This window comes from Wolffia australiana, chromosome 1 (assembly GCF_029677425.1).
Source record: "Wolffia australiana isolate 7733 chromosome 1, ASM2967742v1".
Lineage (NCBI taxonomy): Eukaryota > Viridiplantae > Streptophyta > Magnoliopsida > Alismatales > Araceae > Wolffia > Wolffia australiana.
Genome location: NC_135835.1, coordinates 22,149,688 through 22,293,866, shown reverse-complemented (window position 1 = coordinate 22,293,866; position 144,179 = coordinate 22,149,688). Strand labels below are relative to the sequence as shown.

General features: G+C 40.5%; 7 protein-coding genes, 1 long non-coding RNA gene and 1 pseudogene across 10 annotated transcripts; 4 read left to right on the top strand and 5 right to left on the bottom strand.

The window, feature by feature from the left end:
• Positions 1-34,578: 34,578 nt before the first annotated feature.
• On the bottom strand, positions 34,579-35,502 carry LOC144716723 (ethylene-response factor C3 pseudogene; annotated as a pseudogene).
• Positions 35,503-47,223: 11,721 nt separating this feature from the next.
• Positions 47,224-49,384, bottom strand: RKF3 (receptor-like kinase in in flowers 3). The gene has a single exon (XM_078585004.1). The coding sequence runs from the start codon at positions 49,268-49,270 to the stop codon at positions 47,432-47,434; it is 1,839 nt and encodes a 612-aa protein (XP_078441130.1). The 5' UTR covers positions 49,271-49,384; the 3' UTR covers positions 47,224-47,431.
• Positions 49,385-72,854: 23,470 nt separating this feature from the next.
• Positions 72,855-74,528, bottom strand: LOC144711070 (uncharacterized). The gene is made up of 3 exons (XR_013583448.1): positions 74,349-74,528; positions 74,162-74,251; positions 72,855-73,476 (listed from the first exon to the last, which is right to left on the bottom strand). It is a non-coding gene; the product is annotated as an uncharacterized LOC144711070 (long non-coding RNA).
• Positions 74,529-77,708: 3,180 nt separating this feature from the next.
• Positions 77,709-82,405, top strand: LOC144711061 (PH-response transcription factor). Its single transcript, XM_078584985.1, has 8 exons — positions 77,709-78,172; positions 78,595-78,651; positions 78,731-78,812; positions 79,356-79,430; positions 79,496-79,684; positions 80,414-80,456; positions 80,551-80,629; positions 82,095-82,405. Exons 1-8 carry the CDS (start codon positions 77,834-77,836, stop codon positions 82,185-82,187), a joined length of 957 nt encoding a protein of 318 aa, XP_078441111.1. The 5' UTR covers positions 77,709-77,833; the 3' UTR covers positions 82,188-82,405.
• Positions 82,406-82,662: 257 nt separating this feature from the next.
• LOC144711053 (autophagy-related protein 18g-like) lies at positions 82,663-87,677 on the top strand. Its single transcript, XM_078584972.1, has 9 exons — positions 82,663-83,067; positions 84,133-84,612; positions 84,694-85,128; positions 85,239-85,451; positions 85,516-86,190; positions 86,267-86,409; positions 86,850-86,932; positions 87,055-87,213; positions 87,299-87,677. Exons 1-9 carry the CDS (start codon positions 82,915-82,917, stop codon positions 87,445-87,447), a joined length of 2,490 nt encoding a protein of 829 aa, XP_078441098.1. The 5' UTR covers positions 82,663-82,914; the 3' UTR covers positions 87,448-87,677.
• A 258-nt stretch (positions 87,678-87,935) lies between these two features.
• Positions 87,936-95,857, bottom strand: NSH3 (inosine-uridine preferring nucleoside hydrolase family protein). 3 transcript variants are annotated; one of them, XM_078584953.1, is made up of 13 exons: positions 95,491-95,857; positions 95,239-95,418; positions 95,042-95,152; positions 93,858-94,193; positions 92,308-92,484; positions 90,559-90,849; positions 90,359-90,481; positions 89,750-89,947; positions 89,324-89,559; positions 88,929-89,022; positions 88,742-88,846; positions 88,357-88,662; positions 87,936-88,277 (listed from the first exon to the last, which is right to left on the bottom strand). In XM_078584953.1, the coding sequence occupies exons 1-13, from the start codon at positions 95,668-95,670 to the stop codon at positions 87,984-87,986; spliced, it is 2,631 nt and encodes an 876-aa protein (XP_078441079.1). In that variant the 5' UTR covers positions 95,671-95,857; the 3' UTR covers positions 87,936-87,983. The 3 variants fall into 3 exon arrangements, with proteins under 3 accessions (XP_078441079.1, XP_078441071.1, XP_078441087.1); XM_078584945.1 differs by having other exon boundaries at positions 88,354-88,662; positions 95,491-95,855; XM_078584961.1 differs by lacking the exon at positions 93,858-94,193 and having other exon boundaries at positions 88,354-88,662; positions 95,491-95,854.
• A 19,846-nt stretch (positions 95,858-115,703) lies between these two features.
• On the top strand, positions 115,704-117,037 carry LOC144711023 (uncharacterized). Its single transcript, XM_078584934.1, has one exon. The coding sequence runs from the start codon at positions 115,818-115,820 to the stop codon at positions 117,030-117,032; it is 1,215 nt and encodes a 404-aa protein (XP_078441060.1). The 5' UTR covers positions 115,704-115,817; the 3' UTR covers positions 117,033-117,037.
• Positions 117,038-117,673: 636 nt separating this feature from the next.
• Positions 117,674-120,323, top strand: LOC144711012 (uncharacterized). The gene has a single exon (XM_078584907.1). The coding sequence runs from the start codon at positions 117,857-117,859 to the stop codon at positions 120,077-120,079; it is 2,223 nt and encodes a 740-aa protein (XP_078441033.1). The 5' UTR covers positions 117,674-117,856; the 3' UTR covers positions 120,080-120,323.
• A 51-nt stretch (positions 120,324-120,374) lies between these two features.
• Positions 120,375-123,582, bottom strand: LOC144711020 (2-isopropylmalate synthase). The gene is made up of 4 exons (XM_078584919.1): positions 123,385-123,582; positions 122,502-123,029; positions 121,140-122,075; positions 120,375-121,083 (listed from the first exon to the last, which is right to left on the bottom strand). Exons 1-4 carry the CDS (start codon positions 123,487-123,489, stop codon positions 120,778-120,780), a joined length of 1,875 nt encoding a protein of 624 aa, XP_078441045.1. The 5' UTR covers positions 123,490-123,582; the 3' UTR covers positions 120,375-120,777.
• Between the last annotated feature and the right edge of the window lie 20,597 nt (positions 123,583-144,179).

Below are 144,179 nucleotides of genomic sequence, written 5' to 3'. Positions count from 1 at the left end.
AAATTATTTTTCTAAGATTTCTCAAAAACTTAATTAAATAGTAAAATGACTCTACATTTAGGCCACGAGTACTTTTGCGACTTAATAAGGGATGTGTAAATGAATGCTTGAAAGAAATAGAGTACGAAGTGAGAAGCTTCTGGATGGAAACTACAAAACATGTATACTCAAAAGGTGAATATGATCTCAACTAGTGCATGTGTAATTCACCCTATGATTAAGTACTAACAACATTTTATTCATTGACAAAGGACCAACAGATTGTCTATTTCAAATTAATAGGATGCATTACGCTGAAAATAAAAGTTAGGGAGCAGAAATCAAAGATCGCATTTTAAGATAGGGAATGTGTTGAAATAGAAATATTCAGTATTCTCAAGCCTTTGGATTCAACTTCAGGGTTGGAGGGATAGGATTTATTTATTTCCAGGATGTATCCATGTTCATTCTTTCCCAGACTTTAAAAGACTCTTTTTAAAATTAAAATTTCCACTTAATTCCACGACTCTTGCCTTTCTTTGACCCAGCTCTTTAAATTGGCTTAAAAAGGCTCCATGAACTAGTTTGTAGTGTAGTTGGCCTCTTTTTCTGGTCTAGGTCGTGAACTGGGTTTCATATTCTGGCCTAGAAAGTGGTTTAGGTTTCTATTTTTCGCCATATTCATCCATAAATTACCATCTTATTTACCCAAGTGCTAAATTTCAATTAAACTCCAATAATATGTGAGAAAAATCTTCTTGGCTCTGAGTTAAAAGGGGTTACTCCTTGAAATAAATTAAGTACAAAATCTAGAACTTCGGATAATAAATTATAATTTTCTCATTTAACATTAGAATATGACTAAAACATGTGAAATATAAAAATAAGTATGAGGCACATTTTACTACTTTTTATGTTATTGCACAAACTTACTTGAATTAAAAGTTTGAAGCTGGATTAATGACTACTTTTGGTATCAGTTTATTATTAGTATACTTAAATACTTAAGAAAGTTGGTCATCTGAGGATTCCTTTGTTTTAGATAGTGTGAGAAAAAATTTGCACACTAGAAGAAATAGAAAGCTATTCAACCTTTTAAAAAAATAGTCACATGTTGGTCTCTCGACGGCAGAGGCCGAATACATTGCAGGGGGTGCATGTGTGGCTCAAGTTTTGTGGATGAAACACCAACTTGAGGATTACAGAATCTTTCTTGAGAAGATTCCAATTCTGTGTGATAATACTAGCGCCATAAATTTGGCGAAAAACCCTATCGTGCACTCACGCACGAAGCACATAGAGGTGCGGCATCATTTTATTAGAGACCATATTAGTAAAAATGATGTTGAATTGAAGTTCATAGAAACGTCAAATCAGATCGCAGACATTTTTACTAAACCTTTAGTAGGGGAAAGATTTAGTACACTAGTAAGAGAACTAGGGATGATGAAAGGAAGTCAGTTATCATGAAGACCATATGATTTTTGTTGATATCGTTTGGTTTTGTTTTGTTTTTCAGGGTTTCTTTCGGTTTTTGTTTTTGTCCGAAAATATCTAAGCAACCATTTGGCATCCAATGGTGTCCATTATATTGCTAAGATATGCACTCAAAAGGGACAGGTCATGATTAGTGTGACGGATCGATTTACTCGTGCTCTTTCTTTCACTTTGATAAATTTTATGTTAAACACCCTTGGTTTTTTTTCATTTCTTCCTCTGTTTTAATTTAATATTTTTATTCAGTCTCTCCAAATTATCTTCTCGGTTTTTTTGTGTTTCTGACACTATCATGACGCATAAAACTGTCCCGATATTTTTTTTTTCGGGCCGGTTCTTATCCCACACCGTACAGGTTCCACGTGTGGTTGTCTCCAACAAACGGCGTCACCAGCTCATAGAGTCAGGGGGAGTAAAATTGTTCTATCTAGACATTCTTAAGTTTAAGCCTAACCTATTTTTTGCAAGAACTTGTTGTATTCCGAAAGATTTCAGGAAGTCCGCAATCTTAGGAGAAAAGGCAAGTTGCTTGGAGTGGTTCCCTTATAAGGTATGATTTTAATTTTAGGATTTATGAAGGCATGTAAGGTCCTCCTTATATGCACTTCCTAGATGTTTAGGTGATGCATTTGATTGTTATCTAAATGCATCTACCGCAGTGAGGTCTCATTCATACATGTCTTTGCTTATTAGTGCATGGGTAGCACACATTTCTGATGTTTGATGATTACCCTTGTTTGATGATTACAAAAAGGGGGAGAAAACTATCATGATAGGGGGAGACATAAGTATTCTTATTTAGGGGGAGAGTTTCTGATTTAAGAAAATTATTTTTAAAATTCATGATATTAGTAATTTTGTAGTACATCAAAAAGGGGGAGATTGTTGAGGTTTTTGTGTTTTAATGTACACTAAATTACATTAATATCATGAATTTATAATTAAGAAACTAATTTATGATTAGAGCTTAAAATATTTTAAGATTATGTTTTTTAAATGTGTTAAAACTATAAAATAAACTAGAATAATCATAGTACTTGGGAGAATGGAAAATGTTTTTTAAAATTTCTGAAAATAGTTTTAAAGTATTAAAATGTTATTTTAATACTTTAAAATATTTTAAAAGGTCATTTCATATTTAACGTATGTTGAAATTATTTTCAGAAGCCTTAGAAATACTTTTAAATACTTTAAAAATATTATAAATATTTTTCTAAATTTTTTAAACAATTAAAAGTATTTTAAATAGTGCAAAATTGAATTCTAAATAAATTTCTGGCATTTTAGTTCATTTAAGAAGGGCCCAATAAGGCCTAAATGGGCGGAGCCCATTAGCCTTAGTGGCTAATTTAACCAGTTAAATCCGAGGTCGGGTCCGCTACTAAAGATTGAATTAAAAATATATATATATATATATATATGGGGAGAACGAGATTTGAACCCAAGACCTCCGCCTCAGTAATGAAGCGATTTACCACTGCGCCAGAAGTCATCTCTTAGTGTAGAAATAAATTATTTATATATAACGTACTTTGGACTCGAAAAATCAAATTAGGAAATTAGATTTATTCCAAAGGTCGGGTCCGACGGTTGACTTTCCAAAATCATTTCTTATTTCTAAAAAATCGTATTTTTTCCGACTTTTGAAATTCCTATATTAAACCTAACTACTTTAATTAGCATTAATTACTATAATTAATTTTTTAATTAAGGAAACTTTCTATAAAACTTTGAAAAATCATAAAAAATTAATTACAGCTCCTTTTGAGCTCGATTTTTTTTTGAAATTCTCACAAAATTACAATCTACCCCTCTACCCCTATAAATACCCCTTCAGAGCAAGGGTTGAGGTATCCCTTTTTGAAAAACATCTCTCTTGTGCTACTCTTGAAGAAGAAAGTGCTGCTTCTTGTGAAGTTTCTCCCCTGCAATCAGTGTGGCTGTGCTTCTCCATTGATAAGGGAAGTTTTTAATTTTCATCATTCATTTATTTACTGAATAGGGTGATAGTTTCCTCCACAATCATTGAGTTCGTGGTGATTTTTATGAGATTTTGTGAAGGATAGTGAAGGGATTGATATTATTTTTGAAAGTGATTAAGAGGAATTGATTTGTTGATCTTGAAAGTACTTATGAAACAGGTTTTCAGAATTTATCTTGATATTACATTTGAATCTTAGTTTGTTTGATCATTCATACATCATTGAGAGCGGTGATTGACCTTTGATCAATCACGGGGAGCGGCATATCGTTTCTTCTACTAATCTGAACAGGTGACGAAGATCAAGAAGGCAGGGAGGTGACGTTGGTGGCACCAAGGACGTGACGGTGACGAGGGAAGTGGACGTACGAGAAAGAGTTCGTGACGGTCTACCCGAAGACGGTTCGGGGTTGAAGCTCGTGCACCAAAGAACGTGACGTTCCATCGGAAGACTCCTCTGCAGAAGCAACTCTGTAAGTTGTGTTAGGGTACCTTACAAGGGAGGATCCTTAGTAAGATTATCCTGAGTCCTAATTTGGACTCGAAGGGGGGCCTTGGATTGACTCGATCACTAAGCGGATCGAGGAACCAAGTAAATCTAAGTGTTCGAGAGAAAGAAGGTGAGTGTCAAATCAAGGAATCTTAAAAGCTAACTAGGTAAACAAAAAGAAGATAAGCTAATTCACCCCCCCTCTTAGCTTCCAACACAAAAGAAAAAGGTAATAACCCTATTTAAGAAAGTACGATGGTAAGAGCTTGTGGGCTAGAGAATATAATGAGGCAGATGAGGGTCATGACTAACGATGGTGACATGAAAATATGGACATGGAAGATATAATTATCACTATGATTTGAATACGAGGGTGATTTGGATGATTGTGTATGAAGAGAAAATGTTCGAAATTGATATTCACATTGATGTAACATGATGTATGGGGAATAAAAACTATTGATATGAAATGGAGAAAATGACATAAACAGTGTTTTGGTGCTTGTCCTAGGCCAAGTGACATTCCAGTCATTAATCATGTTATCCTATATACTCTTAAGATACTATTGATCTTTGGGAGAAGATGGTTCATAAGACTTGCCACCACAAAGTCTAACAAGATGATCATGATATAAAAGAGAAATTCTCGTTCCTATTCCCACTTATCTAGATATCAGAAATAGAGGGCCTGGATTGATTATTGAAGAAATAATCTGACCTTCATATCCACGTCCTTTACCATCAGGTATGAAATAATTCATTCCCAAAATGTTACATTCTGAATCCAATTTCTCTAGATACATTTTTTAGGGAAACCTTAGATTAAGCCTTTGGTGCCCCTTTATGGCCCGTAATTGGGCTTTGGATATACATGGTTGCTTCATTTGGTTTTTCTTATTTTTCCTAGTTTGATATTGGATGCCCTTTCTAATGAATATGATGTGGCCTTCAAGCCAATTACACCACCATGTTTATTTAAGTTCATTGACTAAAATATTATATTCATTATTATTACAATACGATGTTTATAATGAAGTCCCTGAATCTGTGCAATGAAATATTGTATGATGATGAGATCATAATACAGTGATCACTAGTCTTTAAACATGTATTCTAAATTTTCCAATTATTTAGATAGTCGAGATGGACATTCAATCATCCATATAGAATAAGACCAACTAGTCCTACTACGATAAGTATAGTTGATCTTGTGGCTATCAGTGTTGTGACACTACCAGCTAATGGGGCTCTTTGGAGAAATAGTTAACTGAATTGATCTGTATGAATCCCTGAATGGTATTATACCAAAAACTTCAATCAGGTTAATTTATGTTACGGTTGTATAAGTGATCCGCTAACCTGAGACACCAAGAATAACTCATGAATGGATGCCTACAGTTTGACAACGACTTACGGGCCTCTACTCATGGAATTCAAACAAGTCATAGCTCGAATATAGTAAGAAGCTAACGGAAATGATTGAGTGGTCAATACGGCATCGTCTGCCCTCTACATAAGAGAAGATTGGCTAAAGGAAGATGATTAGGAAACGCCCTTGCAAGAGTAGTAAGGATATTGAAGTAGGCATCCTCTAATGATTCCCATTACACATCAATACTAATCAAATGACGGATCAGGGCTTGACAATAAACCATACCTCAAATCGTTCGAGAGTCTTTCACAGATGATGGATTATACGATAATCAATGACACTAAAAGTTCCATAAGAGAGATCAAACACTACTCGGTATCTTCCAGGGCACAAGGTGTAGCTTGGCACCCGACGAGCTGGAAACTTAACCTATCAATTGGGTTGAATTGAACCTTAGTTAATTAATCTATATGTTGATATCGTTAATTCGAAAGGTTAGCCGATAATTGTTATTTGGACACTAAAGTTATTAACTAGGATGATACATGGCCCTAGAGGGTCACATGCATAAGGTCATAAGGAAATTGGTGGATATATTTTACTTTTTAGGATTTTTGAGGAAACAAATTGAGTAATATATGAATACGGAAGGGGCACTTATTTCAATCACCCAGGCCAGCCAGATTTGAGAGCCCCCCTCAACCAAGTAGAGTCTCTTCATGGTGAGAAGATCTTCAAGATTAAAAAAAAAGAGTTGAAGAAGACTAGGTGGAGATCAAAGTGCCAAGTGATCGCATGGATACTTCTAGAGGCCGGACATGTGAACGGTTTTAGAATGATCTCAGGGCGGCAAAGTTAATGATGGAATAAGTTCCACACAAGGTACATTTGATGTTTGATGTGAAAGATTGATTACGAATTGATTAACATTCTTGCACATCCATGGAATTATGTTTACCTCAATTGAACCAAGACACAAAACCCAACACTTTCTTCCCTCTAAATGGTAAAAGGAAAAATCATGTGACTTTGGTTTCAATAATAAAAGAAAAACAGAACACACCATTTGACTACAAGCAAGTCAACTAGGGTCAGTTCAATTTCCAAGATATTTCAGGATATGTAAAGATTGTGGGCATAGGTACATATCTAATGTATTCTATATCTTTCAAAATAGTTATTAAACAACCCCTGTTATATTCATTCAATCGGCATTAAATAATCCATAGCGTGCACAAAACTATTTATTATCTACAATTGTCAAAAAGAAATTTTCTGAAGATAAAATTATAATCTTAATATGGTAAGTTAAATAACAGGATTATTAAAGCATGTAATTATCCTCTATTTTTTTGCTGGGAAAATTTTGCACAAACAGTAGTCACTGATCAAGAGGTTATTGATTGGCGCATATATAAAGAGGTTGAAGAATGAGAGTGGAGTGAACATGTGCATATGATGGCACATCTGATGAAGAAATTAAGGTCAATTATTGTTGATAATATGCCAAACATGAAGTTACCTATCTTATGCAAATCAGTGTGATGGCGACATGATTTCTAAATTATCATTTTAAGTGGCGAACAAGGTTTGTGCATGGGTCATGCTCCTTGACTGATAACTCAACAATTAATAGATTCATTGCATGTTTTTATGCTTTTTCCATATAAAAAATTATAGAGATATGCCATCACACTTAAAATGATTAAATACATTCTTATAAAGATATTCATATTTTATGGATTTTTCAATTTTTGATGGATTTCCCTAGCATCATATTCATGAAGGAAACAAAATTATAGTTGAAGCTCCTCTGACATTAAATTTGAAAAAATAGTAATTCTCAAAATTTTATAAAATAAATTACGAATTAAATTATTTTTTCATTATTAATAACGCATATGAAATTTCCAAAATTCTAAAGAATTTTGGAATGATATGGCAATTCGGGGAGAAAATTGAAGGGATAACAATCATTGAACTTCCATGAAAATAAGGCATGCGAAAAAAATCAAAATTGCTTTTCTATCTTATCTATTGTCCCAGCCTTTCCATTGTATTTCATGGAGGGCACCTCAGATTTTTTTAAAATAAAACGTTTGCAAAAATTTCATGTAATTAAGATGTGGTTATAAGATGCAAGCAAATGAGATAAAAATGGAAGAGAAAGTTATGTGGTCAGTCTACTTGTGAGAAACCATGACCCTATGTTAAGTGGCAGTAGAGAGCGAGCAGCGGTGACAACAGAGCGGCGGTGTCACTGGAGTGGCAATGGTGTGACGGAGCAGTGTTGGAGGTGGTGGTGGTAGAGCGGAAGCGGCGACAGAGTGGCAGTGGCATGGCAGAGCAGCGGTGGCGGCGGTGGTGGAGCGGTGGTAGAACGAAAGCAACGGTGGTGGTTGAACGTCGGCGATGGCGGTGGCGATAGTGGACCTCTCTATGCAATGGGTTGGCACAGCCTATTGGGCTTTGCCAATAGTGTCAGTCCAATTAAAAAAAGTCTTCAACGTAAATAAGAGATGGGATTAAGAGAAAACTTCAATACACATACATTAAGCAGGTTGAACAACCTGCATTCTGAAAGGTGTCTTGTCCTGCTGACCAGCCACTTGGTAGAGCACGTCTAGGATGAGGATAAATGAGGGAGGAAAGTGTATTTGTACATTGGGAGAGTTACTAAAATGTCCCTTTTGGGCATTTTCTATTCTCTTTTCTTGCCATTTTGTCTCTTTTTCTTCATTGATTGAGAGCTTCCCCTTTTAATCTTTATCTTCTTTCTTTATAAGGGTTTTGAAAGCCCAATGGGCATGCCAGGTTGTGGCCCATCTCCCTCAAACCTATCTTTTGAAGGCCCACAACAACTTTTGTTCCTTTCAAGCCCCTTTCGAGAATCTCTTAACTCTCAAAAAATTGTCCAACTCTTTAAGAATTGCCATCTTCTCATTCCTATAAATTTATGCACATGTGAAACTATAGAACACTCTCATCAGCACTATAATTTCTTGAGTTCAAAGAGGTCAAGGAGTTTAGTTAAAAATAAACATAATGTGCAAAAATTATAATTTATAGCCAGTGCAAAAATATTTTTTTAATTCAAGTGATAACATCATAAATTCTAAATTAAATAGTACCAAAAATATCTAAAATGAATGGAAGTATACTTGCAATTATCATGTTACCGTTGGTCTCCCTCTCCCCCTTTGTACATCTCTAAGTCTCTTGCTCTATCTCCCTTCATCTTCTCTCTCTCCCTCCTATCTCTGCCATTCTCTTCCTCTTTTTCCCTTGATCTGCTCTCTCTCTCTCTGTCTTCCTACCTCATCTCTCTCTCTTTCTATCCCGCCCTCCTCTCTCCTCTCTCTTATCTTCTCCCTCTCTTTCTTCATTCATCTCTCTCTCTTCCTCACTCCTATATTTTTTCCTCTCCATTCTTCTTTCCCTCTCCATCCCCCGTTTGTCTCTCTCCCTCCCTCTTCTTTCCCTCTCCATCCCTCGTTTCTCTCTCTCCCTCCCTCTTCTTTCCCTCTCCATCCCTCGTTTGTTTCTCTCCCTCCCTCTTCTCTCTCGCTTCCTCCCCTCTTTCTCTCTCTCTCTTGCTCACACCTTTCCTTTCCTCTCCTCTCTTTGTTATTATAATCCTATGTTAGTTTTTGACTTCCATTCATATATTGTGTTAATTTTTATCTCTCAACATACTTCCCAAATTTACTTGACTGGATTTATGAGTATCATGAATATTTATCCAGTTTCTAAAAATAATAATGTGGATAATGTTTTGCTTTCCTATTAATGGGTAAAAGTAAAGTTTTGATTTGTGAGCTCACGGCTCATTTTCTAAGTTTAAATAATCATCAAACCCCCCTCGGATCCTTGAGTCATTCAATCATTAAGTCTTTAGCGCACACTCAAAAGGACCATCATTGCTGTGAATCTAGAATCTTGAGAACCATATTAAAGACCTTTGAAACATATCAATTTCTCTAGAACTTCTTGAGTTACTTCTGATGCTCATGCTGAAGGCTTAAAGGAGGTGTCTCATCGTTGCATTATTAGAGACTTTCATCTCGATGAACATGATGATTCCATGCAGTAGAAAACTTATGACATGATCATAATGACCTTGAAAAAAACATGAAATGAAGCACCTATGCATGGATCAGATCCATGATATATTGTATTCAGAAGTGATACAAGTCAAGCTCTTCATCTGTGCAAACTCTAACCTTACGCACGTGATCCTCAGCATGTTGATTCTCATCCTACAGATTGGCAAGTTCCGTGCAACCTCTATCGTTGTTGTTACTCAACCTAGATCACATCCAAAACCGATAGGAGTCATCGAGAAAAGGGAGAAGGGAAAGCCCCATAACAATTTGGGCCAGGGTAATTTTCATTCAATGTCTTTACCTATTTATACTAAGAGCAATTTTTTCATAAAAACTCCCTAAACTTAATTATATATTCTGACATCCAAAGGACCATTTGTGTGTGGCTAATAAACAGTCTAGTTAATGACTCCAGCAGCCCAATAACTTTTTCTGACCTTCAGAATTAATTAAACATACCATTATATATGTATTAATACCAGATTGATTTAACCTGGTTGATAGGTTAAGTCTCCAACCCGTAGGGTGCCAAGCTTCACCGCCTGCTCTATAAGATAATAAAGTAGTGTATATCGACTCGTTCATGGAACATGTCCATCCTCAGTTACGATGTATGTACTTCCCTCATTTCCTTGACCCTCGTAGAATGACTTAGAGTATGGTCCACAATTTACCCTAATAGGTCAACCGAGTTAGTAGTCATGCATTTGAAAATCATTGGAGAACTCTTATCCAATATTTTACACCCGTGGCCAAGGACTTTATCGCATGATATTCCTCGAGTTGTCACCTCTCATACTAAGGGTGGACAATCCCGTCTTGACCACTTAATCGTCTTTATGAGCTTCTTGATGCGCCCAAATAAAGATCATATAGAATCCCTGATATTTGAAACTCATACATCATGGTTAAAGTAAAATTTTCTATCCACATGAAGTCTTTAGTGTGTCAGGCCTAAGAATCACTTACATAACTACGATGTGAATAAGCCTGGTTGATAATTTGGTATGATAACATTTAGGAATTTGTAGCGATCAACTCGCTAAAATCTTTCCAATAAAGAGCATCCAGTATATATCCTTAGTGTATCCGCATTGATGGCTACATGACCGGCTATAATTATCATATGAGTGAAGCTAGATAGTAATACGAATGAGTTTATCTGGACACTTTGATGTTCTTATTATCTATCCTACAACTAGAAAAGTTTAGATTACATGCTTATAGACTAGTGATCTTTGTACTGCGATTTCATCTTTACTCACTAAGTTTGTTCATGTATTCATGAACTTCATTACAAGCATCACATGTGCTTTGTAAAAAATATATTTTCTAATGAACATAAAACGAGATATGAACTGTATGATTGATGGCCACAAATATTTCTGTGATGTTTAATCGATGGATTCATTGATGTATCAAGGAAAACATGTGGAAATAGATTATGTTTTTACTCATTGCAGTCACTTTTAATAGTAATTTTTTCATCACTAGGTTTCAACAAGGGTGAAATAGTTGTTAAACAAAAGATCTGACATACACTTTATATTGGTAAGGAAAGATAGTAATATCCTATGGATATTTATATGTCATTTTTAATAGTTTTCTACATATAAAGAACCCTTTGCATATGGCCTTTAATGCCAGGTATTAGTCTACTTAAAAGTATAATGGACAAATGACTATTATTATAGAACCTAACTAATTCTCCATTTCAGCAAATGAATTGATGAGTCAAATTTCCAACGTGTGGGAGCCAAGTAAGACCTTGAGCTCCAAAATATACAAATGAGTTTATTCAGTCTGTCATTCATCGTTATTTTTGTTAACTACCGTGTGTATACAATCAGTGTAGACCTGAAACTCTAGTGCTGACTTAGGGCATGCATATTTGACAAATACTATTCGGTTTTGATGGTTGGTAGCAATGGGTTAAAATATTATCAAAAAACCCTTTTTCTTATTAGATTGGCATAGAGATGGATTCATTCTGTCATCTTTCATCAATCATCTTCATTTATCCAAAAGGCAAGCAATCTCATTTTAACCATCCAATCCTCTTAGCAAACCTATTATTACACTTGAGCTAAAACTATTTGGAGCTGAAGAATTAGAAACTTCTAGTGTTATTGTAAATGTAAAGCAATCTATCCATATTATGTCAAGGGTGTCTAAGGTTCACGCACCAGTTACACCCTAGTGACGTGATTTACATGATCTACAGTTCTATATAAAAAAAATTCAAGGATGCAAAAAGAGCACCTAAAATTTTCCAGTATATCCAGATTAATGGCTATAGAAGTGACCATATAAAACAACTAAGTGGGGCTAGACACTCTTATCATTTATTGGTATTTGGATTTCCGTCTTGAGTATCTATTGAATATGAATATTTAAACTACATGTTTTAAGACTAGTTATCCATGTATCATCATCTCATCAAATTTCACTTTGTCATTGCATCTGTTCTTAGACTTTGTTAGAAACTTCGCATATGCATTATTATGAATAGAATCTATCATTGACTGTTGAGTAAGATATCAAATGTGTGATAGGCATGTCAGATACAAATATTTCCATCATTTCCTGAAAAAATCAAGAAGGCAATAAGGGAAAAGAGGCAAGGCCCATTTTTAGAAGAGTGAGGAAGAGAAAAAGAGATGTTTCATTACTAAATTTGAAATTACATAATGTCAAAATTCATGTTTCAAAAATGACATTTTTGAAGAATTAATGATGTCTATATAATGGGATAAATATTCATTTTTTCTTTTCATGCATTTGTTCATATATTATGTGAGTTTCCTATTTTTTCATGATATAGAGACTCTATCTCGTTTAGGAAATTCATCAAACACTTCATGTTCATAATCTTTTCCAAAAGTTGACTTGGAATTTTCTACACATATTGACTCCTAAAATTTTCTACAAAAACCACCTAAAATCTCTAATCTATTTATAATATCTCTACACTGAATCTCATCTCAGAATAAAGTCTCAAGGAAGAATTCTCTTTATAAATATATATATACACTCCTTAGTGGTAGTAGCATTTAAAAATTCCTTATTTGTATTCTCTAACTCATTAGCTAAATCTGACTCTAAGAGCCAATCCTTGTGGAGACAACCTTACTCTCAACTATACATTTCTTAGTAAGATTAATAACACATAATTTTCTTTGACTGAAGTGAAAATAATAACAAGGACAAATTAATTGCCCATTTTGCTCCATCAGTACATGCTCAAACTTATTGAATTATGACGAGATTATAATACAGAGATCACTAGCCTTTAAGCATGTGTTCTAAATATTCCTTTTCAAATGATACTAGAAAAGGACATCAAAATATCTGGATAGAATAACACTATCTAGCCTCACTCATATGATGAGTATGGCCAGTCCCGTGCCCATTAGTGTGTAGACACCAATGGTATATTGTGGATGATGTTTAGTAAAAAAGTGCAATGAATTGATTCATATAAATCCCTGAACAGTATTATACGAAACTGATGGTGGACATCATCGGGGACATCGTCCGATGGTACCAAGATAGTGCTCTAATACCAAGATGATGTCGGATGCCGTCAATGACATCTTCCGACACATAATTCCATAAGGAAGTGTAACAACCGAATGCGATGGATCCCAGGTGGAAGTATGTGCAGGCCTCTCGTGGGGTATTGCCGAGCTCCCAGCACCGGGCGCGCAACTGGTGACAGTGACGGTGACCTTTTGACCCTTGTCGTAGCAACGAAGGAGACTATGGCATCAAGCGAACTAAGTCTAGTGGCACTCACACGTAACGGACGGGCACAACCCGTACCTAGGAAATCACTCAATTTGTAGTTTTTGATAGTTAAACTCTCACCTAAACTAACCTGAGCGAGGTGGAGCAAACTCGACAATATACTAAAGATGATAATATAACTGACAAGCAGAGTGGAATGACGTACCTCATAGTTGATGTTCCTTGTCATCAGAGTCTTTGTCGGTGCGTGAGCCAGTACCGGTAGGCATAGTGGAGATGTGCCACAAACGTAGTGTAGCTAAATAAGCGGCGATGATGCTGCACTAGAGTGTGGGACAGAGATGGTCAAGGATGAGGAGGAAAGGCATGCGTGCCTGAAGCAGCCAGAGTGATTGGCCTGGTTCGGTGGCATGGCCTTAAGACGGTTGGAGTAAGCAGAGTTGGGCGGCTGATGCGAGCAACGACGGATGGCACGATGGTGGAGGATGGTGGCTTGGCAATGCAATGAGCACGGAACAGGGACTCACGCATCCAGCATGACGTCAAGCACGAGCGAACAGGGACTAGTGCGTGAGGTGAGCAATTCCAGTGTGTCACGCACGCGAGCACGAGTGGCGGTAGTTCCCACAAGCGCGGCTCAGCCATGGGGCTGTGTGACAACTCAAGCAGCAAAGCAGCGTAAATGGGACCGGGTTTGCAGAGTCGAGCACGCACGAGGCAGCTCAAATGATGGCAGGCTGGATAGCTTGCTGATAATGGCTCATCAGGAACGGCTCATTCTTAACTCACGGTGAATCAGTAGAGGGTCACGATAAAGCTGGAATATGGTCGCGCGATTAGGTTAGGGTGTCCTGGCATGGGGGGGGAGGAGGGTTGGGTCACTGTTTGGCTTTGGTCACTGTACAGGGATGAGCGCATTGTTGCGTGAAGGCCCGTGTAGAATGGTCCATCCTAAGGTTGACCTGCAATTACGACAACACGTGTGCGGGCAGCCCATAACAGTTTTGACCTCTCTACGACCATCACAACATGTCATGTGGGGCAATTTGATGACCTTCCGCTGAAGTAAAAAGTCGCGTGACAATGCGCTCAAAACAACTAATGATGGCAGCTCACAATCCACAAAGGTGGCGGCCAAGGCGGGCAAATAGTAATCTGACCTTCTATGAAGTGCATGAGCTCCGAGCGCGAGGTACCGGGGCGGCATCCATACACTTCTTCCCACGAAGTGCTGCTCGATTTCATGGGGTGTAGTGGCACGGCCGAACTTAGACGACTCGCGGTGATGCAATTACACATGAATGAGCAATCACGAGAGATGGGTGACATGGCCTGGTGGCACAATGACGGTGAACTGAGTGGGCTGGCCGCTCCAGCGTCTTCTTTCCCCTCCCTCTTCTTCTTCCCTTTCCTCTTCTCCCTCTTATGCTTCTTCTTCCTCTCCTTCTCCTTTAGCTCCTTTCGTGCAACCAAGAACTTGAACAAAAAAATTAATACAAAATTCTGGTCTGTCATTCTAGGGCAGCATCGTGCCCCCTTTATAGGGGCACGATGGCACTTAATGCCGAGGAGCCCTCAGCCAGGGCGCTCGTGTCCTTACTAAGGGGGGATCTTATACAAAGGACCCCCATCTAACACAAAATTAGAACATACATCCGACATGTATTCGACGACGCAAAACAACACCACATGCTGCGATACGAACACGGACATGACACGACAAAAATGAAAACACGAACATGATAAAATTATAAAGGCAATACAAAATCAAAATGTGAGAAAGACACGAACGTGCTTTCCCTTGGGGTATCTGAACCTACATGCCTTTACTTGTGCCTTGGTGTGTTGTCGGGCTGGATGCGAATGTACGAGGCTTTTTGTGACGAGGATGTCGGCTCTAAAGCCGTCTCTGGTGGACTCGCCTAGCGCGCTCCATCACAAAATTTTGATCAGGTTAATTCACGTTATGGTTGTGTAAGTGATCCTTAAACATGTGACACCAAATACGTCCTGTGGATAGAAAGTTGTACTTTTGTTATGACATACATGTCTCTAGCCATGGGATTCCAAATAGCATTAGTTTGGGTGAATCAAGAAGTTCACGAAGATGATTGAGTGATCAATACACGATCATCCATCTTTGAATAACAGGTGACAGCTCAAGGAAGATGATGCGACGAAGTCATTGACCAAGGTAGTGAAATATCAATGAAAATTTCTCAAATGATTTCTAAATGCACCAGTACATCTTTGGCCATCTTTGAATAAGAGGTGACAGCTCAAGGAAGATGATGTGATGAAGTCATTGACCAAGGTAGTGAAATATCAGTGAAAATTTTTCAAATGATTTCTAAATGCACCAGTACATCTTTGGCCATCTTTGAATAAGAGGTGACAGCTCAAGGATGATGATTCGATGAAGTCATTGACCAAGGTAGTGAAATATCAGTGAAAACTCACTCTAGGAGCATCAAATGATTGAGGGACTACACATACACAATAACCGAAGACGAACAGATTCCATGAGTGAGTAGCTCACACTCCTTAATATCTTCTAGAGCAAGACGTGTAGCTTGGCACCCCCATGTTTGAGACTCAACCTATCGAGTGGGATATATCAATCCGACGCTAGTTAATCTATATGATGATATAGTTAATTAATTTCAAAGGCCTATAAAGGTTATTGGGTTGCTCGAGTCGTTAACTAGAGTGATACATTGGCCTAGAGGGTCACACGCAAATGGTCTTTTGGACGTTGAAAGACAGACTTAAGCTTTAGGGTTTTTTAAAAGAAATTCGCACTTAGTATAAATAGGAGAAGGCCCTGAACAAAATTCACCCAGGCCAGAATTGTTTAGGGGCCTTCCTCTTCTTCTCGCCTCTCCCCATGACTCATCTCCACTCCCAATGTGATCAGGATGGCATAACAATGCCAACAAAGGTTGAACGGGGCTCGTCAATGAGGAGGAGATCCAACATGCCAAGAACCATGTAGATTGTTCAGTCTGCACGCTCGAGCAGCTTAACCTGTCTCGCTCCACAATCCAAGAACCCACGGATGCAATCCATCCACAAGTTACTCATTTAATGGTTTTATCGATGCCATTGTGATTCCGTTTAAGTCTTCCGCTGCAGAATACTTTTATTTGTTCTCCATACCAAGGCCTGAAGAAGCCAACACTCGATGGGCCAGGGATTAACTTTCACTTAAAATTTAGATACGTCATTTGATTTATTCATTTGAAGGATTTGGAATATGGCTGTGAATATGATAGCATGCGCTATTAAGTATACTGATCTTTAATTTACCATGTGGGTAATAATATGTAGAACTATTTCATATTTGAGTTAGTATCTTAATCAACAAATAGCGTGATTCATGTAGCACAGTTTTGGGATTAAAAAATTTTTGTTGTGAAGTGGCAACTTCTCTAAAGAATAGCAATGTAATGATTCAAAAGGGACAAAACAAACAAGAATTCAGTATTTTGGAAAAAAAACATATTTACCATTGGCTCCTCGATGGAAGAGAAGGGTCAGGTGCTGCTACATATCAGTTTAGGTACAAATCCTATAACAAAGAAGGTGGATTCGAGTGAAATTTATTAATAGCGCAACAAAAGAGTTGCGCTCTAGAAGCATTGGTCCAGCCAGAGATTCTCCCATTCAATGAGAATTAGATGGGCGGAGATGCTTTCATTTCCACGTTGGTTGATGCTGCTGATCAATCTAGCTATCTGAAACAATTATTTACTATAAAACCCAATTTCCACCCTGTATTCTGCATTATTGAAATCAATCACTAAGTTTAACATTTATCAAAACTGCAAGAAAATAAACATACAAAAGCATAAATCCAACCAGAAGCCTCTTTCAAGTCCTTAAATAAAAAAATAAAGCTCACTTTACAAGGATATGCATTAATGAATTGGTTTGAAATATTTTTAATTTAATTCTTAGTCTCTCAGAAACTGTTGTGGTGAGGTTAAGTGGTCCAATCATGACTGAAGGTACCAATTGATTATTAAAACAAATTTAAACAAGTCTGAAAGGGAAAGCTCTATATGATGAATGAAAGCCGTTAAATTTACCCGAATTTAAGTCTATGTGAGTTCAACATGTTAAAAAAGTTTATAACAATGTAACTACTTTCACTAAATCAAAATATTTGATAATATATAAATAAGCATGGCAATTCATGTTTATCTCATGCAGTTTAGAGCATGATTAAGATAATTGCATACATGTTATCATGATATTTATGTAATTTTAACAAAAATTACATATGTCCACTACATAATTATTTTTACAATAAAGTCGGTATATTTTAATGTTTTAAATGATTTAAATTGATAGTATATTTAAAAATAATTGATTTTGTGAAACTTTAATCCAAAAAAGGAGTTTTATCTAAAGCGATATAACATTGAATTTTAGAACAGGTTCTGGATTATCTGTGGTATTTTTCTAAGCTTTGTTTTAGGTTAAAAAATGGCAAAATAGGCCCCCTCAGGAGGGATGATGTGGAACAAGTGGTGGCTCTCTTTTCCAGTGGACAAAGTCTATTTTGTGCCATACAAAGAATAATGATGTGGAATAATTGGTGGCTCTATTTTATTGCGGAACAAGTAAAATTTGTGCCATACAATGGTGGGTGATGTGGCATGCTCTGGTGGTTCCCTATTCTGGCGGAACTAGCCAAATAAATGAATGGCTAGAAATGCTCAAAATTCAAATGACCATAACTGCTGATCCCCTGGGTAGTTTTGACTGAAATCTTGTGGGGCGATCCACCTCTTATTTCTGTTCCCATGACCTATGGTTAAGCCTATAAATAGATCCCAAAATTAGGCTCCTCTTGTAATTTATTTTTGCCTTTGTTCATGTTGGGGACCATGTGAAACAAATGTGTATGAGTGCCAATTTTGGGTTTTTCCTCTTCCAAAAGTGAGTTTCTTCCCCTCTCTTCATCTATCTTTATATCTATTGAAACACACGAAGGCACCAGTTGCAATATACGGGTCCATGAAAGGAGATTAATGCTTGGGAGCATCATTAAAGGAAGTGGTACGCCCTAAATATTTAATTATTGTTTTTATTCAATTTCCTCCATCTTTATTTCCAATCCACATTCTCACTTCACTTCATTCTTCTGTTATAAGTTATTAAACCTGGTGAATGGGGATTAATAGCTTATACCATATGTTCTTGATTAGTTTTTTTTCATAGGAAACCAATAATCACGGTTTCTTCATCACATACATTCATTCGTCTCATCATATCCTCATTCCACAATTTTGATACCGTCCTAATCTCTATGATAAGTTCATAATCGTTGTGAGCAAGAATTAAGAATTTATGCATATAAATTATTTAAACAAAAGATCATATAAGATTAATTATATATTCTTTCTCACTCTTTACACCTAATCCACTTGCTCCACTATTATTTTTCTTTAAAATCAGTATCAATCACTCAAACGTTTCTGTGGTTCGACCCCTTACTCACCAATTTACATCCGAAATAAATGAAGTAGGGTTAGTTATAAATTTTATTGCATAAGTCTCAAAGTTAACTGCCTTAAATTCGACTTATCAATCCTCAGACATGACATTTTGGTAAAACAGAGAAAATAGTGTGCAGATAGAAGTTGTAGAATACCAAAATGGAATCAAAGTTTCACCAGTATTCCCGAAAAGAATTTATAAATATAAGTCAGAAACCAATGGTAGACTATATGTGTAACCTAAAAATTATTTTCTCTTTCATGCATAATTATGATATAGTTTCTGTTTTCACTTCAAAAAAATGCCTAACACATTCCATTATTAAGTGATTGGTAATTTTATATGCAAACATATCCCCCTAAGTCTGGGATAAGAAAGCTTTTATGTAATTAAAAATCCAGATATACGTAGCTAACTAGGGGTTAATACTTTGCTATTTGATTTTTTAGTGTTATGACTTATTTGGTTAATAATGAATTTTATTCAATATTTTATGACTAAGTAAGCATAAAATGTTTTAGCAGTCCAGGGAGATTTGAACATTGAAGGGAATAACTGGGCCCAAAGAAAACGTGCTTCGAAGACTAAGGCTAGACTAGAAAGGCCATTACTTAACCTTTGTAATATAAGAGCTCCTAATATTCTATTGAGAAGAGCATAAGCATGCCCTTATGAGCCTCCACCTTGTTCATTCCCTTCATCATCGTCATTGAGCAATAAAGATCGAGGGAAACATTGTTTGACAATGCTGTGCTTGAAGAGTTTTTTTGAATGCTATATGCAAGGTTTAACCCACATCAGTACCATGGTTGAACAGTTCGGTAACACCGATCTAATCCCCCAAGTTGAACAAGATGGGTCATGGAAATGCAACTTAGAGAAGTTGTGTAATCATCAAATTGATGAGCGATATGCTTCATTGTCTCGTCTTGGCTTTGAGGCCATGATTGGCATAACACATATACAATGCCAGCAGCAAAAAGTAAAATAAAATTTTAATGGATCTTAAAAACAACTTTAAGCTTGATGTTCTACTGATAAAGCCAAATTATATGTAGATTTCTGTCATTCTATTTAATTTCCCTTCAGTTAAATAATGTTCTAAATTTTTATGAGGGCAGATTGTAGTGTCATTTTCAGTGTCATACTTTTAATCTCCCAAAGTCAAATAAAATGCCACTCTGATATGATGATCCAAGATGAAATTTGGGCTAAAAATTGGGTGCAGCTCAATCTTTTTTTCCTGCATCTATCAACAGTCTCATATTTAGAGATGGATCCCCATTACTGTTGAGATGCAATAGTAGATTTTGTTTCATTATATGTAGCAAAGTGATAATCTCGAAATTCAGGTTTTAACTCACCGTTGATAACTGAATGTTATTCAATAAATATATAAACCAATACTTAGTAGTTTTTAGCTAGTGATGAGTACAAATTGTCTCCACAAGGAACAATGATTAAACACTTAATATTCTTATGATGATGGGTATTGAGACGATAAAATATATTACTTACTATGAAGTTGAATGACAAGAAAATACTAGCAGAGATAGTGATAATTCAAATTTGAAGCAAACAAATAAAATGGGGAATTAAATAAGAGTGATGAGAGGCATGACAGGAGTAAGGTGGAGAACAAATCATATGTGATAACGAGAGAGTAAATGAATGGTATGGTGATAGTAAAAATGAGATTATGCAGACGTATGCAGCTGATGTGATGGTAAGATGTGATCATGGAATAAAATACCATTATCAATGATTCTGAAAAAGACTAATCTAAGACAAAGATGCTTAACATAGATCCTTACGTTCCGCTAGGATCACGGTGATTTGAAATTGCTGACAAGCTACCCCTCTTCTATGATGCATCTTAGCACACAACACGGACACCAAAAACACAATTAATGGATCTCAAAAACTCACTATCTTTCAATCAGCCCACATGAGTAGAGAGTAAGTTTAAGGACACTTTTGACAATGATCCAGGCCATTTTCATAGATTTGTGGGCGTGGATGGAAAGCGGAGGGGAAGACAAAGTAATCGTTAAATTTCAGCTCAATCACATCTATGGATTGTAAGCTATCACAATTTCATTTTGGAGCAATCCTAGCCTTTATTTTTTCTCTCTCCTCCTCATCGGTGTTGATGAATGCTCTTTTTACCTTTCATTGACCTAGCAAATTGTCCAATATTTTGCATTGCCTCATCTTTCATGTCTGTCTGCTTCAAAGTCACTACGTCTACCTATAGACGAAAAGGAAAAAGGGTTTTTTACTATTCCCTTATCACGAGGCGTGGCTTCGTGTCCCTGGGCCGTTAGGGAATATTCTCCTTCTTTTTTCTCTCTCTAGTGAATGAAGCATGTCAGCACTTCAATCACATCAGAAATATCTGATACTTCATCTGTTTTTCTGTGTTGTCTCAGCCCTTTTTACATTTTTCCATTAATTACGGGCAACATGTGTCACCACATAGTCGCACCAATTGTTTAATTACTTCTTACCCCTTTTTAATTATTTGTCCCTCAATTATGGATCACATTTACTCTGATTAAAATCACTTCTTTTTCCCATTAGTCCACGTTGCCTCATGTAATTGAATGGCCTCAGATTGTCAGATCATGATTGGCCTATCATAGCATACCAATCCATGATCTAACATTTGTGCATTTTAGCAATGATTAGCACAACTAATCACTGCAGAAGCGTGTGATTGGTCACCATTCAACCAATTGAAAGGGGACACATCACAGCACATTTTATATCCAAAAATGGATCAGAAACTTATTATAAAATAAATGCTACCTCATAAAATATATATCGACTTAGAAAACTCATATCATTCTAAATATAAGTCCAAAAAAAGTAAAAAGTATACTCTGAATCGTAAAATTAATTTATGTCATCGTAAAATGTTAGTAAAATCCTTAAAAACTCAATTGAATCCACAAGAATCAGAATATCAATCTAAAATTAAATTTAAACTTTTTAAACTTGATGACACGCATATTTAATTATTACAATGCATAAAAATTGACAAATATCAGCAAATTAAACCAATAACTTGTGTGTTATTACAAAGTTCTCTGTTAATCCAGATTCTTTTTTGGGTCCATTGTTCACTTGTAAGAGTAAAGGATTGAAGTGTGGATAATGAGGTTTAGTTTGCTGAAGAAAGAGTACCAATTGGTTCATAAGGGACATGAAAACACTGTTAGTTTGATCTTATCTATTTTTATATGAGTCCCACATCATTTTTAATAGGGTACCTTTCAAGAAGGTATCCTTGTTTCTCATAGTTTTACATACCACCATTGTCTTCGTCCATCAACGACCCTTACTTGCCATCAATTTCTTTTCAAGTAATGTTATGTGTATACATCTTTCAATCCACTCTGACGCGTGCTTATTTTATGTGCCTCCTTTTGTGTGTTAACCAGCGATGTTGTTTTGCAAATACCTCAATGCTCGTTTACAACTCTACACGTGTTATATGCAGACACAATGCTCAACTGTCATCTTGCCCACTGAAGCGCTGGCTAAGTTATTTTATTTAGATTTAATGGATAATTCCCAATTAAACATTTGATAAAATTATCTTACTTTCTATATAAAATTTCAGATGAATAGAATTGAACAGCATAAATTTCTGATTACCTTACAAGATATATATTGAAAAATGTACATTAATTTTATTGCAATAATCTATTTTTGATTTATTTAAACATATAAATAAACTGATAATAGTACTTTTTCATTAGCTGCTCTCCAATACTTCAAACCCAAGTTTGTAAAATTTACAAATACTGCGGCATGAATCGGGCATGTAAAATTCATTTAATATAAGTTTATGGTTGACCACTTTCTCATTACTATCTAATCATATCTTTAAAGTATAAAATTAATATAAAACATTATTGCTTAACTCTACTATTATCAAAAAGTCGAACACAAAAGCATTGAGTTCATGACACCTTCATTGCAAACACACAATAAACTACATAATCATTGCTACACCTATTTAATTGACTCTGCCAGAGTAAACCTACAACTGTTCCTGAGCGGCTTCCCAACTTACAATAAGCATCTGTCCAATGCACGAGCCATTCACACAAGAATCTCTCAAATTAATATGAAGAATCCCTTATATGTATAAAGTTTCATATTAACAAGACAAGCACATGGGAAGCCTAATACCTGATACATAAACTAAGGGCTTCTGAGACCTTTATAATACACTGTATCAACACCATCACTCATATATATCAAAGTAGACATGGCAGAAAAAAGTGACCAGATTAAAAAAGAGCTTAATTTCCCTTCGTTTAAAGTCACTAATAAGCTTGTTTTAATGTAAAAATTGTAGTGTTAATGAAACAGATGCATTAAAGTTAAAGTTTTTCTGAGCCTGATACATAACATCGTAATGAGTATCTGATCAGTCCATGGACAAACAAGGAGAAATAATGAGTATCTGATCAGTCCATCGTAATGAGTATCTGATCACAACAGGAATAATGATGCAAATAATGGGAAAAAGCTAATGCCAAGATATGGAACATACAATATTGTGAAGAAAAGGAAACTTTAAATAGTATCGGTAATTTTTTCCATTTGATTAATTACTGTATCAATAACCATAAGGCAGGAGAGAGATTTCGTTTGATATTTTTTAAAGTAAAAGATAATTACCCATTTTTTATTGACATTGACATTGCTTTTTACTCAATTGGAGACTGTATCTCTTTGCATGTCCGTATAAAAAACTGTTTATTCACAATTCAGGAGAATTGAAATTTTGCATCATAAATATGAATATGTAACTTTCCTTTGGAACTTCCGCCTTTCTCTATCTTAATGTAAATAAATTATATGTAAATCAATTCAGTTTTTAATAATTTTAGTATTTAATTTTTTAATATTCTAATATTTAAAATTTTTAAACTTAACTTTTAATGCTTACTTTTAAAATTTTATTTCTCCCGAAAGTTTTATAAATTGTGCATTATTGAAACACGTACAAGTATACAATTGTAAATAATTTTTTCGTTTCATTCATAAACGAGTGGTACTTGGTCTCATGTTGGAGTGTTTAAAGAAGCAGAATGAACCTTATAATAAACAATAAGTTTATTAGATATTTTAGAAATACTATATGTTACCTATTAGGAAAGTTGGTAGCTATTTTTTATTTATCGTAATAACATTTAGTTATATATATAATGTTTTGTAAAAAGAGAAGGATTCTATTAATGAATAAATTAAAAAAGAAGACAAACAGGGAATTTTTAGACCAAATTATAAGTAAATATGTACGAATATTATCATTGGCTGTTTTTTGAAGTTTACCTCTTGACAGAAATCCCAAAATAAAATAAACATGAACATAATATCACAATGAAAATAAATAAAATGAGCAAGAAAACTATAATCCAATATAGAGGTATAAAGGAACTTCTCACATGACCGTATTTTATTTAATTAATTATTCAATCATTTATGAATTTAATAATTAGAAGAAAGATATTTAACTGGAGATCATCTATATATCATGACTTCAGATGGCAAGATTTGAGAATTTCACAAAACCATACATTTGTATTTGTTCAGAGTTAGATAAGAAGTATTAGTTTACAAATGATTGAGATAGACAAGGTAGATTATATTTAGTTTTATATTCGTATGTGATGAGTAAAGTTAGAAAGTCAGAGGTGACAGTGAGAAATCATGAGAGTGAAAATTAGTGGATCGAAAAAATTTTATTAAAATATTAAATCTTTGAAAATAAGACGTATATTGAAGGAGTGTGAGAAAATAAGTTTTAGTGGGTTCATATTAGAAAATATTCATTCATCTGAAAGGTAAACATAGTAATTCAATGAAGAAAAATAAAAAGGAGTTGGAATATTAGTGAATTTAGAAATGGAGTAACTGGATGTTTTTTACTTAAACAGAGACAATCCACACAGAACTAGGTACACCGTGACATAGCTAATATATATCCATATCTTTGACTTCTTGAAATTATATGGGAAAACAATATTAGGAAAAGGTAAGAGAGTCTCTACGGAAAATTGAAAATAAATAAATCATAAAAGGATAAAACTAAATTTTCATAAAATACATGGGTCATCCAGTTCTATCAATATATATCCTAGAAACTGGATATTTTGTTAAAATCTTGAGTAAATACCTACTTATCAAAGGTCAAGCTGTAAATGAAGTATATATAAAAGAGGTGGGTGACACTCACATTTGGTTTCTCCATAGTAAAAATATATCCATCTTCCATTATATATAGGGTTTATTTAAGAAATTGAAACATTAATTTCAAACTAATAAAAAGTGATCATGTAAAAATATGATCGAAAAGCCTCTCAGATTCTTAATAATCTATATGTTGACAAGATGATAGGTTCATCTATTTTTCTTAGACTATTTACCTTTTATTGTAGCTTTCTGATGATGATTATTTAAAAATTTTAATAATTTTTTTTTGTTGCTACACTAACCGTACACTATGATAGGGATATAACTATTACAACAGTTTATCTCGTTCGTTCTGTTTCTTCATTTATTTCTATGAATATTTATATATATATATACATATTGTATGGTTTAGTCTATATTAGATTAAATCTTAGGATAGTGTTTGATATATCATTATCATTACCCTATCCTTCGATATTGAAACTGTTTTTTGATATTAATCAACTTTACTTATTTATAAAAATATTAAATAACACAGAAAATCTTTTCCTTTGTTTAGAATTTATCATTCCGAAACTTTACTCTAAAATGGGCTATATCATTCACAATATACTTTCTACTCCCCACTCCATCCTTGGATTTTGCCTTTCTTTCTTGTGTCGCGATTAGACTTTTTAATAATTACACTCATATTTTTAACAACCTTATTACATAGATGCAAAAAAGGAATGGAAAAGGTATCGACCGTGCACAGAGATATTCTATGAGATCGTTAATGACTTATTATAAGAAAATATGTAATGCACTGATGTTATTTGATCAGAACATTGTTTGTATTAAAAAGACAAATAGATTAAAAAATCCATTCCCATTCATGGAAAATCCTCTTATGTAATCTTCAATACCGTTAGATTTTTGTATCATTTCCATGTGACACTTAAGGTGAACCACTCATAACAAATTCTATCATTCCGTCATTTTCAGTTTTCTAGTATGTGTTCAGAATCTTACTATGTATGTTACCTATTGATCGTATCATTTTACTCTTGACCATGTTTTCTCTCTGTAGCATTTGTGCATTTTTACTTAATTTGATTCCATGAGTGAGCATAAATAATGGGGAGAACATTACTCTGACAAATTTGTTACTCCAAAGCTCGTTAAAATGTTTGATTATTAATTTATGATGGAAACAAAGCTTTGAAATTATATCAAATATTTATTTTATTTAGTGTCCAATATTATTACACGATTTTCGAATTTAGAAAGAAGTGCATGTACTTATTTCTTTTAAAATAATACAAAGAATAAACCTATAAATAAATTGATTTTATATTTTTACGATATTGTTTACTCTTTTTAATGGATGTATCATATAGTATGTGACAGCTTCATACCAATAAGACATACAATGAAAGATCTAAGGACATTTGAGATATTTATAAAAAATCAAAGTCATTCAATAAACAAATACCATCAAATGAATTTTAACTCTGAGTCATTCGTGATGATTATGTCTTTATTGATGGTCTTTTAATGTTTCAGAACATTTTTTGGACACTCAAATGAAATTGAAACTTGTTAAATATGATGTGTACTAATGTAAGGGTCAATTAAAATTTTGATTTTACTCAATTATATATAGTGAGGAGGTAACATCATTTGCGATTGTATATTAAATAAACATTTTCCAAACCAAATAATTTAATAAATAATTATTATAGTGAAGCAGAATGAAATCTGTAAATTGTTAGAAAATAATACATAAATAAATTATAAAGTTTAGTGTCAAAATAAGCAATCACTAAGAAATTACAATACATAGTATTTGTTTAAAGGAAATATGAATAAGATGCAACAAAATAAGGTAAAACTGCCGTGATAAGATGTTAATAAAAGTTATATAGAAGTCAATAGGAATATATGTTAAGAATAAATGGATTTGAAGAATCTTAGAATCAATATGGACATGATGTACTAATAATATTTGATGATCATTCGAACAATATTTACAAAATAAACATGGTCATTATAAATGTATTTTTATTTTTGGGTCATAATTAAGAGCCAATAATTGATACAACTATGAATTCACGTATTTTAACTTTCTTATTGGGCTTCAAAGATAATGATAATTGACCATATTTTGTGTTAATAGTGAAGAGCCATTGAATGCTGGCATTTCCCTCCTAAAACCGTTTCTCGGTCCTGCATCTTCATTTGCTCTTATTTACATCCGTAATGTGTATAATCAATAATCAATGTTGAATATAATAATGAGAATATAATCATATTTTCCCAGTGGACACAAGGTCATCAATTGCCAACCTCTTGCATGGAATCCAGAGATAACGGCATCCTTTTGTGTTATTACTCAAACCTTAATATCCACCCAATGATTCTCTAATTTTAACATCTGAAATCTAGGGAAAATATATCTCATAAATATTCAAACCCAATAAAATATTGTGTTCCCTTAAATTTTTTCAAGAATGTGGCACAGCAAAAAAATATGCTCCTTGACCCTTACCGGACTACCCTTAAACCTAACCTTCTTTAATTTCAACTTTCCACTTCTTGGAGAACTGTTTGGTATGTAAAAGATAAATTTTAGATTAAAAATCACACAAATTCTGTGTCTGGACTCAGCATCCTCCTTGACCCATGAAGTCTTGGAATTCAATTTCATCTCTTCCTATACTTTCATCTGAATTGCATACCTCCAAGAAGACGAGTGTTAATATGTAGATTTGTGAAAATACCTTACCAATTTCTCAAGAGTTTTAGGTGTATGTGATATTTGATTCCCCTAAAACAAATTTCATCCAGGTTCCACTAATTTTTTCTGAATACATGAAATTTCAGTCATGCAAAAAGTATTTCTACATTGATGGAGTGCGTCCAAGCGTCATCGACAACACGTCATCGGAGCCGTCTTCTTTGACATCAGCATCACCGCCGGTCTGTGTCCAGCCCGACCGGCATGCCAAAGCGTCCGAGAAGACACCTTGGTTTAAACACCCTGTGTAGAGCACATCGGCCTTTGTATCTTCATATTTTTTGGTATTTGTTTTGTTGGTTTAATTTCTGTTTTGTGTTCATCAAGATGAGTGTTCCTACTCTTTATGACGCATCCATATCATTTTAATCTCCTAGTTTCTTTATTTAAGTTGTAAAATGGGGTCTCTTATTGGGCCCCTTTGTTGGACTCCTTGTAATGGGTCTATCATTGCCCTATATAAGGCCATGATGAGCCCATGTTCAGACTAGACCTGGAATTGGTATTTGCACCTACCCCACATCCAGGTTTCACCTTGAGAGAAAAAGAAGAAGAGGAAGAGGAAGGAGAAGGGGAAGAGGAAGGCATATCTGTAGTCTCGTACCCCTTGGTCGAGTGTCTTCTAGAAGCCAAGAGTGACAACTGATTTCTTGAAGCCATTTCTCAATCGTGTTGTCTCGATGACGGCGATCGCGTGGCTGTGTGGTCGCTCCATGCATCACCGCATGACAATGGGTACCAGTCTCTAGTTCGCGATCACCTATAGCCCTCGTCTGGCGATCGTTACAGTGATATTTTGACCATGAGCAACCATGACCATCCGTGAGTCGGATGATCGCGATAGGACCACGCACATGTTAATCGCCGGTTGACCTGCTGCACCGCCAATTGGTCTTCATGTGCAGCCTTCAACTGTCAAAAGTCCTTTTTGTATCGCGTCAATCACCACTGTCGCCGTTTGCGCTCTCATTGGGATATTAGTTCATCCAGCCAGGCGAACAGTCAGCCATCACGCGACCTGAGTTGTTGCACCCCCCCCTCCGGTCAAACTAGCACACCACTCTGCACGTAGACGTGAGACGATCACCGACTTGTGAGTGCCCATTGGATGATGAAGTTGTGGCTGATGCTTGGCTAACCCCGCACAACATCCTACGCTGCTTGTTTTTGTGTCTTCGCATTGGCCTGCACGTGAGCACCGGATGATGGTTCTGTGTGACCGATGGTTGTCCTATCATGTGGATGCGCAAAAAGGTCAACCCTTGCATTGTTGCACCTGGCGTCCAAGCAATCCACGTGAACCAGAGTAATCTACGAGGGACGCGACAACGCATTGTGTGCCCAAGACAACATGACCTGCCTGACCTTACATCTCTTGCTCTCCTTGCCTCGCCTCCAATCTTTGACGTCACACTCTTGCGCCGTGACACCTTCGTGCCTTGAGCTACACTGTGCTACCCACCGACACGCCTCCATTCACCTACCTGTACTGGCTCGTGCGCCGACAAAGAAGCTAACGACAAATGCCGCCACTGATGAGGTATGCCATTCCCTTTGATCGTCAAGTTATATTACGTCTTTTAGTATATTTTTTGGCTGTACTCCAGCGCGCTCGGGTTAGTTTAGGTGAGAGAAAATTATCAAGAAACTACATTGAGCATCTTTGTAGGTACGAGTCGGGCTCGTTTGTTATGTGCGAGCCCCAGCGGAATTACTCCATTCGGTGCCATTGTCGACATTATTACTTCGATGAGGGTCAGAAGGTCACCATCTCCATCACCAGAGGCCTGCTTCGGAGTTTAGAGTTCAGCGAATCACCACGAGTCAGGGCCTGCACTTACATTCTCCTAGATTACATCGCACCACGTAGTTACATTCACTTAGTGAGTGGACCCGTCAGACGATGCCATCGACGACATCCAATATCATTCATAATCCACTACCTCTTATAACATTTGGATCTTAATTTTTATTTTATATAAGACAATATGTAATGTTGTATATAATTCGTAGGGTAAATAATGTAATAAATTATATAACATTCAATTTAAACATAAATCACATGTATTATCATTATGTAAATTAAAAAGTCATTAAAAGGTTTTGTGTTTATAAAGAAAACATTGATTACTTGAGAATGTCTTAATACCCGACTATAGAGACGACAAGTAATTTGTTCTTCAAGAAATGTTAATGGCAATAAAAGTTTCATATGCGTATTTTTCTGTGTTGATTGAAGATTTTGAAAGTATTATTTTTATTTAATCCATAAAACGTCTAGTCCTTGAACAAAAAATGGATTCATTAAATATCAAAAAGCTATCACTTGAATAAATAGTTTTATATGGTCTACAGTTTTATATGGTTTTAATAAAATGAAGGATCTTACATGCTATCATTTGTGTTTAAATTATATGGTCTACAGGTTCATAATAATAAATATCAATTTTTTCTTCTCCATTTTTATTGAGATAAGGATAGTGTATTCAGGCCAGTCCTCTCATCGGTTTTGCATAAGAAAATGTTGGGTTCTAGAGGCCTTGACATGGATGAACAAAACAAAACGATACGTAGTGGAAGACTTTTGCGAAATTGTAACGACATCAACAAAAACATTAAACGAAGTACCTTTCCATAGATCGCATCCGTGATTTCTTGGATCCTGGAGTGAGCCGAGTCGAGCTGCTCATGTGTGCAGCCTCTAGATGTATCCACGCGGTCGTCAACATGTCAGATCTCCTCTTTCTTGTTGACGAGCCCTGTTTTTTCTCCACCGGCGTCGTTACGTTGTCCGATCACATTGGGAGGGAGAAGAAGGGGAAGGGCCCCTGAACAATTCTGGCCTGGGTGAATTTTGTTCACGGCCCTCCCCTATTTATACTAAGTGGGTATTTTTCATAAAAACCCCCAAAACTTAAGTTTATCTTATGACGTCCAAAAGACCATTTGCTTGTGACCCTCTAGGCCCATGTATGAGCATAGTTAACGACTCCAGCAGCCCAATAATCTTTATTAGCTTTCATTTAATTGATATAATTAACTAACTATATCATCATACATATTAATTAATGTCAGATTGATTTAACCCAATCGATAGGTCGAGACTCTGACACATGGGGCGCCAAGCTGCACCTCGTGTCCTAGAAGATACAAATGAGTACGTATCGACTTACTAATGGAACCTTTTCGTCATCGGTTAGCGTGTATGTATAATCCCTCATCCACTTGACGCTCCTTGGACGACTTAGAGTATGGTCAACTATCAAACCCTAATCGATCATCTGAGTTAGTACTGATGCATTCGGAAATCATCGTAGAACTCTTCTCTAATATTTCACTGCCTTGGCCAAGGACTTCGTTGCATCATCTTCCTTGAGCTATCACCTCTTATACCGAGGGTGGACGATCCCATCTTGACCACTTAATCGCCTTCGTGTACTTCTTGATGCACCCGAACTAAGACCGTTTAGAATCCCATGATTAGAGACTCGTTGGACATAGCCAAAGTACAACCGTCCGTCCACAAGACGTCTTTGGTGTCTCGGGTCTATTTATATGCTAATTGCGTATCTATCTTTTTCCCATATTTCTGTATTTGTTGTATATGTAACCTAAAGATTATATTATTGATTTGTTTTATTTTTGTTAATTTATAAGGGGAAAACTGACTAGCGCAGATGGCATAGGATTGGTGTGTGATTGTTACTGACCCAGGTTCAAAACATAATGTTTAATATTTTTTCTAATATACTATTCGGTCTGGTTTTTTATTCAGTTATCTCCTGAAACAGACACCAATATCCGAATTTTGGTAAACCCCATATTCCCAAACTAATGGTATCAATTATGTTTGGTTTTACCAAAGTTTGGTAAGAAATGGCTAACCCTATACGCTGTGGTGTGACAACTCTTGATAAATGGGTTCTCAGTTCTAGTCATGTTTTGTCAAATTAGAATTTTGAAAACCTAAAACATCACACTCACATGTATATTAATGTATGGGTATAAATTCAAGTTCTTATAAGTGTAGTGTACTCTGAATTCTCAGTGAAGTTGAATTACTGAAGAAACATCACATTTAAATGAATAATAAAATTAGTTATTTAAATGAAGGTTTTCATTGATTTATTCATTTATTTATTATTTATTTATTATTCATTTAAATAAATAATATAATACCATATTTACATAATTATGAAAATAATATACACTAATAACATGAACAAAAAAGTTCATAAATATGAAATTAACATACATATACAAAAAACACAGCCATACAAAAATAAGATTGATATACAAATAACATATATGAAAGTACAAAAATACGAAAAAGAAATATATAAAATACACATAAATATGGAAATCAGATAAAGACACGAATAACATGTATAAATATACATAAATATGTAATTAACATAAATGCACAAAAAACACCATTACATGGATAACATAATTACAGAAATATTTTTAATGCTGAAATAACATAAATATATAAATATAAAAGTACATAAAGGACATGAATATGTTAATTTCCAAATATAAAGTACACAAAAATGTAAACACATAGATATGTAATTGTGTAAATACATAAATATTTGAATATATAAATATATAGATGTAGGACTATGTAAATATGTAAATCTATGATGATCGAAATAAATAAGTTCAAATATAAATCTATAAAAATGTGCCACAAATACAGTTTTGTCTTTGATTAAATAGCAAATCCATGGAAATAATGGAATATAATTAGTTTTTTTACTGAAATTTTGACTTTGATTTTTATACCCAAGTTTATGTATAGGTATAGGTATTGGCCAAAAACAAATACCGACACTGAAACAGTCATTCCCTTGTAGTGTATATCTAGTTCTCTGGATTTTTATCCATTTCGTGCCCAAGTTTACGCAATTCCAAAACAAACATGACGCATATCCAGTAGTTTCAGAATAAACTAATCAAACTTGTACGAGTTAAGTCCAAAAATACTTCTGTTTCGCATAGATTGGCCAAGGATGTCTGCCTTGTCACTCTTTTACTCAATAGAGGAGATGTCAAGTTGGAAGAGCAAAATGGTTTCCAAAATACGACGGAATGTGGATGTGATAGCATCACGCAGTTTGCGACAAAAAACGGGAGAAGTTAGTTCTGGCTTCGTGTTTTCTTGTTGTAAGCCATGACTGCATGTCGATGATAACCCGAGACCGCATGTAAAAGTGCCGTAACAAAAGTCTGCGATGATAAAAGTCTCACTGCTGAGAAAGCATAAATAACAAAGCCACTACTGGAAAAATCTTATACCGAGGAAGACGATTGATGAGACATGCAAGTTGTCAATGAATTATTAGCGTCTCACTCACCATGCCGACAGCCGACATGGACACGGCTTATAGTACTATAGTGTTAGTTGATAACGATCACATTTGTATCGTAAGAGCATATTATATCTTTTAGTGGAGAGAAAAGATTCTAAATTTATCATCAGCGTAGTATTCGGATGATTTTTTTCTCGTTTTTTCTCTCTCTTACTATATCCAAAGTGGCAAGTGTAGAAATCCCTCCACAACCTTCAGTGTCCCCATAGATGCGGAGGGTATTCTTTTCCAACTTCCATGTTGACCCTCAGCTCCATGGCCGTACTTCTTTTATTCCTTTTCAGAGCGGTCAAAATGGTATTTACTCTGCAGCAACGGACGCCATGAGCAGGTGTTACCGACGTAAAAGTCAGGGAAAGATAAATACTTGCTTTATCGTTACTGTGTTGCTGTAAGCTTAATACGAGGAGCTCATTCCAGCCTTGTGAAGATAACGCTGGATCAGTTATAACAGGTCTTCAGTCAGTGAACCATTACGGACACCGCGGGAATATTTCACGAAAACAGAGCCGAAACGATCGATCTGAAGACCCTTCAACAAAATAAATTGGAAACCCAGTCGTTTCTGACCAACGGTTGGACCCCAACTCTCCTTAACAATCACACAATGGATAAATCACAAGTCCATGTTGTTAGGAAAAATGATACTTTAATTTTGTGGTACAATAATAACATGATTTGCCTCCTTGTATTATGTGTTCATGCTTCTCTCTCTCTCTCTCTCTCTCTCTCTCTCTCTCTCTCTCTCTCTCTCTCTCTCTCTCTCTCTCTCTCTCTCTCTCTCTCTCTCTCTCTCTCTCTCTCTCTCTCTCTCTTTCTTGTTAGACATCAGTAATTTAAGGTTGAGAAGAAGGGAGTAGGAGATAAGGAAGAAGAGCATTCGTATTGAGAGGTGGAATTGTATAACTGACAAATACCCGACAAAATATGATTATAAGACTCTGTGATATTTCCAGTGATATTATAGCGTCCCCTTCGATGTTTCTTCTCTAGGACGAGTTCTGTTATATACGTTGACTTGTACTAGGTAACATAGCCCTTAGACCGTCATTTATTTTGTTAGATTTCAACATGCTTAACGTGAGATGTGTTTTAATTGTGACCCGTGAATTTTCAATTGTGACCCGTGAGATGTGTTTCAATGATTGTTCATAATTTTCCTTCTTCTGAGTCAATAACGATCAAACATATTTCCACCGGGAGTTCTGGGTTAGTTGTTAATTGTTATCACCGTGATTCTATGATGATGATAACGTGAAGACTGCATCTCAGGCAAAGTTATGAGCGAAGCACTTCTGTTCTACGACCACAAAAGTTTCAACAACTCTTGGACACAATAAAATCTAAAGCCATGGCTAGACATGATGACTCATGCAACTTCTCAATGAATCATTAGGGTCTTGAACGAGTAGCGATCATGCCGACATGGCTACGTCTGAATACTAGTACGGTAAAGATTGATAAAAGTCGACTTTTGCATCAGAACAAAAATTTAAGATTTTCTTTTACTGGAAAGGGAGAAAAATCTTCTTTTATTATGAAGTATTCAAAGGGTCATGTCGGTCAACATCAGCAATGAGATGATTTTATTCTCCCTCTATCTTTTGCTCTCTTTCTATCCCTTTCATAGCGCCATTACAGAGCAGCCCAAGTTGCGAAATAAAGAAGGCGTTTACAACTCTTCTGTTTGCAACTTCCAGCTCGACCTTTGGCTATCAGAGGAGCCAACATCCTAACAAGGACGAGTACAGCCGCTCCACTTTGATGGAGCAGCAACCGGATTATGAAGAAAACTCTCTCTTGATTTTTTTGATGAAGAAAACTTATCCTTTTTTCCTCGCCCGGTCAAAAGTAGATGCAGACAGCCGCCCCGGACGCCATTAACAGTTGTTCAAGAAGCTCGTTTCCGAGGTCATCGAGCTCTTCTACAAGGGCGTGGGCCTGAGGCTTCGCGGTGCCGGCCTTTCTGCGACGGCCGCGAGCCGCCCGGCAATGCATCTTCCTTACGGCCATGGCTGGGGAGCTCCAATCTCCACTGGCGTTCACCATCTCGCGCAGCGTCTCCGCCACGCGCTCCACCGGAAAGTTGAGCACGGCAGTGGTGCCGCGCATAGCTAGCGCCGCCTGGTCGTAGGCCAACGCAGCCGCCTCCGCACTGTCGAAGGTGCCCAGCCACACCTTCGCTCCTTTCCTCGTCGAGTCCCTAATCTCCGCGGCAAACTTGCCCAATCGCCTCTTTCTCACTCCTCTGTAGGTGGACCTCGCCTCTTTTTCCTCCTTCCCTCTGCCTTCCCCGGGGAAAACACCGGTTTCTGATAGCATGCCCAGGAGAAGCATCTCACCTTCGTCGTTTTCGTTGAAAGGGAGAAGCCCCGGCGATGATTCCAGCGTCCAACTCATGCTCCCAGCTATGGAGGCTCACCCCGAAATTCCTTCTGATTTTCCTGCGTTATGCTTCCTGGGTGTAGGATGATCGCCTCCGTCGAAACTTAAGTAGCGAAGTCCCGGGCTCCCGGCATCGTCATTTGTTGGGACCACCAGCCTATGGTCAATACTTATTCTTTAAACTACTCAACAATGTTAAAATTTTGACTTCTTTATTCTATGATAACTCACACCTATGGTGCACGATCATCTAGGCCGTGGACGAATGACGGGACGTGACGAAGATCTACCCTGACCTACGTCCCAATTTTTAGAAGTTCGTGCCAATCCTCCCCCGCAGAGTTAGTCCCAAACAAATATTTTTGTCGTCCACGTCCCGTCCCGTCCTAAAACCACCCTGTCTAAGACATTCTCCTCCCATCCCACATCCGGCATGAGGCAGTCATTAGACCACTTGGAATTTGACACGTACACAGCTGGAGCTCTCAGACTGATACATGACTACCGCAGGACACAGAAACCGTCCCATCATCCGTCCAAGGCTGTGGACGGTAACGGTTATTTCGTCAATGGACGGGCAGACAATTATTCATCCTGTCTATCATCTGAAGTTACCGTCCCCTCCTTGTCCCTGCATTGTACTCACACATGATTATTTAGTGAACCTAATTGACTAGAACTTCCATGGTTCTAATATGCTTTGGGCATGGATTAAGAATGGGCTGGTAAACAATAACTGGTTGTAGAGTAAAACGAATGGTAAAAGAGTGTAACTGTTTCCAGGTGAACATGGGAGATCATGGGCCTGTTCTCTGAAATTACTCTCACAAAATTTGGCATAATATTTTTAATACAATACTTTCAGGTGGTTGAAAATGGATGGTAAGTTGAAACAGATGTATCATGTATCCTATCTTTCCCATCTCCTATTCAGCTTCATCTTTATTCCCTGATGTATCCCCAAAAAGTTGTACGAAATAGTAAGTCATCAAAGTAACATGAAATCAACCCACAACAACGAGAAAGAAATGTGGTGGAAAATGAAACAAATAGGATAACTCATTGTATCATCATATTATTATTTATTTTATCCTGTTATCTTCTTCAACTCTCCGACATCATTTTATCTCGTCCATCACTCTTACAATGTGATATTCTGCAGTTGAGGATCATAAATTTTGAGATGATCGGGTCAAGGACACCTTCCCAGAAATAGTTAATTTGAATGGATAGGACTACCTAGGTTGTTCAGCAACATCCATACAAAATTAAGAAATTTATTTTGAACTTAAAGCATGATTTCTGAACGTACTAGAGGTTTAACTAAGGAAATTCTTTTTTGTAACAGAGATGTTATTATTAATGAATGGTGATATTTTTACCATTGATTCCACGTTAGCTATACCTACAATTCATGTATGTTATTCTGGCAATCAAATTTGTGAAAAACAGGATACACTAAAGTGAATAGAAAAGACACTTCTAAGATTCTATCAAAGGAATAAGCTGGGGTTGTGGATAAAATGATAACCATGGTTGGTAACCAAAATTTTTACACATTCAGTTATGAATATTAAATGGAAATAAAACTAGAGAAAAATATAAAATATGGTGTAACTATTCAGATCTTTCATTTCTATGTGAATAATTCAAAATAATGGTATGAGATAAAACATCCAATTACCATTGTATTTGTAATTAAAAAAATAAAACATTGAATTGAATTAAATATGAGATAAAATAGGAAGATATTAAAAGTTTTTACATCAACAAACCTTAAATCTTTGGTTTGCCAAAAGTTCCTTCTGTCTGGCTAAAGTCTTTATATTTTTAGTAATACAATCTTTAATATGTCCAAATAATATGAATTCAAGTCAATATTTAATTAATATTCAAAAGAATGATAATGATTAGAAAGGGGTAAAGGGTTTCAATTTTTTCAGCCTGAGTTGGTTCCTTTCTAAGAGAGGGTGATAGAGAGAGAAAGATAGAAAGATATATTTATATATATATATATAGACAGAGAGAGAGAGTTTAAATTTGCTTCCTAAAAGTCATTTTAGTGCCAAAACTACCTCCAGGCTCAAAGAAGTAGTTGTGCTACTATTTTGTGTCCATTTTATGCATCGAGATCTATATTCTAGATCTTGCAATCATTTGCGGCACTGGCCCCCTGCCGCTAGGGACCATGCTCATTCACACTGATAGTATGGGACATCGACTGCTATCCCCTTCTAGATATAGGCCTGAAAAAATAAAGGGGATTAAAATAACTTATATAGTTTTATATAATTCCAGAAAAAATTAGAATATTAGGATTGTGGGAAAAAGTGGATGATACCCGCAAAGAAATAAGGCATGATACAATGTAAATAAAATTATACCTTGAGGAGGTAAGTCTTGCATACATGATGTAAATATTACTTTAGAAGAAATGACTGGGCGAAGTGAGAAAGACATAAACGTCAATGTATTACTATCTCATTTTTACTTTGGCAATCAAATACATACATCCGTCCATCCACCCACTCTCTTGCACAGTACATTCTTCACTTTTTGTTATACTTTAAAATAGATGAAGAATCCGCTCCGGATACAATGCGAGAGAGATCATATAATGATATTTTATAAAACATTACTGTTGAGTGTATCCCCAGTTTTCAAGATTTTAATTAAAACTCGGCAAGATTTAGCAGAATTCCAAATTCTAACACTTTATGCCTCCAGTGAATTTAAAATTGCTTTTGCAGCACGTTATTTTATATTGACAAAAATAAAATGGCACAATACAACTTCAGCACTATTTTATTGAACATTGACTGACCAAGGTTGTCAGTGTCAAGATTGTTTTACTCAACAGTGAATGCCCCGAATAGAAAGAACATATAAGGTTTCCAAATATTGATCTAAAATAAATGTGATAAACTCTTGCGAGGGGAAAAACGGGAATCGTTAGTTTCGGACTCGTCTTTTCTTATGATTGTAAACGGATGATAACCTGAAGGCTATATCGCAGAGTGAAGTAATGGGTAATGGAGACTCAGTCTTCTATTCATAAAACTTTCAATGAATATCGTTCGCAATCATAGTTGCCTCACATCCCAAGTCACAACTCGGGAAATTATGATGCCCATTAATGAAGAATGGAGAGGGGGCAACTAGTGAAAGAAAGATCAGCGTCAACGTGACCAAGCCAATATGGATACCACAGGATATTCGCGGATAATATTTGTATATAAATATCCGAATAGTCAAAGATTAATTTTTAACGGAAGAGGGATAATTCTAAATATATTGTTAATGGAGTTTTCAAAGGGTAACTCGGTCAACCTTAGCAAGTGGATGATTTTCTTCTAGCTCCATCATCTCTTTGAAAGCACCATAAACCGACGCCCTTATTTACAAAGTTAAGAGAGGTCTGTCACTGTCCATCTTCGTGGCTGATCCCCGGGCATCACAGGAGCCAAACATCCATCAATGCAGAGGTCAGCAGCCGACGATGACGGTGGAGAAGTTGGCGGACTATGAAGTAGAAAATTTATTTTTATCCCCGTCCATACTTCTTTTTCTTTCTTCTGTAGTCATCCGAAGCATTCCAGATAATCGACCGGACCATTTCACAAGAGCAGAACTGAGCCGATAAATGCACGTAGAGAATTTGGCAATTATAATCGCAGGAATTTTCCTTGTTCTCTCTATAATTACAGTAGTCTTTATGATATTCGGCTAACAAATCAATTTAATAATCAGAAAATGCAAAGAAACTCATTAAAAAGTTATAACAATTGATCGAAAACAACGATTACATTAGACGGGTGTAAATGCCAAAGAAATAAATTAAAATTTAATTTATCATCCACGAAAAGCTTATGCCCTCAAAAAATTTCAAGTGGCTTTAAATATCTCATAAAATTATGTATTTAAGAAGCAACAAGCTACTGATTATAAGTGTTACAGGAGACATAGTCAGACAGCACAAATTATTATGGAAGCATATAATCCGTTAAGTTGAAGGCTTCCATGATTTATAGAAATAATCGCTTCAGAGGTGAGTTTTTGATGTTCACTTTATGTTACTCATTCTCGTGTAAAAATATTTTTACAATTCCTTTATACTACTAGGTTATTAGCATGTGATTTGAGCGCACTGTAATTAAGATTCCAGAAAAGAAACTGAGGGAAATTCTGTATCAATTGTTCGAAAGTTCTTTTTGTTTGTGAGCGTCGTCTTTAAAGCATTTGAACCCTTTATGTACTCGAGGTACATTTGTAATGTATCTCGGTTGGATACGTGTTTTCTGTATTACACGAAGTTAAAAATAGGGTCTCTTGGAGAAGGAAAATAAACCGTCGCTTCATATAAAGAGAGAGACCCGAAGTTCTCATAAAATAAACGTCCAATCCTCGCTGTTTGGGTTTGTTAGATGAAGTGGGAATTGAGAACTGAAAGCAAAATAGAAATATGTATCCTTTCAATTCTATTTTGTTAGACCAGAATTTTTATGAACCCACAATTTAGTTTGGTTTGGTTCAGCTCAATAAACTGTACCATATCCTTCTCTACTTAAACCTCTTTCCTTAGTGAAACTTTGTAGTGAATGAATAAATCCAAAAAATATGATATCACATCTCTCATTTACGTATATTTCCAAAATTTTGTGGAAATTTTTCGGGAGTCAAGGAATCAAGCTAATAGTACTATGATTCCTACTCTGATTTGGAATTGCTGAGGGATTGGCAACCCTCTTACCCAGTCTCACCTCCAGTCCCTCACCAATAAGCACAAAGTAGGAATAGTTGAGCTTATTGAACCGATGACTATGCCAGATAGTACTCACTACATTCTGAGGAAACTCAGAATGAATCATGTCTATTGTCACTCCTTGAATAAGGTCTGGTTACTTTTGACACGAGACTACTCGTTGGAGCTCCTTGGCGCAGGGACCCAATATGTCACCTTTGTCATTCAACCTCCTTGACGCCTTATACACTCACGGCAATCTATGCCTCACATAGATATCGAGAGAGAGAGATCTTATGGGAGGAACTTGTCCAGCATATGCACACCCATCCGCTTCTTATTGATCTCTCGTGATTTATTGTGGGGAATTTCAATTGCGTAGAAGCAGACAGTGAATGCCAAGAAGGTCAGCCGCCTGGTCAAGATCCATGCAAGCATTCAATGACTTTCTTCATCAGGCTTTACTAGTGGAACCCCCCACTATAGGAGAGAGATGGACATGGTGCAATGAGCGTCAAGCAAGACATGCATTTGTATGAGCGATTCGATCGTTGCTTTGCTAATGTTACTACACTATCATGATTGAGCTCTTACCGAGACATTACTCAGACTATTCATCGATCCTCATTCTCCTAGACTCGAACACTCGAGTCCGTCGTCCCCTATTTCGATTCCAAGCTATGTGTTTGGACCATAAAGAGTTTTATAGTTTTGTGCACAGCCACTAGCTTGGAATGATCGCTGCATCGCCTATGGAGAATTTCAGTTATAAATGGTAGAACCTTAAGTTCTACCTGAAATTGTGGAATTGACATGCATTCAGAGACGTGCACACACTAGTTGAAGCACTCAAATTGGAGCTAGCTGTTATTGAGAGATAGCTACAAGATAGTTTGGACAAACGAAGCAGGGGAGCGATAACTTAGGCTACGTGAGAAGCTTGAGGATGCGATGTCACGACATGAGATTTTTGACCTCTAGAAGGTGATATCCATTGGCTGTGAGAAGGTGATAGAAGCACATGTTTCTTTCAAACTTTGATTCATCATAGAATCAGTCCTAATTATGCGACAACGTTAGGGATGTATAGCCAAAACCCCACCTAGCTATGGACTATTGGCTTTGAATATTATACCTCTCTCCTTGCCCCACAGCCAACTGACATGAGTGAGGATCTACTCGTCTCCATCCCTCACTTGGTGACCAACCAGGAAAACACATTACTCGCATCCCTTCCTACACGAATAGAGATCAAGGAGGTAGTCTATTCCTTGGGTAGGAACAAGGCTCCGAGACCGGATGGATTTCCAGCAGAATTCTATATCGCATGTTCGGATATCGTAGGCACGGACTTGGTGCTTGCCATCAAGGATATATTTCTTACAAAGTCCTACCTCGAAGATAGAAATCCACTTTCTTGGCGCTAATCCCAAAAGTAGGCAAAAACTTCATGTAGAGACTAGACTTTCACCCCATTAGACTTTGTAATGTATGTTATTAAGTTGCATTTAAGATCATTACAAATCGACTTGAGACCTTCCTTGGTAGACTTATCTCACCTGAAAAGTGTGGTTTTGTCAAGGGTTGATAAATCCGAGACATTGTCATGCTCGTTCACAAGTTAGCCCAGTCACTAGACATTCATATTTGGGCTTCAAATGTCATCATCAAACTGGACATGGAGAAGGCTATTGATCGAGTTGAGTGGACTTTCCTTTCCATAGTGTTATGTTACTTTGGGTTCATCGATGCATTCATCGCTCTTGTGGATGCCTGCATTAGAGAGAATTATTCTCTCTTTTGGTGGACAGAAACTCCACAGGTATTTTCAAGGCCACGAGAGGTCTACGTCAAGGTGATCCTATCTCACTCACCCTTTATATTGATGGAGGAGGTCTTTAGCTGATTGCGCACAAGAGCGATCACCCGCAGCTTCATCCAATAATATTTTACAAAAAGGGGATGCCCAATCCTCTCGCAATCTCTATTTGCAGATGATGGCATCCTTTTCCTCAATGCATATAAAAAAATCTATAAAGGAATGTATGAGTGTCCTCACTACATATGAGTAGGCTTCTTGCCAACTCATCAATGCCTTGAAGAACAGCTTTATGGTCAGTTTGTTCACTGTTGTAAAGCGCTCTCAGATTATATAACACTATACTAGGTACCAATGAGGATGCCTCCCTTTTAACTATCTTGGATGCCCTATCTTTTTAGGACATACGAGACATCATTATTTTGATACCTTGATGGCCAAATTGAGAAAGAAACTAGAGGGATGGAAACTTCAGTTTCTATCCCCTAGAGGACACATCCAACTTATTCAACACATCCTCATGAGTATACCGCTCCATACCCTTGCGGTTCATTCATTATCTCTAACAATCCTCTACTCTATGGTGCGATTATGTGCACATTTCTTATGTTTCAGTCACCTCGATGGAGAGAGTCATCACCATTGAGTTTCTTAAGAGAAAGCTTATCGGCCCACACACGATGGAGGTCTAGGTATTAGAAATCTTTTACATGTCCAAGACATGCTTCAAAACAAGCTCATGTGGCATATGCATACCATGCAGTCCCCACTAGGGAGATTCATCTCATCAAGTATGGCGAATGGGTGCATAGTGAGATGGATATCCAGGGCCATCTTAGGTGGCGCACTTGCTAGTGGCACTGGATTGAAATAGCCACGGTCACACGTTGGCATGTCAACCGATGCGAGATTAATGCCTAGTATGATATATAACTCACTAACGCTCCCCTAGCCAGTCACCCCCACTTCGAGCCCCATCGGCTTAGATTGACCGTGGCGCAACTACGCCAAGGTGACACAAGCCACCTTTGGTAGCAACATGGCCTTCCCATCGACCTGTTACTCTAGGCCATGAGTACTCCCATCATGCTCACTCAGGATCATCGACCTGCTTTTCTTGGGAGCAGTTTTGGGAGAAATCCCCCGCCCTGCACTGGGGTTGCCAAATCTGGCATTCGGCGATCTTTACTTGTCTCCTTTTTCCTCTGGAGACTATTGCAGTGTGGCATGTCGACTGATAATTGACTGACTTTTATCGTTCAATCTCTCTGTTCGCGTTGCCATTGTTGCCCCACATCTCCCTAGGTTGAGACTATAGAGCACATATTCTTCTATAGTGAGACAACTCTACCTTGTTAGCGCCAAATCACACACCATTGGCATCCACTTCTCAGGACCTACTCTACCCTAACATCGTTAGACTATTTTGGCCAGATGTATCTCTCGCCACCATGCTCCAAATGAAGTCCCCTCCTACACGTCACTATAGCTTACTATGGGAGATTTGGAAATGGCAAAATTCTTCTTGTTTTGAAGGAACTTACATGTGCAACTTGGATATCATTCAACAAGTCAAACAATGGATACGGCGTACACATCACCTTTTACCACTTGGTACCTGTAGCTGAGCCCTAGCCAACGACCTCCTTCGATCTCGGAGTATCCTAGCGACCCTCGCCCCCATCTACATTTGGCTACAAATTGTTCATTGGCACCCACCGCTAATCGGTATCCTCAAGCTAAGTCTGGAAGCTTCCCCCTTGCCACTTCCCCTGCCAGAGTTGCCACGGTCACCACTTCACCACCCCCCACCCCTTTCTTATTGCTCTCGGTCATCACCCCCTTGACAGACCTTTCACCCCCCTTCACCCCCCCCCCCCCCCCGATGTCCTCCCCACATACCCACCCACCCTTCCTTCTACTTCCTCCTACTGTAGAATCATCCTTACACTCCCCTTCTCCTACCTACTCCTGTCATTTCTTATTCACATCTTATTTATTTTATAATTCTCTTATTATTCTCTTCTTTTTATATTATTAATCTTTTATATCTTTCTTTAATCTTTTTCTCGTATTCTTATCTTTTTCCTCTTTTGTTCTATTCATCTTCATTTGTCCTCTTCTTATTTTATTAATCTTTTCAAAAATCTAATAAGAGTATTTTAATTCCCAAAACAGATTTTACAGATTACATTATAATGCATTACTCCTTTAGGACAAGTCCATGCCAATTTTTTTTATTTTTCTTCTTTGACTTTTTCATTGACTAGTTAACATAACTTGGACCAGGACTGTACAGGACCTGACCGAACTTATAGACAAGGTTAACATCCATGCTAAAGGCAAGTTCGTGCAAAGACTACCTCACTCCTATGATACACATATTTGAGTGAGTTTACATAGTTACAAATTTAATTTAATTTCGGCAAATTACACTCACAACAACATTTGCATAACAACACAATTTGCATCACTGCTCCCTCGAATCCCCCCTTTTGTTATTCCTGTTGCTCATGGCGCTGCTTTCTTCCCTGCCCATCCCCACCATTCTGCCCACTGTCAAGCGCACCATCCCCCCCCCCTCGACTGCTTCCACTTTTCATGCCCTTGTAGGGCCACTTCCCTACCATGGCTGCTCCCAGTCACGCTTGCTGTCCCCTTCGCCGCTCCCAGTTGCCCCTCCCCCCCTCCCCCCTCCAACTGCTTTCCTTGACCCGAGCGGTCATCCTTATGCTCCCCCTTTAATTCCTGCTCCCGGTTGTTTCTTATTCTTATCTTCTTTATTTGAATATTCTTTTATTATCATTATCTTGTTTTTATTTTATTAATATTTTGACCTTCCTTTATTTTTTATTCATATTCTTCTGTTTTTCTTCTTTCCTTGCATTCATCTTCATTTCTCCTTTTCTTCTTCTTCTATCAATATTTACAAAAATCTAATAGTAGCTTTTTAAATGTCCGAGACGGATTTTATAGATTATCTTATAACGCATTACTGATTTAAAACCCAGGACCCGACCAGGACAGTCAAACCCTATTTCTAATACAGTGGAATGATAAAATGCAAGAGAAGCATAGTCATGCCACTTACATTGTGTAAGATCAAAAAAACCAAGGTAGCCACAATTAAAGACCATATAAATGAGAAAAAGTACAAAGATTCTAAAAACTTCTATCATGTCACTGACTGTGTGAGATCAAAAAAAAACAAGGCAGCCCAGAATAAAGACCAAGATAATGAGCAAAAGTACGAAGGGTCTAAAAACTCATATCATGTCACTGACTGTGTGAGATAAAAAAAACCAAGGCAAACCAGATTAAAGACCAAGATAATGAGCAAAAGTACAAAGGGTCTAAAAACTTCTATGATGACAGTGACAGTGTGAGATCAAAAAAAAATCAAGGCATCCCAGATTAATGACCATGATAATGAGCAAAAGTACAAAGGGTCTAAAAACTCATATCATGTCACAAACTGTGTGAGATCAAAAAAAACTAAAGCAGACCAGATTAAAGACCAAGACAATGGGCAGAAGTACAAAGGGTCAAAAAAACTTCTTTCATGTCCGTGACAGTGTGAGATCAAAAAAAACCAAGGCATACCAGATTAAAGACCAAGATAATGATCAAAAGTACAAACGATCTTAAATCTTCTATCATGTCACTCACTTTGTGAGATCAAAAAAACCAAGGCAGCCGAGATTACAGACCTAGATAATGATCAAAAGTACAAAGGATCTAAAAACTTCTATCATATCCCTGACTGTGTGAGATCAAAAAAAATCACGGCAGCCCAGATTGAAGACTAAGATAATGAGCAAAAGGACAAAGGGTCTAAAAGCTTCTATCATGTTACTGACTGTTTGAGACAAAAAAAAAAACCAAGGCAGCCCAGACTAAAGACCAAGATAATGATCAAAAGTACAAAGGGTCTAAAAACTTGTATCATGTCACTGACTGTGTGGGATCAAAAAAAACCAAGGCATCCCAGATTAAGTACCAAGTTAATGATCAAAAGTATAAAGGGTCTAAAAACTTCTATCATGTCACTGACAGTGTGAGATCAAAAAAAACCAAGACAGCCCAGTTTAAAGACCAAGACAATGACCAAAAGTACAAAGGGTCTAAAAACTTCTATCAAGTCACTGACTGTGTGAGATCAAAAAAAACCAGGGCATCCCAGATTAAGTGCCAAGATAATGATCAAAAGTATAAAGGGTCTAAAAGCTTCTATCATGTCACTGACTGTGTGAGATCAAAAAATAACAAGGCAGCCTAGATTAAAGACCAAGACCATGTGCAAAAGTACAGAGGGTGAGATAAACAAAAAAAGGCAGCCCAGATTACAGACCAAGACAATGAGCAAAAGTACAAAGGGTCTAGAAGCTTCTATCATGTCACTGACTGTTTGAGACAAAAAAAAACCAAGGCAGCCCAGACTAAAGACCAAGATAATGATTAAAAGTACAAAGGGTCTAAAAACTTGTATCATATCACTGACTGTATGAGATCAAAAAAAACCAAGGCAGCCCAGATTAAAGACCAAGATAATGATAAAAAATACAAAGGGTCTTAAATCTTCTATCATGTCACTCACTTTGTGAGATAAAAAAGAACGAGGTAGCCCCCATTAAAGAACAAGATAATAAGCAAAAGTAAAAAAGGTCTAAGAACTTCTATCATGTCACTAGATGTGTGAGATAAAAAAAAACAGGGCAGCCCAGGCTAAAGACCAAGATAATGATCAAAAGTACAAGGGTCTAAAAACTTCTATCATGTCACTAACTGTGTGAGATAAAAAAAAACCAAGGCAGCCCAGAATAAAGACCAAGATAATGATCAAACGTACAAAGAGTCTAAAAACTTCTATCATGTCACTAACTGTGTGAGATCAGAAAAACCAAGGCAGCCCAGACTAAAGACCAAGATAATGATCAAAAGTACAAGGGTCTAAAAATTTCTATCATGTCACTAACTGTGTGAGATCAAAAAAAACCAGGGCAGCCCAGAATAAAGACAGTGTTAATGAGCTAAAGTACAAAGGGCCTTAAAACTTCTATCACATCACTGACTGTATGAGATCAAAAAGAAACCATGGCAGCCCAGATTAAGGGCTCAGATAATGAGGAAAAGGACAAAGGGTCTAAAAGCTTCTCTCATGTCACTGACGGTGTGAGATCAATAAAAAACCTAGGTAGCCCAGATTAATGACCAAGATAATGATCAAAAGTACAACGGGTCTAAAAACTTCTATTATGTCACTGACTGTGTGAGATCAAAAAAAAAAAACCAAGACAGCCCAGATTAAAGACCAAGATAATGAGCAAATTACAAAGGGTCTAAAAACTTCAATCCCCTTCCCCAGACCAGCTCACAAAAACAGCACAACTTCGAAGACCCCAATCCCAAGAACAGAAGAACCTCGAGAAGAAACTACTCATCCGGGGCATCGCCGGAGCCGCCGCGGGTGTCGATGGCCCTCTGGATGTCGCCCAATTTGGCATTGATAGGAATCGGACGGTCAGGAATCGCCGGGGCGACCAAATCCGTCTCCAAGATCTTCACAATCTGGTCCATCAAGGGTCTGGCGTAGAGCTGAGGATGAGAAGCAAGAACAGCGACAGTTACATACTTCTCCAAGACAGAGCTCGGCCCAAGCTCGGCCATGCCCTGTTCAATCACGTCCAAGGCACGCCCTTCTCGAACAAGCGCCCAAGCCCAGTCCGAAACAAGCGAATTATCGCCGTCCCCAGAAGAGTTTATCGCCTTCCTCCCGCTAAGTAACTCCAGAAGCAGCACTCCGAAGCTGTATACATCGCTTCTTTCAGTCAGCTGGCCGTAGAGAGCGTACTCGGGAGCAACATAGCCGAGAGTGCCCGCGACCCTCGTGCTGACATGCGATACTCCGTCCGGAGCGAACCTGGCGAGCCCAAAATCAGCGACTTTGGGCTCGAAATCATCGTCAAGAAGTATATTACTCGCCTTGATATCTCTGTGAATGATGCCGGGATGAACGCTGTTGTGGAGATAAGCGATTCCTCTGGCCGTCCCCACGGCGATCTTCCTCCGGAGAGGCCAGCTCAGCCTGCGATCTCTCGATTCTCTGCCGAAGAGATGATCATGGAGGCTACCCTTTTGCATCAGATCACAGACGATGATCCTCTGATGGCCTTCGAGCGCGGTGGTGGCGATGCAGTAGCCACGCAGGCCGACGAGGTTAACGTGGCGAACGCTGGCGATGACTTCGACTTCGTGTCTGAACTCATCGTCGCCGGCCGCGGAGCAGTTCTTGAAGCGCTTGAGCGCGACTTGGGTGCCGTCGGGGAGGAGGCCTCTGTAGACGTTGCCGTAGCCTCCCTTGCCGATGATGTTCTTCCGGGAGAAGTTCTTCGTCGCGGACTTGATCTCGTCGATGGAGTAGCAGACCAGGCTGGTGCTGTCGCCGACGGAATCAAGCAGGATCGACGATTGCGGGTTGTCCGGGAAAGCTTTCTTTTTCTTCTTGTTCTTGGTGTTCTTGAGGCGGGTTCGGAGGAGGAAGAAGGAGGCGATGGCGGAGAGGAGGAGGAAGGAGGAGACGGCGGCAAGGGAGAAGAGCCAGGCGCGGGATTTGCGAGGTGGGTTTTGAGGGGGAGCGGGGGGGACGATGGAACTGGGGGCGAGGGTGAGGCCGAAGAAGCAGTCAGCCGAGGAGAGGTCGGAAGGGCCGGGGGAGTTGATCGCGCCGGCGACGTAGATGAAGGGGAATTGGGTGCAGTCGGAGACGTTGCTAAAGGAAGGCCCGGTGAGGAAGGCGCCGAGGCGGGTCAGCGTGGCGGTGCAGGGCGCGCAGGAGGAGCCGCTCATGGAGCCCGTGCAGGCTCGGGCGACGTCGGAGAGGGCGGAGGAGGAGGAGTTAGCCGCGAGAGACTCGAATTGAGCGCGGGAGGAGATGTTCATGCAGCCGGTGGAGATGGAGTCGGTGGAGAAGCCGCAGGCTTGTCTGGGGTCGAAATCGGGGAAGATGGGGGAGAGGAGGGGCTGGAGAGCGGCCCAGCAGGCGGAGGCGGAGGAAGGAGGAGGGAAGAAGAAGCCGGAGCTTCGGAGATAGTCGGATTGGACGAGGTTGATGCCTCGGACGGCGAATTGGCAGGGGGAGGCGCTGCCCGGGCCTTGCGGGAGGAAGGCGTCGGCGTATTTCTGGAGGATGGTGAAGTTGAGAGGGCAGGGCGATTCCTGCTGCGCCATGGCCGGCAGCCATTGGAGTAGGAGCAGGAGAAGAGGAAGCCCCATTCCTCTGCATACTTGGACTGTCGGGAAGAAGAAGAAGAAGAAGAAGACTGGGAAGAGACTTAGACCCGGAGGTTGTGGTAGCACGACTCTTGGGTTGGTTGTAACCGGCACGGTGTTTTTTGCCAATAATGAAAATAAAGTGATGAACTATTGGTGGGTCTACTAGCACAACCCTTGGCACTGTGTTTTTGCCAATTAATAAAAATAAAATAAGAAACTCTTGGTGGGTCTATGAGCACAGCCCTTGGGTGGGTCCTACCCGGTGGTGGGTTTTTGTTAATAATAAACGTAAAAAAAATCTCTTGGTGGGTCCCGGGGTTTTGAAAAAAAAAGGGGCAAATTCTACCCAACGTCACGAACTCCGTTTTTCGTTCAAAAAGTAGCACAAACTTTTAGTTTTGTTCAAAATATAGCACACGCCAATCAGAAGACGCCATTTGGCGTCTTCTTTTTTTGCCAGCGATGGTCCAGAAGCTGACGTGGAGTCCACCTGGTAGCCAAGTAGACTCCACGATGGCATCCACGCCAGGTGGACTCCACGTCAGCTTCTGGACTTCGCTGGCAGTTGCCGCCGCTGCCCGTCGCGGGTGGCCACTGCGGGCGGCCACCGCGGGCGCCCGTCTCTGGCCGCCGCCGCCCGTCGCCGCCCGCCGCCACCGTCCGTCTCCGGCCACCTCAGCCGTCGCCGGCCGTCCGTCTTTTTCTCGCCCTCGCTCACCCTCTTCCTCTGTCTTTCCGGTTTTCTCCTTCTCATCGTCTCTCCCTCTCTCCACTCGTTCTCTCTCTCTCGACCTCTCTCCCCCTCTCCTGCTCCTTCTCTCTCCCTCGCTCTCTCTCCTCTCCGTCTCACCCTCGCTCCAGCTAGTTCTCTCCCTCTCTCTCTGTCTCTTGTGCTCTCTGTCTCATTCTTCCACTTGTTCACTCTCCCTCTCCCCACATTTCTTAACACCTCCCTCTCGCCCTCTTCCCCGCTCTCTCCCTCTCGTTTTCTTTTCCTCTCTGTCTTTGTCTCTCTCTGTCTCTGTCTCTCTCTGTCTCTGTCTCTCTGTCTCTCTCTCTCTCTCTCTCTCTCTCTCTCTCTCTCTCTCTCTCTCTCTCTCTCTCTCTCTCTCTCTCTCTCTCTCTCTCTCTCTCTCTCTCTCTCTCTCTCTCTCTCTCTCTCTCTCTCTCTCTCTCTCTCTCTCTCTCTCTCTCTCTCTCTCTCTCTCTCTCTCTCTCTCTCTCTCTCTCTCTCTCTCTCTCTCTCTCTCTCTCTCTCTCTCTCTCTCTCTCTCTCTCTCTCTCTCTCTCTCTCTCTCTCTCTCTCTCTCTCTCTCTATCTATCTATCTCTCTCTCTCTCTCTAGCAGCGGAAAGTAAAATACAAGGTTTTCGCTTTAGATAATCCCGTCGTCTCTGATATTCATTGTTATTTGTTTCTTTTTCTCATGCGATTTCCAGCTCTGAAATATCGACGCTCGGAGGCCTTTCCAGAAAGATTTCTTTTTTATTTGAATTGGTTTCGGAGATCGGTCTGTAGGAATCTCAAAAAGCTGAAATGAGGGCCGTGGGTAGCCTCCAAGGCTTGGATTAAAATGAATCTTTCGCTCAGACATGATTTGGAGATTCGAGTTATTTAAAACTTGTAGGCTATACAATCTCGCATCGGATTGACCCCTTAAAATCATGACTGATATTGTTGAGAGAATTGTGTTTTCCTCATCTTCATCATAAAGTTAGTCAGATGCTTTCGCAGAAATATTTTAATCATTCCCAGAACAAATTGTTCACTTATATGATTATCATTCATTATAAAAAAACCAGAAATGTTCTTAAAATCAACTAAAGAGGAGTTTAATTAGGCCTATTGAAGCCCTCAATGGAGATCATCTTGACTTACCACCTTTCGTATGCAGAATTCTGAACTTTATGTTGCCCAGGTTTCTAAGATCATTCGTTGCATCATTGAGTGTATAAAGTTCTCTCCTTCGGTAATCTGAAAAATCTTAGACTCACCCATCAGGATTTATGTTTTCAAGACGTTACCTGAGCTTCCACCTCTCAGTTCTTACATACTTTATGAGATATATCTCCTTTGCAGTCCAACCAAAATCTCAATAAAACTCGAGGACAAGTGCGCAATCGATAAAGACGTCCTCGGCTACAACAATCAAACAATGGGTTTCTATTTTGCATTAACCAAGTTGTATGCCTATGATGGTCGCGAACTTAACGATTGCTATGAAACCTATGGCAATAAATCAATATTTCCACAAATCAATATCATCCCTCTCTCGTGCTCTCTGTCTCTCGTGCTCCCTCTTCCCCTTCTCTTTCTCGTTCTCTTGGTCTCCCATGTCGTTTCTCTCCCCTAAATCACTTTCTAAATCTTGTCTCCCCATCTCTCTCTCCCATCTATCTCTATCTTTTGTTATGTCTCGTCTCTCCATCTCTCTTTCATCTATCTCCATTTCTTGTTATATCTTGTCTCCCCATCTATCTCTCATCTTTCCCCATCTCTATCTCAAGGTATATCTTGTCTCTCCTTCTCTTTCTCTCCCACATATATCCGTTTCCATAGATCGTTGCGCACTGTCTCTCCATATTTCTTTTGTCTTCCTCCATCTCTAGTTATATCGTGTCCCCCGATCTTTTTCTCCCATTTATCTCCATCTCTTGTTATGTCTCCTCTCCATCTCTCTCATCTATCTCTCATCTATCTCAATTTCGTGTTATATCGTGTCTCCCCATCTCTCTCCCCATCTATCTCCATCTCTTGTTATGTCTCCTCTCCATCTCTCTCATCTATCTCAATTTCGTGTTATATCGTGTCTCCCCATCTCTCTCCCCATCTATCTCCATCTCTTGTTATGTCTCCTCTCCATCTCTCTCATCTATCTCTCATCTATCTCAATTTCGTGTTATATCGTGTCTCCCCATCTCTCTCCCCATCTATCTCCATCTCTTGTTATGTCTCCTCTCCATCTCTCTCATCTATCTCTCATCTATCTCAATTTCGTGTTATATCGTGTCTCCCCATCTCTCTCCCCATCTATCTCCATCTCTTGTTATGTCTCCTCTCCATCTCTCTCATCTATCTCAATTTCGTGTTATATCGTGTCTCCCCATCTCTCTCCCCATCTATCTCCATCTCTTGTTATGTCTCCTCTCCATCTCTCTCATCTATCTCAATTTCGTGTTATATCGTGTCTCCCCATCTCTCTCCCCATCTATCTCCATCTCTTGTTATGTCTCCTCTCCATCTCTCTCATCTATCTCTCATCTATCTCAATTTCGTGTTATATCGTGTCTCCCCATCTCTCTCCCCATCTATCTCCATCTCTTGTTATGTCTCCTCTCCATCTTGCTCATCTATCTCTCATCTATCTCAATTTCGTGTTATATCGTGTCTCCCATCTCTCTCCCCATCTATCTCCATCTCTTGTTATGTCTCCTCTCCATCTCTCTCATCTATCTCAATTTCGTGTTATATCGTGTCTCCCCATCTCTCTCCCCATCTATCTCCATCTCTTGTTATGTCTCCTCTCCATCTCTCTCATCTATCTCTCATCTATCTCAATTTCGTGTTATATCGTGTCTCCCCATCTCTCCCTCCCATCTATCTCCATCTCTTGTTATGTCTCCTCTCCATCTCTCTCATCTATCTCTCATCTATCTCAATTTCGTGTTATATCGTGTCTCCCCATCTCTCTCCCCATCTATCTCCATCTCTTGTTATGTCTCCTCTCCATCTCTCTCATCTATCTCAATTTACGTGTTATATCGTGTCTCCCCATCTCTCTCCCCATCTATCTCCATCTCTTGTTATGTCTCCTCTCCATCTCTCTCATCTATCTCTCATCTATCTCAATTTCGTGTTATATCGTGTCTCCCCATCTCTCTCCCCATCTATCTCCATCTCTTGTTATGTCTCCTCTCCATCTCTCTCATCTATCTCTCATCTATCTCAATTTCGTGTTATATCGTGTCTCCCCATCTCTCTCCCCATCTATCTCCATCTCTTGTTATGTCTCCTCTCCATCTCTCTCATCTATCTCTCATCTATCTCAATTTCGTGTTATATCGTGTCTCCCCATCTCTCTCCCCATCTATCTCCATCTCTTGTTATGTCTCCTCTCCATCTCTCTCATCTATCTCAATTTCGTGTTATATCGTGTCTCCCCATCTCTCTCCCCATCTATCTCCATCTCTTGTTATGTCTCCTCTCCATCTCTCTCATCTATCTCTCATCTATCTCAATTTCGTGTTATATCGTGTCTCCCCATCTCTCTCCCCATCTATCTCCATCTCTTGTTATGTCTCCTCTCCATCTCTCTCATCTATCTCTCATCTATCTCAATTTCGTGTTATATCGTGTCTCCCCATCTCTCTCCCCATCTATCTCCATCTCTTGTTATGTCTCCTCTCCATCTCTCTCATCTATCTCAATTTCGTGTTATATCGTGTCTCCCCATCTCTCTCCCCATCTATCTCCATCTCTTGTTATGTCTCCTCTCCATCTCTCTCATCTATCTCTCATCTATCTCAATTTCGTGTTATATCGTGTCTCCCCATCTCTCTCCCCATCTATCTCCATCTCTTGTTATGTCTCCTCTCCATCTCTCTCATCTATCTCTCATCTATCTCAATTTCGTGTTATATCGTGTCTCCCCATCTCTCTCCCCATCTATCTCCATCTCTTGTTATGTCTCCTCTCCATCTCTCTCATCTATCTCTCATCTATCTCAATTTCGTGTTATATCGTGTCTCCCCATCTCTCTCCCCATCTATCTCCATCTCTTGTTATGTCTCCTCTCCATCTCTCTCATCTTTCTCAATTTAGGTGTTATATCGTGTCTCCCCATCTCTCTCCCCATCTATCTCCATCTCTTGTTATGTCTCCTCTCCATCTCTCTCATCTATCTCTCATCTATCTCAATTTCGTGTTATATCGTGTCTCCCCATCTCTCTCCCCATCTATCTCCATCTCTTGTTATGTCTCCTCTCCATCTCTCTCATCTATCTCTCATCTATCTCAATGTCTCCCCATCTCTCTCCCCAGCCTTCTCCATCTCTTCTTATGTCTCCGCTCCATCTCTCTCATCTATCTCAATTTCGTGTTATATCGTGTCTCCCCATCTCTCTCCCCATCTATCTCCATCTCTTGTTATGTCTCCTCTCCGTCTCTCTCATCTATCTCTCATCTATCTCAATTTCGTGTTATATCGTGTCTCCCCATCTCTCTCCCCATCTATCTCCATCTCTTGTTATGTCTCCTCTCCATCTCTCTCATCTATCTCTCTTCTATCTCATTTTCGTGTTATATCGTGTCTCCCCATCTCTCTCCCCATCTATCTCCATCTCTTGTTATGTCTCCTCTCCATCTCTCTCATCTATCTCTCATCTATCTCAATTTCGTGTTATATCGTGTCTCCCCATCTCTCTCCCCATCTATCTCCATCTCTTGTTATGTCTCCTCTCCATCTCTCTCATCTATCTCTCATCTATCTCAATTTCGTGTTATATCGTGTCTCCCCATCTCTCTCCCCATCTATCTCCATCTCTTGTTATGTCTCCTCTCCATCTCTCTCATCTATCTCAATTTCGTGTTATATCGTGTCTCCCCATCTCTCTCCCCATCTATCTCCCTCTCTTGTTATTTCTCCTCTCCCTCTCTCTCATCTATCTCTCATTTATCTCAATTTAGTGTTATATCGTGTCTCCCATCTCTCTCCCCATCTATCTCCATCTCTTGTTATGTCTCCTCTCCATCTCTCTCATCTATCTCTCATCTATCTCAATTTCGTGTTATATCGTGTCTCCCCATCTCTCTCCCCATCTATCTCCATCTCTTGTTATGTCTCCTCTCCATCTCTCTCATCTATCTCTCATCTATCTCAATTTCGTGTTATATCGTGTCTCCCCATCTCTCTCCCCATCTATCTCCATCTCTTGTTATGTCTCCTCTCCATCTCTCTCTCTCATCTGCTTCTCATCTGTCTCAAGTTCGTGTTATATCTTGTCTTCGCATCTCTCTCTCCCATTTATCTCCATCTCTTGTTATGTCTCGTCTCTCCATCTTTCTCTCGTCTACCTCCATCTCTCGTTATATCGTGCCTCCCCATCTCTCCCTCCCATCTATCTCCATCTCTTGTTATGTCTATTCTCTCCATCCCTCTCTCATCTATCTCAACTTCTTGTTATATCTTGTCTCCCCATCTCTCTCTCTCTATCTATCAGTCTATCAATCTACGGTATCAATGTGCATCTCTCTCTCATTGATCTGTGTCCTACAGGGTATGCGATGGAGGGCGGCATCTCGATGAGAGGTGAGTGGATGGAGAATATCGGATGGTATAAGCGGACAAATAAGTGAATAGCGGAGGATTGACGGACTTGGAATTGAATGGTATCGCTGCAGGGACGGCAATTCGGCTGACCAAGGCGGGATACGCGGTCTACAGCGTAGAGTACGAAGGCCATGGAAAATCATCCGGCCTGCAAGGCTACGTGGACAGCTTTGATGCCGTTGTTAACGACTACGACGAGCATTTCGCCGGCAGCTGCAGTGAGATTATAATGATGATGATTGATGAATGTCATGCACCACCTCCAACTGGAAGGTACTGTTCCTACCCACTTTCTGTAACTCGGTCACATAGCAGGATAGCCTGTGATAATGCTCATTCAAAGAACCATGAAGAATCTTGCGCGCCCAGGACCTTGCATTATAACATGTGCCCCGCGAAACTATGATTCCATACTTTTCCAGCAATTCTTGCATCATATGATCTACTTTATAGTTCATATCCCTTCGAATAGCATCTAAGAAGTGTTCCGCGATCCAACGATAAGAAGCATCTAAGAAGTCTTCATTCCATTCTTCACTTAAATATCCATCGGAGTCACTTGAGCACACATCACTTGAATCCGAACCAAAAAGAAAACTTCGGTCATCGGCCCTATTTGACAAACAGGTACAGAAGCATAATGTAAATAATTATACAGAGGCAATTTGGTAATCAGTATGATACTTACATTCTCTTTTGTTTTGGCTGAATATCTTACAGCTGCACGACACAGGAGGATTCTTATGGCCTGCACTAAAATATCCATATCGAAGTCCAAATATGAAAATCTAAAAGGTCTATATCGATATCCAAATATGGAAATCCGAAAAATGGATTCCAATGTCGAAATATGGACATCGTGGAATGTCGATATCCATGTCCAATTATCCAAATCTAAATAACCGATATCGATATCCATGTCCCAATATCGATAACGATATCCAAATATGGATATTGGAGTATCCACACTGAATATCTTGCAAGTGGATGGAAATAGAGATTGCCGCGTTGAAAAGAGAGAAAGAGAGAAAAAAAGGCTGCTATACATGGCTGAAAGTGGCTGAGAACACCTCTCGATCTTCAATAGAGCGAGACTGTGAGGGAGAGAAAATCGATCTCCAATAGAGGGAAGACGATGTGAGAGAGAGTGAGAGAGCAGGCGAGAAGGAGAGAGTTCAGTAGGGAAAGATAGCGCGAGGGAGAGGGAGCAGGCTAGAGGGAGAGAGTATGAGAGAATATGAGAGAGAATGAGATAGGGAGAGAAGGAGAGCCAAAGTGAGGGCGAGCGAGCAGAGAACGAGAGGAAGAGAGAGGTGAAGCCGGAGGGAGGTGGACAGAGAGAGTAAGAGAGAAAGTGAGGGTGAGAGAGGAGGAGAGGGTGAGCAGGAGAGACGGTGAGAGAGAGGGCAAGAGGGCGAGAGTGAGAGGGCCTTGCGAAAGCAGAGGGAGAGCCGGTGGCAGAGAGAGGAAGGGAGGGAGGAATGGGAGAGTAGGATAGAAATAGGGAGAAAGAAAACGGGAGGGAGAGTGTGAGAGCGGGAGACATGGGGATATAGGAGCGAGGGAGAGCGAACGAGAGGGAGGGTGAGACCGGAACGAGGGAGAGAGATACAGGGAGAGAGCGGAAGAGAACGAGCGAGACAGAGGGCTACATCAGTAGCGGGAGAGAGAGAGAGAGACAGAGAGACAGAGAGACAGAGACAGGGAGAGACAGAGAGACAGAGACAGAGAGGAAAAGAAAACGAGAGGGAGAGAGCGGGGGAGAGGGCGAGAGGGAGGTGTTAAGAAATGTGGGGAGAGGGAGAGCGAACAAGTGGAAGAATGAGACAGAGAGCACGAGAGACAGAGAGAGAGGGAGAGAACTAGCGGGAGCGAGGGTGAGACGGAGAGGAGAGAGAGCGAGGGAGAGAGAAGGAGCAGGAGAGGGGGAGAGAGGTCGAGAGAGAGAGAGAGAGAGGGGCGGAAAGAGAGAGAGCGAGAAAGAGAGTGGGGATGAGAGACAGAGAGAACGAGAAAGAGAGAGGGGATGAGAGACAGAGAGGACGAGAAAGAGAGGGGGGGGGGAAAGAGAGAGAACGAGAAAGAGAGTGGGGATGAGAGACAGAGAGAACGAGAAAGAGAGAGGGGATGAGAGACAGAGAGGGCGAGAAAGAGTTTGGGGGAGAGAACGACCGCGGGAGACCAAGAGAACGAGAAAGAGAAGGGGGAGAGGGAGCACGAGAGAACGAGAGCACGAGAGAGGGATGAGAGACAGAGAACTAGCGGGAGCGAGGGTGAGACGGAGAGGAGAGAGAGCGAGGGAGAGAGGAGCAGGAGAGCGGGAGAGAGGTCGAGAGAGAGAGAACGAGTGGAGAGAGGGAGAGACGATGAGAAGGAGAAAACGGGAAAGACAGAGGAATAGGGTGAGCGAGGGCGAGAAAAAGACGGACGGCCGGCGACGGCTGAGGCGGCCGAAGACGGACGGCGGCGGCGGCAGCGGCCGGCGAGCAGCGGCCAGCGAGGGGCGGCGAGGGGCGGCGGCGGCGGGCGGCGACGGGCGGCGGCGGCCAGAGACGGGCGCCCGCGGTGGCCGCCCGCGACGGGCAGCGGCGGCAACGGCCAACGAAGTCCAGAAGCTGACGTGGAGTCCACCTGGCGTGGATGCCATCGTGGAGTCTACCTGGCTACCAGGTGGACTCCACGTTAGCTTCTGGACCATCGCTGGCAAAAAAAAAGAAGACGCCAAATGGCGTCTTCTGATTGGCACGTGCTATATTTTGAACAAAACAAAAAGTTTGTGCTACTTTTTGAACCGAGTTCGTGACGTTTCGTAGTAAGCGCCCAAAAAAAAGTGTGTCGTAACCAAGATGGCGGGAGGGGACAAGGGGATGGATGCATCTACAGTCTTCTAGGGGCCCTTAGCTTATGTGCATGATTGTTTGGGAGGGGACTACAGCTTGATTTGGGATGGTTATCATCCCCATACTGCATTATAATAATTGGGGTTGTTTGGAAATTGTCCCATCCCATCTTGTATAGAAACCATCTCATCTGGTCACTATCTCAAAGTAATTTGGGATGGATGCATCTAGAAACTTCTAGATGCCTCGGGCGTGGGCCTGTCAACCTATCACTAGAGTGCACAATCCTCTGGGATGGGATTAAAGGGTGGTTAGGGACGGTTATCATTCGTATGCTGCATACCAATAATTTAGGCTCATCTGAAACCATCCCGTTTGGAAATCATCTTGTTTGGAAACCATCATGACTGGAAACCATCCCATCTGGTAATCATCTCATTTGGAAACTATCCCCTCTATGAACCATCCAATCTAGAATCGTGATCTCATCTGTCGCCTTGTGTCTCATACCCCGTGAGGATCTGACTTATGCTCTCACTCAACTCACCTATATGCATCACATATGTGTTGAACTTTCCTTCTAAATCTAGGATTGTTGTCGTAAGAATGCCTATCATCGCCTTATTTGTTTCTCATATTGATTTTTCAAATAAATTGTTTCTTGTATTTTATGTTTTCACCAGATTGCTTCCTAGCGAGAGATCGTGATGTTCCTTCGCCACAGCCCTGGTTTGGAAATGTCTTGTCATTCCCCAATGAGATAAAAAATTTCACCAAACTGTGTACACTTTTTTCGTAATTTAAATTAAGTGTTCAGTCCTTTTCGACATGGAAACTAGAAGAAAAATGAGAAGAACTGAGTAACTAGAGGGATTCACAATGTGAGATCAAAAATAATAATTTCAAACCCTGCTTATCTTTGCATGTCAATGCATTCATTCATTCATCTAACAGAAAATGAATAAGAATAATGCACTCCACTTCGTGAATCTTAAATGTCATTTGTTTTCATCATAATTGAGGTGCACTAAATTATCAAAAATAACTAATAAATTCATTGTTCTAGTTTGTATTTTTTTAGTTTTGTGCTCTAGCTAATATTTATATTGGGGGAAACAGTGGGAATATGGGTTCACTATCCATTGGTTGGACGCCAAGTGGAAGCTACATGAGCTACTTCTTTCCCCTCAGCTAATCAAAGGATCACATACTGGTGAAAACTTACCAATTATCATCCTGAAAGTCATTTACGAGTGCAATATTGAGGCAGAGCTATGCTCCATTACTATGGACAATGTGTATAGAAGGATTTAAGTTTGTGAATCAACATTTTTTGTGGAGCCCACATACCTTGTATCGCCCACATTCGCAACCTTGTTAAGGCTGGATAAAAAGCAATCATAATATGGTGTCACCATTGAGCAATGGCACAACAGAAAAAAATGTAAATACACCAATAGATGGATGGCAACACCCAAAACACAACCTTTGTGAGTGGCAATTGCTTGAGATAAAGGAGTACATTGTCCTCTGTAAAAGCTTGAGAGTCTGGATTCAATTTCATCATTTGTATCCCTCTTCCTTGTTATGTGTCTATTTTTCTCCAAGTTATATTTTCTCTTCAATTTGATCATATGATCATTTTTTTATTATTCTCAATTTTGTCTTGCGTAGAGGCAGACTTACCAACAAGGGCAAGTAAGGGGTCGATCCACGGAGAGGCAGAAATTTAATTTCAGAATTCTTTCTCAAGCTTGGGATGAAGAAAATGATTTTAAACGTGAAAAATACTAAATTTTTTTTAAGATTAAGAGATGTTTCTAGATTTGTTGGTAATTTTCAGAATTCCCTATGTTTTTAATTAAGCCAAAGTACAAGGAGAAACACAAAATTCAAATTTCTAAACTAATTTTTCTATTTTATCTTAGCAAATTAATCAGAAATAAATATTTTAGAATTTTCTGGGATTAATTCACATAAAAAACACAACTATTAGCATTAAAAATGAGAAATAGAGATTTTTTTGAAATGTTTTATGTGTTAAAATGACTTTAAATAGCTTATATTAATTTTCTAGATTTTTTTCAAAATTTTTGGATTTTTTTAACGTAGAAAACAATTTTTTCCGATTTTGTAATTAATTTTAAATATGAAAAATGTGAAATTTACCTACTCCGGCGATCGCCGGAGCGGCGGCGGTGGCGGCAGAGCGGCGGCGGCGGCGGCGGCAGCGGCGGCGGAGCGGCAGAATGGGCCGGCGGGCCTGGATTGGCCCGTAGAGGGCTGGCCTCCGTAGTGGGTCAGCCCACTAGGGTTAGCGCAATTTGGCTAAGTCAAGACTTAGCCAAATTGGGCTGCTTATTGGGCTCAACCCAATGGCCAGGACTGAGCCGAATTTGGCTAAGTCCTGCACAGGACAACCCTGTGCCCTGCGGTCTTGTGCGCTGGCTGCGCACGGACCGGCGGGCAGAGGGCGGTCTCTGCCACACAGGCACTGCACGGCGCTGCACGGCACCGCACGATGGCGGCTAGAGGACAAAAAATAAGTGCTTTGAGAGGATAAGAAATGATATTTCAATGCAATTTTTTTTGGGATTCGAAGTAGGGAATGCAGGAGGATCTAGAGAGATAAAGGGAGAAATTTTATAGTGAGAGAAAAATGTTTCTAGAGAGATAACAGGTCGAAATAAGAGGATAGAGAGAGAAAATGAAGAGATAGAGAGAGAAAATGAAAAGATAGTGTAGAGAGAGTTTGAGAGTGAATTTGAAGGTGTAGATGAAGGAGATTTTTTTTTGAAATTTTGTGGTGATGAACTGTGGATATGGATGGACGTCTAGAGAGAGAAATAAAAGATTCTAGAGAGAGAAAGGGCCGAAATGAGGAGATAGAGAGAGAAAATTAAGAGAGAGTGTAGAAGGAGTTTGAGATAGAATTTGGATGAGCAAATGAAGAAGATTTTTTATGAAATTTTTAGGGGAGTAACTATGGATATAGATGAAGGTCTAGTGAGAGAAAAACCCTATTTTAGAGAGATAAAGTGGAGAAAATTAGTGTTTAGAGTGAGAAAGTGATGGATTTTAAGGGTAAATGGATGGGAAATGATGGAGAAGGTAGAAATCTAAGATCCTCAAGCTTCAATGCAAGTTTACTGAGCCCTCAATGCTTCCTCTCAAGTATGGATCCTTATATTTCTCCAGGATCAGGCATTTTTCAATGCAAACAAGAGACGAGATTAAGAGAAAACTTCAATAAACTTACATTAAGCAGGTTGAACAACCTGGATTCTGAAAAATGCCTTGTCCTGCTGGCCAGCCACTTGCTAGAGCACGTCCAGAATGAGGGAAAATGAGGGAGAAAAATTCTATTTATACATTGTGAGAATTACTAAAATACCCCTTTGGGCATTATCTATTCTCTTTTCTTGCCATTTTGCCTCTTTTTCTCCATGGGTTGAGAGCTTTGCCTTGTAATTTCCAGTTTGTTTCTTTTGTAATGTGTTTGCAGGCCCAATATGTAGGTCAGGTCGTGGTCCAAGACCCTCTGGTCTCTCCTTTAAAATCCCACAATTTTGTTTCATCATTTGCAGCCCATTTTGATAATCACTAAGCTCCCAAAATCCTTCAATTTTTCTCATAATGATATCTTCTAATTCCTGTAAATTTCTGCACATTTGGAACTATAAAATACTCGTCAGAAATAAAACTGATTGATTTCAAAGAAGTCAATGAAGTTAGTGAAAAATAATCATAATGTGCAAACGTTGGAATTATTAGCTAATGCATAAATATTTGGTTAATTCAAACAATAACATGATAAATTATAAATTAATAATACTAAAAACATCTCAAATGTATGCAAATATAGGTTCATTTATCATGTTATCACAGACCCAGGCGCTTGAGCCTGGTGCGGGCGCTGGGCGGCCAAGTGCTTTGGCGGCCTGGCGCTTGACGGCCGGAGCGCTGGGCAGTCGAGCGCTAGGGCTCCCTGGTGCTTGGGTGCCCAGTTCGCTGGGCGTTGGGTGGCCTGGTGCTTGGATGCTAGGGCGGCCGAGCACTAGGGCTGCCTGGCGCTTGGGCGCCCTGAGCGTTGAGCATTGGGCGGCCTGGCTCTCGGGCATTGGGCGGCTGGGTGCCAGGCAGGCGGCCAGGTGACTTGGCGCTAGGACATCCGGGTGCTTGGGGTTGGGCACAAACAGGCAGAGAGAGAGAGAGAGAGAGAGAGAGAGAGAGAGAGAGAGGGCAGCCATCGGCGGCCCGTGGCGGCGACGATGGCGGTGGCGGTGGCGATCCGAAGAAGAGGGATGGATTACGACAAGTCCTCCAATAAGAGAAAAACTCAATTCTTGAATATAACTTTGCCAAGTGCTCCTTGCAACATTGGCCTATATATATAGGCCTTGGAGGAAAGAGGAAATGCAAGAGATAAAAATAAACATAAAGGTAGGCGACGTGATATCATTTCACGTCACAAAGGCAGTTCTTGATCTGGCGTTGACCACGTGTCATGACGCATGACGGGGCGTGCGTAGGTGGAGACGTGCTTGACGAGCCGTGCGTAGATGGAGACATGCTTGATGAGGGTGCGTTGACTTGATCAGTTGACGGCAGTGGCATGTCCGCAAAAGTCGTGTCGACGTCGTCGCCATCAATTCCCGTAGGGTCAAAAGAACTCGACTCCGTCGAGTCGTTGACAGAAAACTCCAGCAGGGTCACCAAGTCTAGGTGCAGGCGAGCGAGGTCCTCTTCCGAAATCCAGGTGTTGTCCGTCGATGGTTTACCCTACCAACGAACAAGTAACTTCTGCATTGTCCCATCCTTGGTGAAGGTGATTATTTCGTCCAGTGTAGCCTCGATGTTCTCTTGCCGATCGGGGGGTAGTGAAGGAGGTGTGGATGATAACACCTTAATTTCTGTCTTTATTTCATGTTATTAGCACAATTTTATGCATTTAAAGAGCTTAAAATGGGGTTGTTATCATATATTTACATGAAAATAGTGTTTTCAAGTGATTTCTGATTTTCCCCTAATTTTCTGTTAATTCTATGAATTTTAAAGGATTTATTGAAGCTAGAAATAATTATTTTTGAATGAAAATGGCATATTTAATATTTTATTTCGACATTTATCAGCATGGGAATGAATCAATGAATTTTCTAGAATTTTTTACAAATTTTTAGGATTTTTCTGAGATTTATTTGAAGAGGAAATGTATTTATTTGAAGGAAAAAAAGTATATTTATAATAGAAAAAAAAGTATTTTTATTATTTTTGAACTTTCAAGGGCCTTTTTGTGAACTTTCGTTGCAAAAACACCCTGAAAACAGCTCTCGGTCGCCACTGCAGGCGTAAAGGTCCAATTTAGAATTTTACAGGGTTTTATTGAAATTTTTAATCTATATTTTTAATGTTTTGAGGAGAAATCGGAGGAGAGAGAATGCGCCAGGGGCATATCCGCAATTACTTTTGGGCGGCCTTCAAAAGCAATTCCAGGATTTTTAAGGACTTTTCTGCAAAAAGGAGGATTCAAAATGCGCCAGCCAATGAGAGATCGACACGTCATTGCGTGTTTAAAAATGAAATTAATAAATAAATCAATTCTAAATCCAATGGATTAAATTGGTTTACGCTTCATCATTTCTCCAACTTTTCTAGTTTTGAAATTCATCCACGTTCGCTGTTTGTTTTTTTTTTATCCCAATTTTAGTTCTCTTAATTTCAAATTTCAGTTTATCTTTGAATTGATCAAGCCTGAACCAAATTAGTTAGATAAATGTGAATCGAATTTGAACCTTGACTTGACCAAACTCGAGTTAGAACACCGTGATTGGCAAATCGTGTTCACGATTTGCCAATTTATGTTAGCTTTCAATTTCAAAAAATATATATATATAATAATAATAAACAAAAAAATATATACATATTGACGATTTGATATCACAGGACATTTTCACAATTTCAAAGGAATGAGGATAAAATAAAATTTGAATTAAAAAAGAAGGTACTCTTAACATCCTAAATCCGTCAGAAATAAATAAATACAAAACACTTATAATTAAATCAATTTAATATATAGATTTCAAATTCATTAAAAAGAACAAAAAAATTATATAATTCAAAACAGATAAAGATTTTCAATCAAATAAAAAGATAAAGTTAAGTGATTTTAAATCTCTGTTATTAAATAACAGAGAATTATTGAAATCATTTAAGTTCAAAAGGATAGAGTGTTAGTTGAAAATTACAAATATCAGCATTTAAATAAATAGTCAAAACATCATTTCATTTAGGTTTTGAATTCTACGCCCTAATTAGACTGAAAATTGATTTTTTTCTATTGCCTCCCTAGGGTTCGACCCCTTACTCAAGCATTAAAGGATATATAAATTTAGTGATTAAGTTTGAAAAACCCCTAAATGATAAGCTCAAAAATGCTTGGTTATACGTCGTTATTTAGGGGGTTTTAACCAAAAACATGATGAAATTAGCATTTATTTAGCTCCTATTTGCATGTTATCAACTTCCAATATGATTTGCAAACTCATGTCTATCGTCTGAGACTCTAGCATGAGGCAACATGGGTATGAGGTCGGTAGGTTTGCGAGGTGGATGACCATGAACAATTTCAAAAGGACTCATGCCAGTGGTACAGTTGACTAATGCGTTGTAGGCAAACTCGGCGCGCGGAATAATACTATCCCAAGATTTGAGGTTATCCCCAACCAAAGATCGTAATAGATTGTCAAGGCTTCTATTAACGACTTCAGTTTGACCGTCAGTTTGGGGATGAAAAGCTGTAGAAAATTTGAGCTATGTTCCCAAGAGGTGCCAAAGGGTCTTCCAAAAGTAGCTAGTGAATCTGACGTCTCTGTCCGATACTATACTCTTCGAAAGCCCATGTAGACTGACAACTTCATTGAAATAAAGTTGAGCGACATGAGAAGCATCTGAGGTTTTAAAACAGGGGATGAAATGGGCCATTTTAGAAAAAATCTACGACAACCATGATGGAATCATGACGCTTGAGAGTTCTAAGAAGCCCTAGAACAAAGTCGATGCTCACGTCATCCCAAGGTTTCTGAGGGACCGGTAGGGGAGTATAGAGACCAGTGTTTTGCTTGACTTGTTTAGCGAGAGCACATACAGGACATTGGGACACAATATTTGCTACGTCTCGCTTCAGGGATGGCCAAAAGAACCTATGTTCTACGGTGGCGATCGTCTTATCTCTCCCAAAGTGACCACTTAGGCCTCCGGCATGTGTTTCCCAAACGAGAAAGTCTCTGAGAGAAATCTGTTGTATGCAAAGGCTGCGATCGTAAAATAGGAATCCCTCTTCTAGAATATAGTCTTGGGTTTCGGGTTAGGGTATTTTCCTAAGGACTGGATGATAGGCGCAAAGTCCGGACAATAGGCATAAAGATCTTTTATCTGATCAAAGCCAATTACCTCAATTTCATGACATTTAAAAGGTGGACTCGCCTACTCAAAGCATCGGCGACCCTATTCTCGACGCCCCTCTCATGCTTAAGGACAAAGGTGTATTATTGAATGTATTCAGCCCATCTAACATGCCTAGGATTTAACTTCTGCTGGGAGTGGAGATACTTCAATGCCTCATGATCGGAGTAGAAAACAAATTCTTTAAAGAGTAGATAATGACGCCAATGACGTAAGGATTGAACGATGGCATAGAATTCTTTATCATAGGTGGAGTATTTGAGCTTGGCATCATTCAACTTTTCACTAAAGAAGGCGATGGGATGATTTTCTTGACTCAATACTCCTCCAATTCCTAATCCCGATGCATCATTGGCGATCTCAAACACTTTACTAAAATTGGGCAAATGCAGGATGGGAGCTTGTGTCATCTTAAGTTTTATATCATCAAAGGATTTCTGTGTTGATGTAGTCCATTCGAAGTGATTACTCTTTAGGCACTCGGTCATGGGTGCCATGATAGTACTAAAGTTAGAAATGAAGCGTCTATAAAAGGTCGCTAAACCATGGAAGCTACGAACATCATGGACATTCCTAGGAGTCGGCCATTGGGTAATGGCGTCTATTTTGGCCAGATCAACAGATACACCTTGAACCGATAAGATAAAGCATAGGAATGAGATATGATCAACAAGAAATGAACATTTCTTTGGATGGGCAAATAATTGCTTGGTTTTTAGGACTTCACACACTAGGCGTAGGTGATGAATGTGATTGTGTTTGGTTTTACTGTAGATGAGTATATCGTCAAAATAAACCATGACAAAGTCTCCTATGAATGGCCTAAGAATGTGGTTCATTAATCGCTGGAAGGTGCTAGATGCATTCGACAGGCCAAAAGGCATAACGTTGCATTCATATAATCCATCCTTGGTTTTAAATGTGGTTTTCCACTCATCTCCAGGACGGATTCCGACTTGATGATAACCATTCTTTAGATCAATTTTTGAGAAAATCCTCAAACCAGCCATCATATCAAACATATCATCAATGCGAGGGATGGGAAACCTATACTTGACAGTGATCTTATTTATGGCTCTACTATCGATACACAAGTGCCAGCTCCCATCCTTTTTGAGAGCCAACAATGCAGGTACTGCGCATGGGCTAAGGCTTTCATTAAATAAATCCCTTGTCCAAGAGCTCTTGGACTTGACGCTGAAGTTCCTTATATTGTGTGGGGTCCATACAATAATGGGGAAGATTTGGTAGGGATGATCCAGGGATGAAATCAATGGCATGCTGAATTTCACGCGTAGGTAGTAGGTCATTGGGTAGATCCTCGGGAAAGACACTCTAAAATTCAGCAAGTAATTGGGAAACTTCTGGCAGCGGGGGTGATTAAATTTCAGTGGAATGATCGGGAATCATGGCAAGACAAATGGACATCTCACTATCAATCTCCTTTTGAAATTGGCGATCATTGAGAATATATAGACCTAACAACGTAGATTTTTGGTAAGGTTTGTTCGGGTTATGACTATAAGGGTGCCACATGATTTTCTTACCCTGATAGATAAATGAACAAGTGTTACTCATACCAAAAATGTGTACGTCATTATCGTATAGCCAAAGGTGGCCAAGGATAATGCTGCCCACCTTAATGTGTAACACGTCACACAATACTTCTTCCTCATATGGTTGAACCTTTAAAGGAAGGAGGCATTGACTCTTCACAGGAATCGAGGTAGCGTCGATCCATGATACATAAAAGGGATGAGGGTGACCAATCAATGGTAATCCCAAACTTGAAGTCATAACATCGGAGACGGCATTGATACAACTACCACTATCTACAATCGTCTTTCACATCTTATCACCAATCTTAAAGTACGTATAAAATATGGATGTCCTCAATGCATAATCATCAATGGATGGTTGGGTGAGGTTGCAGCAAACAATTTCCCTAATGGATGTAGATGGATCACGATGAGGAAGGGATGGTGGGCAGTCAGTGATGCCAATGAAGCCCACCAAACCTTCTTCGTGCACGAATTCATCTATGACGTAATTTTCTACCCTATACTCTTCTTCGTCAATAGGTTGATCATCTAGAGTAGGTTCAATATCCACAGGTTCTAGTCCAATATGTAGGGCTCGGGAGGGGCATTGTGAAGCTCTCTGACCATGCCCCTGACATTTAAAGAAAGTCATGCCAGACGGACCGATTTGTGCTGGATTGGATTGAGATGGAGCTCTCGCGGTGGAGTCGAGGGAAGAAGAGTTACGTGCATTAGGATTGGTTGTGGATTGTGGTGTCGAAACTGGAGGACTGTGTTCGGTGGAAGTGCGAGTGGGCATAAGTACCAGTGCCGGGAGAGCTAGAGGTGGATTACACGGAGCTAAACAATTGGAATAGGAGGAATGATCACGATCAGCAAAAGCAGGACGACCACTGACGACGGGAGTGTTGTATAAAGTTTGGTAAAGTTCAAGATCTTCTACAATCTGATAGGCCTGCTCGAGTGTAGCAGCCTTGCGAACAAGTAATTCTGTCTCTAAATATGGGTTAAGTCCGGTTCTAAATCGGGATATGACAACTCGGGGATTCTCCTCAACTCGACATCTCATATAAAATTCCTCGAATTGTGTGATGTAATCGGAGATGAGGCACCTACCCTGTTGTAACTTATGCCATTGATCTAAAAGATTATCAAAATAAGCCATAGGAACATATTTCTCTAGCAATTTGTCTTTCATTTGGGGCCAAGTGTCTATAGGTGTCTCTCATCAGTTATACATAAAAAATTCAAGATTCTCCCAAAAATTTTTGGCTTGACCCCCTAGTTTCATCTCGGCATACTGAACTTTTTGCCACTCAAGCATGTTGTACCATTTGAAATAACTGCTAAGCTTAGACTCCCAATCTAGATATTCTTTAGGGTCCCTAGATCCCTCATAATACAGAACATCCACTTTGAAACTTCTTTGAATCTGTTGCCAACGATTGTCGTGATCCACACGTCGGTGATCGCGAGGTGGTGCCTGATCCTTGGGTGGATAGGGATCGTCAAGTTCTGGACGATTCCCATTCTAACCTCGGTGCCTATCGTCAGGCGGATAGGGATCATTCCACAAGGGATGATTCCTATCACGATCTGGGATCCTCTCTTCCGGTAGATAATAATTGTCACGAGGTGGGAAATTTCCATCATGTACGGGGTTTCTATCCGCAAGTGGATAGGGATCGTTCCGCGGGGGACGATTCCTATCATGGCCTGGGGTTCTAGGCTCAAGTGGTTAAAAATCATCTCGACAATTTCTATTGTGGACTGGCAATCTATACTCTGGAGGAATCAGATCGTCTCATTCAGAACGATTCTGATCACGTCCCCCGGATCTGTTCTCAGGTCAATAGGGATCATCCGGTACGTGATGATTCCTATCGTGATCCCGAGATCAAGGTTCAGGCGGGTACGGGTCTTCGCGATAACAGCGATGTCTATCACGACCTCGATTCTCCAATTGGTAGGTTCGCTCACTAACCGCATTGATAGAACTGGTTAGACGGTTCTCCATGTTGGTTAATTGTGTGTTTACATCACAAAAACCATTCTGGACAGTGTCTAACATGCGGTCAACATCCCCACGTGAGGAGAATGGTGGAGCGGGTGGAGGCAAATCTTGGATAGGGACGGACACCCCATGACTATCAAGGGATGGTTCATTCATTGGCGCGGAGATGCGTTTGCTTGAACGCAGATGCATGCAAATGTAATGATGAATGGACAAAATCTACAATTGCGGAATAGGTTGGCTGACACAGGTTAGGCTCTGATACTAATTTGATGCAGCACAACGGGAGATGACGGATGTGGGGCAATTGTGGTGATGGGGAATGGATGACGGGTGAGGCTAAATATTGGATTGGTTTAGAGAGAGGATGGATAAAACAGACCACAAATTCACAAGATCAATTTTGAGAGACTTAAATCCGATGAAATAGTGGTGGTGCAGCCCCTTTCCTCGTCGAGGTCGGGAGTACTATCTTCAACGACCGCGATGATGCCGAGCACCAAAATCAATACTATCCAATTCACGCTTCACGGGAAAACTCAAGAAAAGCCTAATCCACTAGTCATTGAAAATTCCAAAAGAATCCCAAAACAAATCCGACAGCGGTGGAAGAGCTTCTTGAGGAACACTAGACGAGGAACACTGGACGAGGAACACTAGACGAGGAACACGCGACACCAAAGAGTTTGGGGGTACCTCAGCACCTGAGTGCATGTCGAGGCTGCAGGAAATTCTCGGTGTTTCGCTGTGGAATCAGAGAATAGACGATCCGCGTTCGACACGGACGAGGGTGAACGGTCAGTGAATGGACAGAAACAGGCGCTTGAGTGGCCTGGTGCAGGGCGTTGGGCAGCCAAGTGCTTGGGCGGCCTGGTGCTTGACTGCCGGGGCGCTGGGCGTTGGGCGGTCAGGCACTTGGGTGACTGAGCGCTAGGGCTGCCTGGCACTTGGGTGACCTTGACGCTGGGCGCTGGGCGGCCCGGCGCTTGGGCGGCCAAGCGCTTGGGCAGCCAAGCGCTTGGGCGGCCCGGTGCTGGGCACTAGGTGGCTGGGCGCTTGGGCGGCCTAGCGCTGGTCTGCCGGGGCGTTGGGCGCTGGGCGGTCAGGCGCTAGGGCTGCCCGACCCTTGGGCAGCCTGAACGCTAAGCGCTGGGCACTCGAGCGCTAGGGCTCCCTCGTGCTTGGGCGCCCAAGGCGCTGGGCGTTGGGTGGCCTGGGGCTTGGACGCTAGGGCGGCCGGGCGCTAGGGCTGCCTGGCACTTGGGCGCCCTGAGAGCTGAGCGCTGGGCGGCCTGGCGCTCGAGCATTGGGTGGCTCGATGGCCGGGCGCTAGGGCTGCCTGGCACTTGGGCGCCCTGAGCGCTGAGCGCTGGGCGGCCTAGCGCTCGAGCATTGGGCGGCTGGACACCAGGCCTGCCTGGCGCTTGGGCGGCCGGGTGACCTGGCGCTAGGACAGCCGGGTGCTTGGGGCTGGGCACGAACAGGCAGAGAGAGAGAGAGAGAGAGGGCGGCAGTCGGCGGCGTGTGGCGGCGACGACTGCGGTGGCGGTAGCAATCCGAAGAAGAGGGATGGATTACAACAAGTCCTCCAAGAAGAGAAAAACTCAATTCTTGAATATAACTTTGCCAAATGTTCCTTGCAACATTGGCCTATATATATAGGCCTTGGAGGAAAGAAGAAATGCGAGAGATAAAAATAAACATAAAGGTAGGCGACGTGGTATCATTTCACGTCATAGGGCAGTTCTTGATCTGGCATTGACGACGTGTCAAGACGCGTGACGGGGCGTGCGTAGGTAGAGATGTGCTTGACGGGCCGTTCGTAGATGGAGAGATGCTTGATGCTGTTGCGTTGACTTGATCAGTTGACGACGGTGGCGTGTCCGCAGAAGTCGTGTTGACTTTGTCGCCATCACATTCATAGGATTCTAAAAATTAGTTATTTAGAAACACAGTCAAAGCATTTTGAAAAAATTTATGATTCTGATTAATGGATTCCACTTTGTTATTCCTACTAAATAGACACTAAAGGTTTCAAGAAACAAATGTGTTATACTTTTGTATATTTGTCATCTAACGCATGCAGATGGGACAATTATTTTCATTCAAGGATAAATAAACCTTTCCATCCTTCATCATACAAAAAAAAAAATTCTTGCCCACGTCTATGCATATAAGCCATTATTAAGGTTAAAAATACCCTAGAAAATGTACCAAAAATTACCATGGTGAATTTCACATTCCTCTAAATTGAAATCTTGAGACAATGTACCAAACATTGATGGAAGGACATGTTCTCTCATTGTGGACACCACTTTTAAGGATGTCAATATCAAAGATGACATGGTATGTTGCCATTAATGGATACTTTTCCTACATTTAAGATAAAAATATCATCAAAGTCAATGACATCATCAACATCATAAACCCTTGGGGGAAACATTTTAAATCATTGAGGATAACCTCAAGACCATCATCAAAACTCAGATGTTAGAGTTAAAAAAATGTGATAGAAACTTTGCATTTGAATCTGTGGCACATAAAAAAGACAAGTATCAATTGTGTCAACCCAGGTAGATGGGCGATCACATCAAAGAACCTTACATCGCCAACTATAACAAAGTGGTCTACTTGGTGGGGGTGATAGGTGACTAATTGATATTTCTAGACATAACGCGTCTGACTACGACCATCAAATCCCTTGCCTCTACACTGCCTACATGAGGTGCCTGCTACATGAGGTGCCTATGTTGCCATCATGAGGTGCCTGCTACATGAGGTGCCTATGTTGCCATCATGAGGTGCCTGCTACATCCACTTGTAGACTTCCTTATAAACACAATTATATACATAAATAAAATCATGTTCATAATTAAGGACATGCACGTGGGGCCTGCTCCGTGCCTACAATATTTTACCTTGAACACATTTGGGAGATGTTTGGTTTGAATTGGGCCCCAAAATTTGAACTGGTATTTTGAGTTAATAAAAAAAGGTCACCCAATAGGTGCAAGTCCCTTTCAGGGAATATTATAATACTTTATTACATATTTCTGATTCCCACTTGCTAGAATATTATGTTTGGATAATACTTTATTATTCAATGTCATTTTCATTTTATATTTAAGGCCCAAGCAAGGGTGCATCTAGCGTGTTGTCCATCCCCATTGAATGCTGATCAGGATTAGATACCTGTTGTGTATGACTTCCTATCTAACAACTAAGTTGCACAATGGTAAGACAGTTCAGGACGCTTTTCGTCTTGTCCTACATCCCAAATTTTTTGGATTGTCTGAACCATCCTGTCCAGAAACCATGTCATACAGAAATGTTTCATTCCAGAAACCATCTCGCCCTTGGCATTTGAATGTCGATCAACGTTGGGAGGAAAAACAAGAGAAGTTCTAAATCATATAACTACTCAAACCCAAGAAAAAAAACATGAAATGGGAATTTCAATGGGAGTTAAAAAAGGACCCTGGTGAAATGACAAAATTGACCAAGCCACATAGGAACAGATTTATGCGCATTATATGTTCTGTGCAGAACTGCCTCGTCTGGAACCATCACACCCGTAGCGTCTCGATTTTGCCCACCGTCAGGGATGGAAAACAACAGAAGTTCCATATCATAGGAGTTATAAATCTTGAGGAAAAAAATCATAAAATGGAATTTTAGTTGGGGTAAAAAAGGGCACTGGGGAATTGAAAAAATTGATGAAGCCACATAGAAACAGATGTACATGCATTATCTGTTTCATTTAGAACTGTATCATCTGGAACCAATGCACCCCGAGCGTCAGGTTATGTCTAATGTGCAGGATAAAAACAATAGAAGTTCTGAATCATAGAAGTTATAAAACTTGAGAAATCAAAAAATGGAATCTAGAGGGGATTTAAAAAAGGACCTTGGTGAAATGATAAAATTGACCAAGCTACGTAGGCACGGATTTACATGTATTATCCGTTCCGTCCAGAACTGTCTCATCTCGAACCATTGCGTCCCTCACATGCGGATTCCGCCTGACATTGGGGACAAAAAACAAGAGAATTTCTGAATCATAGAAGTTCTAAACCCCAAGAAAAAAATTAAAAATGAAATTATAATGGGGGTTATTAAAAAGGATCATCGTGAAATGACAAATTTGTCCAAGCCACATTGAGATGGATTTATGCATGTTATCCATTCTGTCCAAATCCATCTTGTCTGGAACCATCACGTCCCTAGCATCCAGATTCCGCCCAACGTTGTGGACGTAAAACAAGAGAAGTTCAGAATCATACAAGTTCCAAAGCCCCAAGAAAAAAATCATAAAATGGAATTTCAATAGGGGTTAAAAAAAGGACCCTAGTGAAATGAACAAATTGACAAAGCCACAAAGGAAGGGATTCACGCGCATTATACGTTATGTCCAGAACCATTCTGTCCCAATTCCGTCCGACATCGAGGAAAAAAAAAAGAGAAGTTCTGAATCATACAAGTTCCAAAACCCCAAGGAAGAAAATCATAAAATGGAAGTTTAATAAGGGTTAAAAAAGCACCCTAGTGAAATGATGAAATTGCCCAAGCCACGTTGGAAGGGATTTACTCACAGATTCGGCCCGACGTCGGGGACAAAAAACAAGAGAAGTTCTGCATCATACAAGTTCCAAAACCCCAAGAAAAAAGAATCATAAAATGGAATTTTAATAGGGGTTAAAAAATTACCCCAGTGAAATGACAGCATTGACCAAGCCACATAGGAACAAATTTACGTGCAGAACCGCCCAACATCGGGGACGAAAAACAACACAAGTTCTGAAACATACATGTCCCAAAACCCCAATAAAAAATCATACAATGGAATTTAAATAAGGGTTTAAAAAAAGGATCCTAAAGAAATGACAAAATTCACCAAAGCAATGTAGGAAGGGATTTTCCCCTAGACTCTGCCCAAGGTCGGGAAAGAAAAACAAGAGAGGTTCTGAATCGTACATGTTTTAAAACCCTAAGAAAAAAAAGCATAAAACAGAATTTTTGAAGTGGGAAAAAAAAGGACCCTAGTGAAATGACAAAATTGACCAAGCCACATAGGAAGGGATTTACGCGCAGATTCCACTCCACATTCGGGGACGAAAAACAAGAGAGGTTCTGAATCGTACATGTTTTAAAACCCTAAGAAAAAAAAAGCATGAAACGGAATTTTTGAAGTGGGAAAAAAAAGGACCCTAGTGAAATGACAAAAATGACCAAGCTGGAAGGGATTTACGCGTAGATTCCACCCGACGTCGGGGACGAAAAACAAGAGAGGTTCTGAATCACACAAGTTTAAAACCTCAAGAAAAAAAGCATAAAATGGAATTTGTGAAGTGGGTAAAAAAAAAGGACCCTGGCGAAATGACAAAATTGACCAAGCCACATAGGAAGGGATTTACGTGCAGATTCTGCTCGACGTTTGGGGAAGAAAAATAAGAGAGGTTCTGAATCGTACATGTTTTCAAACCCTATGAAAAAAAAGCATAAAATGGAATTTTTGAAGTGGGAAAATAAAGGACCCTAGTGAAATGACAAAATTGACCAAGCCACATAGGAAGGGATTTATGCGCAGATTCCGCTCAACGTTTGGGGACGAAAAACAAGAGAGGTTCTGAATCGTACATGTTTTAAAACCCTAAGAAAAAAAAGCATAAAACGGAATTTTTGAAGTGGGAAAAAAAAGGACCCTAGTGAAATGACAAAATTGACCAAGCCACATAGGAAGGGATTTACGCCCAGATTCCGCTCCACATTCGGGGACGAAAAACAAGAGAGGTTCTGAATCGTACATGTTTTAAACCCCTAAGAAAAAAAAGCATAAAACGGAATTTTTGAAGTGGGCAAAAGAAGGACCATAGTGAAATGACAAAATTGACCAAGCCACATAGGAAGGGATTTACGCGCAGATTCCGCTCCACATTCGTGGACGAAAAACAAGAGAGCTTCTGAATCGTACATGTTTTAAAACCCCAAGAAAAAAAAGCATAAAATGGAATTTTTGAGGTGGGAAAAAAAAGGACCATAGTGAAGTGACAAAATTGACCAAGCCACATAGGAAGGGATTTACGCGCAGATTCCGCCCGACGTCGGGGACAAAAAATAAGAGAGGTTCTGAATCACACCAGTTTTAAAACCCGAAGAAAAAAAAAGCATAAACTGGAATTTTTTGCAATGGGTAAAAAGAAGGACCCTAGTGAAATGACAAAATTGACCAAGCCACATAGGAAGGGATTTACGTGCGGATTCCGCTCGACGTTTGGGGAAGAAAAACAAGAGAGGTTCTGAATCGTACATGTTTTAAAACCCTAATAAAAAAAAGCATAAAACGGAATTTTTGAAGTGGGAAAAAAAAGGACCCTAGTGAAATGACAAAATTGACCAAGCCACATAGGAAGGGATTTACGCGCAGATTCCACTCCACATTCGGGGACGAAAAACAAGAGAGGTTCTGAATCGTACATGTTTTAAAACCCTAAGAAAAAAAAAGCATGAAACGGAATTTTTGAAGTGGGAAAAAAAAGGACCCTAGTGAAATGACAAAATTGACCAAGCCACATAGGAAGGGATTTATGCGCAGATTCCGCTCGACGTTTGGGGACGAAAAACAAGAGAGGTTCTGAATCGTACATGTTTTAAAACCCTAAGAAAAAAAAGCATAAAACGGTATTTTTGAAGTGGGTAAAAAAAAAGGACCCTGGCGAAATGACAAAGTCGACCAAGCCACATAGTTAGGGATTTACGCGCAGATTTAGCCCGACGTCGGGGACGAAAAACAAGAGAGGTTCTGAATAGTGTTCGCCCGTCCTGATGCCGTTATAGGATACCGGTATCGGGACGGATGCTGAGCCGGATACCGGAAATGAATTTTCCGTTATCCGTTTTTTCCGATATCCGGATACCGGATATCGGTATCAGATATCGGTTGCTACAGTGCCGATATCGGATACTGGTATCCGTCCGATACCGCCATCCGTCTCCCATCTCAGGGGGACAGATGACGGTACCGGATATCGGATGCGGATATCGGTTTTCGATATCCGCATCGTATACCCTTATCTCAGTCTCTCTCACTCTCTCAGTCTCTCTCTCGTTCTCGCCCTCTCCCTCTCCCTCTCTCACTCTCTCAGTCTCTCTCTCGTTCTCGCCCTCTCCCTCTCCCTCTCTCTCTCTCTCTCATTCTCGCCCTCTCCCTCTTTCTCTCTCTCTCTCTCTCTCGTTCTCACCCTCTCTCTCTCGTTCTCGCCCTCTCCCCTCTCCCCTTCTCCCCCTCTCTCTCTCTCTCTCAGTCTCTCTCTCTAGTTCTCGCTCTATCCCTCTCCCCCTCCCCCTCCCTCTCTCCCTCTCTCTCTAGCTTTTCATGCCTCCCTCTCTAAAAATATGAGAAGCACATGAAACCGTGTTTCTCTAAAAATATGGTCGACTGACATTTCATATTTCGCAGGGGTAATGTTGGCAAGGGGGCACCAAAAGAAATAATTATTTGGTTATACAACTAAGTCATTGTATACACGTTACTTTTTTTTATTTGTTCCATATGGGATAAAGGGATTCTGGTTTTGTGGTAAACTCGGAATCCCTTTATCCCATATGGAAAGATTAAAAAAAAATTGTTACTATATAATAACGGGCATTGAATACATATTAAAATCTACTTATGTGATATAAACTATCTAATACTATGTCAGATGGATGATTATTTTATCGGTCGGTATCGGATACCGGATATCGCGAAACCAATATCCGGTATCCGATACTGTCTTCGTCCTCACCCCCCGATATCCGTCTAAACCCTGATAGACGGATATCGCCCGATATCCGGAACTGTCCCATTTTTTTCCGGATATCGGATATCGGTTGTCCGATACCGGATATCAGATGGATATCGGGACGGCGAAGACTAGTTCTGGATCGTACATGTTTTAAAACCCCAAGAAAAGAAGATCATCAAATGGAATTTTTGAACTGGGTAAAAAAAAAGGACCCCTGTGAAATGACAAAATTGACCGAGCCACATAGGAAGGTATTTGCGCGCAGATTCCGCTCGACATCGGGGACGAAAAACAAGAGAGGTTCTGAATCATACAAGTCCCAAAACCCCAAGAAAAAAAATCATAAAATGGAATTTTTGAAGGGGTTAAAAAAAAAGGACCCTAGTGAAATGACGAAATTGACCAAGCCACGTAGGAAGGGATTTTCGCGCGTTATCCGTTGGCCGTTTTATTGGCGGCTGAACCATCACCACATACCCTTGGCTGGCAGCTCTCGTCTTCAAATGTCCGTCTTCCATGGCCAGTAGTTCGATCGCTCGTCGGAGAGGAGATCGAAGAAGAAGAGCAGATCGCTAGATCCGAGCTACGATCGGCGATGGCGAGCGAGACGCCGCGGTTTGGTCTCCCGGAGGAGGTTCTCGCTGTTCTTCCGGCGGATCCGTTCGAGCAGCTCGATTTGGCGAGGAAGATTACCTCGATCGCACTTTCAAATCGGGTTTCCGGCCTCGAAGAGGAGATTTCGATGCTGCGCGGGGAGCTGGAGGAGAAGGAGGACCTGGTGGCTGAGCTTAGGGCTCAGGTGGAGACGCTCGACGTCTCGCTGGCGGAGATTTCGAATCAGCTGGTGCAGAACGAGGAGGAGAAGGAGGCGCTGCGCAGGGAGAACGCCTCCCTTTCCAATACTGTCAAGAAGCTCAATCGCGATGTTTCCAAGGTGTGCCGTCGGTCGTCGTCTTTGTGCTCTCTTGCTTATGGCATGATCTGTCGTTGGTTTTATCTTTTCCGGCGATTTTGAACTCGATTTCGATATCGGATTCAGCGGCATTGTTTTCTCGATTTTCGGATTGCATGTGAGATGTGTGTAGCTGATTTTTGGGGCAATGCGCAAAATACAAGGAAATTTAATGAGAAACGAGACTTTGTCTTTCAGAAGAAGATCAGATGTCAAAGTTTTTAATAATCTTTTGCCAGTCCGATACTTGGAGGATAATTATTAAGTCTCTCCCAAACCGGTTTTTTTTCAGATTCATTCATCTCTTTCAGTCACGTTGATAACAAAAAAAACGGGAATTCGTCTGTTATTCTGGCTGAATTTATTCACGTCTTGGCGGGCTTAACTTTGACTGGTTTATGCAGCTAGAAATTTTCAAGAAAACATTGATGCAGTCACTCCAAGAGGATGAAGAAAAACCAGTAAGTTGATGAGTTGTTACTGTCCGCCACTGCTTCTGGGTTTGGTTGCTCTTGAAACTAACATCACACTGTTCAACAGAATGCTGGGAATTCGAAGAGCAATCCAACCCCGGTATCGGTACCCAAGACACTGCAGTCTCTATCTTTACCAAGAAGGACAGGTACTCAGCCAAAAAAATGGATAGTCTCCAGCAAATTTTATTCTCTTTTGTATCTCATCTTAAATCTTCGCATAAACCTCATAGAAATTCTTGTGCTCTCCATCTCAAATCTTCGCATAATCCTTCCCCTTCTCCCATTAGTAGAAGTATTTTCCTGAGAAAGCTCATTCTTTTTTTTGTTCATTTCATCTTAAATCAGTAGACAACCCATATCAATTTGATACAAAAATCAACCCCTCTATTGGTATAAATATCAAAAATAATAACCCTGAGGATTTAGGGATCATATCCATAGTACCCCTTTAAAAATCAAGCTTGTCCTCAAGCGGGGGGGGGGGGGGGGGCCTTAAAAATTTTTTATTCAAGTCAATTCTTCATTCTTGGCTGCGCAACATGTGAGACGAGCAAATTATCTTAATGGGTAAAATGAGGGAAATAATTTTACAGGGTTGGGGTACTGTATGACTTGAATAAAAAATGAAAAAATGAAAAATCTATACACCAGAATGCAATCTCATCAATTCTCATGTCATTTCATGGCAGAGTCGGATGCAACGTCCTTATATTCCGAGACTGAGAGCACCCTCTCAGAGGAGACGAGCGGTGTTGACTCAGAAGGCAAGTTAACAGAAAGCCTGTCCATTCTTTTCTTCCCCCGTTGACCGGAACTCTCGTGGTCACAGTGTCAGCGCTTAATATGGTGAAGACTGGGCTGAGCTTTGGCTCGATGAATGTGACCCCGAGGCTGACCCCGCCTGGCTCCCCCACGCGTCTGTCCAAGCCAACGTCCCCGAGACGGCACTCGGTGGCCTTCACCAGCGCCAGGCAAGCCTTTGACGAGCGGCCTACTGAAGCTCCGTCTTCGCAAACCGGTGAGTTCGGTTTGTTACGATTCACGATGTTGTCAGTGTGCTAAAAGCTATAGATATTAGCAAGGACTATAGCTCGGGATCGTCCCAGACGTGGACGATGGATGGGACGGGACAAATTTTGTCTGTCCGACGTCCAGAAAAGTTTCAGGGACGAAGGACGGGACGGTTTTTCGTCCAACGATAAAAAAAAACCGTCCCGTCCAATCATACGGGGACGAATTTTCGTCCCGAAATTCATCCCGGATGAAGAAAACCCATTTTATATTTTTAGTATATTAATATAGATTTTTTCAAGTTTTTTAGGGAATTACTGAGGAGATAGAACGCAAAGGGACATATTTACAATTATTTCTGAGCAGCATCCGTTTGCACGCACGTAAAAATACAGGGACTTTGATGCAAATTGTCATAGCGAGGCCACGTGGCAACATCTCAACCGTCGGATGTGAATTTGGCGGTTTTCCGTCTGGATTCGTTCGTCCATCGTCCGAGACCTCTGGACAGACGGTTTTTTCGTCCCATGGGACGAAAATCGTCCCGTCCGGTGGTCCCAGGGACGAATTTTCGTCCCAAAATTCGTCTCTGCACTATAGCAAGGGCGCTAATTTTCATCTTAAACTCTTCTAGACAAGGCGTTGACTTCCACATTCCCCCCAAAACGAGCTGCTGCAGCTATTTCCATTTTTTTCTTTTTTTTGGGTTCTTGTTTATGGTTCTTGGTTTTGCTAGGGAGGACACGGGTGGATGGGAAGGAGTTTTTCCGCCAAGTCCGGTAATGGGTTGTTGAGGAACCTCTGAAGTTTGAGATAATGCAATTGAATTTATGGTGGGGAAGTTTTTGATTGTCCATAGTTGTTTGTTTTCAGCGCCCGTCTGTCATATGAGCAGTTCAGCGCCTTCCTTGCCAATGTCAAGGAGTTGAATTCCCACACGCAGTCCAAAGAGGTATTCTCTACCTCTATCTCTATCTTTATCTCTCTACCTCTCCCTCTATCTTTATCTCTCTACCTCTCCCTCTTTCTATCTCTATTCTCAACCTCTGTTCTCTCCGTCTTTCTATCTCTCTATCTCCATCTCTCAACCTCACTTCTCTCCCTCTTTCTATCTTTCTTAGTCTGTCTTTTTTTCCTCTTTCTATCTCTCTTAGTCTCTCTTCTCTCCCTCTTTCTATCTCTCTCCTCTTTTTCTCCCTATCTCTATCTCTCTACCTCTCCATTCCCTCCTCTCTTCTCCTCTCCCTTTCTCTAACCCTCTTCTCTCTCCCTCTCTCTAATTCTCTCTCTCCTGTCTCTCTTTCTCCTTCTCTCCTATCAGATTTTCACTCTCCTCTCTCTAATTCTCTCTCTCCTGTCTCTCCTTCTCTCTCCTCTCAGATTCTCTCTTCCTCCTCGCTCTCTTCCTCTCCTCCCAGATTTTCTCTCTCCTCTCTCTAATTCTCTCTATCTTCTCTCTCTTTCTCCCTCTCTCCTCTCTCTTTCTCTCTCCCTCCTATCTTTACTCTCTCTTTCTCCCTCTCTCCTCTCTCTTTCTCTCTCCCTCCTATCTTTACTCTCTCTCTTTCTCTCTCCTCTCAGATTCTCTCGCCTCTCTCATATTCTCTCTCCTCTCTCTTTCTCTCTCCCTCCTATCTTTACTCTCTCTCTTTCTCTCTCCTCTCAGATTCTCTCGCCTCTCTCGTATTCTCTCTCCTCTCTCTTTCTCTCTCCCTCCTATCTTTACTCTCTCTCTTTCTCTCTCCTCTCAGATTCTCTCGCCTCTCTCATATTCTCTCTCCTCTCTCTAAATCTCTCTCCTCTCTCATATTCTCTCTCCTCTCTCTAAATCTCTCTCCTCTCTCATATTCTCTCTCCTCTCTCTAAATCTCTCTCCTCTCAGATTCTCCCTCCTCTCTAATTCTCTTTCCTCTCTCTAATTCTCTCTCCTCTCTCTAATTCTCTCTCCTCCCTAATTCTCTCTCCTCTCAGATTTTCTCTCCTCTGTCTAAATCTCCCTCCCTTCTCTCTCTTTCTTCCTCTCCTCTCAGATTCTCTCTCTCCTCTCTCTCTTGCTCTCTCCTCTCTCACCTATCTCCAACTCCCTCTCTCTTCTCTCTCTTTCTCTCTCTCCTCTCTGTCTTTCTCTTTCTCTCCTTTCGCTCTTTCTCTCTCTCTCCTCTCTCTTTCTCCCTCTCTTCTGTCTCTCTTCTCTATTCTCTCTCTTCTCTCTTTCTCTCTTTCTCTCTTCTCTCTCTTCTCTCTTTCTCTCTCCTCTCTCTCCTCTCTCTCCTCTCTCTCCTCTCTCTCCCCCCTCTCCTCTCTCTCCTCTCTCTCCTCTCTCTCCTCTCTCTCCTCTCTCTCCTCTTTCTCCTCTCTATTTTCTGAACCCCCGTACCCATCTTTCCCTCTAATTCTGCCTTGATGTTCTGTCCTAGGAAACGCTGAGGAAAGCGGAAGAGATATTCGGTGGGGAGAACAGGGATCTCTACGCCATTTTCGAAGGGATCCTCACGCGCACCACCCACTGACCGTCAACGAGTCCACCCTTGACAAAAGTCAACCCTTGACAGTCAAACTATTCTCCTCTCTCTCTCTCTCTGTGCAGTTGGTCCGTTTCATCTGTTCTCCTGCATTTGTCTTTCTTTTCATTTTGTTCAAATAATTCCGCTAATATCGGAATATGTAAGATAAGGCGTGTCAGATTTTCTTTTATCATTAAAAAAATCTCAATCATTACTTATTTAAATTCTTCTTCTAAACTTTATTACATCGGAATTGTAAGATGAGACTGTTACGGGTCAAAGCTTTAAGAAAATCTAAATCATTCTTATATAAATAATTTAAATTATTTTTCTGAACCTTTGCCAGATCCGATGGCTATGATTCTGCCACGTGGAAAAGCAGTTATTTAGTGGGACCCGCGGGTAACTTGCTCCGCGGGTAAACTAAAAGAAAGTCCGATTCAGACGGTCACTGCTTGCGAGTCGGTTGTTCCGACGGGGAAGAGCAGTTTTATTAAAAGTCTGGCGGAGGTTCAGTGTACGCTAACTCGATCGAGGATTTATTCTAGAAGAAGGCAGAGGAAAGCAGGAGAGAGAATCGGGCTATGGAGTCGGAGCTGGAAGGAAGGCGAGGTTGTTCGACGGGGAGGAATTGGGATTCGAGGTAGGATCGCCAGGCGGATGGATCGAAGATGTGGTGGATCGAAGATTGAAGGCGGATCGAAGGTTGAAGACGGATCGAAGGTCGAAGAAGATGAACAGCGAAAAGGCTCGAAACGGCCTTCTTCCGAGCTCGCTGAAGGTCATTTCAGCTTGTCTCAAGACGGTGTCGTCGAACGCCGTATCTGTGGCTTCCACTGTGCGATCGGCCGGTCCTGATGTAGCTGCGGAAGCGGAAAAGGCTCAGGTTTCTCCTTTTATATGAATTTTCCCTGTTTTTGACGCTTTTAAATCTGTTTTTTCTGGTAAATTTTGGCTTCTAATGCCCGTTTTTTTTCTCCTGTTAGTTTTTTTAATCGCCACCACAAATTCGGGATGCTTTTCATTTGAATAATTTTCGTGCTTGCTGTCATTCTGTATTTTCAGTGAGACATTAATCGATGCTGTAGGAGATAAATTTGTCTGCTGATTCTAACGTTAGATTATTGAGTAAATAACTTTCTTCAAGAAAATTGTCGCGACGGCGGTACGAAATTTGGCAAAGCATAAGAACCTACGGAAAGGTTTCCTTGGTTTCCGAAGTTTGTCATTGTACTAAATTGACGGCGAGGTGGTAAATATGTTGAAATACGTCCATCTGAAAGGGCGACTGCTTGTGGGAATATTGAGTTTATTATCTTTGATATTCATTGCGAACCAAAACTTCTCACGGTGCTAGAATGTGCACGGTGAACTATGAACTCGATCAAAATATCCTCGACTAATGAGAACATAAGCAAAATGTTCTGACTCGTTTTACTTAATTGGCTTTCAAATATATCATGGTAGTAGTCCCATATATTCGGAAAAAATAATTTTTATGAAGATAAATTAATCTGGTTTTTCTCAAGGACTTATTTTTTAGTTACTAAAGTAGTTTTAGTATGACGTTGATCAGCATCGATCATTATAGCCAATGATCACGATTTTTTAAGTTGTCGCCATACTACAAAGTTCTCGGTAGGGGCCTCGAGTAACTGATTCTTTATCATGTTCTTTAGCAGTCTTCTTTCCTCCCCCATTATGGAAATTCCATTTATTAGTGTATTCTTAATATTATTTCTACAGGTTAATATCTTCCCTCTAAAAAGATTTTTATTCTGCCCCGATATGCACTTTTTTCTTGATCAGACGATTTGCCTTCGTATTTTTAATAATTTTTCATTTTTTAATACATTATTCTTGCTTTTTTTTTTTACAGACCATTCATGTACGTACTGAAATTGAAGGATTTCTCAGTTAATAGAAGTTTTTTCCACTTTTGGTTATGCAGGTATTGTGTGCCAATTTTGAAAAGTTAGAATTCAGTTATAATTGCTTCCGGCATGCATTGTTACTCGGTTATGCCAACGGTTTTCAAGTTCTTGATGTCGAGGATGCATCAAACATCCGCGAAGTTGTATCTAAACACAGCGGTCCAGTCACGTCCTTACAGATGCTACCAGTCCCACCCATGTCCGAGGGATTTCAAGCCTTCCCAGATGCTGAAGGATTTAGGGAATCTCATCCTTTATTGTTGGTCGTTGCCGGTGAAGAATGCAAAGAAACTAATATAGTCCATGGCACTCAGCCTAGTCCTTTGCCTAGAGAGACAATTGATATTAATCGTCTAGTGGATTGTCCATTCACCCCAACAGCTGTACGTTTTTTCTCATTAAGATCTCTCAGTTATGTTCATGTTCTGAGGTTTCGGTCTGCTGTGTATATTGTTCGATGCAGTCCAAGAATAGTTGCTGTGGCCCTAGCATCGCAAGTAAGACTCAAATGGTCAACATACCATGGAATTTATGTCTTTTTTCCTTCAGTTTTTGTGACATTTTTTTTTTCTTTGCAGATTTTTTGTTTTGATGCTCTGACACTGGAAAAGAAGTTCAGTGTTCTTACCTATCCGATGCATGGGCCGGTGGGCCCCAATGTTGGGCTTGGGCCTCTTGCTGTAGGTCCAAGATGGCTTGCATATTCTCCCAGTGATCCTTTTTTGTCTGTTTCAGGGCGGTTGAGCCCACAGAATCTGACTATATCCCCCGGTGTTAGCCCATCCACGTCACCCAGTGGTGGTACTTTGGTTGCGCGATATGCGGTGGAGTCGAGTAAGCAATTGGCCGCTGGGATTATCAATCTAGGCGATATGGGTTACAAAAAATTATCAAAATACTGTCAAGATCTCTTGCCTGATGGATCCAGCTCCCCAAAGTCATCAAGTTTTGGGCGAAAAGCAGCTAGATTTGGATCGGGATGTCAGATTAACGAAGGAGACAATGTTGGAACGGTAAACTTTGTCATAGTTTGCTTTTGTCTAGCCCTCTTTAGGGATTTCTGATCATTATGTTCATATTTCCTTTTGGTTCAGTCGTTCAAAAAAAAATTCCTTTGATTCAGGTTGTCGTGAAGGATTTTGTCTCGAATGAGGCGATATCGCAGTTTAGGGCCCACTCAAGCCCAATTTCTGCGCTCTGCTTTGATCCAAGCGGTACCCTTTTGGTAACTGCCTCAGTGAACGGGAACAGCTTAAATATATTTCGCATAATGCGAAATTGCCGGCCAACATCGCACGCGCATCTATACAAGCTACATCGTGGGATAACGGCAGCTGTAAGAACAGTACTTTTCTTAATTACACTAATTGCATGTGTTTGATTCTTTTCATTTTTTTCAGGTGATAGAAGATATCTCTTTCAGCCACTTTAGTCAGTGGATTGCTGTGGTATCGTCTCATGGGACGTGCCATATCTATGTCATGTCCCCTTTTGGTGGTACGGCTGTCATCCAAACGCCAGCTCAGCAGGGAAATAAAGCATTAAGTCCTCTCACCACACCATGGTGGTCAACTCCAACAGGTACAAAAGGTCAACTCTTCGCTCCACCGCTGCCCGTTGGACTCTCAACTGTCAGTAGAATAAAAGCTGGAAGCCCTGGCTGGCTGAGTTCCATGAGCAGCATGACGCCATCTGGCGCCGTGGCCGTCAAATTCAAAGGATTCATTAGTTCAAATGCCGAGGCATTGGAATGCATTTTGGTGTGCTCTCCATCAGGGCATCTTGTTCAGTATGAGCTGTTGCCCTTTGAGACATCCGACCGCAGTTCAAAAGTTAATGGGCCTTTGAATCCGGCCCAAGATGAAGAACTTAGGGTGAATGCTGTTCCTGTGATGTGGTGGGATGTGTGTCGAAAACTAAATTGGGCTGAGAGGAAATGCGATTCTCAAGAGCACTCGGACATTCTCATGCATGCAGATGACTCTAGAACGAATAATGATAAATCGCATTGGTACTTCTCTAATGCAGAAGTTCGAATTCCCTCAGGAAGGATACCGATATGGCAAAAATCCAAGGTATTTTCTGATATTTTTCCGCCGAGAAAGGTGTTCCGCTGACTTTTTTATGATTTGTTATAATTTCCTCGTACAGGTCCGCTTTTACTCAATGGACGGCCGAAGTGCGGAATGTTCTTTATCTGAGTGTACTGGTGGAGAAATTATGATTGAAAGTATCATGGTTGTGGAAGTGGAAACTAAGAGTAGGGATCTCCTTCCTGTTTTTGCTCGTCAAAGGTATTTTTTATCTGTTCACGCTACTCGTTTAGTGTCATACACTTTCATTTTCCTAAGGTAGAAAATTATTTTGAAATGGAAGTATGGGGTTTAACTTTTTCTCTCACACCATTTGTGAAATGAAATGGTTTGAAAAGCCACTGAATAGTATGATATTATGTTCCTGGTTTATCTGACGCAAGTTATGATTCATGCTAATTTGATTTTATTAGCATGTGATTCATTTTATGAATTTAAAGTATTTCAATATTCGTGAAGACTAACCAACAAGAAAAGCGACATGGTTAAATATTGTTGTAATTCTGCTACGTCCAGGCTAGGTGACCTAGGACCGTGTATTAGATGGCATATTAATATAACATTATCTCGAAAAAGGAATATTTCAACATAATATTCATTTAATTTCCGCTCAAATTTTATTTCTCTTTGCATTTTTTTAGGGCTCTGTTACCCTCAGAAAAATGTACCAGTGAGATAACCAGTGAGCATCAAGAAAGTAAATGCGTTGATTATCCCGTTCCAGGTAAGAGGAAATCGCATTTTTCTAAGTCCGTAATTCTACTCGCTGTTCTTATTATTTCAGATATTTTACTCCTCATGAGACTATATTTTTTTCCTCACCCCGTATTTCTTAAACATGATCAGGAAAAATTCAAAATACATGCGATATTTCTACAATCCGTTCAGCATCTGCTCCGCAGGCGTCTACTCTGAGCACGGTCATGATTACGGCTCATAATACGGCTTTGATGGCGGATGAAAGCGAGAGGGATATTGTTTCATCCCTTCCTGAAGCCTACTCTGGTTTTATACCCTCAATTAAAATAACTATTTATTCATTTTCTATTAAAATGCTTTAAGAAAATAATGAGATGGAAAATTTCTGCAGGAACTCTACTACACTGTATAGATCGGTTCGGCATAACGGAGTGCGATAACAATTATGTTGAAAGATCAGACAAAGTTGCCGACAATGATAATCCGTCGGTGGGGACAGTGTTTTTCTTCTCCGAGGAAGGAGAAAACCTGAATGGCTGACAGGTGGCCGGCCCCCATTGGTGGGTTGGAGAAGAACAGTAAAAAATTCTTTTTTGGGAAGGTGGTTGCATGTTTGGTGAGATCCATGATGCTCAATCCTCCTCTCCAAGCCACCGCATTTGTACATTTTGTATGTATATTTTTGGGAGAAAGAGAAGCCAATGCTTTTGGATTTCTTTTTCTTTACGACACAACGAAATCCTGGTATAGTCATTCATCTTCCTTTATCCTTTTTTTTTAGTAACTGGTTGGTCACTGATTTCGAATTATCTTCCTATTTCCTTTCAAGAAAAGTTTCTCTGTTTTTTGTTTGATGTATATTTATGTGGAGTATCTTTTTACATTTATGAAAATGAATGAAACTGAGCATATTTTAGTAGTATCCTCTCATTTTCTTTGCATTGCACCCAAGTCTTTTTATCGAAAGATTGAACTAGATTAAAGATCTTGTCCATAACTTTTTTTATAGATATTCGAAGGCCAAGAACTGGGAAATTAGTTATTTTTTTATTCTTTTATTTATTGGATAAAAGAAATCAGCTTTTACAGGGGCGCTTGGACCAGATTCTCCTCTGCTCGTCGAAGCTCGCGATGACAGCCGACTGCCGGTTGTCCCCCAGTGTTCTTGCCACGTGGCGGTGGTACCCCTTGGGGTCAACGCTCTTCACTACCTTGACCGGTCTTCCATTTACCGATTCCCTCTTAAGCATGCCGTCCTTGTTCTGGTCACCACCGGTCATCACCTTTACGCTCACCGTCTCCAAAACCACACCCACTGTCGGATCTCCGGCTAAGATCGCCGCTCCGATCACCTCCCCGAGGAACATATCCTGCAAGAAAAGTCAAAGGTAATGATCAATTCCGTTGACTTATGTCAACATAACGAAACTCACGGTCAACGCATACCACGTTGCGGTATCTGGAGTTTGCCCTCCGAAGCCGGTCCATCGTGGAGAGAAGGTTGACCGTGAATGCCATCTCAGCCGTTGACCGCGGTTCCTCGGCCAGTCTTTCCAGCATGAGGGGAAAGGCATTGACCATTCTCTGCACTCCCAGTGGGACCAGCGTGACGTCAGCCATTGACTCTATGACGATTTTGGCGGCGTCCGGATCGAGGAAGAAGTTGAATTCTGAGTGCTTGTTTTCCGGCACGGAGAACACATTCCCTCGCTCTTCTCCTCCGTCCACCACGTGACCCCCGACTATATAAATATCCTGCATAAGAAACTCCGAAGATTAGCTTATTGGGCCTTCTCAATCCAGCCCTTTTACCCGAAAAATGACGTGGACCGACTTGGATCTTCTTAGTGGCATTTTTGTCGTCGCGGATGATGGAAGCTAGGGTGGTGAGGGGCCCACTGGTCAACACTGTGATCTTCTGTCCCACCTCAGCGTTGACCTGGTGTTGGTATTGGGTCTTGTGTTAGAATCTTCAGTGGAGGTCTATTTGTAATTATTGGGCCTAGGAAGAAATAGCCCACCTGATCCCAGACCTCCATGGCCCGCGGCTGCCGCAGCCGAGGGTTATCGGTGTCCCGCGGGCCACCGAACTTAACCGAGTTCTCCGCCGTGTACCTGAGAAAAGGTTACAAAGTATAAATTAACTAACTACTAATACGGTTTTTGACTGGGCTGATTAATCTGTGGGTAATCTTTTCTTCTTTTTTCTTCTTCTCTCTTTACTTCCTTTTCAATTCTTATCTTCCCCCCTTTCTCCCTCTTCTTCCCTCTACTCTAACTCTTCTTCTTTTTCCCCTAGTGTACGATTTTGTGCGGACTACGGTAAAAATTTATGCCCAAAAATCGCACCACACATCGCACAGGGGGTTGCACACTTGGTGAGAAAATTCGTACCACACCGCACAACCATGTCTACCTGCGGGGGCTTCGGGGGAGGTCCCGGGCCAAGCCGAATAGAGTGTCGGCGTCGAGGTGGCCGCCGGCCCCATGTGGTATGAACTTAACGCGGTCGCACGAATAATTGGGCCGGCCCAGGGGGACAACACTGCCAAGGCCCACAAAGACATCGTCTCGGCCCATCATGTGGAGCACATCATAGACGACGTCGATCGTCGCCGCCGTCGCCCACCCGTTGGCCGTGATCATAATTCCCTAACAAAATTAAGAAATATGGTGAGATGAGAAACATGAAAAAGCAAGGATATAAAAGTACTAGCCAATTTATATTTAAGGTGAGCAGTGAGCAGTGAGCAGTGCCAGATTTTATTATTATGGTGGTGTTTATTTAAGGTGAGGCGTGTAATTAAAAATTAAAAAAAATGGAATAGCTTGGATTTATTACCCTGAGATCGATGATTTCGGCTGGGATTTTGAGTAGGTAGAACAGGGAGATGAAGTCGCCGGCGCTCATGTCCATGTCAAAAATTAGGGGTTTGCCTCTGCGCGGGTTTCCGAGGTTTGGTTTGTAGATTGTCTCTTTGAAGCAGGGAAACTGCGTGGTGAAGTTGAAGCGCCCGGACTGTCTTGGCTGGTTCAAATCCTGGGTTTTTTTGTTTTTTCGAAATCAGGATAAAAATATTAGTATAAACAGAGGATATTTTCCAGTTCTTGATGCGATCAGACCTACGATTGAATTTGTTTTTCCTGGGTTTTGGAGGAAAAGATGAAGCAGGTCTGAAACTCTAAAGACAAGGGAAGATTTGCAGTTCATGATGTTTTCTTAAAGCTAGATTAATGTTTTTGTTTTTGTCCATTAAAACCAGGACAAAAAAAACAGTTCTGAATGCCAGCTGAACTGTGATTCTACTCAAGAGTCAAGACCCATTAAAAAATACGTTAAAAAACCCCATAAAACGGCGATTTCTCGTTTTTTATTCGTTTTGAGAGCTAGCTTTAGATGAGAATCGATCAAAAGTTGAAAATTTTTAATGGGTTTCAGAGGACAACTCACATCTAAGAAGCTGACGAAGAACTCTCTATCTAATTTGCTGTTCTTGTTCTTGTTCGGCTTGGCCTTCTGCGCTACGAGCACTCGCACCCCGCCTGGCCTGCTGACCTCCTCCGTGTAGCCATCCTGTTCAATCCCACAAAAAAAATTAAAAACCATAATCATATCAAATCAAACTTTGCTCAATCATTCATCCCTTTCACCTCGCATATTCCGTTACCGGATCCTCCGTTTCGGAGGCAAAACGGGTCTCGGATCCCGTTCTGGACGTGGCCGCTATGAAGGCTGCCGGGGCGGAGGAGGAATCCGGCCAAGCGCCGCATGTCGAAGAAGGGGTTTGACCCGTCGTTGACTCCGTAAGGCTTGTTCGATGTTACTACGGTCACGTTTATGAACTCCATCTCTGCGAAATCGTTCTCTTCGCCGCCTCTTTTGCCGTTCTTCAATGTTGACACGGCCACCCCCGCCATGAACGAATCCCACATGAAATAACTCTGCGAAAGATGTTATTAATCGGTATATTTTATGATGACGATGATGTAATGATGATGGTGTTCGAGGGATTACCGGTTTTTTAATGATGATGATGATGACGAAGACGATGAAGATGATAATGCTGATGGTGTTGTTGTTTTTGATAATGATATGATGATTATGATGATGGTGGTGGTGATGGAGTTACAGTGAAGAGCTGGGTTCTTATTACATCGCGATGATTATGATGATGGTGATGATGATTTAGAAGAATGGAGATGATGATGATGGTGCTGTCGGTGGCGGATTCTTCACTGTTGACTCCACCATCATCATCATCGTGGTCATCATGATGGTGATGATTTAGAAGACATTGGAGATGATGATGATGATGATGGTGATGTTTTTGGTGGAGGGGTTATTGTGTAGAATGGGTTCTTATTATTTCTGTGATATTGCCGTTGTTGTTCTGGATAACGATCTGGGTGATTACGATGATGATGATGGGGGAGGGGTTACAGTAAAATAACTGGGCTCTTGTTACAAGACGATGAATATGATGACTGTGATGATGTAAAAAAAAAGTAAATATGATAATGATGATGGTGGAGTTTCAGTGAGAACTGGGTTCTTATTCCATCACGATGAATATGAAGATGGTGATGATGTAAAAAACAGTAAATATGATAATGATGATGGTGGAGGAGTTACAGTGAGAACTGGGTTCTTATTCCATCACGATGAATATGAAGATGGTGATGATGTAAAAAACAGTAAATATGATAATGATGATGGTGGAGGAGTTACAGTGAGAACTGGGTTCTTATTCCATCACGATGATCATGAAGGTGGTGGTGATGTAAAAAACATTAAATATGATAATGATGATGGTGGAGGAGTTACAGTGAGAACTGGGATCTTATTCCATCACGATGATTATGAAGATGGTGATGATGTAAAAACTAATGAAGATGATAATGATGATGATATTGGTGGTGGGGGGAGTTACAGTGAAAACTGGGTTCTTATTACAGCACGATGATTATGAAGATGGTGATGGTGTAAAAAACAATGAAGATGATAATGATGATGATGTTGGTGGTGGGGGGAGTTACAGTGAGAACTGGGTTCTTACTACAGCACGATGATTATGAAGTTGGTGATGGTGCAAAAAACAATGAAGATGATAATGATGATGATGTTGGTGGTGGATGAGTTACAGTGAGAACTGGGTTCTTATTACATCACGATGATTATGATGATGGTGGTGATGTAAAAGATAATGAAGATGATAATGATGATGGTGATGATGTAGAAGACATTAAAGATGATAACGATGATGGTGTTGATGGTGGAGGGGTTATCCTGTAGAACTGGTTCTTTTTACTTCTGTGCTGTTGTCGCTGTTGTTGTTCTTGATAATGATGATGATGAAGATGATTATGGTGATGATGATGATGATGAAAGTGAAGGAATACCATGTAGAACTCGTCATCAAACCAGGTGTCACGGGCCATTTTCAGAGATTGGAAGCAGAACTGGGCCTCGTACGTGGCCTGGCGCTGCCGGAACTCCTCGAAGAAGTCCTCGTTAATGGGAATCGTGTTCGTCGCGTCGAGCGGGACGACCGTGATCGGAATCCCCGAATGAAACACCTGCGAATCATTCAAATCTTTTATCTTTTCTTTGAAATTAAATGATGGGTCTTGGCCGACGATGACGGTTCCTTCGTTGTCTCTATCTCGATTTGTATCCCTTTCTCTCTCTGCCTTCATCACTATCTCTATCTCTAGCTCTACATCTGTCTTTTTCTGTATCTATCTCTATCTCTATATAACTGTATCTATCTCTAGCTCTACATCTATCTTTTTCTGTATCTATCTCAATCTCTATATCTGTATCTATCTCTAGCTCCTTCCCTATCTCTTGTTCTACATCTATCTTTACATTTATTTCTTTATCTTTCTCTTTCTCTATCTCTATCTGTATCTCTATCTCTAGCTCGTTCTCTATCTCTTTCTTTTTCTCTTTCTCCGTCTCTTTTTCTTTCTCTATTTGTATCCCTATCCCTATCCCTATCTCTTTCTCTTTATCTATCTCTATCTCTATCTCTATCTCTATATGTATCTCTATCTATATCTGTATCTCTATCTCTATCTGTATCCCTATCTCTATATCTGTATCTATCTCTATCTGTATCTATCTCTATCTCTATATAACTGTATCTATCTCTAGCTCTACATCTATCTTTTTCTGTATCTATCTCAATCTCTATATCTGTATCTATCTCTAGCTCCTTCCCTATCTCTTGTTCTACATCTATCTTTACATTTATTTCTTTATCTTTCTCTTTCTCTATCTCTATCTGTATCTCTATCTCTAGCTCGTTCTCTATCTCTTTCTTTTTCTCTTTCTCCGTCTCTTTTTCTTTCTCTATTTGTATCCCTATCCCTATCCCTATCTCTTTCTCTTTATCTATCTCTATCTCTATCTCTATCTCTATATGTATCTCTATCTATATCTGTATCTCTATCTCTATCTGTATCCCTATCTCTAAATCTGTTTCTACATCATCTCTACGTCTATCTCTTTCTCTTTCTCCCTCTCCTCTCCTTCTCCATCTATTTCTCTTTCTCTTTCTCTAGCTCTATCTCTATCTTTCTGTGTCCCTATCTCTATCTCTATATCTATATCTATCTCTACGTCTTCCTCTTCCTCTTCCTCTTCCTCTTTCTCTTTCTTTTCCTCTTCCTCTTTTCTGTCTCTTTCTCTTCCTCTTCCTCTTCCTCTTTCTCTTCCTCTTCCTCTTCCTCTTCATCTTCCTCTTTTCTTTCTCTTTCTATTTATCTTTCTCTTTTTCTTTCTCTATCTCTATCTGTACCCGTATCTCTATCTCTATCTCTGTCTCTGTCTCTATTTCCATCTCTATCTCTATCTGTATATCTGGCTCTATCTTTATATCGATCCGTATTTATCTCTATCTCGAACAAAAACGCAGTTTCTGTTCTCAGCGAGGAAGACGACGAACCTGGTAAGCGGCAAATGGGTCGCAGAAGATGTTGAACTCGGCAAAAGGGTTGCTGTTAAACGCGGAGAAGAGATTCCCGCGATTGCCGCACTGCTGAGGAACGCAGGACGGGTTTGAATTATCAACGCAGCAACCCGTCGGATTCTGCGATCTTATCCCGCCGCCCATCATGAATATATGATCGATGTTCTTCTTCAGATGAGGATTTTTCAGCAGGAATAGCGCCAAGTTTGTGTGCGCTCCGATGAGAAACACCGTCGTCGGCCCCGCCGCTATCGTTCTCTTCATCACCTCTTGCGCCGTGGGTTGCTTCAACGGCGAGTATCTTCTTTTACCCTGCTCTTAAAATCATGTAATAGTTGTTAAGATTCGAGCGTCTACGATTAAACTTGGGTTTAGCGTGTTGTGCTTAGGGTTTTGAACACTAAACTTGGGCTCTGATACCATGTCAAGCTTCGAGGTGTAGCTTATAACAATGGTGTTATTTTTCACTAAATGGGCTCTAAACCTCATGGTATCAGAACCCAGGTACTCCGAGCGGGACAAGAACCGGCTGCTAACAACCGAGGACTCCCTGCCGAGGTCTCGCTATTGTATCTCTTTACTTTGCGTCGTGGGTGATGGAGACTATGGTCTGTTTGTAATTGGGATATGTACGCCTGCTCCATGCGGACAAACTCTTGCAAACACTAAATCTTGGGTTCAGGTCTATGAGCACCACCCTTGGGTAGGTCGTACCCGGCACCGTGTTTTGGCTCGAAAAGATGAAAAACCTCGTAAAATTAAACATTGACAGGTGATCCACCTGAGGAAGGCAGTATCTCCGGAGGCCGTAAAAGGTATTAATATACATTCTCCCTCCAAACAAGATAGGGATAGGCTGCCTGTACAAACTCTTGAAAACACTAAACCTTAGGTCCAGGGCACGGCTGGATCAGTCTATAAGCACGACCCTTGGGAAGGTCATACCCGGCACCGTGTTTTTGGAAGAAAATATGAAAAACCTCGTAAAATTAAACATTGACACAAAAGGTGTTAATATCCAGTCGCCCTCCAGACAAGATGGCGTGCCTGTATAACGCCAATGGGTACAAGCACGACCGTTGGGTAGGTCGTACCTGGCACCGTGTTTTTGATAGCAAAGATGAAAAACTCATAAAATTAAACATTGACGGGCAATCCACCTGAGGAAGGAGGGCCCTCCGGAGGCCGTAAAAGGTGTTAATATCCAGTCGTCCTCCAGACAAAATGGGGATGGCCTGCCTGTACCGGCAGTAACCCGCCGTCGTCATGCCCTGAGAATCAGGCCCATCAGAGAAAATCAACCTGGGATGAAGAAGAAAAGCAAGAAAGAAGCGATAACGGTGAAGCTCATCGCCACCTGCTCAATCAACGGCAGATATCCTCCCACGTCGGAGACGATACTCCCGTTTGAGGTGATCCCTCCCTCTCCTCCAACGCCGACGCGGATATCGTCCCGTCCCATCATGTGAAGAACATCGTAGATGAGGTTTACCGAGTGCCCCACATCGCTCCACGAGTTTGCGTTGATTGTCACGGCCTGCAACACATCATCATCATCATCATCATTATTATCGTTATTATTATTATCATTATCATGATGTTGAAGAACCTGCAAGTCGATCAGAGATGGGTTCTGCTTTAGAAGGTAGAGAAGGGCGAAGACGTCGTCAATATCGACGTCGGTATCGAGCAAGATCCTTCGAGCTCCGGATTGAGCGTTTGCAGTAGACGAGGCGAAGAGAGAGATTAGAAAGAGAAAGAGTAGGAGCAGGTGTTGTCTCTTATCCATCGACAGAGGTAGAGCTTTGAAATGGCGAAGAGAGAGAGAGAAGGGTGGGTTAGAGAGAGAAGCCCGTTGTTCTCAGGAGGAAGAAGAGGAAGGGGAGAAGGGATGGGGTGATCATTGGGGGAGGGTGTGAGTGTGAATGAGGGGAGAGGGATGAGGTCTGGTTGTCTTAAGTCTATTTCCACTTATCGTATACGGCGCTTCCGGTTCAGCGCCATCCACCCTTTAACACGTAAGGGAAGGGAAATCTACCCCACTAGATTGCAGGGATTTTTGTCGACATTGACATGCCCACGTTGTTGTCTCTCTCTCTCTCTCTCTCTCTCTCTCTCTCTCTCTCTCTCTCTCTCTCTCTCTCTCTCTCTCTCTCTCTCTCTCTCTCTCTCTCTCTCTCTCTCTCTCTCTCTCTCTCTCTCTCTCTCTCTCTCTCTCTCTCTCTCTCTCTCTCTCTCTCTCTCTCTCTCTCGCTCTCTCTCTCTCTCTCTCTCGCTCTCTCTCTCTCTCTTGCTCTCTCGCTCTCTCTCTCTCGCTCTCTCTCTCTTGCTCTCTCTCTCTCTCTCTCCTGCTCGCTCGCTCTCTGTCTCTCTGTCTCTCTCTCTCTCTCTCTCGCTCGCTCGCTCTCTGTCTCTCTCTCTCGCTCTCTCGCTCTCTCGCTCTCTCGCTCTCTCTCTCTCGCACGCTCGCTCTCTGTCTCTCTCTCTCCTCTCTCCCATGTCCTCCTCAATCTATCTATTTCTCTGTTTGTCTCTCACTCTCTCCCTCTATCTCCCTCAATCTCTCTCGTTCTCTGTTTTTCTCTCGCCCTCTCTCTCCATATCTCTCTGTTTGTGTCTCTCTCTCCCTCTCTCCCTCAATCTCTCTATTTCTCTGTTTCTCTCTCTCTCTCTCTACGTTTGTCTCTCACTCTCTCCCTCTATCTCCCTCAATCTCTCTCGTTCTCTGTTTTTCTCTCGCCCTCTCTCCATATCTCTCTGTTTGTGTCTCTCTCTCCCTCTCTCCCTCAATCTCTCTATTTCTCTGTTTCTCTCTCTCTCTCTCTACGTTTGTCTCTCACTCTCTCCTCTCTCCTTATCTCTTCCTCAATCTATCTATTTCTCTGTTTGTCTCTCTCTCCCTCTATCTCTCTAGTTATCTGTTTTTCTCTCGCCCTCTCTCTCCATATCTTTCTGTTTGTGTCTCTCTCTCTCTCTCTCGCCCTCTCCCTCAATCTCTCTTTCTCTGTTTCTCTCTCTCTCTCTCTCTCCTCACTCCTTATCTCTTCCTCAATCTATCTACTTCTCTGTTCGTCTCTCTCTGCGTCTCTCTCTCTCTCTCTCTCTCTCTCTCTCTCTCTCTCTCTCTCTCTCTCTCTCTCTCTCTCTCTCTCTCTCTCTCTCTCTCTCTCTCTCTCTCTCTCTCTCTCTCTCTCTCTCTCTCTCTCTCTCTCTCTCTCTCTCATCTCTTCCTCAATCTATCTATTTCTCTGTTTGTCTCTCTCTCCCTCTATCTCTCTAGTTATCTGTTTTTCTCTCGCCCTCTCTCTCCATATCTTTCTGTTTGTGTCTCTCTCTGTCTCTCTCGCCCTCTCCCTCAATCTCTCTTTCTCTGTTTCTCTCTCTCTCTCTCTCTCTCTCTCTCCTCACTCCTTATCTCTTCCTCAATCTATCTACTTCTCTGTTCGTCTCTCTCTGCGTTTCTCTCTCTCTCTCTCTCTCATCTCTTCCTCAATCTATCTATTTCTCTGTTCGTCTCCCTCTCCCTCTCTTTCCCTCTATCTTCCTCAATCTCTCTAGTTCTCTGTTTTTTTCTCTCCCTCTCTCTAAATCTCTCTGTTTGTGTCTCTCTCTGTCTCTCTCTCTCTCTCTCTCTCTCTCTCTCCATCAATCTCTCTATTTCTCTGTTTCTCTCTCTCTGCGTTTTTCTCTCTCTCTCTCTCTCCTCTTTCCTTATCTCTTCCTCAATCTATCTATTTCTCTGTTCGTCTCTCTCCCCCTCTCATTCCCTCTATGTCCGTCAATCCCTCTAGTTCTCTGTTTTTCTCTCTCCCTCTCTCTATATCTCTTTGTTTGTGCCTCGCTCTGTCTCTCTCTCTCCTCTCCCTCAATCTCTCTATTTCTCTGTTACTCTCTCTCTTTCCCCAATCTCTCTACTGCTCTGTTTCTCTCTCTCCTCAATCTCTCTATTTCTCTGTTTCTCTCTCACTCCCTCAATCTCTCTATTTCTCTGTTTCTCTCTCTCCCTCAATCTCTCTATTTCTCTGTTACTCTCTCTCTCTTTCCCTCAATCTCTCTACTGCTCTGTTTCTCTCTCTCCTCAATCTCTCTATTTCTCTGTTTCTCTCTCCCTCAATCTCTCTATTTCTCTGTTTCTCTCTCACTCCCTCAATCTCTCTATTTCTCTCTTTCTCTCTCTCCCGCAATCTCTCTATTTCTCTGTTTCTCTCTCACTCCCTCAACCTCTCTATTTCTCTGTTTCTCTCTCTCCCGCAATCTCTCTATTTCTCTGTTTCTCTCTCACTCCCTCAATCTCTCTATTTCTCTGTTTCTCTCTCTCTCCCTCAATATCTCTATTTCTCTGTTTCTCTCTCTCCCTCAATTTATCTATTTCTCTGTTTCTCTGTCTCTCTCTCTCTCTGTTTGTCTCTCTCTCTCTATATATTTCTCTCTCTATCTGTTCCCTCCCTCCCTCTCTCTATCCATCTTTCCCTCCGTGTCTCTATCTATCTCCTTCCCTCCCTCTCCTCATCTCTCTCTCTCTCTCTCCCTCTCCTCTCTCTCTCTCTCTCTCTCTCTCTCTCTCTCTCTCTCTCTCTCTCTCTCTCTCTCTCTCTCTCTCTCTTTCTCTCGTTTTCTTTCTGTCTCTCTCCTTCTCCTTTCTCTCTCTTGATACATATAACTCTATCTGTTAATGAGATTAGCGGAACGATTCAACCCAGGGTGAAACATCGATAGAATAGAATGTAGACTGATATGATTAAATATAAGGAGGCTGAAATATAAACGGACAAAATTTAATCTAGATATCAACGATTATAAGTTAGTATATTTTATTATAAATACATACCAATGTGTACCGCATTAATTTGCAGAATAATGATCATTGTACCAACTTTCTCTCTCATATATTTTTCCCTCTCTCCCCTTCTGTCCCTTATTCTTCTTGAATTATTTCATCTTGCTCCTCTCTCTCTCTCTCTCTCTCTCTCTCTCTCTCTCTCTCTCTCTCTCTCTCTCTCTCTCTCTCTCTCTCTCTCTCTCTCTCTCTCTCTCTCTCTCTCTCTTTATAAAAGGCTTATCCTACTTTCCAACCTACCAAACTCTTTTTTAAAGGCCTACTCTAATCTATCGAATGGCCCACAATACCCCACATGAAGGCCTCTAAAATCAGCATAACTACACTATTCCTCCGTTTGTATTCAGACTCATGTCCTGCCTTGCAAATCATGATGCCCAAGGAAATTTTGAACCAACCAAAACCAAAAAAGGCAAATATTGCTGATGTTCACCCAACTGTGCAATAAATGTGTAGGATTCTGGTGATTTATTTTTCAAATGTGGGTATTGTGATGCCTAATATGCAACTCAAAGGAAGGATACAGACAAAAAACCTAAAATAATTTTACTTCACCGTGCATGTTGAATTTTATGATCATGATATTATGTTTTGATGTATCCCATGAGCAAAATAATAATTTAGATCTTCCAATTGCATCAAAATGCAAAGCTACATAATAGATCAATGTTCTAGCTCATTATAAAGATAAATTATATATGATCGAGATACTTTGTGTCACACAATAGTATTTCACCATCCCTTAATAAAAAAAATTCACCACCATAGCATAGTCTTGTTGCATGAGTATCCTTAATTACAATATCATCCAATCAAAAACTTGCCTTATGAACAAATTTTAGAACTTGAAAATGATCATACCAGGAACTTGTTTCACTCCCTCAAAATCAGAATATTGTGGGATACAAATGAACAAATGAACAAGACAAACACAAAAACTACAGTCGATCTCTATGATCTTATTTGGCGGTAGAATAGTATGCCCAAACATAAATCATGGATAATGATGAGATATTTGCCCCTTTTGAATGGATAAGGATGGAATTTCCTGAAGGCCATTAAAGACCATCTTGCTAAAAAATATCTCGCTCTTCTCTTACTCTCTCCTTCTATTTATCTCTCCACTGCGCAGAAGTCATTTCTGACTTCTCTTCCCCAATCTCTCTTTCGGCTCTCTTGTCTCTCTTCCAGATGTGATATCAACCCTTCTCTCTCGTCCTCTATGGCAGCTGCCGGCTTGGCTTTTCCTTCTCTTTTATCTATATTTCCTTCTCCCTCTCCCACCTCAGCAGTCACCTTGACATTAGTTTCTTTTTCTCTCTCTCCTTCATCTCCTTTTCTGTCGCCTGCCACCTTTCTCTCTCTTCTATCTTGGCCCCTTTTCTTTGCTCCTGTTGATTCAAGAGGCTATGGCATGATCTAGAGGGGGGGGGGGGTGACTTAAACCATTTTAAAATTTTATTATTTCTAAAATGTTTAACTGATAAAGATATGGTTTTTTATTTAGAGAATAAGGAAGAGGATTTTTTATACAGCTTACACTAGTCCTTACTGTTGTTTCTGTGAAATCCAGCTCAATGGTCTCATGAGCCCTTACATGAGTTTGCCACAGGCCCTCTAACCCAAAACACATGGAAAAATGAAAGTCTAACAAGTATACAAGAAAATGAAAGACTTGATCTAGCTCTAAGATCTTGAACCCCAAGATCTTCCATGGATAATCAGAATGCCACCTCCTCCAAGTCAGACACCAAAGATACCTCTGGCTCAGCCCCCAAAGCCTTCTCCTACATTGCACCAAAACCTTCAAGAAAATACTATACAGTGTGTCTAATGATCCAACAAATATGGAGGTTTAATCCAAGTTAATAACTTCCTCAAATCAGGCAAAAACTATTTATCAATATCATTAAATATATCTCAAGCATGATTAGTAAACTTACATAAAGATGATGATGAAAACTTAAGATGTTCACCAATATTTCTCAATTAACAATGTTATTTATCAGATTTTAAATACAATCTTGAAGTTTTGAATCTAGATAACGGATTTCTCGTGGATATTAAATTAACTTCCCACAATTTACCTCCCCTTTCGATTTTTTTCCCCTCTATATCTCTTCTTCTCCGCTTATTTCTGTTGATTGATGGAGATGATTAACCTTTTGGAATCTGAATTATGATTTATTCTAAATGCATGCACCAAATAAAATTATTTTAAATCCTATGGACTTGTCTTCAAGTTAGAAAAAAAATGTTTTATTCAATAAAATGTCACAGACCGATAAGAACAAACTCCATAAGTTAATCATATCTGATATATTATTGACTATGTGATTTCTCAAGGGTCGACTTTCTATCATGTTACTTCTTCAATCCTGCAACAAATTCAGAGATTCCACATTTTATGGATTTTATTGAAGAAACAAATTTTATTGTCAGTAAACCTCACTGAAATACTTTATAAGTATTTTATTTTAAAATACTTATAGTAAACTCTGTATCCAGTGGATTTGGGTGATGTTAGAAAATTATAAAGTTGAGAAAATATCAAATTGGATAGTATATTGCTTCATGGAACAAGGTATCTTTCTTACTATTGGAGTGCGCTTTTTCACTAAGAAAGCAGAGATATCCTCAAATTTTGGAATACGCACGACATATGAGGCTTCTAATTTTGGAAGGGTGGTTTCATAATTTTTGCACATATAAAATGGTAAAGTGCATTAAAAACGGGTGAAAATGATACGAGGTAACACCTTTAATTTTAGACGGGCATGATAACAACTTTGACATTCATTTCATAAATAAATATTCACATACATTCTGGAATATGTATGACATAACTGTATTCAAAATACTAATAAGTATTTTTTTTCAAAAATTTTAAAATATAATCCATTAATTCAGATATTAAAAGCTAATGTAACTCCACAGTAGACATCACACTATGTTGGTCAAATAATGGCATATCCATATGAATATTTGACCATCAACATAGTTACTGGAATTGTGGTTTCGATTAATACAATCCTAACTCAATTTCACGACAAAATTTGAATTAAATAAAAAATTAAAAACCAAAAATATAGATACAACCTTAAAGTATCACATTTTCATGGATCAAATCCATAATTTTATTGTTCATTAATGACTATCTAATCAATATTATGTTCCCTTCAAGCTAATCACACTTCAATGTCATGATTTTAGTTCATTAAAAGGATGCTCAAGAAGGGCATCAAAGTATCTAAAAACAATATCGCCGTTTGACTTTGCCTATATGATAAGTATGGCTGATCGTATGGCCATAAGTATGGAGACACTAATGATATATGGTGGGTATTCTTTATAGAAAGGAGAAGGGAGAAGATAGAAGAAAGGGCAGGCCCCACATGAATTCTGGCCTCGATAATTTTTTTCAGTTCATTCCCATGTTTATACAAAGTGAGTATTTTCTAAAAAACCCCAAACTTTAGGTATATCTTCCAACATCCAAAAGGTCATTTACATGTGACCCTTTAGGCCTTTATATCAGTTTGGTTAACAAATCCAAAAGCCCAATAATCTTTATTGACCTTCAAAATTAATAAATTATATTACAATATAAATTAGTTAATGATAGATCAATTTAGCCCTATCGATAGGTTGAGTCTCCAACATGTGGGTTGATAAGCTACACCTCATTCTCCAGAAGATACAAAAGAGAGTGTATCAACTCACTCAATGGAACTTTCTGTCATTGGTTAATGTGTACGTATATTTTCTCATCCACTTCACACTCTTAGGATGACTTAGGGTTGCTCAACTGTCAAAATCTAATCTGTCATCCGAGTTAGTATTGATGTCTTCAAAAATCATCAGGGTAATCTTCGTCGATATTTCACTACCTTGACCAAGGGCTTCACCGCACCATCTTCATTGAGATGTATCTTGACCACTCAGTTGTCTTCATGAATTTGTTGATACATCCAAACTAAGATTGTTTATGAACTCATAGGTTATAACCAAAGTATAATCATCTATCCACAAAACATATTTGGTGTCTCATGTGCAAGGACCACTTACACTACCATGACATGAATCAATTTAATTAACAATTTAGTATAATATCATTCAGGGATTCATATGGATAAATTCAGTGAACACTTTCTACAAAAGTTCACCCTCTATTCGTCCTTATTGTCTCCACAATAATGGCTACGGGACTGGCCATAATCATCAGACTCACCGTGAAGTCTACGCTCAAAGCACACATACGTATTTCCACGTGGACGATGCTCGGTGCTCCAAAACGCTATGTGGGCCTATCACTGCGCTCCGCTTCACCTTCGTACAAAGCAAAGAAGACATGTTAGTAACAGAATTGGAAGAACTTGTTCTCCCGATTCTTCGGCGATTAATTGGGGAAAAGAGGAAATTAGAGCTCATTCTTGATGGTTAAGTGAGAGGAGAGATCACCTAGCTCCCTCTCTGACTCAAGAACACCTTGGAGCAAATTGGAGCCCGTTTTGGACCGTGATTTTGTCGATCCGATCTCACCGTTCTTCCCCAATTCAACATGAAGATTATTGGAATTGTGTGTGGTTCGTTGCGTGGAATCCTTCCAAGTTGACTCCAAATCCACTCCCGATAATCCTAGGTTTAGTTAGCATTCAATTTACAGTCATTTAGTTTCTCAATTCAGTCAATTTCATAGATTCATTAGACTTCAAATTTTCTCCTGAATTTCCAATTTTGATTCCTTTAATTTTCGAATTTCTTTGGGTTAAGAAATTTTATTAGGCTCATTAATGAATGATTAAGCATCTTTACATGAGTTAAAACCCTTATCAACACAAATTAAGACCATCAGGACCTTAATTAGCAAATCTTAACCAAGATTTGCTACATAAGGTATTTACCAACATTTTATTGATTAATTTGGATTTTAAAATATAAATGAATATAAAGTTCTGATTAATAAATAACCAAGTAACACTTGTGATAAAAAAACAAGAATGAATCAGTAGAATGTAATCATTCTATAAATAACCATTCCAATTCATTCATAAATGAAAAAAGTATTCAATCCAACCAAGTTTTTTTTCTACTCAAATAAAATTCAGAGTCGATTGTCCATTTCTAATGTAGATTTCATTTTTTTAAAAAAAATACACAAGTTAGTGATTAGAAGTTATTAAATTTGCAAAAGCCTGAAACAAATCCAGTCGACAATTTGTAAATTCCGGTTGGGTGGTTACTTGGCAAAGCTTACAAAGAATTGCCAAGTAATCATAAATCTGATTCTAGTGATTGATTAAAAGTTATCAATGTACTGTGATCTCATCATAATTCACTAAGATTGATCATGTATTCTTGACTTAAGTATATGAAAATATATGTGGTCGAAAATCCAATCACACAATATATATCTCATTTCATGTTCATTAATATGATATATTCATTATAATGCATGTGTGATGCTTATAGAAGCCCATGAATACATTAATGGACATAATGAATTATGATGACATCGTAATACGGAGATCATTTCTCTTTAATCATGTATTCTTAATATTCATATTCTAAGGATACTCAAGAAAGAAATAAAAGTATCTCAATAGAATAGCATTATCTCGCCTCACTCATATGATGGGTATGGCCATTCCCATAACCATTAATGTGGAGAAAATAAGGATAGATAGTGGGTGCTCCATAGTGGAAAGAGTTCACTAAATTGACCCGTACGAATCCCTAAATGGTATTGTACCAAACTTTTTATCAGGTTGATTCACATCGAAGTTGTGTACGTGGTTTTTAGACGTGAGACATCAAAGATATATTGTCAACACACAGTTGTAATTTGACTATGACCAAAGAATCCCAAATCATGGGATTCTAAACGGTCTTAGTTCGGGTGCATCATAAAGTTCCCGAAGAAGATTGAGTGGTCAAGATGGGATCGTCTACCCTCGGTATAAGAGGTGACAGCTTAAGGAGGACGATACAATGAAGTCCTTAGCCAAGGGAATGAACTATAAGAGAATCCAATAATTTTCGAATGCATCGACACTAACTCGAATTACCGATTAGGGTTTGAAATTTGACCATACCCTAAGTCATCCTAAGAGTGTCAAGTTGATGAGGGATTATACATACATGGTAACATATGATGAACATGTTCCATGAGTGAGTCGATACACACCCCTCTGTATCTTCTAGAGCATGTGTAGCTTGGCACCCCATATATTGGAGATTCAACCTATCAATTGGGTTAAATTGATCTGACATTAATTAATCCATATAATGATATAGTTAATTACTTTAGAAGGCCAATAAAGGTTATTAAGCTGCTCGAGTCTTTAACTATACTGATACATGGGCCTGAGGGTGACACACGAATGGTTTTTAGATGTCATAAGATATAGTGAAGTTTGGGGTATTTTTATGAAAAATATCCACTTAGTATAAATAGGGGAAGGCCCTTAATGAAATTCACCCATACTAGAATTATTCATGGGCCTTCCCCTTCTTCTCCCCTCTCCCCACACCTCCTCTCCGCTCCCAAATGCGATTAGGATAGCGTAACAACAATGGCGTAGGGTGAACAGAGTTTGCAAGGAGGAGATTATGACTGGTTTTAGGGGCTTCGACATGGATGAACAAATCAAAACCTTCCGCAGCAGAAAAACTTGAAAGGAACAAAAAATGCATCGATAAATTCATTGAAATGAAGTACCTTTGCACGGGTCGCATCTGTGACTTCTTGGATCCTGGAGTGAGACAGGTCGAGCTGCTCAAGTGTGCAGCCTCTAGACGTATCCACGCGATCCTCATCACACTGAATCTCCTCCTTCTCATTCACATGCCCCATTATTTCTCTGTCATCGTTGTTACGTCGTCCCGATCGCATCGGGGTTGGAGAGGGGATTTGTTCAAATCAATTCAATGAACTTTTTATAATAAAGAGCACCCGTACATATACTTAGTATCTCCACACTAATGGTTACGAGACCGGCCATACTCATCATATGAGTGAGGCTTGATAGTGTAATTCTATCCGGATGCTTTGATGTCCTTATCGTGTATCCTACAAATAGGAATGTTCAGAACACATGCTTAAAGACACTGATCTCCGTATGACGATCTCATCATAATTCACCAAGTCCGATCATGTATTCATGGACTTCAATATAAGCATCACATGTACATTATAATGAATACGATGTATTAATGAACATGGAACGAGATGCGGAATGTGTGATTGTCTTGCTCGCCACATATATTTCCATCAGATTCGACGTACTAAGGATTGCTCTAGATGTTGCACACTTGACCAGTTTGACTCATCTCGATTCGGGCTCCAAGAAATCACGGATGTGATACGTGCACAGGTGATTCATTTAATGATTTTAATGATGATGTTACAATTTCATTAAGAGTCTTCCTCTTCATGGAATCCTTCTGTTCATCCTTATCAATGCCTTTAGAACCCAATAGTATAAGCATCACACATTCACTATAAAGAATACATTATATTATTGAGCAATGAATTAGGTGTGGATTATGTGATTGGCTTGATTTCCACACATAATTCCATCAAGGCCGAGTGGTGCTTCTTCATGAGTCTTGATCATGAGTTGCTCCTTCAGCCATTGTCTCACAAAACTCAAGAATTGATCCAAACAACAGTTTGGAATTCAAAACTCAAGAATTTGAATGACCAAATTCCTCTGAGAATTGTAATTAGGACTAGAATCCAAGGGCGTATTTGTAACAAAAAATGAGGGTCTATTTTTAGATCCAATACCATGATAGATTGAGGAGGTAAAGATGGAACTACCCTTCACTTTTAAGCCCAAAACTTATTCCTTTATCATTACATATTGTGATTTGGAATTAGAGAAATTTGGGTACTCTATTTTTCCCTCTCCTCGCCATGGATTACTAGCATGGCACAAAATTTTGAGATTTCTTAGAAAATATGTTTACACCAAGTGTTAACATATCTTTGCACATTCCACAAAGATGTACCATTCTTTACATCAATTTACATTATTTAAATATCACACCCAACAAGATATCACCAAGTGTATGGCAAGAGATAAAAAAGTCAAAGAAATTTGGCATCTTTTCAGTCATTCAACTACATTGCTCCATGTGTTTTCATGCCTTGAAAATGTGTCTGTGCACTTACTTAAAAAGGTCCTTTTAGATTCTATTGCATTCTTTGTAAGGTCAAACATAATAAAATATTTTGAAAAGTGCATGGCAATCATTGATCATAGCTAAAGGTTGGGTGACGCTACTCATTTGACAATTACATCAAAACTTTGACATATTCTTAAGTGGATAAGATGAATTTATGTAACATTCAAAACCCTTAAAAATATTTAAATAAAGTGAGAATATATATTATGGCTTATAAAATGATTTTCTTTGTGAGTTTATCAGAACATTATGTTAAAATACCAAAAATTTGGAAAAATCATGTGATCATTTAAACTATAATAAAACCCTAAAATATTTAAATAAACCTAAATATACATGTATTCTGCGTTTTAAGATATGTTTTACAATATATATGTAGAATTATCATCTTCTTCTTCTTCCGCTAATTCTCATCTTGTTCTTCTTCTTATTCTTTGTTATAATTCACGTGGGTTCAGTTCTTTGTAAGGGAAAAGTTGAAATTTCCATCATGATTGAAGTTTCTGAAATTTTTTCTCTTGTATCCAAGCGTAAAAGTCACTTGTAGTTTGAATAAGTAGGTGACTGATAGAACTACAATTATCTGGGCTTGCCGAGTTTCAAAGTTGTATGAATTAATCTTATTTTGACATGTTGATGTTTCTTTCCCAAGGTAGGCATCAATTGAAAATATACAGATCAGCAATGAACTTCAAGCGATAGTTGCACCAGCGATTATGCCTCAGACAGTTCTTACTCTCCAGGTATTTTTCTGTACCTTTATTTGACCAGAATTGCCTCTTTCTGGACGTTTCTTTTCGACAAACTTCCTGTTCCTTTTTGAAAACTTAAGATCTTTAGTTATGGAGCGTAACGGTGTAAGTACTCCGAAATATTGTCAGCCGTTTGATCATACAGATGTTAACCAAATTTATAGTTGCCGTCTTCCTCTATTCTTCTTCTCTATTATTCTTCTCTTTTCTTCTCCTCTTTTCTTCTCACTTTCTCTTCTTCTCTTTTCTTCCTACTTTCTCCTCTCCTCTTCTTATCTTCTTCTTGCCTCTCCTTCCACTCCTCAATATTTTTTCCTATTCTCTTCTCGTCTCCCACTTTCTTCTTCTCTGTTCATCTTCTCTTTTCTTCTTACTTTCTCATTTCTTCTTCTCATCTTCTTCCCTCCTCTCCACTCTTCAATCTTTTTTACTATTCTCTTCTCATCTTCCTATTTCTTCTTCTCTGTTCTTCTCACTTTTTCTTCTTCTCTTGTCTTTTTACTTTCTCCTCTCCTCTTCTCATCTTCTTCCCTCCTCTCCTCCTCACTCCTCAATCTTTCTTCCTATTCTCTTCTCGTCTTCCTATTTGTTCTTCTCTGTTCTTCTTCTCTTTTCTTCTTACTTTCTCCTTTCCTCTTCTCATCTACTTCCCTCCTCTCCACTCTTCAATTTTTTTTCCTATTCTCTTCTCGTCTTCCTATTTCTTCTTCTCTTCTCTTCTCACTTTTTCTTCTTCTCTTTTATTCTCACTTTTTCTTATTCTCTTGTCTTCTGACTTTTTCCTCTCCTCTTCTCTTGTCTTCTTACTTTCTCCTCTCCACTCCTCAATCTTTTGTCCTATTCTTTTCTCGTCTTCCTCTTTTTTTTCTCTTTTCTTCTCTTTTCTTGAATTTTTTTCTTCTTCTCTTGTCTTCTTACTTTCTCCTCTCCACTCCTTAATCTTTTTTCATATTCTCTTCTTGTTTTCCTCTTTCATCTTTTTTTTTCTTCTTCTCTTTCATTCTTCTCTTTTCTTCTCACTTTTTCTTCTTCTCTTATCTTCTTACTTTCTCCTCTCCACTCCTCAATCTTTTTTCATATTCTCTTCTTGTTTTCCTCTTTCATCTTCTCTTTTCTTCTTCTCTTTCATTCTTCTATTTTCTTCTCACTTTTTCTTCTTCTCTTATCTTCTTACTTTCTCCTCTCCACTCCTCAATCTTTTTTCCTATTCTCTTCTCCTCTTTCTCTTTCATCTTCTCTTTTCTTCTTCTCTTTTATTCTTCTGTTTTGTTTGCACAGGGAAAAATGCTTCCCCTTCCTTGCCTCCATTACAAAGGAGCTATTGTCCGTATGTGCAACAAGCGCTCCTGTTGAACGCATGTTCTCGGCGGGCCACGCAGTAGTCATGTACAAGAGAGCATGTCTGTCACCGATAAGCATTGAAACACTCATCAGTGTGAAGTTTTGGCTGCGTGCGAACAACAAGCGATGGTACAATGATGTAGAGCTGGATTCGGATGGTGAGGATGATCAGGATGGGGTAGTTTCATCTTCTCAAGGTACACATCCCTTACATCAATGATCGTACAATGCATATTTTACATAAGCATCATGTTTTATTTGCTGTCTTTCGCATTTTAGGAGATGACCAAGTAAGTACAAACCATTGATGGAGCCATGGGGAAAAGAAATTCTACGTTGAACTTTGCATTTTGATGGTCAAAGATTACAGAAGTTGCCAATTTTGTTGCAAATTTTTTATGCAAACTTTGCATTTGTTGTATTTCGCTATATAGGTGATGACCAAGTAAGTACAAACTGTTGATGGAGCTGTGGGGAAAAGAAATTCTACGTTGAACTTCGCATTTTGATGGTCAAAGATTACAGAAGTTACCAATACATGTACTGATACTCAACTTCCACTAAAGATTTATCATTACTTTGCATTTTTTTTCAACTACGTAAGGTAAAATATTATTTAACCATTTTTGTTAAAGTGAAGTTCAAAATAATAACTAACAATCCATGAATTTTTATAACATTCATAACTCTTCCATCGGCACATAACCACACTTTAAAAACGAAGTTAATTTGTATTTCCCCACGTCATTTGATTATAAAATTTCTTGAATATGAATTTATCCACAGAAGCTAGTAATTTTATGTGGTATGTACATAAAAGGTGTGTCTTTCGATGTTATTTTTAATAATTATAAGGGAAGAGAGAATTTTACCTATGACATAATCAGGATTTATTAAAACCTGCACAAATAACAGGTCAAATCATTTCACACATCCCTCTCTATTGCATAGGTTCATAATGGATTATCGTTACAGCTTACATTGTAATATTGTTGTGTATATATGTTCTACACTATTTTAAAACCCACTTACCCGATAATAATTTATCTAAGTCTATATTTATCCAACTTGTGCACATTTTATTACACAATAATAAGATTAAAATTTAGTAATATCCAAGTCACCACACCTGAAGTAGATATTCAATACACAAAAATTAACAAATGCATATAACTTATCCATTACTTAAATTAGATGCCCCTTTCTCAAGTGCTCTAGTCTGAAACTCTAAATGTAATTTGCGAGCGACTTGATAGGTGAGTGATCCATATGTTTTTCCTATATGTATTATGGATCCAGAATCATGTACACGTAATGGAAGAATGCAAGCGCATTCGCCTTCATCCATCATCCATTTTCAAGTGACATAGAATGTGATCATTAATACTAATATGGAATTGCTTGTGATCATATACTAATAAGGGATTTTATAATGATAATACTAATAAGGAATTGCATGTGATCATTAATATTTGAGTATTATAAAGGGAAATGTTAATGAATTTTTAGACAAAGATTGAGAGAGCCTTAATGAATTCCACCGGAACACCCCACAACAGTAATAAACAAACACTACTAGGTGTTTGTTGATTTTATAAGGGATTCTATAAAGAATGTTGTGACTAGAAATTTGATTTAGGTCTCAAATTTTATATATATGTAATCGACATATATTAGTGATTCTAGAATTTTTTTGGAGAATTTTCAGAAGTCGTTTGGTAGGAGAATTTGAGAATCAATGCATTGAGGAAAGGTGTTTCATAGAATGCCTAAATGAAGAAGATGGATTTATATGTAGTTTTATAAGGAAAAAGAGTGATTTTTATGGTATTTTATCTTAATATGTTTATAGAATAGGAATTTTATCTTCCTAGAATTTATAATATATTTTTATTTTAAAAGATCAATTTTAGGATTTTCACCAAGATGTTTGTCGAAATGCCTAAACGGATTTTTTATATTTGGCTTTTGCTCGAAATAGACTAATTTCGATTTCAAGGAGATAGATTGAGGATGATTCCTCAATCCTTGAGTAATATTCTACTAATACTACTTCTCTACTAACTATAAAATTGAATTACTTACCGGATTATGCAGCAGCTCAAGATCGCCAACAGCTCCAGATCCCGTTCTGGCCGCATCGTCCTTCAGGTAAGTCTTCTTGTCTTATCCATCTTCCACTCTTCTCCCTCATTAATCCCCCTTAAGATCATGGCTCTGTCACAGCCGTTGACGGAGAGACCCGAGAGAAAAGAGACGAAGACGGAGGATCTTCTCCCTCTTCAATTTTATTTCAAAAGGTCAATTCAGAATTTTGGTGGCAAAAGATCCTTTTTCTGGCAATTTACACGGGTTTTATAGGTCAGGAATGGTCCAATGACCTTCCTGATCGGTATGGGACAATTCCAATGTGTATCCAACGAAGAATCGACAAAAATCCGCCTTCTCGTTGCTGGGACGAAGACTTCAGCGACGGAAACAGTTGCAGGAAGAGGAATATGGTTGAGAATATTCTCAACTGTCGGATCATCTGTAAGAGGGATCAACGGCTACAATTAAATCGTAGCCGTGGACCCTCTTTAGTTCCGATGGACCTTGCATAGTCAGCTCCGCCAAGTCAGTCTCGACTGTCTCCGTGCCCGTGTCTGATTTGTCCATGTTGGCGCTATGCGCTGATCTGTCAGCTGAAAGTAGAACAAAAGGAAATAAAATGGGAAGACGATCTTGACCGTTCCATCTTCCAAAAGATTATCAACGGTCAAGATTATATCATTGGTTTTAAGTAATGTCCATGATGTCGTGGGCTTGAGCTCGGGCTTTGTAAAGCCCACTAGATGTTTTTACACATCACTTGTATGTGTGTCGGTCTACGGGCCTTGTGAAGGCTTATCAAGAGTGATCTGGCCCGGTCCAATCCTCTATGGAAAAACAGAGTTTAACAAATCCCGTATGGACTTTTTCAAAAAACGCAATCAATATATAAATTCGGAAGGCGATAACCATATGAATTAAAACAAACATCACCGGCTTACCTTGGGTGTTGGTTGTGTTACATTGGAGCTGCTTTGAGGGGCCGGCTGTGGTTGCACTTGCAGGTGTCGCCTTGCAGCTGCGGCCTTGGCTCTGTGGCCTTCGATGTGGCTGCGGGTGCGGCCTTGGCTGCGATGGTGGCTCGTATGGAACTTTCTTTTTTAAAAAATTATTTATTTATTTATAATTGGCATTACAGCGGTTTGGGAAAAAATATCTGGTTATCAGATATTGATATCCAGGTATCGGTTTCCATATCCGGTGATCGGTTTTGATATCTGAATATCGGTTTTGATATCCAAATTTTGGTTTCAATATCCGAATATCTGTTTCGATATCCGAATATCAGTTTTGATATCTGGATATCGATAACCGATATCTGATATCTGATATCCGTTTCGTCCTTACCCTACCGATATCCATCTTCGATATCCGTCTACACCTAAAGGATGGATATCGCCCCATATCCGATATCCGATACCAAACACCGTCTCGTTTTTTTCCGGATATCGGATGTCGGTTGTCCGATATCGGATATTGGATGGATATCGGTTGGACAAACCCTATTGAAGAGCATATGGATCATTAATAGTAGCACATGAAAAAGATTGGGTAAATGGTAGAATGGCTCAAAGATGCACATCAAATGCACTACAAGAGGGACTAGTAAATTTCATAGAATGTAAGAAACAATAGGGTTACATATATATCATATTGGAACAGTAGTGATTATGAATATACAGTCCATAATGAATCATGCAAGTCACTACATGAAAACTCAACTTGAGCATTGTGTACTTGGTTACAGGTCTAATCAAGGACACTCGTGTTTCATATCTGAATCAGTCATTTTAGTTTATATTTGAATCAATCACTAAGTTTATAACACCCAATCACTCATGCCGAGAGGTCATGTCATTCAACAATGATTTATGTGTATTTATAATAATAATATTTGAAGGTAAGGTTTCATGGAAGAGTTTAGTGGAGAATGAAACAAATAAACCCATTAGAGGTAGTTTCGTCTCCAAAAAAGTGTATTAGCCCAATAAGAACGATGCAAATTTTAGAGGAATATACTATTTGCAGGATAAACAGCAAACATCGGGGCCCTTGATTCTTGCAGCATGATTTTGCACAGATAGGTTGTTTGGACGTCCGCTTTCCAATGAGCACGAAACCACTCTTGCAGTGCCTATAATTTTCACACTATTTTATTTGTTCATAGCCCATCTTAGAGTGAGGGACGAAGGGGCTATGGCATACAATGATATACACAATGAAAATTTGGCATCTGACAGAATCAGATGGCCTGGATCTCTTATGTTCTTGAACTCAGGGGGAGACATGGCATTATAATCATCAGCCCCATCCCATATGTCATTACTGAAATCTTGGTCGACTTTATTTGAATTGAGCCAACCCCGCTGATTCCCTAATCCAAGTATAAAATATATATTCTGGTTTTAAAAATTATTTTATTACAAAATAAATTTCATAAAGTGTTAAAGTTTTCCTAATATTAGAGAAAAAGCACAATGGCGTATGGAAAATTATACAACACTCTTGGGATTCATTCCCATCCACTATTTATAATTAGTTATGTACAAATATTACAAATAACAAAGTATGTTGACACGCAATTAAAAAAGACAATCAAGGACATGCAACTGCATTTTGTGAATTCATGTTAAGTTATAATGACCAGACCCAGGGGTTAACATAATATGATATAATCAAACTATATTATGCATTCCTCTGCTCCTAAATCTTTTCGATCATGGAGCTATTTCATATGTGCAATTTCAAGGGTAGCATATATTCTCACCATCTTCAAATGACTCAGTTAAATCAAAGCTTCCTCATTCCCAAGGAAAACCAACAGTCACTTGGCTGGTAGCTAATGCACTTTGTCCTGAGAAGATCTGTATGCCTTAATCTATGTTAAGATACAATGCCAGACTTCACATATCAACTTGTGATATTTTTCGTAGTTTGTTTCGCTACTGACCAATCATAGAGAGAGAAAGCTGAGCAGTATGCCATCACTCTCTCTGCATTTACATAATCATAGAGAGAGAAAAGTACGGTTTCTCTTTCTCTCTCTACCTCTATCTCTCTCTCTACTTATCTCTATAGAGAGAGAGAGAGAAAAAAAAAGTATGTTTTCTCTCTCTACGACTCTGTACATTCAATAAAAAATTTTAAAATGGCTTTTAACCGTAGATATATAAAACTACGTTTTCTCTCTCTATGATTATGTAAATTCAATAAAATTTATGAAATGGCTTCCAATCGTAGACATAAATAACTACGGTTGGAAGTACTTTCCCAAGCTCTTAATGCATCATTCCTTATTGGGCCAGGAACGTGGGCCGCAACATTGATAAATGCATCACCAACTCGATAAATTAAACGAAATTTATGAAAGCCGTTCTATAAATTTCACTCACGTGAGATGCGTGAAGCCCCTTCCGACGGTCAGAGTTTCCCCCGGTGGCGGAAACTCGTCTTCACTGCCCCTCCGATGCCGTTAACGAATCGATCCAGGAATTGATTACCCCTCTGAAAACTTCTTCTCAGACCAACCCAACCTAGAGAGAGAGATAGACCCAAACACAGCATCAAACAGAAAAAAAGACATGGGTTGAGAGATAGATAGACAGATAGATAGAGAGATATATATATAGATACATAGAAAAAATAGCTAGATAGATAGAGAAATGGCTAGATCGATAGAGAAATAGTTAGATAGATAGAGAAATGGAGAGAGAGAGAGAGAAATAGCTAGATAGAGAGAGAGAGAGATAGATACATTGAGAAATAGTTAGATAGGGAGAGAGAGAGAGAGAGAGAAATAGCTAGATAGAGAGAGATAGATTGATAGATAGAGAGAGATAGAGAGATTGAGAGATAGAGATAGATAGAGAGAGAGAGAAAGATAGACTGAGAGATAGAGATAGATTGATAGATTGATAGATAGAGAGAGAGAGAGAGAGCGAGAGAGAGAGATAGGTTGATAGATTGAGAGATAGAGATAGATTGATAGATAGAGAGAGAGATAGGTTGATAGAGAGATAGAGAGATAGAGAGATAAAGAGAGAGAGAGAGAGAGAGATAGAAAGAGAGAGAGATAGAGAGAGAAAGAAAGAAAGAAAAGAAGATAGAAAGAGAGAGATAGAGAGGGAGAGAGAGAGAGAGAGAAAGAAAGAAAGAAAGAAAGAAAGATAGAAAGAGAGAGATAGAGAGATAAAGAGAGAGAGAGAGAGAGAGAGAGAGAGAGAGAGAGAGAGAGAGAGAGAGAGAGAGAGAAAGAAAGAAAGAAAAGAAGAGAGAGAGAGAGAGAGAGAGAGAGAGAGAGAGAGAAAGAAAGAAAGAAAGAAAGAAAGAAAGATAGAAAGAGAGAGATAGAGAGATAAAGAGAGAGAGAGAGATAGAAAGAGAGAGAGAGAGAGATAGAGAGAGAAAGAAAGAAAGAAAAGAAGATAGAAAGAGAGAGATAGAGAGGGAGAGAGAGAGAGAGAAAGAAAGAAAGAAAGATAGAAAGAGAGAGATAGAGAGAGAGAGAGAAAGATAGAAAGAGAGATAGAAAGATAAAGAGAGAGAGAGAGAGATGGATATAATGGAGTGCTTTCACGGGAAGCAGAAGCAGAGCAAGGAAGAGAAGCAGACGCACCTCAGGGCCATAATTGAGCACCGCCGCTGGCCTCCTTTAAATGGCTCGTCGACCTTCGGGAAGAAGAAGAAGAAGAACAACAACAACAACAACAAATCCTGCGAGGAATGAAGCCCGAGCTGATCTTCCTCGTCGTCGTCGCGCTCGTCGGCGTAGCCGCGGGCCGCCTGCTCGAGCCGGGGGACTTCGTGGCGCTGCAGTCCATCCGGCGGGCCCTACGCGACGGCCCCGGCTCCACCTTCTTCTCTTCCTGGGACTTCACCGCCGACCCCTGCGCCTTCCCCGGGGTTCTCTGCGACGGCGACCGCATCGTGGCCCTGCGGCTCGGCGAGCAGCGGGCCGGGTCCCTGGGCCTAATGGGCCGGCTCGACGCCGCCCTGGGCCACCTCGACGCCCTCCTGGACCTCTCCCTCGCGCCCGGCCGCGTCACCGGCCCAATCCCCGCCACCCTCGGCCAGCTCACCCGCCTCCGCTTCCTCGGCCTCAGCCGCAACCTCCTCTCCGGCGCCATCCCGCCGTCCATCTCCTCCCTCCGCCGCATCCAGACCGTAGATCTCAGCTTCAACCTCCTCTCCGGGGCCGTCCCCCCCGACCTCGGCCAGATCCCCTCCCTCGCCAACCTCGTGCTCAGCCACAACCTCCTCTCCGGCCCCGTCCCCAGCCTCAATCTCCTCTCTTCATCCCTCCTCCGGCTCGATCTCAAGAACAACAACCTCTCCGGCGAGCTCCCCGCTCTGTCCCCGACCGTCCAATACCTCTCCGTCTCCTCCAACAAGCTCTCCGGACCCTTGGATCGTGCCCTTGTCCTCCCCCGTCAGCTTCGGTACGTCGATCTGGCGAGGAATCAGCTCTCGGGAACGATCCCTTCTTCGATCTTCGCGCTCCCGGCGACGCACCTGCGGCTGGAGAGGAACATGTTCTACGGGAAATTGGATGTTAGATCGGCGGTGGCGATACCGAACGTGGATCTGAGCTTCAATCGGATCTCCGGCGAGCTCCCGGCGGCGTTCTCCTCGGTGCGGAGGCTGTTCTTGAACAATAATTTGTTCGTTGGGAAGGTGCCGGCGAGCTTGATTGAGGCGTTGAAGAGCTCGAGGATGAGCGCGCTGTACTTGAATCATAATTTCCTCACCGGCCTGGAGAACGACGCCATGGCGGGGGAGATCCCGAGCGGTAGCTCTTTGTGCCTACGGTACAATTGTATGGAGCCGCCGGCGGGAACGGATTGTCCGGCCTCCGCCCTCGGCGAGAGAACCAGGCCTCCCGCTCTCTGCGCCGGCGCCGGCCGGGATGAAGATCTGATGCAAGAAGATCCATCATGATGTAATATACTCGTAGAATCACCAAAACAAGAGGATCGGAGACCAGAAAATCCGCGTCAAGGTCACCGGAGCAACCATAGTTGAATAATTTCTCGATCCGCTGATCATCGTCTTCCAAAAGATGATGATCATCCGTATCGAGATCATCCGCGCGATCGATCGCTGAATCAAATCTTCCAAACTGAAGATCCGCTCTCTGCGCCGGCGCCGGCTGCGATGAAGATCTGAAGCAAGAAGATCCATCATGATGTAACATACCAGTAGAATCTCCAAAACAAGAGGATCAGAGACTAGAAGATCCGCGTCAAGTTCACGAGAGCAACCAAAGTTGAATAATCGCTCGATCTGCTGATCGTCATCATTCGCGCGACCGATGATACAAACTCGCTGAATAAAATCTCCCAAAAGCGAAGACCCGCATCAATATCATCCTCCGGCGATCACAAACAAGAAGCTCAACGAAGCAGTCGCCGCGGCCGATCGTCTTCTTCGGAGTTCTACTCCTGTTTGTTCGAAAAGGGAGGGAAAAAGGCAAATTCAAATCGAATTTATAGTGGCCGGCAGAAGATCGTGGCCGTCCATTTCGAATTTATAACGGTCGGTGGTTTAAGCGCCCCCCGCCCCGCTCTAGACGTTTCCGAAACCCTAGCGCTATAAATTCCTCATAATTCATCAGAGTAGGGGAGGGAGTAGATAGATAGATAGATAGAGGCGGTGCCACGGCAGAGCGATTCCTGCCAGAAATTCAACCTACTCGATCCAATTCCCGATCGTTCGTCGAGTTCGTGGCAACAATCTCGCCAGAAATTCGATCGAATTCGCGGATGGGGAAGCAGAGCAAATCGAAGGCGTCGGCGAAGGAGAAGAACAAGCAAACCTCGCTCGATTCTCCGGCAATGGCGACAATGGCGGAGGAGGTCCGACGGCTGAGAACGCTCAACGAGCTCCTCGCCAGGCAGACGATCGAGGCGCGGGAGGAGAGAAATCGCGATCAGCGTCTTCACTTTGAGATTGAGACTGAAGTCGTCCGCGTTGCGCTCGGCGAGCAGCTTCTCGGCGAGCGGCGCCGCCTGGCGATGGCCGCGGATGAAGCGGAGAAACAGAGAGAGGTCTGCGTTGCAGAGGCGATGGCGGAGGCGGCGAGGCAGCGGGAGGTGTTCTTGGCTGAGGCAGAGAAGAAGAACGCGGAGATCGAGCGGCTGGAGGGAGATTTGCGGAAATCAGCGAGCGAGAAGGCGGACGCGCTGGCGGAGATCGAATTCATCTCCCGAAACCTCGGTGATTTCCGACAGCAGGTTGAATCTTTGAAGGAAGAGAAGAACGATCTCGAGGAGAAGTTCCGTGGCATTGTCCAAGTGAAGGAGGAACTGGAGAAGGAAGCAGAGAAGAAGAATGCGGAGAGTTCGAAGGAGATTGAGCGGATGAAGGAAGATCTGCGGAGATTTGCCAGCGAGAAATCAGATTTGGAGGCGGAGATCGGCGCCATCTCCAGAAACCTCGGAGATTCGCGACAGCAGGTTGAATCTTTGAAGGAAGAGAAGAACGAACTCGAGGAGAGGTTCCTTTGCCTGGTCCAAGAGAAGGAGGAATTGAAGACGGAGGCAGAGAAGAAGAACGCGGAGATTTCCGAGGAGATTGAACGGATGAAGGAAGATCTGCGAAGATCTGCCAGCGAGAAATCGGATTTGGAAGCGGAGATCGGCATCATCTCCGGAAACCTCCGAGATACGCGCCAGCAGGTTGAATCTCTGCAGGCGGAGAAGAACTCTCTCGAAGAGAAGTTCCATAGCCTTGTACAAGAGAGGGAAGAACTGAAGACGGAAGCAGAGAAGAAGAACGCGGAGATCTCCGAGGAGATTGAACGGATGAAGGAAGATCTGCGAAGATCTGCCAGCGAGAAATCGGATTTGGAAGCGGAGATCGGCATCATCTCCGGAAACCTCCGAGATACGCGCCAGCAGGTTGAATCTCTGCAGGCGGAGAAGAACTCTCTCGAAGAGAAGTTCCATAGCCTTGTACAAGAGAGGGAAGAACTGAAGACGGAAGCAGAGAAGAAGAACGCGGAGATCTCCGAGGAGATTGAACGGATTAAGGAAGATCTGCGAAGATCAGCCCGCGGGAAATCAGATTTGGAGGCGGAAATCGGCGTCATCTCCGGAAACCTCGGAGATTCGCGCCGGCAGGTTGAATCTCTGCAAGAAGAGAAGAGCGTTCTCGATTGCAAATTTCTCGGAGTTCTCAAAGAGAGGGACGAACTGAAAACTTTGGCAGAGAAGAATCGCGAGGAAATCGAATGCTTGAAGCGAGATCTGACGAAATCATCGAGCGGGAAAGCGCATGCGGAGAAGAGATTCAGCGTTCTCGAGGCCAAGTTCTTGATCCTCGTCCAAGAGAAGGACGAACTACAGAAGAAAAAGATCTCTCTGGAATCCGAGATCGATGCCTTGGAGAGATCTCGAAAGGAAGAAGCAGAAGCTCTGGAAAGGATTCAATCGGAATCTACAAACCTCAGAGAAGAGATCAAGAACAAGGACGAAGCTCTACAATCGCTACAGAAATCTCTCTCGGAGACGAAGAGGGCGTTGGAAGAAACGAAGAACACGGCTTCAGATCTTGACAAGACGAACTTGAACTTGCGCAATTCTCATAATTCTCTTCAGAACGAGATCCTGGAGATGAAGAACGAGAAGGAGGCGAAGCTGGCCTTGCAGAAGCAACAGGAAGACCAAGTCCTCTCTCTGCAGAGATCTCTCTCACAGTCAGAGACCAAGGTGAGCTCTTTGGAAGAGCACGAGGCGCACGTGTTTGCTCTGCTTCGTCGCGCTGCCGCCGACTTCCCCGTCGACGGCGACGACGAGCGAGGCTCGCCGGAAGAACTGATTGAGACGCTCCGGCGAGGAGTCGCCGACATGAACAAGGAGCTCCGCCGGCACCAGGACTCCGTCGCTGCGGCGAAGAAGGAGAACACCCGGTGGAAGCGGCTCTCGTCCGCCATGGCTGCCGCCGCCGCGCTCGTCTCCGTCGCATTCGCCGTCAAGGCCCGCTGATCATCTCTTTTTGCTCTAACTGCATACGGAAGTTCGGGTTTTCAGCAAGGACCTAAACCTTACCTAAAGTTTGGTCCTGTTTTGTTTGGTCCCAGTCGGGTCATGTTGACAAGTCAAAGGAGAATAGTCAAAATAAAAAAGTGGCTTGGACTTATGGTAAAAGAAAATATGTATTTCAAAGTAATCTCTAATAGAACATTTTGAAGGATGAAAAGAAGAAAAGAAGGGGTTTTGACCAATTAAATAGTTCTATTTTAAAATATCTGGTCCCAGAAGGTCCCTGTGTATGATTTCAACAATGACCTAAACCTTACCTAAAGTTTGGTCAAGCTGTTTCCAGTCCGTGGTCCAGTCATGTTGACTAGTTAAAGGAGTGTAGTCAAAATAAAAAAATGGCATAGACTTATCATGAAAAAAAAACTATGCTTCACAGAAATCTATAAAGAACATTTTTGGAAGATAAAAAGGATAATCAAAGAAAAAGAGAAGAAAAGGAGGGTTTGACCAACAAAATAATAATTATTATTTTTAATTAATATCCAGTCCCAGCAGTCCAGTCTGTCGGACTAGATCTCACCCTAATGGCTTGTCCACCCTGAAATGGCACTGGCCAACCCGGTTCAGTCCAGTCTGACCACTGCCCAGTCCAAAATGTCCAACCCTGTACATACACAATAAAAAAACCTTCTAATGCGAGTTTATCGGGCGAGTTTCTTCCAGAGGGCAAGCTTCCTAGCCTTGGAAATGGCCGAGGACTTGGAGCGCTTCCACTGGTTGTACCGCAGGCGGCTCTTCAGCCACTGGCCATAGTCCTTGCCGGGCTTGGCGTCGATGAAGTCCACCAGCTCGTCTTCCCAGTCCTCTTCCTTGGCCACCCACCGCAGAAACTCTGCCCCGCCATGCCGGCTCGGCTCGTAGGCCAGCCAGTCCAACCCTCCCTTCAAGTACAATTCTTGCATCTTCCGAAGCTTTGCCGCAATCGCCATGCTTGACTCCCGCAGCTCCTGCACAATTCCATCAGAAAATTTGGAAAATCTAGAGAGGGAAAGCTGGGTCTCACCGTGGGCGGTCTAGAGAGAGAAACTTGGGCCTCCAGGTCCAGATTCAAAATTGCCAGCATGGCCCAAATGCAGCCCTCCCAAACAGGCCGGGACCCGTTTACCGCCCCACGGACAAGCCACCTCGACAGGTGCACTAGCATCCCGCACGTGGGAAAAACCTGTCCTGCAACGCTCCGCACCGACTTGAGCGCAGAGTCCTTCAATCCTCCAGCGGCGGCGATCCTGAAGAGTGCCGAACCCATCAGCCTCAGCATCGCCGCTGCCATCCAAGTGGCTTCGTCCGTCAAGGGGAAGTCAACCCCATCGATGTCATCCCGTTGACCAGTACCAATCCGACAAAGAACGGCGTCGAGGATTGCACGGGCTTCCTCCCTTCGCGGCGCCGCCATCATGCCCAGATTCTCCGAAAGATACGCCTCACAGGCACTGACAGAATGGGGGAGTTTTTGATGGCTCAGACTTTCTTCAGCCCATGTTGGCCTATGGGAGTTGACCAAGTCCCTCGTGCTTCTCCGGACACAGAGGTCAAACCCCGCCCCGCCAACTGTCTGACCCGGGGATGCGAGCCAGATCGCCGCTCGCTCAAAAGCCGCCAGACAGCAATCGACGGCTGCCAAGTCCTCGTTTCGGGAGTTAATCACGGATCTGGAGACTAAGAGAATGATGTGGGCAAGGAGCATGGGAGGGGCAGAATTGACCTCCGCCATGCCCAGCAGAGCCACAGCCGTGCTCAGGCTCAGTCGTTGACTAGTCAATTCAACTGATGACCGGAAGAGTTGACCGATGGAGTGGGGCCCACTACAGCAGGAGAGAATATAGTGTGAGCTGAGCAGCTCCAAGATGATGGTCTCGCCGACGAATGAGCTGTGAGAATGGTATAACTCGGCCACATGCATCCTCAAGCTATGATGCACCAGCAGTTCGTCCGCCATGACCTGAGATTTTTAACCAGCAAAAAAAATATAGTCTTTTATCGCTCAGAATACAAAAAATAACAAAAGATAAAATCATTGACAGTAGAGAGGAGGAAAATGCAAAAGTTCGATCTCAGATAAAAATATTGTGAATATTGTGGACATCTCCGTCAGTTCTTTAGCTACTGAAACTATTGCCTTTTATGATTAGTCTTTTATGATTTTCAACATAAACTTCATTAAATCTTTAGATCAATTAGTTCTTTCCAATTTTGCGTTTGAATTCTTGGAAACAATTATACAGCCAAATTAGTTTTTTGAACCCTCGTCCTAAAATATCACGCGTTTTACCATTTCAAAATGGACGGGAAAGAATAAAAAGGAAATGGCAGAAATCAATGGGGAAAGAATAATGAGATAGGTAATCAGATATTTTCGAGAGAGTACCTCCACAACAGAAAGAACAGCAGGAACAGATGGATCCATTCCATTTTCTTCGCAGTTGAGACCAGATAACTGTTCATCTATATTCCTATGCGAAGCCAAATTGCTGAGGGCAAAGCTCCATAACTTATTTCCGAGTGCTTGAGACGAGAAAGATGACGGACCTTCATCCGGACAACAAAGGGTTTTAAGCATGTTCACCAGAATTTGGCTCTTCTCCATCATTAGGTTATAATCGAAGTCCAGCATGTACAGCAAAGCAACGCAGCTCCTGAGATGTGTACAGAAGTCTTGTAATAAACATGGCTCACGATTATACAACAGAGGTCGAGGGCTGGCGGCTGGGAGAAATCTTGGGGGAGAAATGATTTCTTGAAATTTCCCATTCAATGCGCTGAACGCCCAATTGGAGAGATTGCACAGGAGAACGCGGAGAGGACTGTTCAGAGTAAGTTCCGCACTTTGCACAGATAGAACATAAAAAATGTTCATCAAATAGAGGAAATTCTCCATAAAATTATTCCCCACAACCTGTGGAACAAGCATGAATACTCTGATAAATGAAGGGTTTCCTTCAGGAGGAGGAAAAATTCAGCCAAAATAAAATTAACATGCGAAAATATACTCCAAAAGGATTGATAGGATTTCTTCCCTGATCAAAAGCCACAGATCATAGATTCGGCGCGGAGACAAAATAGGGGGGAAAATAGCAAACAAATACCGAATTCTTGGCCTTCAATCTTAATAGTTGAAAAAATGACCCGAGGCAAACGAATACGGAAACCAACATCAATTAACCTCTTGAAGGACGGGAATCCTTCCAAATTTCAGCATATGCCATGAAAAAAGGGGTAAAAAAGACCCCTTTGGAGCAGGAGAAACGGACCTCGTTACCATCAACGAGCTGCAGAATCAGAGAGGTTTGAGCCGAAGAGGCGTGCTCCGATCGGGTTTGAACAGCCGTTTTGCAGGGTTGAGGAGGCGGATTCATCGCATTGGTGACAAGGAGTTGATGCGCGCAGGATCTACTGAAGCCCCGATCGACATCGGCTGAACCCTCCCACTGATGCGCGCGCGGGTAATGGGCTGATTTTAAACTTGTGGCGGGCACCGCAGACTAGTATAGTTCCGGATCGTCCCGGACGTGGACGATGGACGGGACGGGACGTATTTCGTCCCGTTCGACGTCCAGCGTAAGTTCGGGGACGAAGGACGGGACGGTTTTCGTCCAACGATAAAAAACCGTCCCGTTCAATCATTCAGAGACGGTTTTCATCCCTTCTAGTCCTCCCGGGACGAATTTTCGTCTCAAAATTCGTCTCGGACAAAAAACCCATTTTATATTTAATATAATAATATAGATTTTCTAAGCTTTTTAATGAAATATGGAGGAGAGAGAATTCAAATGGACATATGTACAATTAATTCTGACTGGCGTCAGTTTGCATCTGAGACCTCCGGGAGATCTCAACCATTGGATGAGAATCCAGCAGTTTTTAGTCCATCATCTGAGACCTTCGGACTGACGATTTTTTCGTCCCACGGGACGAAAACTGTCCCGTCTGGTGGTCCTAGGGACAAATTTTTGTCCTGAAATTTGTCCGTTGCCTCGGACTGGACGATTTTTTCGTCCCGCGATGAAAAAGTCATCCCGTCCGCGTCCCTGAACCATGCCGCAGAGTCTTGGCTGTCCGTGTTTATAAATTAGAGCTCTCTCTCTCTCTCTCTCTCTCTCTCTCTCTCTCTCTCTCTCTCTCTCTCTCTCTCTCTCTCTCTCTCTCTCTCTCTCTCTCTCTCTCTCTCTCTCTCTCTCTCTCTCTCTCTCTCTCTCTCTCTCTCTCTCTCTCTCTCTCTCTCTCTCTCTCTCTCTCTCTCTCTCTCTCTCTCTCTCTCTCTCTCTCTCTCTCTCTCTCTCTCTCTCTCTCTCTCTCTCTCTCTCTCTCTCTCTCTCTCTCTCTCTCTCTCTCTCTCTCTCTCTCTCTCTCTCTCTCTCTCTCTCTCTCTCTCTCTCTCTCTCTCTCTCTCTCTCTCTCTCTCTCTCTCTCTCTCTCTCTCTCTCTCTCTCTCTCTCTCTCTCTCTCTCTCTCTCTCTCTCTCTCTCTCTCTCTCTCTCTCTCTCTCTCTCTCTCTCTCTCTCTCTCTCTCTCTCTCTCTCTCTCTCTCTCTCTCTCTCTCTCTCTCTCTCTCTCTCTCTCTCTCTCTCTCTCTCTCTCTCTCTCTCTCTCTCTCTCTCTCTCTCTCTCTCTCTCTCTCTCTCTCTCTCTCTCTCTCTCTCTCTCTCTCTCTCTCTCTCTCTCTCTCTCTCTCTCTCTCTCTCTCTCTCTCTCTCTCTCTCTCTCTCTCTCTCTCTCTCTCTCTCTCTCTCTCTCTCTCTCTCTCTCTCTCTCTCTCTCTCTCTCTCTCTCTCTCTCTCTCTCTCTCTCTCTCTCTCTCTCTCTCTCTCTCTCTCTCTCTCTCTCTCTCTCTCTCTCTCTCTCTCTCTCTCTCTCTCTCTCTCTCTCTCTCTCTCTCTCTCTCTCTCTCTCTCTCTCTCTCTCTCTCTCTCTCTCTCTCTCTCTCTCTCTCTTGACGCGCACAGGTTAGATGCTGCTTTAAAACTTCTGGCCTATTATTGCAGCTAGAACTGAAGTTTAAAACCATCTTAGATGAGTATGAAGGTGTGTGGCACATTCCATAGAGTGTTTTTTGAGCGTTCTCCTAGGTCAACATGTTAGATGGAGTAACAGTTAGTCTTTTGTAGTAAATATAATTGCTTAAATGACATAAAGTAATTAAACATAACTTACCAAGGCGTAAAGTATCATCATCGTTGGCATCATCATTAGAGTCTAGTATTGGCCATGATGATGGAACCATGCATTCAACATCATCAGCATCTCAACGCTCCCTGCATCAAGGCGTGATTGATGATATGTGACAATACATCGACCGAGGGAGAATAATCATTCCCCTGGTGTACTTGTTGGGCTCACACAAGAAACTCGAGTGCAACCATTCCCAACACTCTACGGGGGATGGTGCTAAAGGAGTAGACAGGTGAAGGTAGAACCCAACGAGGAACCTGTACAGGTGATTTTCACTTAGCAACTAATACTCCTTAAGACGTAACAAAGGTTTTCCAACGAACATGCTGTGTGTGAACGATTAACTCAAATTTGGGGTTCAAATTACGTCGTTGTTGATTTGAGTTTAATCAATTAAATTTATAAACCAATAGTCGTGCTATAATTCTAGCTAGTGGATGAGTATGAGTCATCTCCATAGGGAATGTCTCTTAGGGATTTAATTATATCCAGATATTAATTTGGATAAGATGAGAAGGGATGTGTATAGTGAGAGGTAGTGATGTGATGGGAATGATGAGATGAGATGGTGAGGTATCAAGTAGTTAATTTTGGTGTGATGATACATAAAAAGAGACATAGGTGAGGCGATGTGATTAAGATGAGTGGAAATAAGAGAGTAGGAAGGAGAAGACGTGAAGGGAAGATGATGGATGTAGGAGACGAGTGAGGATGTAGATGGAGGAAGATAGTGGTTTGGGATTGATGATTTAACACAAGACGAGAACGTGACCGTGTAGATGATGTGTGACCTAGATGACAGATGGTGATGGATGATGATAGAAGGTGATAGATAAAGGTGGAAATGATGAAGTGGATATGGATCTACCAAAGTGAATGTGTTGAAGATGGATCGATGGAAGGCAAGAGTCTAACCTTAGATCCATATCTTCCGCAATGATCAAGGCATTTTCTATATGCTGATCAGCCTCTCTTCTCTGTTGACATTCTCCCATCACTCAAGGCACCAAAAACACCCTTGATGGATCTTCAAAACATCAGTCTCTTTCAATCCGCCTCTCTATAAGGACGTGAGTTTAATGATGTTTTTTTACAAGGATTGGAAAACCATTTAAAAGATCAAATTATATGGATGGATAGAGCAGAGATAGTGAAGCTTCCCTTACAAGGATCACCCTTATGGATCTTTAGATATCAAGCCATGAAGTTTGACAATTCATGGCCATTGATTAGATCTCAAGATTTCTCTCTCATCATCCTTATCGTCATTACATCATTGAGGGTTTATTCCTTAATATTTCCAAAGATTCCATAATGACCAGCACGGATGTTTGGCAAGCCATTCAGCATTGAGGGCTAGGGGGGTGACACGCGTCCTTTCACACAAAAGACAGAAGAAGAAAAAAGAAATAAAATGATTAAATAGGGCAATGTGATGTGGTGATTTGTTGCTGTGTGCAACATCAGCACATGTTCTCTTTCATTAAATGACACGCTGATAAATGTTATTTTTGTTGGAGTGAAAAAATATCATCCAATAATCACAGGATGTGGCATCACAGATTGTGATGTTGCGTCATGCATTTTTTTCTTTTCAACTGAATGCCACATTGACATGTCTCATTCTCTTAGAAAGAAAAATGGGGGTACATGACTGTTCAATGACGTGACGATGCAGATTGTGGTAACACATCATCGAATCTATTATTTTAAACATTTATCTGACTAATCTGGTTCTGTGACCTTGTCGCCACGATTTTAAACTTGTCTTAAGTATTTTTTTATCGTTTTTCTCTCCACTTCATCAGCACATTTACCGCAAATTAAATTCCACCTTTTATAGGTCCACGTGGTCCCCGACAATTAAATATTTGAAATATCATCAATTGGCAATGATTAACTTTGGTAATAATTTCTGAATGCCATGATTGGTCATCATTCAAGTGAATCAAAATACGACATGAGACGGGGAGAGAAATAGGGTCAGACAAATTTTTAAAAAAATCAAAGTCCTGAAAATATTTTGAAAACATATTTCAAGTTTTATATTTGTAAAGTATATAATGCCCAAAAATTCATAACAAACACTCTGACATAGAAAATTCAATTATTTCATAATCATTTTATTATGTCAATCAAATCATTTTAAATACCAATAATTCCACAAAAATAACAATATTTCTAAAGATAGATCATTTTAAGCTTGATAGAACACATATACAATCAATTTAATGCAAGTAAATATGTAAATATGGTCAAATTGACCTGCTAAAAATTTATGTTCTAAGTGACCTTTTATAACCACATAGTACTCTAGTTACTGACTGAATATCTATATAACGCATTATCTAGCCCGACTAATAAACTGTATCAAACTATAGAATAATAAATTATATACATATTTAACCCAATTTATGTATACATATTTAACCCAGGTCAATTCATCAATTTGTGAGGTTCAAAAATAGATGAAGTGCCCCAAAAAAGTACATGGAGTTTAATCATCTCTCTCACGTAACAGCACGTAATCATTTTTCTTGTAAATATATATAAGTTGCCTAATTTCTACCCACATACAATGACTTTGACACTGTTTGATTATCAAGCCCTAATAGGATGCCCATATTATAACAGGTGTATTTATAAGTAATTATATAAATATTTTTATGATATATTCTCTATTCTGACCAAAACTTCAACACATATCCTCTCAAACAAGTTCGATAATCCCATCTTGACCACACAATCACCTTCATGGACTTGTGATATTTGATGGACTATGTGGAATCACATGACTACGAACACAGAGGTCATTATAAAGAGATAAAAATCCATACACAAGATGTCATTAGTAGACATGGTTGTTCTGTTCTGTTCATTTTAAACAAACAAAAAATTTGCACAAAAGAACCGCACAGGGCCTTGTTCTTTCTTTTGTTCTTTAAAAAAAATGAACAAAATTTGCACATTCTCACATTCACACAAAACTATAACAAAATTCACACAAAGTGAACAAAAGAACCGCACGCTGGCCTGTGTGATGTTCTGTTCGAATTTGTTTTTGTTCTGTTCAGAACCAAACAGAACGAACAATTCACACAAATTCGCACAAAAAGAACAGAACTACCCTGTCTAGTCATTAGTATCTCAAATCTGAAGGACCACATACACGATGATGACATTAATTAACTTGGATGAAACTTGGTTATCATATCACCGTAGGGTAGTGTTTGCTCGTCCCGATACCGGTACCGGATGCCGGTATCAGGACGGATGCTGTATCGGGTACCGGAAAGGGGATTTCCGGTATCCATTTTTTTGGTATCCGGATATCGGACATCAGTATCCGATATCGGTTCCTATAGTGCCGATATCCGATACCGATATCCGGTTCGATGTCGCCATCTGTCTCCATCTCATGGGGAAGGATGACGGTACCGGATATCGGTTGTGGATATCAGTTTTCAATATCCACATCGAATTTCATTAAGTTATGAATTTTCATGTATTTTTTATTCGAAACTATGAATCAAAAATACACGAAAGAGGAGAGGAGATCTGAAGGCAGCGGACTGCGAAGTAGGCGGACGGCGGACAGTGGACGGCAGCGTCGACCGACAGCGGCAGCGGTGGAATCGGCGGACGGCGGACTCGCGGGTACGTTTCAGGCTTCCAGGCCTCTCTCTAACACTCACAAAAATGCATAGTAACTAGTCTGCAGCTGATTCCATTTCAATGGAATGGACATGAAACTGATCTCTTAAGAAATTGTGGCATGGAACAACAATCTTTTTCTTTAACTCCTCAAGTAACTTCCTGGTCCCTTTACAATTTATGAACTGCGGATTTAACGAATATTAATACGAGTAAAAAAGAAGAATGAGAAATTAACTTCAGAGTGTGTACTTTATTGATCTCTTAAAACATTGTGTGTTTGTGTGAATGTTTTAGCAAATATCATGTGATTTATGTGTAAATTTCATGATTTTGTATAGAATTATAATGAATATACTCTGAGAATCTGTAGCTTAAGAGTGTGTACTTTGCATGCACGTGATTCATATATCTGAGCGAGGTGCAAGCATCACTGGAACCGACATTGGGAGACCATAATTGTGCAAAGTTAGTAGCAACTTGTCCATGACGCTCATTCTTATTTATATTTATTTTTTATTTGCATATTGTTGAGTTTTTCTTACGCGAGGAAAATTATTCAAAACTACTTTGCTGGATGATTTTTTACAGAAATATGGACCATCGTCCTTTCTTAATTGGAAGATTTTTAGATGGACCCTTTTTATTTTAGTGTCTTTGCTTCGGAAATTACAATGCCTTTAGAAGCTTTCTCGTTCTGCGATAATCTCCCCATTTAGTTCTGGTTGTCTACTATTGCATTACAATGTGCTTTCTTTTAGTATAGTTTTGTCTTCTTCATTTTATCCTATTCACTTGGACCCCATATCTTATACTTGTGCAAAAAAAATTATCCACATTAAAATCTATCCTCTCATTCTAACTTACTCCGTAATTCTGACCCTCCCTCTCTCATTTTCTCTTAAAAATATGATTCTATCTCTCTCCCTCGCTCTCTCTCACGCTCTGCTGATTTTTAACATACTGTTCTATCTCTCCCTCTCATTTCTTACCCTTTACAACTCTCTAGTTCTCCCTCTATCCTCTCTTATCTCCCTATCATTCTCCCTTACTTTATAATTCTCACCCTCTCTCTCTCATTTTCTCTTAAAATATGATTATATCTCTCTCCCTCGCTCTCTCTCACGCTCTGCTGATTTTTAATTTACTGTTCTATCTCTCCCTCTCTTTTCCCACCCTTTATAACTCTCTAGTTCTCCCTCTGTCCTCTCCTCTCACCCTCTCATTCTCCCTTACATTATAATTCTCACCCTCCCTCTCTCAGTTTCTCTTAAAAATATGATTGTCTCTCCCTCGCTCTCTCTCACGGTCTGCTGATTTTTAACATACTGTTCTATCTCTCCCTCTCTTTCCTCACCCTTTACAACTCTTTATTTCTCCCTCCATCCTCTCTTCTCTCCCTCTCATTCTCCCATACTCTATAATTCTCACCCTCCCTCTCCCATTTTCTCTTAAAATATGATTCTATCTCTCTCCCTTGCTCTCTCTCTCACGCTCTGCTGATTTTTAATTTACTGTTCTATCTCTCCCTCTCGTTTCTCTCCCTTTATAACTCTCTAGTTATTCCTCTATCCTCTCTTCTCTCCCTCTCATTCTCCCTTACTCTTTAATTCTCACCCTCCCTCTCTCATTTTCTCTTAAAAATATGATTCTATCTCTCTCCCTCGCTCTCTCTCACACTCTGCTGATTTTTAACATATTGTTCTATCTCTCCCTCTCTTCTCCCACCCTCTACTACTCCCTGATTCTTCTCCTCTCCTCTCTTCTCTCTCTCATTCTCCCTTACTCTACAATCCTCACCCTCCCTCTCTCATTTTCTCTTCCAATCTGATTCTCCCTCCCTACTCTCATTCTCCCCTACTACCTAATTCTGCCTATCTCCTTTCCTTCTCCCCACTATCCAATTCTCCTTCGTTCCTCTCATTATCTCATACCCCCTAATTACCCCTCATTCTCTCTCACCCTCCCTTACTATCGAGTTATCTCGCCTCACACATTCTCTTTTACTCACTAACTCTAAATATCCCCTCTTGAATTCACCCGTCTGTCATTCTCTCACATTGAGTTCCACGCTTCTGTCATTCTACCTCAGTGCTCTGTTTATTTATTGGTTTTATTCATTGTATCTGTTACTTACTTCATAGTTTAAAACGTAGTTCGGCATCATGCGAGGCCATTGTATTCAATCATTGCTTACCAAATTATGCCTTCAGAGACATGAACCCACCCAGAGGCAGTGGCCCAACCCAAGACAGATCTGGGTCGGGAGCTATAGGTCCTGAACGTACGGATGCGGGAACTTCTCGTGCTGTACAGAGTCACCCTCGTTCAAATCGTTCAGTCATCATTGACTACTTCAAATGCATGGAAGATGGATATTACTATGCCGGGAGATGAACCCGTACAATAAGAGAAAAGCGATCAAGCGGTAGGTCGACAAAAGCACCAACGTATTTTGGCTACATGTCAAAGCTTGCCATCCAGCTCGTCACACGGAGCTTAAGGGCGAGGCGTCGGAAGACCCTGATCAGTCACGTATATTGGACAGATTGCAAAGCACACAGTAGGGAGAGCTAGGCTGACAAGGGCTGATGAGGGGGCCTACGTCGGAGGAAACAAAGAATGTCATTGCACAATTTGTATGCATGACTGATTCACAGTGGAGCATTGTTCAGAATGTTGCCTTCAAGGAGATGTGGTGTTATGCGACACTTCTCGACTTGGATCCTCCAAGTGCGAAGGTCATTAAGCAGTGGACCATCCAAATGCATGGTCGAATGAAACAAGATGTGAAGAATCTATGGGAGAACGTGGACCGCGTCTCACTCACCGTAGATGCGTGGACCGCCGAGAACGGTACTGGACTACTGGGAATCACCGTCCATTGGGTTGACGATAAATAAGTGTATCGGGAGTGGGTTCTTGCCATCCGAGAAATCATTGGCAAGCACGATGGAGAAAACATGGCATCCATCGTTCTCCAAGCTCTAGAAGAATTTTGTCTGCAGCCGAAGGTCAGCATTCAACGGCAAACTTTATCTTATTAACTAACTTTGTGACTTTACATGTGATCGATATTTATGCAGGTCTACGCCGTGAGTACTGACAATGCCACTGTGAATAAGAGGATGTTGGCCTTGATGGCGAGGAAGATAAAGATCTTTAACCCAACCTTTAGCACCATAAGGCACGTCCCACGTTTTGCGCACATTCTGAACATTGTCATTCAAGCGGCGATAAAAAGCTTCAGCATTCCTTCGGCCCAAGCTGTGGAGCCCGAAGAGGGCGACATGACGAGGATAGCACAGCACTACAACAGCGACCAGGACAACGAGCTTGGAGATATCGTCTCAGCATCCGAGGACCATGACGGAGCACGTCGACCGTTATGCTTGGGCGATGTCGTTGCAAAGGTGCAGACAGTAGTGTGCAGTATTCAAAGCTCCATGCAACGGAGAGAAATTTATGTGAAGGCATGTGAAGACGACCCCGAAATTGAGGACTCCAACATGGTCGTCTTAGACTATCCGACCCGATGGAGCAGCACTTACGCTATGCTAGCGGCCGCCGTGAAGAAGCGGGATGTAATTGATGAAGTGTCGAAGGCTTTTGGCCGGAAGGGGATGGCGACAAAGATGTCAAAGGACGAGTGGGAGTTAGTGAAAGAGTTTTTTTGCATCCTTGGTACTTTCGTCGTATCCACCGACCATGTTTGCAAGATAGTGATGCCAGCGATATGTGACGTACTATACCTCATAGACGGCCTCAAAGAACACATGGAGGAAGTGGTCCAGCAAATTGAAGATGGCAATTTCTTCACACGCGTACGACGATTGCATGAAACAGATTGTTCCAACATAGCGCAAGCATGTAAAGCGATGCATTGGAAGCTTGCACAGTATGCCAAGATCTTGTGGGTGAATGAGGTAATCACCGCCGCGGCATTGATGGATCCATTCCACAAAGGGCCAATGCTCTGGCCAGGCGTTCGAGAGGCAACCATTGCATACGTACGGTCCATGTTACCGTGTGACTCGCCACCGCGTGGACCGAGAGGGGACGCTGAAGAGGGACCTCAAGGGGTAAGGAGTTGGACACTTGGCTTTAGAGCATTATGCGAAAAGTCCAACCGGCATGTGCGGCAACGAGGTCGGCGTGGGACGAGTTCAACCAGTACCTGACGGAGGTCATCCCTAATGAAGGAGTGTTCACTCCAGTATCCTGGTGGGCCAGCACAGGGGCGAAGCGTTTCCCCTTGCTTGCTGTCGTTACGAGGGAGTTATTGTCCGTATGTGCAACAAGCGCTCTTGCCGAGCGCATGTTCTCGGTGGGAACGTTATTGTCTCGTACAAGAGATCACATCTGTCACCGATAAGCATCAAAACACTAATCACTATGAAGTGTTGGCTCCGTGTGGACAACAAACGATGGTACACTGACGTTGAGCTGGATTCGGATGGCGATGATGAGCAAGATGGTGTGGTCATATGTGCTAGAGGTACACATCAAGTTCGTGAATCACATGTTTCCTATTTTTACTAAATCATTGTTTTTTAATTTCTTAACTTTCACTACGCAGGTGACGACCAAGTAAGTACAAACCTCTGACAGAGTTTTGGTCTAATGCTTGGGGGAAGAGCATGTTTTTGACATAGCCTCCTTTGTTTAAGACTTTGGACCGATGTCCCAAAATATGTAGTGAATTTTGTTAAACATTAAGACTTGTTCATGTATATACTTTTATATATTTTTCTATTGAGTTTTGCAACATTCTCATGAAAAAATGTTGACTTTTACCAAATAAAAAATTCGTACCTCATCAAACAAGTGTCATACTGATGCAGGACACTCGAGGATGGCGTTCGACAACTAGATGAATGGATGTTGACGACTAAGGGAGATGGGGATGACGACGACGGGTGGAATTTGCAGGAAGGGTTGAGGATAAGGTGGGATAAACAGACCACAAATCCACACGATCAATTTTGGAAACGTAAAGGTGATGAAATAATGGTGGTGCAGCCCCTTTCCTCGTCGAGGGCGGGAGTACTATCTTCAACCACCTCGACGATGCCGTAGCACCAAATCTAATACCTTCGAATTGCGTCAGTGGGGAAAACTTACGAGAAGACCTAATCCACTATTCGTTGAAATTCCAAGAAATCAAAGCAAATCTGATGGCGGTGGATGAATTCTCGAGGAATATTGGACGGAGAACACTCGACACCAAAGAGTTCAGGCGTACCTCAGCACCGGGGTGCGTGATGAGGCTACGGGAAATTCAGGTCGTGACGGGACTAGGAGATTCGGGCATTGTAAGGCCCACTGGATGAAATATCTGGACGTTCCAGGCGTTGAACGGCCTTGGCAATGAGACGGCCGGACTAAGCCTGGTTGCTTAGTGGCCGGAGTGCTTGGGCGTGGGGCGTCGTTGGCGGGACGATTGATGTGCGCTTCAACAGGGTGTCGCGGACCCAACTGCGCGGTCAGTTGGCGGGGGGTCAAAGGGGGAGTCGCCCCCTTGCGGGGTTCTGGGTAGCGCCCCGAAACCTAAATGGTATGCGCCTCAGCAAGTAGCTTCGAGGGCGTCCGGAAGCACGGCAAGTTGCTTCGAGGGCGTCCAGAGGCGTGGGTGGCCGGGGGCGCAGCGTGCATGGGCGGCCGGGTGCGTGGCATGTGCGGGCGATCAGGCGCGTGGCGTGTGCGGGCGCTTGCATGCGTGGGTGCCGACGGGCGATGGCGTGTGCTGGCGTCGGTGAGCGTTGGCGCTAGGCCCCGGCGGCCCTAAGAGGGGTGGCCGGCCTTGGGCGTTGGGCGCAGGCGGCCTTGAGAGGGGCGGCCGGCGCAGGGTGACTGGCGCTGGCAGCACTGAGTGGGGCGGCCGGCGCTAGGCACTAGGCGCGGGTGGCCCTAAGCGGGGCGGCCTGCGCTGGACGCTTGGCGCGGGCGGCCTTAGAGGGGCGGCCGATGTTGGGCATCCTGGTGTTGGCGGGAGAGAGGGAAGGAAAGAAAGAGAGAGGGAAAGGAGAGATAAAGGAAGGAAGAGAGAAAGAAAGGAAGAGAGATAATCGGTGGCGGCGACGAGGGCAGAGACGGCGGCGGCGATCTGAGGAGAAGGGGAGGCTAGGGCAAGTCCTCCAAGAAGAGTTAACAAAAACTCAATTCCTGAATTATGACTTGCCTAACTGTTTCTTGGAACATTGGCCTATACATATAGGCCTTGGAGGAAAGAGAAAATACAGTTAATAAAAACAAAAATAAAGACGAGCGACGTGGTTCCGTGTCATGTCAGGGGGCAGTTCTGGATCTGCCTTTGGCGACGTGTCAGGACACGTGAAGGGGCATGCATGGATGGAGACATGCCTGATGCTGCGTGTGGACTTGGTTCGGTGACGATGGCGGCATGTCCTTAGCAATGGTGTTGACTTCGGATGACGATGGTGGCGCTTCCGGTGTCGATGCGTTGACGCTGTCGCCACCACATTCTCAGTTCAAATGTGCACTTTATTTAGTACTATAAATATTGGTTCCACCAACCATGTTAAAGCACCACAAAGTGGGGGAGAGTTTATTAAATATTTTTCCAACATTTTTCGAAAAGGTTCTTGAATTTTCAAAAATTCAAAATTCACATTTAATTTTTCAAGTAAAACACTTATTTCAAAACTTCACTTAGTTGTTTATTACACTCTCCACCAACCATGTTAAAGCACCACAAAGTGGGGGAGGGTTTATTAAATATTTTTCCAACATTTTTCGAAAAGGTTCTTGAATTTTCAAAAATTCAAAATTCACATTTAATTTTTCAAGTAAAACACTTATTTCAAAACTTCACTTAGTTATTTATTACACTCTCCCTTATTATTTAACCATTAGATTTATTATTCCTCTTACTAACTACTTCTATTATCTATTCAAAGTACTAATTATAATATGCACTTTTATTTTCCTAAAATTCCATAATATTAATTTAGTTAATACATTGATTGTAAGTCTAAAATAACCCTTCCACAAATATTTTACACTCTCCCGTTATTATTAAACCGTCAGATATATGATTCCTCTTACAAACTATTTCTATTATCTATTAAAGGTATTAATTATATTCTGCAGTTGTATTTTCTTAAAATTACATTAATATTCATTTCGTTAGGACATGAATTGTAAGTCTAAAATAACCCATTCCTCTAATATCTTACACTCTCCCCTTATTATTAACCCGTCAGATTTATTATTCATCTTACTAACTTTTTCTATTATCTATTAAAAGTATTAATTATATTCTGCAGCTTTATTTTCTTAAAAATACATTAATATTTTTCCGTTAAGACATGAATTGTAAGTCTAAAATAACCCATTCCACTAATATCTTACACTCTCTCCTTATTATTAAACCGTCAGATTTTTTAATCCTCTTACTAACTATTTCTATTATCTATTAAAGATATTATTTATATTCTGCAGCTTTATTTTCTTAAAATTACATTAATATTAATTTCATTGAGACATGAATCGTAAGTCTAAAATAACCCATTCCACTAATATCTTACACTCTCCCCTTATTATTAAACCATCAGATTTATTATTCCTCTTACTAACTATTTCTATTATCTATTAAAGATATTATTTATATTCTGCAGCTTTATTTTCTTAAAATTACATTAATATTAATTTCATTGAGACATGAATCGTAAGTCTAAAATAACCCATTCCACTAATATCTTACACTCTCCCCTTATTATTAAACCGTCAGATTTATTATTCCTCTTACTAACTATTTCTATTATCTATTAAAGATATTATTTATATTCTGCAGCTTTATTTTCTTAAAATTACATTAATATTAATTTCATTGAGACATGAATCGTAAGTCTAAAATAACCCATTCCACTAATATCTTACACTCTCCCCTTATTATTAAACCGTCAGATTTATTATTCCTCTTACTAACTATTTCTATTATCCATTAAAAATATTAATTATATAACACAGTTTTATTTTCTTAAAATTACGTTACATTAATATCGTTCTAACATTAATTAAGGCCCACATATATGCTGCATTTTTTACACATGAATTTTGACATATGACAACAATACGTGAAAAGGACATATCTAATTTATTCAATACGTAGCATGTGTGGACGCACGCAATGAGATTTACATATATGACAGTTGAGACAAATATAAACTCCAAAGGAATTTAGAATTTTCCAATATGGGATTGCGGTAGAATGAGAAAAATAAGCAGATATCGGTTTCTGATATCCGGATATCGGTTTTCGATATCCGACTATCGGAAGCCAATATCCGATATCCAGTATCCGTCACGTCCCTTTACCTATGGTATCCGGTACCGATATCTGTCCAACCCCCAGAGACGGATATCGTCCGATATCCGATATCCGGCACCGTCCCACTTTTTCCCGGATATCGGATATCGGTTGTCCGATATCGGATGACGGACGGATACCGGTTGGGCGAACAGTACCGTAGGGTTTATTTAAGATCATTACAGTGAAATCTTTTGAAAAAAATCACATACTATTTCTCATCAACATCTTCTTGAAGATGGTTACGAGATCAAAAATTATAATAAAATAAGAAAAGTGGACTGTGCAAATTCATTTTGATATTTTATGTCATCTAATATCCTAATAATATATGTTTTGGTATGCAGTTATAAATAAACAGTCATTGCAGTGTAATATCATTACACTGCAATCATTTTGCATATTCTTGGACCCATGATTAAGGTCAAATGTGAATAAAAATGACAATGAATTTGAATGAGATGTATAGTTTGTGATTTGTTTGAAAGCCATAGTACACTGTTGGTATAATTGAAGGCAAAGGTTAAATTGTATTAAGACCTAGGGTGGTATAACCCTTATGTCATGTTGAATTTTCTATGATATGATATGTATCTTGATAAACTGGTCTAATAATGAAATTTGTTTACAGCAATAGTTTGAACTAACAACTTGACATATAGACTTTATTTACTATGCAGTTTGGATGACTTATATTGTTGATCTACCAGACACATTCCCATCATGGTTCAGTTAAATATTCATATCGAATTATATTTTATCTTCTAGAAAAAGACCAGAAACATTGCAATTATTAATAGATAAATATACCTGGTAATTCCAAAAAATCTGAGAAAAAAACTTATAGAATAGGATTTCAATCTCAAAATTTCTTCAAAATGTGAGCCCAAAATTCTAAGAAGTATGTTTGTTTATCAAATATGTGATTAATGATAACCAAACCTTGAATTGGATTTTTAAATGCAACAGTGTAAACCCTCAGCATTGGAAAGTAATATAAAAAATGGCTAACCCAATGGCAGATTCCGCAGCTGCCACTTTTGGGGCTAATGAAGCAAATGATTGACCCATCATATCATCCAAAGAAACGAACTATATAAAAATTTTGGATTAACTTAAAATAACATCAATTCAATTGCATTGAAATAATCGGAATATTTTTTTATATTAAGGAGGATTTATTGAATAGCTAAAATGGAGACAATCATCAATGATGTAAAATATGGGAAATGTCAAATAGCATCTGTTTTGGGAACGTGGAATGTCAGTCAGAAATATTGAAATTCTACTCTGTATATCTTGTTCTAAAAGAACTGGGGGCCCACCTCACTCGCTTGCACAGGTAAATGGCTGCAAGTGGACCTCATCTTCTGAAATATACACTCTAATACTTACTTTTTATTATAATTGAAATCCATAGACTTATACATTATCCTAGACAACTAGTTTTTAGCGTTTAGGATAATGTTGAATGATAAATCCATCTTTCAGATATATTGTTTGATAAATCATAAGATTTATAAATTTATGGGTCCAGAGGAAATTCTAAAACCTGTTTAACATGAGAATGGGAAATTTAAACATACCTGGACCTATTCTTCTTTTAAGAGATAAATTTCTGAGGCTTTGAGAGGGAATATGTTAAATCAGCATGGAATGATCTGACTTATTGAGTAATGGGATGCCCAAAATAGAGTTCAATCAACCATGTAGACTGCGGACCTCCGACTCAATTTATAGATAAGAGGAATCATTAATTGTATTGTGTCCAGTTAATCCATAAATATTTTTATGTATAACCTATGCACATGTCTATGATCCCATAGAGATGAATGGTCCTCAAAGTAAAAGGGATTTCACCCTTGGCGACCAAATGCAACGTCAATAGCAATGATTCTAGTCATTAAATTCATAAAATATTCTCACCCAATTTTTGAAACGAATTGAATTAAAATCCACCCAAAGCTGAACTAACAATTGAATAATCCCTTTCCTCTACTTAATCTTAGTATCTTTGCATACGTGTATAAACTTGCTATCATATTTTTCTTCCATAATTCTTAGCTATTTCCAAAAAAATATTGTGATCTATATGAAAATTAATTTTGTACAAAAAAATTAAAACTCCTACTTTAAAATCCATTGTGACTTTGATGCTCAAATTATCTCTCGTTTGTTACGCCATTTCTCTTATTCTCTTAATTTTCTTCAATATTCTAATTATCAAAGTCACAATGGAAATATGATTATGTTTTTTAATACTATATTCAATATTAAGTATATGTATTAAGTATATGATTATGTATTAAGTATATGTTTTTTAAGACTATATTCAATATTAAGAAATATGATTATCAAAGTCACAATGATATGTTTTTTCTTCAATATTAAGACTATTCTTATGTTTTTTAAATGAAAAATGGAAATATGATTAAAATATCGGTATTATAGTCCATATATACATATCATATTATTGGATTTAACTTCTTCCCTTGGATTTGTTTACCGATATTTAAAATTACTAAATTTCACCATCCAGACTATAATCTTAAATTTTAATTTTTGATAATAGGACGATCATTATTTTACCTTTATTAAGTAATTGTTCTGGAATTGTTAAATTCTATTGATCTCTGGTTTAGAATTTTATTCATATGAATATGATAAATATTGGCAGAAAATTATGCACCTACTTTTTTTGTGAATGAATGTGTTGATGTATCTAATATCTTAGCCTGAATATAAATACAATGTTTTTAAATCGTCAATATTTTTGAGAAATGTGGTCAAAGTTTTTTCAGAATTTTTGAATGCATATCGATGGTAATATTTATATATAAGTATATGTATTTCTCTCTGTTAATATCAAGCTACAGCAAGTTCTCCTGATTTCCTAAATTCCTACAGCAAGTTTTCAGCGAGTATTGATGTTCACTAAAAGGTAACAAGAGATAAAAATATCCAAGGCCTGGATATTTTGTTCGACAAAAATGTTGCATCATTTTATTATAAATCCAGATTTCAAGAACAGAGACATTTAAAGCATCCACAATCTAAGTCACATTTTTGTGTTATTCTTTAATATGATTGTGCTCACTTGTGCTCACTGATTGATCTTTTGGGGAAGCGAAACAAAAAATAGGATTATTAAATAAAAAATAATTAGGAAATAGCTTAAAAATCTATTAAAAACTAATTAAAATGTGTATCCTTGTTTTGAATAAAGGCTAAATTGCGAGAATTAGGACTATGGTACATTCGTGTAATATTTCTCGTTAACTGCCTAGATTTATTACAGTACTGCAACCAGAGTTAATGCACTAAAATTAACAATAAAATTACAATGAATAGGAAGAAAAATAAGTTGTCAAAACAGAAATATGAAATACCAAAGAAAGCAATGCACAAAGGGGGGTGTATGCGTGTCATATTTTAGTGTTTTTTAAAATAGTGTGAAAGAATATTGGGGTAGGATATCTAGTCGACTTACAGAAATTTAATGAAATAAAAATTTAAATAAAATCAAGGAGAATGGAATAAAAAAGACACCATATAAGAATTGATATGTCATTATATAACTTTGAGTATTTCTGAATCTATACTTGAGGAAAAAATAATAAGTGAAATATTAGTAGAAATAGAATATAAATTCATTATATATAGGTAAGCAAAAGCTGATGCATAAAGAGGGGAGAAAAAAGGAATCAAGAGGAAGAAAACCCAACGAGAGGGCATTGATAACATGCATTTTAGTACCTTAATCTGATCGTATTTACATGTTTATTTGCATTAAATTAATTATATTTTCACGTTATCAAGAATAATATGATAAAATCTAATTTAGAATGATGTCCTGAATTTTCTGCATCTTTATGTATTTTTGTGGATTTTTATGATAATAGATTATAAAAGAAAACAATTTTTTTGAGACAGAATATATTTTTTTGGAATTTTCGACATTAAATTTGGGAAGATATTTTTTCTAAGTCAAAATATAATGTATTTGTATTTTTGGGGATTTTATTTTATTTTATATGAATTTTAGAAGATTTTCAAGCGTTCATTTTATCTCGCGTTGCCACGTGTCATCGTTCGATTCGTCGAACGATAACGAATCACAGTTATCAGTGATGACTGGTGACAACCAAATATTTTAGATGAGTAATATTGGCTTCACGATTCGCGAAGGCATGATTGCATTTATGACAAACACATCACTCTTTGGATTTTTCTAACGCAGGGCAACGTGGACCAATCAAAAAAGGGACAATTTTTTTGCAATAAAAGACAAAAATTTTACTTTATTCTTCTTCTCTCTCTCGTTGGAACGACCAACGAAGGTGTTGTGCGATGTGGCTGCACAACACGGCGCCATGTGAACACGTGTACTGCGCACGTACGCGTGGCATACAGTTGTCAGCCTTTGATTGGATAAAAGAAAGATAAGCGCTGACATGATGCTCTCTGACGCGATGCCACATCAGCTGCGAAATAAATTAAAATATAATCTTTTTAAAAATAATCTATGCAATCATTCTTTTTTGTCTTTTTTCCCTACAAATGCACTTGGCGACTCCAAAAAACGTGAGTGCAGAAGATGAATCGGTGCGGAATTTTGAAGGACGTGACAGCTCAACCGAAAACAAAAGAAGATGAAGTGTTAGAGATGATGACGAGGAGAGAGAAAAATTCAAGGGCTAAAATTGCTCCAACTTCAAATGGTGATATCTGACGATCTACAGCTCCAATTGAGCTGAAATTTTCAGCGTTGCTTCTTCTCCCCTCTTTCCATTCATACCCTTCGATCTATAAATAGATGCCTCGATCAATGTGAAATTCATCTAGAACTTGCTTCCTACTTATATGGGCTTATTGAAAGATAGTGAGTTTTGAGAGCCATCAAGTGTGCTATTGGTGTACTAGGTGTGTGGGAAGAAGCATGAGAGAAGCGGGGGAGCTTACCGCACTCACAAATCACCATGATCTTGGTGGAACATAAGGATCTAAGGTAAGTGTCCTCGCCTTACGTTGTTTCTCTCTCAACATCATCGTTATCATAATTATAGTTTGTTATCGTCTTTTTATTCATCATTTCACTTACTTACGTCCCAATTATCTCGTCTCTATCTTTAGCATCATACCATTCACACATTCGATCACTATCATATCCATCACGTCTTCTACCTTATTCTCGAAACACTTTGCTTAATTCTACTTATATTTCCTCAATATCAATATCTCACCTATTCTATTGTCGTATTTATCTCTTCTCGTACCGATAATCACTATAGTGAGATAATTAAATCCTTAATTCATTGTTCCCTGTGGAGACGATCTGTACTCATCACTAACTAATTATTCCAAAGTACAGTTGAATATATTTCCATTGAGTAATCTCAAGTACCAACAACGAACTAAAAGCCCTAAATTTGAGATTATCAGGAGAAGGAGAATGAGAATATAAATTCAGTATAAATAGTTAAGCAAAAGTTGATGCATAAATGATGGCGCACGCCATCTTAAACCATCGACGACGTCATCCGCACTGCCCGCCACCGTCGTTGACAGCCGGGTGAAGATACTCGATTATCGTATTTTGATTTTCATTGTCTTCTTTAGTCATCTTTTGTATTTTCGTACTCGTCGATTTGTTCGTTGCATAGCGACGCATCCCGTGTCCGTGTTTTTGTCATCATCGGGAGGGGTCCTTAGTCATTTGGACCCCCTCCCTTGCCTCTTTCCCCCTTTTCTTTTATGTTTTAATTTTCCCTTTTATTTTGTGGGGGCCCCATTATATCAGGGCCCCCTAATGGACCTCAATTTCCCCTTTGTTGACCCATTTAAGGGCCCAATTGACCTCCCCCTTCTTTATAAGGGAAGAGGGGGGGGGCGCCCTAAAACTTAGGCCAGGAAGAATTGAGTAAGTGTTTGTTTTTTTCATTCTGTCTTGGTCTCACCCCTCGTTCAGAGAGGAGGGGGAGAAGAGGAGGAGCGTGGAGGAGGAAATTTCTGAAGAATTGGAGGAAATTCGTTCTGAGGAAGGTGAGATCTGGCCCTCATCGTGGCCAATTCCTTCCCCGAACAACCCCCATCGCACCAGGAATTCACACGATTGATTCCCCGTCAACAATCGTCGGCAGTCTCACCGCGCATGGAGGTGAATTGCTGCAGCTTAGAGGGGAATTTCGGCAAGGGAGTGGCCATTACCTTCCCCGAGCATTCCCCTCGCAGCAGGAATTCTAACGACGGATTCTCACGTCTCCAACATCTGCAACCTCACCGCGCGGCGCGCACTCAGCCGTTGTGCCGCGTGACTTGCCGGCGGCGTCCATTGGGTTGAGGATCAATCCTCGATGAAAACTCGACGGCCACAACTCTCCCGACGATCCAGGAGTCCAGCGTGCCCAAAATTGGGCAGAATCAAGCCTCCGGCGGAGAACCCAACGGCCGTTCGGCCAGAATCGTCAGCTGCTGATCATGGAAGATTACGACTCCTTGGTTACTTACTGCGGGAGAGATTAGCTCCTCCTCCCGTCTATCTGACCAAGGAGATCCCTCCCCGAGCGTGGCCAATAATCCTAATTTGGCCGAACGATCACCTCACAAGCGCCACCGTTCGTCCTGGTGTGTCGAGTCAACACCCCTGGTCGCGCTTTTGTGAATTTTGCTCTGAAACTGTGGGTCAACGCCCCTGGGTCATTACTCAGAGGTCAGCTAATTCAAACACCGACCCACGGGATCTTGGCCGCTTTGCGTGGGTGGTCTACGTCCGCCGCACCGTCCGGGGTCGTCATCCGCACGCGCAATCCGGGTTGGAATACCGTCGGTGCCGGTTTCCTCGAGGTCGTGCCGCCCGGGGTGGACGAACGCATGGTGATATATGCATCGCCC

Coding starts and splice junctions, on each gene's coding strand:
- LOC144711053 (XM_078584972.1), top strand. CDS start 82,915: ATGAACAGCGAAAAGGCTCGAAACGGCCTTCTTCCGAGCTCGCTGAAG. Junction 84,613..84,693: donor CTGTGGCCCTAGCATCGCAA/GTAAGACTCAAA, acceptor TTTTCTTTGCAG/ATTTTTTGTTTTGATGCTCT. Junction 85,129..85,238: donor AAGGAGACAATGTTGGAACG/GTAAACTTTGTC, acceptor CCTTTGATTCAG/GTTGTCGTGAAGGATTTTGT.
- LOC144711023 (XM_078584934.1), top strand. CDS start 115,818: ATGAAGCCCGAGCTGATCTTCCTCGTCGTCGTCGCGCTCGTCGGCGTA.
- RKF3 (XM_078585004.1), bottom strand. CDS start 49,270: ATGGGGCTTCCTCTTCTCCTGCTCCTACTCCAATGGCTGCCGGCCATG.
- LOC144711020 (XM_078584919.1), bottom strand. CDS start 123,489: ATGAATCCGCCTCCTCAACCCTGCAAAACGGCTGTTCAAACCCGATCG. Junction 122,076..122,501: donor CTGTTCTTTCTGTTGTGGAG/GTACTCTCTCGA, acceptor TAAAAATCTCAG/GTCATGGCGGACGAACTGCT. Junction 121,084..121,139: donor CTCTCTCTAGACCGCCCACG/GTGAGACCCAGC, acceptor GGAATTGTGCAG/GAGCTGCGGGAGTCAAGCAT.
- LOC144711061 (XM_078584985.1), top strand. CDS start 77,834: ATGGCGAGCGAGACGCCGCGGTTTGGTCTCCCGGAGGAGGTTCTCGCT. Junction 78,652..78,730: donor AAGAGGATGAAGAAAAACCA/GTAAGTTGATGA, acceptor ACTGTTCAACAG/AATGCTGGGAATTCGAAGAG. Junction 78,813..79,355: donor ATCTTTACCAAGAAGGACAG/GTACTCAGCCAA, acceptor ATTTCATGGCAG/AGTCGGATGCAACGTCCTTA.
- NSH3 (XM_078584945.1), bottom strand. CDS start 95,670: ATGGATAAGAGACAACACCTGCTCCTACTCTTTCTCTTTCTAATCTCT. Junction 90,482..90,558: donor CCGGTAACGGAATATGCGAG/GTGAAAGGGATG, acceptor GGGATTGAACAG/GATGGCTACACGGAGGAGGT. Junction 88,663..88,741: donor ATGCCACTAAGAAGATCCAA/GTCGGTCCACGT, acceptor TTTCTTATGCAG/GATATTTATATAGTCGGGGG.
- LOC144711012 (XM_078584907.1), top strand. CDS start 117,857: ATGGGGAAGCAGAGCAAATCGAAGGCGTCGGCGAAGGAGAAGAACAAG.